Source organism: Myxine glutinosa, chromosome 6, assembly GCF_964187855.1.
Source record: "Myxine glutinosa chromosome 6, kmMyxGlut1.1, whole genome shotgun sequence".
Classification (NCBI taxonomy): Eukaryota; Metazoa; Chordata; class Myxini; order Myxiniformes; family Myxinidae; genus Myxine; species Myxine glutinosa.
The window spans coordinates 116516074-116660252 of NC_136266.1; the positions used below are offsets into that span (position 1 = coordinate 116516074).

Here is a 144179-nt window from a genome sequence, read left to right on the forward strand (position 1 = left end):
TTGTCAAACCTCGACTCTGATTCTGCAACTGGACCAGATGGCATCAGCCCACGGGTCCTAAAATCCTGCTCTGCCGCTCTATCTCACCCTCTCTCTGTTCTTTTCACCCTATCCTTTGCTCAAGGTCATCTGCCAGCATCCTGGAAATCAGCAAACATTACCGCTTTACACAAAAAAGGTGCAAAAACAGATCCTTGCAACTACAGACCAATCAGCCTGCTCCCAATTATCAGCAAAGTCATGGAATCCATCATTGCTTCGGATATGAAATCTTTCCTCTTCTCCAATGGCTTGATCTCTGATCATCAATTTGGTTTCAGACCAGGTCACTCTACTCTGGACATGCTGCTTCTGCTGTCTCAACAATGGATGGAGGTCCTCAATGCCAAACAGGAAATCAGAGCTGTCTCCCTTGACATATCACGTGCCTTCGATACGGTCTGGCACCCAGCTCTGCTCACTAAACTCTCCTCCTATGGTATCCAGGGAAATCTCCATGCATGGCTTGCGGACTTCCTCTCTGGTCGTAGTCAATGTGTGGCCCTGAATGGATTTCTCTCATCTCCCCTTCCCGTTCAGGCTGGAGTTCCCCAAGGCAGTGTGCTGGGCCCTGTGCTTTTTCTGGTCTTTATCAATGATCTCTCCGACTCTCTGGAAAATCCTCTGTATCTCTTTGCTGATGACTCCACTCTCTGCCGCTCCAATCCTCTTCCCTCAGATCGGCAGTCTGCAGCCTCCTCACTCTCTGAAGACCTGGACAAAATCACAGACTGGTCAAACATGTGGAACATGTCTTTCAATCCTGACAAATCTCACACTCTTACTATGTCTCTCCGAAAAGATCGACTGGACAACCCTCCCATCTACTTTCTCAACAATCCTCTCCAAGAAGTTCTGTCGCTCAAGCTTTTGGGTCTCACCATCTGCCATGATCTTTCTTGGGAAAACCACATTTCCAAGCTGGCCTCCAAAGCCAGTCGCCGACTGGGCATCCTCCGTCGTGCGAAGTCCTTCCTAGGCACACCTGAGCTCCTCACCACATACAAGGCTTTCATCCGCAGCTCAATGGAATACTGTTCTCCCCTATGGGCTGGTGCTCCTGCCTCACACCTGGCTCGGCTTCACGCTGTTGAATCTAAAGCTTTCAGAATCATTGGAATCTCCCGCGATGAAGCTATCTCTGAGGGCCTTTCACTCACTCACCGCAGGCAGGTAGGTGGTCTTTCTGTCTTCTACCGACTCCTCTCCGGCCTTGCTCCCCCAGCTCTCTCTGTGCTCTGTCCCCCAAATATTCCTACAGGTCGCACAAGATCTGCCAGCCACCCTCTGATGGTTAAACTGCCGAAATCTCGGCTCTCTGCTCACCTTCACTCTTTCATTCCTCTTTTCTCCCGCCTCTGGAACAAACTCCCACACTCACTTCAATCACACTCCTCCCTCCAGGTCTTCAAAACAGCTGTTCACCACCATCTCTTATCTTCCCCCATCCAAAACCTTGATCTTTTCTACCCCCACTAATTCACCCCAGATCCACCTTGTTTGAAATTCCAACTTCTTTCCTGGAAGTCTTGGCAGTGTCCATATGTTTTATACCTCTCCCACCCCCCCCCCTTCCCATGCCTCCCCCCCAAAGCCCTCTCCCTCCCACAGTTCTCTCGATGTCTCCATGTCTCTCGGTCCCTGCTCTCAAATGTTGTGTTTGTGTCCTTCCCCCTCTCTCCCCATCTTGTCTACCGCTCCCGATGTTATTTGTTTTGTGTGTCTGTTTGTCTTTCTGTGTGATTAATGTTCGCTCTTTCACGAGCCTCGATCTTGTATACAAAAAAAAAAAAAAAAAAAATGCTGGTCAAACACTTGGAATATGTCCTTCAATCCTGACAAATCTCACACTTTCACTCTCTCCGAAAGTACCGTCTGGCAAACCTTCCCATCTACTTTCTTAACAATCCTCTTGAGGTGATTTGGTCATTCAAACCACTGTGTCTCACTATTAGCCATGATCTCTCTTGGGCAAACCACATTTCAAAGTTGGTCTCCAAAGCCAGCTGCCGACTTGGCATTTTCCATCGTACAAAGTCCTTCCTTGGCACACCTGAACCCCTGTAAACTTACAAGACCTGTATCCACAGTTTGATGGAGTATTGCTCTCCCCTCTGGGCTGGCTCCCCTGCTTTACACCTTGCTCAGTTTGATGCCGTGGAAACAAAGGTCTTCAAGATTACTGGAATCTCCCGTGATGAAGTCGAGTCTATGGGCCTATCACTTCTCCATCGCAGACAGGTCAGTAGTCTCTGTCTTATACCGCCTCCTTTCTGGTCTTGCACTCTCTGCTCTTTCCGTGTTTTGTCCTCTCACCACTCCCCTTCCTCCCCCCAGGTTTCTGTTGGGCTCAGGTTGGTGGTCCCTCTGTCCTCTATCGATAGATAAATCTCCCTGCTTCACACCTTGCGTGTGGCCCCACACCTTGCTGACTCTTTTGCTCTCCAGACATTCAATTGATATATGTGGGAAAACTACATGCCCAGACCAGGAGGTTCGGTTCGATGTAGTTTTCCCACATAAATATATTTAATTATTTGGTCCTGTTCATTAATTTAATTTCTCCAGACATTATAGGCCACCTGCCCCCTTTACCGACATGGTACATAAAATCGACCAGGCCTGATACATTGCACGATGTAACATTGTTTCACAAATCAAAAAGTTGAAGCGGATTTTTTTTTTTTAGATCAAAAGGTCAAGTACCCTGAAATGGGGGTGAATAGGGACAGCAAGGTGAATAGGGACACGAACTGAAAAAAAGTTCGGAAACTTTTTTCGCTGAAAATTGATAACCATACTGATTTGTTGATATTTGGGTTGAAAGTGTTCTCTTGTTTTTTTAAAAAGCAACTTATCGTCCCTATTAACCCCATATATGGGTTAAATAGGAATAAATAGGATTTTTATGGCTGTCCCTATTCACCCCGTTTTACGGGTGAATCGGGACAGTCACTAATACAAAAAAATAATAATCAAGAAACAATCCTGAGTTTCCAGCTTATTGCTAAATTGATAGCTCAGATGGATGCACATAATATGCACCCATAATATAAACCACGGGGCCAATGAAAAAAAAAATGGGATAAAAAGTTTCTCCAAACTTTCCCTATTTCTTGATTATTATTTTTTTGTATTTAGTGACTGTCCCGATTCACCCGTAAAACGGGGTGAATAGGGACAGCCATAAAAATCCTATTTATTCCTATTTAACCCATATATGGGGTTAATAGGGACTATAAGTTGCTTTTTAAAAAAACAAGAGAACACTTTCAACCCAAATATCAACAAATCAGTATAGTTATCAATTTTCAGCGAAAAAAGTTTCCAAACTTTTTTTCAGTTCGTGTCCTGATTCACCTTGCTGTCCCTATTCACCCCATTTCACGGTACCATGCCGGTGGCTGCAAGTAATGTCCCATATCCATGTGCAATGATATAGAATGTACACCATAAACTGATTGATAAAAGATGTAAGTTGAACAACTGCCCAGGGTGCCCAAGCAGCCATTCAGTTCAAAATTATGACCAGGCTACTTTGTTATATTCTATTTTATTCTCAAAGTGCTGTTGTGGGGGGAGGGGAGTGGGAAAGAAAGCATCTTGGCTCAGACCTGCCTGCGTCTTAACATGCAGATTGCAGACACAAACAAGATGAGATGAATACCCTTGAAGATCAGACCCCTTCATATAACTTGGCATGAAGCTTTTTGTTCTCTAAATAGCACGTGCTGTACCCCATACCACCACTCTGAGCAGCACGTGCTGTACCCCATACCACCACTCTGAGCAGCACGTGCTGTACCCCATACCACCACTCTGAGCAGTACGTGCTGTACCCCATACCACGCCTCTGAACAGCACGTGCTGCACCGTGCAGCACAAAGCTTTGGATTTACAGATGCATTCTGGTTGTAAATTGTAATAACATACCAGCCTTTATTACTTTTATCCTCTTCTTCTTTAAGGGCACACATTCCCACGTTCTTGTCGGGATGGCCGGCGGCTGTTTTTGGTCCAAGACGATAATACGAACCGGCTGGCCAGGCCTAATGCTCGATTAAGTAATCGGGGCAGGAATTTGTAATTTGTTCAGGGTGCCGGCGATGGTTCGCCTACACTTCGCGAAGGACACCGTCGGCCGTGGAATCTTAAACATCCACTAACCGGCAGACGAGAGACTAGATTCCCGTCTAACGTCCATCCGAGGGACGGCAAACGGAATCGATGAATTACCGTGCCTGTGAAACACCAGGACGACAGTTTATAGCTGGGCCAGGATTTGAATCCAGCCTAGACAACTTAGAGGGGAGTGTGCGTAATTTGAGAGCACACTGAGGCCCAACACACTCACTGAGGCCTCTCACCACGTTTGATTACCCTGCAGAGTGTGTATAATCACAATTCAACATCCAAAAAATCAGAAAGAATATGTTGAAGTACTAATTTTTTTTAAATATTCAGCATATATATATATATACATACAGTCCCATGAAAAAGTAAGTACACCCCATGTAAAATTTTGACTTTTTCAACATATTTCAACATACAGCTATTTAATCTTCATTTCAACAATATTGATAGATAAAGGTGATATAATATAACAAATATCATGAAACATTTACATTTTGTAGTCCATTGTATAATTTAAATAAACATAAATGCAAATTTCGCATGTGGAAAAAGTAAGTACACCCCTACATTTATCACTACTTCAAATACCTAAAATTAGAATCAGGTGCACCAGCTCAGGTGCAAATGATTAGGACATCGTTAGAGAGGATATTGGAGGAACCTGTCTTATTTAAACCTCAGACATTTAGTTTGGTTTGCTCTTTGTTGTTGAAGTGTGCGGCGTCACCATGCCTAGATCAAAAGAGCTCTCTGAGGCCTTCAGAAAGGTTATAGGTACCTACGAGTCTGGGAAGGGATTTAAAAAGATCTCCAAACAATTTGAAATCAATCATTCGACTGTCCGGAAGATCATCTACAAGTGGAGAAGATTCCAAACAACTGCCAACTTGTTCAGGCCAGGCCTCCCCAGCAAGTTCAGCCCGAGAGCAGACCGCAAGATGCTGAAAGAAGTCTCTAAGAACCCCAGAATGTCATCACGGGACCTACAGGTAGCTCTTGCCACTGTTGATGTCAAAGTGCACGAGTCTACCATTAGAGAGAGGCTGCACAAGTTTGATCTACATGGGAGGTGTGCCAGGAGGAAACCTTGCTGTCCAGAAAGAACATCAGGGCAAGACTAAAGTTTGCCAATGAACACCAAGGCAAAGACCAGCACTTCTGGAACAATGTGCTCTGGACAGATGAGTCAAAGGTAGAGCTATTTGGCCACAGTACCAGAAGACATGTTTGGCGAAAACCAAAGACAGCATTTGACCACAAGAACCTGATACCAACTGTAAAGCATGGTGGTGGAAATATTATGGTTTGGGGCAGCTTTGCTGCATCAGGGCCTGGGCAGCTCACCATCATAGAATCCACTATGAATTCTTCGTTGTACCAGAGGGTGCTTGAGGATAATGTGAGGCCATCTGTCGGAAAGTTGAAGCTCAACCGAAGGTGGACCTTGCAACATGACAATGACCCTAAACATACCAGTAAATCCACCAAGGAATGGCTGAAAAGAAAGAAATGGAGGGTTCTGGAATGGCCAAGTCAAAGCCCGGATCTAAATCCCATCGAGATGTTGTGGGGGGATTTGAAACGAGCTGTGCATGCAAGAAACCCCTCCAACATCGCACAGCTGAAATAATTCTGCATGGAGGAGTGGGCAAAAATTTCTCCCAGTCGATGTCAGAGACTGGTAGACAGTTATAAGAAACGCCTACTTGAGGTTGTTTCTGCCAAAGGGGGCAATACCACCTATTAGAGCCAAGGGTGTACTTACTTTTTCCACATGTGAAATTTGCATTTATGTTTATTTAAATTATACAATGGACTACAAAATGTAAATGTTTCATGATATTTGTTATATTATATCACCTTTATCTATCAAAATTGTTGAAATGAAGATCAAATAGCTGTATGTTGAAATATGTAGAAAAAGTCAAAACTTTACATGGGGTGTACTTACTTTTTCACGTGACTGTACATTTGGATTTATTTGGTTTCCAATGCAATGGTGTGCAATCCTTCAAAACATTGCCATTTCTACACAATTTTGAGAAAAAAGTGTAACCGTTTTCCCTCCCAATCTGAAACTGATACCCACCTGCAATTGGAGCAGTCCAATACCGACCTTTGGGCTATTTATAGCATGTGCATGCCTCACAACAACAATGCATACAGTACGGTACATGTGCTATGTGTATGGGGAAATTGTGTACAGTGCATTGCCAAATTGTGTACAATGCATCGCCAAATTGTGTACAATGCATCGCCAAATTGTGTACAATGCATCGCCAAATTGTGTACAATGCATCGCCAAATTGTGTACAATGCATCGCCAAATTGTGTACAATGCATCGCCAAATTGTGTACAATGCATCGCCAAATTGTGTACAGTGCATCGCCAAATTGTGTACAATGCATCGCCAAATTGTGTACAGTGCATCGCCAAATTGTGTACAATGCATTGCCAAATTGTGTACAATGCATCGCCAAATTGTGTACAATGCATCGCCAAATTGTGTACAATACATCGCCAAATTGTGTACAATGCATCCCCAAATTGTCTACGATGCATCGCCAAATTGTGTACAGTGCATCGCCAAATTGTGTACAATGCATTGCCAAATTGTGTACAATGCATCACCAAATTGTGTACAGTGCATCGCCAAATTGTGTACAATGCATCACCAAATTGTGTACAATGCATCACCAAATTGTGTACAGTGCATCACCAAATTGTGTACAATGCATCACCAAATTGTGTACAGTGCATCACCAAATTGTGTACAATGCATCGCCAAATTGTGTACAATGCATCGCCAAATTGTGTGCAATGCATCGCCAAATTGTGTACAATGCATCACCAAATTGTGTACAATGCATCACCAAGTTGTGTACAATGCATCACCAAATTGTGTACAGTGCATCACCAAATTGTGTACAATGCATCACCAAATTGTGTACAGTGCATCACCAAATTGTGTACAGTGCATCGCCAAATTGTGTACAGTGCATCGCCAAATTGTGTACAATGCATCGCCAAATTGTGTACAGTGCATCGCCAAATTGTGTACAATGCATTGCCAAATTGTGTACAATGCATCGCCAAATTGTGTACAATGCATCGCCAAATTGTGTACAATGCATCGCCAAATTGTGTACAATACATCGCCAAATTGTGTACAATGCATCCCCAAATTGTCTACGATGCATCGCCAAATTGTGTACAGTGCATCGCCAAATTGTGTACAATGCATTGCCAAATTGTGTACAATGCATCACCAAATTGTGTACAGTGCATCGCCAAATTGTGTACAATGCATCACCAAATTGTGTACAATGCATCACCAAATTGTGTACAATGCATCACCAAATTGTGTACAGTGCATCACCAAATTGTGTACAATGCATCGCCAAATTGTGTATAATGCATCGCCAAATTGTGTACAATGCATCGCCAAATTGTGTACAATGCATCACCAAATTGTGTACAATGCATCACCAAGTTGTGCACAGTGCATCACCAAATTGTGTACAATGCATCGCCAAATTGTGTACAATGCATCACCAAATTGTGTACAGTGCATCACCAAATTGTGTACAATGCATCACCAAATTGTGTACAGTGCATCACCAAATTGTGTACAATGCATCGCCAAATTGTGTACAATGCATCGCCAAATTGTGTGCAATGCATCGCCAAATTGTGTACAATGCATCGCCAAATTGTGTACAGTGCATCGCCAAATTGTGTGCAATGCATCGCCAAATTGTGTACAATGCATCGCCAAATTGTGTACAGTGCATCACCAAATTGTGTACAATGCATCACCAAATTGTGTACAGTGCATCACCAAATTGTGTACAATGCATCGCCAAATTGTGTACAATGCATCGCGAAATTGTGTACAGTGCATCACCAAATTGTGTACAATGCATCGCCAAATTGTGTACAGTGCATCACCAAATTGTGTACAATGCATCGCCAAATTGTGTACAATGCATCGCCAAATTGTGTACAGTGCATCACCAAATTGTGTACAATGCATCGCCAAATTGTGTACAATGCATCACCAAATTGTGTACAGTGCATCGCCAAATTGTGTACAATGCATCGCGAAATTGTATACAGTGCGTCGCCAAATTGTGTACAGTGCATCGCCAAATTGTCTACAATGCATCGCCAAATTGTGTACAGTGCATCGCCAAATTGTGTACAATGCATCGCCAAATTGTGTACAGTGCATAACCAAATTGATACAGTGCATCACCAAATTGTGTACAATGCATCGCCAAATTGTGTACAGTGCATAACCAAATTGAGTACAGTGCATCGCCAAATTGTGTACAATGCATCGCCAAATTGTGTACAGTGCATCACCAAATTGTGTACAATGCATCGCCAAATTGTGTACAGTGCATCACCAAATTGTGTACAATGCATCGCCAAATTGTGTACAATGCATCGCCAAATTGTGTACAGTGCATCACCAAATTGTGTACAATGCATCGCCAAATTGTGTACAATGCATCGCCAAATTGTGTACAGTGCATCACCAAATTGTGTACAATGCATCGCCAAATTGTGTACAATGCATCACCAAATTGTGTACAGTGCATCGCCAAATTGTGTACAATGCATCGCGAAATTGTATACAGTGCGTCGCCAAATTGTGTACAGTGCATCGCCAAATTGTCTACAATGCATCGCCAAATTGTGTACAGTGCATCGCCAAATTGTGTACAATGCATCGCCAAATTGTGTACAGTGCATAACCAAATTGATACAGTGCATCACCAAATTGTGTACAATGCATCGCCAAATTGTGTACAGTGCATAACCAAATTGAGTACAGTGCATCGCCAAATTGTGTACAATGCATCGCCAAATTGTGTACAGTGCATCACCAAATTGTGTACAATGCATCGCCAAATTGTGTACAGTGCATCACCAAATTGTGTACAATGCATCGCCAAATTGTGTACAATGCATCGCCAAATTGTGTACAGTGCATCACCAAATTGTGTACAATGCATCTCCAAATTGTGTACAGTGCATCACCAAATTGTGTACAATGCATCGCCAAATTGTGTACAATGCATCGCCAAATTGTGTGCAGTGCATCGCCAAATTGTGTACAATGCATCGCCAAATTGTGTACAGTGCATCGCCAAATTGTGTACAATGCATTGCCAAATTGTGTACAATGCATCGCCAAATTGTGTACAATGCATCGCCAAATTGTGTACAATGCATCGCCAAATTGTGTACAATACATCGCCAAATTGTGTACAATGCATCCCCAAATTGTCTACGATGCATCGCCAAATTGTGTACAGTGCATCGCCAAATTGTGTACAATGCATTGCCAAATTGTGTACAATGCATCACCAAATTGTGTACAGTGCATCGCCAAATTGTGTACAATGCATCACCAAATTGTGTACAATGCATCACCAAATTGTGTACAATGCATCACCAAATTGTGTACAGTGCATCACCAAATTGTGTACAATGCATCGCCAAATTGTGTATAATGCATCGCCAAATTGTGTACAATGCATCGCCAAATTGTGTACAATGCATCACCAAATTGTGTACAATGCATCACCAAGTTGTGCACAGTGCATCACCAAATTGTGTACAATGCATCGCCAAATTGTGTACAATGCATCACCAAATTGTGTACAGTGCATCACCAAATTGTGTACAATGCATCACCAAATTGTGTACAGTGCATCACCAAATTGTGTACAATGCATCGCCAAATTGTGTACAATGCATCGCCAAATTGTGTGCAATGCATCGCCAAATTGTGTACAATGCATCGCCAAATTGTGTACAGTGCATCGCCAAATTGTGTGCAATGCATCGCCAAATTGTGTACAATGCATCGCCAAATTGTGTACAGTGCATCACCAAATTGTGTACAATGCATCACCAAATTGTGTACAGTGCATCACCAAATTGTGTACAATGCATCGCCAAATTGTGTACAATGCATCGCGAAATTGTGTACAGTGCATCACCAAATTGTGTACAATGCATCGCCAAATTGTGTACAGTGCATCACCAAATTGTGTACAATGCATCGCCAAATTGTGTACAATGCATCGCCAAATTGTGTACAGTGCATCACCAAATTGTGTACAATGCATCGCCAAATTGTGTACAATGCATCACCAAATTGTGTACAGTGCATCGCCAAATTGTGTACAATGCATCGCGAAATTGTATACAGTGCGTCGCCAAATTGTGTACAGTGCATCGCCAAATTGTCTACAATGCATCGCCAAATTGTGTACAGTGCATCGCCAAATTGTGTACAATGCATCGCCAAATTGTGTACAGTGCATAACCAAATTGATACAGTGCATCACCAAATTGTGTACAATGCATCGCCAAATTGTGTACAGTGCATAACCAAATTGAGTACAGTGCATCGCCAAATTGTGTACAATGCATCGCCAAATTGTGTACAGTGCATCACCAAATTGTGTACAATGCATCGCCAAATTGTGTACAGTGCATCACCAAATTGTGTACAATGCATCGCCAAATTGTGTACAATGCATCGCCAAATTGTGTACAGTGCATCACCAAATTGTGTACAATGCATCGCCAAATTGTGTACAATGCATCGCCAAATTGTGTACAGTGCATCACCAAATTGTGTACAATGCATCGCCAAATTGTGTACAATGCATCACCAAATTGTGTACAGTGCATCGCCAAATTGTGTACAATGCATCGCGAAATTGTATACAGTGCGTCGCCAAATTGTGTACAGTGCATCGCCAAATTGTCTACAATGCATCGCCAAATTGTGTACAGTGCATCGCCAAATTGTGTACAATGCATCGCCAAATTGTGTACAGTGCATAACCAAATTGATACAGTGCATCACCAAATTGTGTACAATGCATCGCCAAATTGTGTACAGTGCATAACCAAATTGAGTACAGTGCATCGCCAAATTGTGTACAATGCATCGCCAAATTGTGTACAGTGCATCACCAAATTGTGTACAATGCATCGCCAAATTGTGTACAGTGCATCACCAAATTGTGTACAATGCATCGCCAAATTGTGTACAATGCATCGCCAAATTGTGTACAGTGCATCACCAAATTGTGTACAATGCATCTCCAAATTGTGTACAGTGCATCACCAAATTGTGTACAATGCATCGCCAAATTGTGTACAATGCATCGCCAAATTGTGTGCAGTGCATCGCCAAATTATAGGAAAGTGGGGATTCCAATCGAAGATGTCGAAAGTAAAACAGAGTTTGGTCAAGGAAGTTAAAGAACTAACTTGACACGTGATCCTGGCCGTCGCTAGTTCGGGCTCTTACAGCCCACGGCACAGAAATACATCATCACCAAATATCTGTCCAACAATTTAATAACCCTTCCATCCCTTGGGTCTATCATGGGCGATCTCTCCGGATAACAGAATGCATAACCTCGGCTGTTCGAATATTCATAAAACATTTCGATAAGATAAGAGATTTACACAGCCAGCAGCCTCATAATTAGTAATATGGATTTATTTACTGTGCGGAGGTGATTAGTAATTAATACTAAAAATGTTAAACTGGATGGAAAGAGTTTGTACATGGACATGTGACATTGACATGTAGCACGGAGTTTAAAATGTAAAACGTGGATCTGAAAGATAATAAATCTTTATTGTCCCATTCAGGGAAATTATTCTTCGGTGAGACCGTAAGTTAACAATCACAAAAAAAAAAAACCACAAAGGGAATAAGAAAACAAAATAAAATGATATGAAATAAATGTGGAAGATGGACTAAACAGCAAAATGGCTAGGAATTTGAATTTGAATTTAGTATTTGAATTGCACATCTTACTATAATTCACCAAATGTCCATCCGTCTGTCCCCAGGTACCGCAAAAACGGCTGAACCGATCGCAACGATACACCTCCATGCCCGTGGGATTCCCACAGGTGACCCCACTAGTGGTACAAATGACTTTTTGAAAATGTTGTTCTTCATCTACCTAACAGTTTTTCAAAAAGTCCGTTCAGGAAATGACTTTCATCGGTACACACCTGCACCGCCTTCCTTTTCAATGCTCGCAAGTACAGACTCCAGACTAGTTGAAGGCCCACCTACTTTAAATGCCAGTGTAATGACCTTTCCCAATCGTGACTTATTCCGCACATTAAGATAATTGTACCTGTAAATCAAATTAAATGACAAAACACTGATCAGTAAGGAATTTGTTAACATCCGCATCACACGAGAGCGAACACCAAATGAATTCAACTTCCTGAGAAGATACAATCTTTGCATTGATTTCTTGTACACAGCATCAGTATTTCCATCAAAAGTTAGCTTTTCAATAAAGGTGCCCATGTGGCGGACACGAAAGCCCACTGGCATGGTGACATCATTCCGCGCACCAAGTGGGCGGCGGCCATGCCCGAGGGGTAGGCGTGGCCTCAGGATATACACCGGGCGCGCAGCCCGGAGCGCGCCAGTGCTACAGTGACCTCTTTGGAATAAAGAACTATAAACTTACCGCGTTGTCCGCTTCCTCCTTGGTAGCAAGTCACGCGAGTAGCACCGCATGCTTCATTGGTGACCTCCGACATTCGAGTCAGCCGTCGCTGACTCCGCGAAACCGCCGCAACAATGGCTACCAACGCGGTCTCCATCAAGCTCCCCGAATTCTGGGAATCACAAGCCGAAGTTTGGTTCCTGCAGGCGGAAGCTCAGTTCCGACTTCGAGGCATCACGGTGGACGAGACCATGTATTGCCACGTGGTCGCCGCCCTCGGGCCCGGCACGGCCACCCGCGTCGTATCGGTCCTAAGGGATCCACCTGCCGACGGCAAGTACGAAGCGGTCAAGCGTCTCCTCCTCGCCACGTTTGGCCTTACGGTGGACGCACGGGCCGATCGCCTTTGGACCTCCCCGAGATCAGGGACACGCGACCGTCGGTCCGTATGGACCATATGCTGGCGCTCATGGGCGACAAAACCCCGAACGCTCTATTCCGGGCGTTGTTTCGACGCCAGCTGCCAGCACGAGTCCGCCTCACTTTGGCTGGTTCCGCTTTAATGGAACCCCGTGCGCTCGCTGCTGAGGCCGACAAATACTACGCGGCTTTGGACATGCAGGCGAGTCTTGGCGCGGTTGCCGCTCCCGAGGCTCCCGAAGCTTCCCACGATGCACCGCACCTCGTGTCCGCCGTCACGCCCCGCCCACCACCACCGCCGCCGCCGCGAAGAAAACCGCGGCCTCCGACGCCGCAGCTGCCCGCCTGGTGTTCCTTCCACACCAAGTTCGGCCACGAGGCTCGGCAGTATCGCCCGCCGTGCTCATTCGGCAGGTCGGGAAACGGGCGAGCCGGCGCTCGGTGGCAATGGTGAGCGTCGGCAATTCCAACAGCCTGCTGTACATAATGGACACCTTGTCCGGGCACCGTTACCTGTGCGATATGGGAGCGCAGGTGAGTGTCGTTCCTGCCGGTACGTCCGACAGGCACACCGCGGGCTGAGGTCCCGCGCTGCTTGCAGCCAATGGTACGCCTATACGCACGTACGGAAAACGCTGTCTCTCCCTGCGGTTCGGAGGGCAGGTTTTCCGTTGGTCGTTCGTTATGGCCGACGTGCCCATGGCACTGCTCGGCGCGGACTTCTTATGTGCTAATGGATTACTGGTCAATGTAAAGCGCAGAAGGCTTGTCCAGGCTGAGACGTTCAGCTCGCTCGCGTGTGCGCTGCCCGGCTCGTTGAGCAGCTCACAGAGCGGCTCATCGAGCGGCTCGCCGAGCGGCTTGCTGAGCGGTTCCGTTCCGGCCAGATTCATCTGTACGCTTCCGGCAGCGGACGAATTCGCCCGCCTCCTCGCGGGTTTTCCAGCCCTCACGTGGCCGACCTTCTCGGCGGGGACCGTCAAGCACGGGGTGGAACACCACATCCCCACCGCTGGGCCACCGGTCTACGCCCGGGCACGCCGCCTCGAGCCGACGAAGCTCGCCGTAGCTAAAGCGGAGTTCGCTACGCTGGAGCGGCTCGGCATCGTGCGGCGCACCAAGAGCGCGTGGGCGTCCCCGCTCCACATCGTGCCCAAGCCCGGCGGGGGATGGCGACCGTGCGGGGACTATCGGCGCCTCAACGACGCCACCACCCCCGACCGCTACCCCGTCCCCCACATTCAGGACTTTTCCGCCCGCTTGGCGAATATGTCCTTCTTTTCAAAGGTGGACCTCGTACGCGGCTACCATCAGGTCCCTGTCAGGCCGGAGGACATCCCGAAGATGGCTGTCATCAGGTCCCTGTCAGGCCGGAGGACATCCCGAAGATGGCTGTCATCACGCCATTCTGTCTTTTCGAATTTCTTCAGATGCCCTTCGGTTTGAAAAATGCGGCTCAGGCGTTCCAGCGCCTCATGGGCTGCGTCTTGCGCGGCTTGGATTTTTTGTACGTATACCTGGACGACATCCTCGTCGCCAGCGCGTCCCGCGAAGAGCACCTTCACCATCTCCGCACGCTCTTCGAACGTCTGGGCCAGCACGGCCTGATCGTGAACCCCGCCAAGTGCCGTTTCGGTGTCGCTGAAATCGACTTTTTGGGGCACCGCGTCACCAGGCACGGGGCCGTCCCTCTACCGGCCAAGGTGGAGGCGGTGAAGGGGTTTCCGCGCCCCCGCACGATCAAGGGGCTCCAGGAGTTCCTGGGCATGGTAAACTTTTACCATCGGTTCCTGCCCCGCATCGCCCAGCTCCTGCGACCCTTACACGAGGCCCTTCGAGGGAAGCCGGGCAAAGGTGACGTTACCTGGACCGAGCAGATGGATGCGGCGTTCTCGGGCGCGAAGCTCGCCTTGGCCAACGCCACCATGCTCGCGCACCCGGCGCTCGATGCACCGATCGCCCTCACCTCCGATGCCTCGGACTATGCGGTGGGCGCGGTGTACGAGCAATGGGTGCATGGAGCTTGGCAACCGCTGGCGTTCTTCAGCCGGCAGCTTTGCCCGCCCGAACGTTGTTACAGCACCTTCGACCGCGAGTTGCTTGGGCTTCACCTGGCGGTCAGGCACTTCCGCCATCTGCTCGAGGGCCGTGCGTTCACGGCCTACGTCGACCACAAGCCGCTGGTTTTCGCGATGGGCAAGGTCGCCGAGCCGTGGTTGGCCCGGCAACAGCGTCACCTCGCGGCCGTATCCGAGTACACGACGGACATCCGGCACGTCGCGGGAAAGGACAACCCGGTGGCCGATTGCCTTTCCCGGGCCGTCGCCCACGCAGTCCACCTTGGCATCGACTATGCCCGGATGGCGGCGGACCAGGCCGCCGACCCCGGGGTCCAGGCCCTGCGGACCGCCGTCACGCGCTTCCGCGTCACCGAGGTGTCCTTCGACGGCGTGGGCACGGCCCTCGTTTGCGACGTCTTCCTCGGGCGGCCTCGCCCCATCGTGCCCGCAGGCTGGCAGCGCCAGGTTTTTGACGCCATCCACGGCCTGTCCCACCCGGGCACGAGGGCCTCCCAGCGGTTGGTCGCCGACAAGTTTGTCTGGCATGGCCTCCGGAAGGCTGTCCGCGGCTGGACCAGGACGTGCCTCGCGTGCCAGCGCGCAAAGGTGCACCGACACACCCAGGCCCCCTTGGCCCCGTTTACGGTGCCGGAACGTCGGTTCGACCATGTTCACGTGGACCTGGTGGGACCTCTGCCCCCCTCGCGGGGTTTCACCTGTGTCCTCACCATGGTGGACCGCACCACCCGTTGGCCGGAGGCCGTGCCTTTGGCGGCGACGACGGCGGCAGACGTCGCGCAGGCGTTCATCGCCACCTGGGTCGCCCGGTTCGGCGCCCCTTCGGACATCTCGTCCGACCGCGGCCCCCAGTTCACCTCGGAGCTCTGGGCCGTGGTCGCACGGGGGCTCGGGGTCCAGCTGCACCGAACCACGGCCTACCACCCCCAGGCCAACGGCCTGTGCGAGCGATTCCACCGCTCTTTGAAGGCCGCGCTCCGGGCCAACCTCCGCGACGGCGGCTGGGCCAACCGGCTGCCGTGGGTCCTTTTGGGCCTCCGCACGGCCCCCAAGGAGGACCTCCAGGCATCCACCGCTGAGCTCGTCTACGGCCAGCCGCTACGCGTCCCTGGCGAGTTCGTGCCCGACGCTACCAGTCCCTGGTCTACGGCTCGCCAGCGCTCAGACCTCCAGGAGACCGCCCGGAGGTTTGCCCCCGTGCCAACGTCCCGCCACGGTGGCCCCCAGTCCTACGTCCCCCCAGCGCTTCACACAGCGGAGTACGTTTTTGTGCGTCATGACGCACACCGGGGGCCACTCCGGCCGCCGTACGACGGACCCTTCCGGGTCCTGCGACGGGACGACAAGTCTTTCGTCATCGACGTCGGTGGCAGGTCGGACCAGATTTCGGTGGACCGCCTCAAGCCGGCGCACGTGGACGTCGACCAACCACCATGGTTGGCCCTTCCTCCGCTGCGAGGCTGCCCCCCGTCCACGGTTCCCCCCGCTCGACCACCCACCACCACACCGGACCCCCCCCCACGACCCTCCAGGGGTCGCTTCGGCCGGGTCATCCGGACCCCCCTTAAATTGACCCTGCCGGTGCAAGTCGATTCTGGGGGGGCGCGTGTAGTGGTTGCCGCTGAACATACACAATCGTCTTGCACCTGCCGGGGACGCAACCGGGGAGCGATCGCTGTACCGGGCTCGCCCAGACCGCCCGGAGACGCTCAGTCTCACCTTTCCCGGGCATGCCCAGACTTGCCTTTCCCGGGCTCGCCCGGGCTGCCCGGAGACGCTCAGTCTCGCCTTTCCCGGGCATGTCCGGACTCGCCTTTCCCGGGCTCGCCCAGACCGCCCGGAGATGCTCAGTCTCGCCTTTCCCGGGCATGTCCAGACTTGCCTTTCCCGGGCTCGCCCGGGCCGCCCGGAGACGCTCAGTCTCGCCTTTCCCGGGCATGTCCAGACTTGCCTTTCCCGGGCTCGCCCGGGTCGCCCGGGCACGCCCACTCTCGCCGCGTTTGATTGCATGTATATATTGCCGCCCGATAAACGGGCTTTTCAGAGTACCCGAGTTTGGTTTTGTGGAATAAAGAAACTCGGATGAATTCCCGCCTTTTGTCGCGTCAATCCTTTTAACTCGCGTAGGAGCACAGCTCCTTCAGTACCATGTCTGTGTCTGTACCTTGTCGGTGGATGTACCATGTTAGTGGTTGTACCATATCTGTGGTTGTACCATGTCTGTGGATGTACCATGTCGGTGGAGCATGTACCATGTATTACGTACAGACGAGGGAGAAAGTTGTATTAATTTGTAAAATGATGGATGATCAGAGAGGGATTAAGTGGATAGGAGGGGGTAGGGTGGATGGGAGTATATGGGGAAAGGTTGGAGAGAGAGACATAGCAAATGTTAATTTAGATAAAGAGTATGTTTGTGGGATCTCATGGTAAAAGGGGGAGGTGGACGGGGTGATCAAATAATTTTTGCTTATTTAATAAATAGACGCCCTAATCTTGGTTTCAGAGAAGGGAATTAAACGTGTTTGAAATAAATCATATTAACGAGGTTATCCGGTTGCACCCAAGTGTCAGTGTGACCGCAAAGCCACCACTCCACGAGAGGGTGCTAAATTTAGGTCACGTGGTATCGAAAACGCACCCCCCCTCCCCCCAAATCCCAGAATATCGGACCCCTTGGATGGGGGATGGTTTATTGCTGTGTAATTTGAAGTAGTTTGTAAAAGTGGGGCCGAGTGCAGAATTAGTGTGTCAAAGGTGAAATCGAGATCAACAAGCACTTTGGTCATTGCCCCTCCCTGTATGCAAGAAAGACCTTTGACCTAAAAATGCAAACATGTGCTTTATTTACCTTAATCACTGATAAAAGAAACCTGTCTCAGGTGCTGCAGGGCACAAAGGGGCGCCGCACCCCGGAGCACACCGTCCTTTGGGAAATGGCTTCTGCTGCTTTGTGTTGAACCACACAATTAACAATAATATATATATATATATATATATATATATATATCACAACTAAACAAGGTTCGATTATTAAAAGAATACGTTGTGTTTTTAATATAATATAAACATGTTACAAAGAATACACTGCATTCTTGTGGAACCCATGACCAGTTCCGTACGATGTCAATGCAATGAAGGGAGAATCCTTCCTCCTGATCCTGATCGTTCCCAAACTGATAAACAGCCATGGTTGGAGCGTTCACTCTGGGGTGGGAGGTCGTCGGTTCGAACACCCAACCGAGTCTTTCCAAAAAGTCTTTAAAATGCTACGTGCTTCTTCCTTGCTTGACGCTCAGCATTTAAACAATGTTCCACCAACACACCACAGGTTGGCAACCATTGCGCAGGCTTGATGGGCCCAATGGCATCCTGCGTTGAAGACCCTTAGAGTCGGAAGAGACGACAGTGGGCCGTGGGGGCCTGTGAGTGTTGGGGGAGATTCTGATTGGACGTTTGCCCAAGTAGGCGTGTCTTTTGAATAACGCATTAACGCTTCTCCCAAAGTAGGAGCGTGGTAGTGACGTCACATCGTGCATATAAAGGAAGTGCAGTTTCTTGAAGGGCGAAACACAACGTGAAGGTGACCATTTTGTTATCGAGGAAGAATCAGCAACTCTTCCATCATCACCACTCCAGGCTATGGGAACCACAGCCCCGTCTTCGCTTTTCAGTCTCTGATCGATCTGCGTGTCCACAGCAAGTGCCATCAATTCAAAGTTAAAACAGGTATGTCCAGGTACAGGGTTACATTCGCGTAAAGTGTTATTCTCTAGTTATGACATTTTAATCGAGCATTCACAGAAATGATATATATATTCGTGTATTTTTGTGCTCATGCTTCCTTTGTCCTGTTCATAGGTTGGAAGAAGTTGAATAAATAAAATGTCGGCAATTCCAGCGATCGGATCCCTCCAGGCCAAGAACGACTACTACAGACGTGAGTCGACATTGAGTCCAAACGATGCATTATAATGGTTTGTTATAATTCTGTATTTAATGTAATTATTTATTAAGTGAATAATTGTGCTGCAAGCTCATGCGTGGTCACTCTTCATCTTAGTTACTCGTTTGCGGAGGACGCTTTTATTCCTTTCCTGGCATTATTCTGTGCTATACCCACCTGTCTATCATTAATTGTACTATAGGACTGTCACACATATTGTCTTACTTTTGTTTCAATATCCTGTGTATTTTTTGTGGCCAGTGCCAGATTAAGCCTTGCCAGGTCCAGGGGTAAGTAATATTTTTGGGCTGACCATAAGGTCCACTCCTGGAGCACAGGTTGTCTGAGGTTGAGTAAAGAATTTCTCGTCTCTCTGGCTTATTTAGATTTAGAGTTAAGTAAGTAAGTTTGTTTCATTTTCCTCATTAATTTTATTATATATATATATATATATATATATATATATATATATATATATATATATATATATATATATATATATGTATATATGTATGTATATATGTACACACATAAATAACTAGAGGTGAACGGGTGGGAAGCCAAAAGCAAAAAAACAATGCGGAAACTGTGAATGCTCATCCATGAAATCAATAAATTCCCCATTCCTGTGCCACCTTCAGTCAAACATCAGACATTGACAGCAGGTTCGTGAATGACTAGGGGGAAAAAAACCCCACCCAGTCGGAATGGTTCTTTTCCCAGTCAATGGTGAATGGCATATGGCGAATTCGTGAATGTCAGTTAGAAAGTAGAAACCTTCACGTCATTTCCTCATTCATATTTAACCTCAATCTCTATAATTTCATTCCAAACGACATCATTCCAATCATAAATTGATACTATAACAAAATACTGTGTTGAATCATGATTGTATTGAGATATTATTATCGAACCAGCTCATAATGGCCATGTGTTCACTTCCGGATTGGGGAGCAGGTCAGTATCGAGTCAATTTCAAAATCATAATTTTATTGAGCAACCTTGTAACTTCCTACCTATCTTACAACATCCGCTGGGACCCCAAAACGTTCCACAGAAGGTTTGGTGGGGCTAGCCCCAAAACTGAGGGAGTAGTTTGGGGACAGACGGACAGACAGACATTCCTGTTTTACAATATAGCAAATTAATTGAAATACAATCATGAACCATCTGATTTGTAAAAAAAAACAAAAAAACATCAGAAAACTCAAACAAAACTCATTACTAAGAATAATATTGAAACAATATATAATGGACAATAAGACGAACACTGTAAAGGGATATAAAAAACAACACCCAGTGGTGTGTACATCCTCCATGCTATGTGGGGGATGTGCGCATGGGGATGTACATACCATACAAAGCACAACTTCAAACACACACCGTACGAAGCGCCTCATTTGGACCTTTTTTTCATTTTCTCAGTTTTTTTTTCTGAAACAAAAAGCAAAAGTACCGGTAATCATGATAATAGCTTCTTCTTTTTTAGCCGCGTCGCAGACGCTGCTAATAGAGTGCCCTCTGCTGTTGTTGTTCTTCTTCTTCTTGTTCTTGCAGAGAAGACAAAACCTCAAAGCTCCACCCATTCTGGGAACCATAGCTCCACCCATTGTGGGAGAGGCTTCATATAAACAAATATCCACCATTTTATTAACTCGCATAGCTTTGAGGCCTGTTTTGTAGGTCCGTGGTGTCTTCCTCTCTCACACAGTTTTATTTCAAATCAAATTCGATATATCATTTCGTTTTTCACAGTCGCTAACATAGTTTTAGACTCGGTTGAAAAAAAACGAAGAAAATCCGATGAAAGTTGCCCTTTATAGAACGAAATGAATTCTCAAAGGCCTGTAACTTCAAGTCCATTGAGATTTTTTTTTTTAAATCGCGGCATGGTCAGTCATACACCGCCCGAAATAACAGACGGGAAAATGCCGAGATATATTAAAAATTCGTCCATTTGATGACAATCGTCACGATGAAATATTTAATTTATACGTCGTCACAATAATGTGGAGAGAGGAGCATAGCTTCGTTCACGTGTCGCCACATACGGGAAATTGCCGAGATATATATTTTTTAAATCGCGGCATGGTCAGTCATACACCGCCTGAAATAACAGACGGGAAAATGCCGAGATATATTAAAAATTCGTCGCCACACACGGGAAATTGCCGAGATATATTTTCACTTTGCACAAAAATAACATCAAGTAATCGAATCAATAGGAATGTCCTGTGCCTATAACATCGACGTTATAGGCACAGCTGCATCTAGGCATTGTGTAACATCGACGTGGCTTTTGTTTTAATTAAAACTTTTTGTACTTGTTTTATTACGTTCTCTAATGAGTACCAGCAGAAATGGTTTGGTACACACACAAAAAAAATGTCAGCTTTGAGTGTGCTCGTCTGCTTTCCCAAGTGCCACTCCGATTATTATTATTATTATTATTATTTTTTTAAAGTTCCTCATCTTACCATTCTTACCATTTTAAAGTTCCCATTAGATGCATATTACCATTCTCACTCCTCTCGAAGCTCTCAGAACGTCCGCTCCAGACGAGACACTTGCAGGCCGCTCTTTTATCATTCTGGACGTTGCTGAACCTCTTCTTCCTCCTTACTCGCGCGTTCTCCTTGGATCTATTTTTTTTTTCAATCTTATAAGTTATAATATAACTTGTGAATTAGTGTTTTAATTTATAAACTTGGTTTTGTGCACTTAAATTTTGAAATCACAGTACAGTACTGTACATCAGAATTATCATGGATGAATCGTACCTACACTAGCTGAGAAAACTTTCACTCAAAGGCTTCTGCTGTGGTAGTTTGGTTTAGAGCTTTCTTAGCTCCTTTGAAGTACCGGTAGGCATTTTGTTTTTTAGTTTTACACCTGCATCCCAGTTATGTGAACCTTTGATTTATAGATATTTACCCTCGCCAGAGGAGAGGGTATTGCATTTGAGTCCGTTTGTTTGTCTGTCTCTGTCTATTTGTTTGCTTGTCCGCACAGAATAAATATGATTTTCTCTGCAACCGTTGGTCCGAATGACAGGAAATTTTCACCATAGATGCACCTCCACTGTAGAATATTTTAATAATAATGATGTCATAGGTCACGTGGTGCGGGCGCCATCTTGGAAAAACCGAAAAGATTTGCACCTCTATATATCCGAAAGCGCTGAATAGAAAAAAATTGAGACATGGATCAATGTAAATAACTCTCCATGGGGAATAAAATATGATAATGATGATGTCATAGGTGCCTCCATTATGATGTCATAATTAGACAAGTACAAAACTTAATCCAATAGAGATGAAATTTCTGGAGCGTTATCTAGGGATAAATTGGTGGAGAAAAAAAAATGATGGCATCATTCACGTGGTCCGGCCGCCATCTTGGAAAAACCGAAATAGTTTGTGCCTCTATAACCTCCAAAAGCACTGCATAGAAAAAAAATTGAGACATGGCTCATTGTAAATAACTCTCCATGTGGAATGTCATAGGTGCCTCTATTACTAGTACCCGACTGCAAAGCCGCACTGAGCCGGTGAAGCCAAAGCCTCTTGCCACTATTTTACCCATCACTATGGCATCAGTAGGTTAGGTAGGTGTAGTAGGTACCGTACCTAGTTCAAAATGACACCATTTGCATTCTGGATGAGATTAAAATTTATAAAATTTCCTTCTTGATTAATTTGGTGAATTCCGTCTCAACTTCGGATATTTCCGGCCGTGAAAAACTATCCCCGATGGCCGCGAGATTTCTATAAAATAATTCTTCGTCAATTTTAGAATATTTGATGCCGTTTTCAGCCTCCGAAATAAGCTTTTTTGAAATAAGAAATGAGAAATAATAAGCTTTTTTGAAATATTTTTTCAAATGCTCAAATCTCATTGGTTCTGGTGTTTGGTGACGATTTTCGTTGAAGAAGATTTGGTTGGTCTTAAAGTATTTTAATTACAAATTAGAGGTGCATAAGATTGTGAATCAAAAAAAGACGGGTGAAACAAACTCCTATTGAACTTTTCTCAATTTTTTATGCAAACTTCCGCATCCGCAAGATTGCGGCCTCCGTGGAGCGATTTGGTTTTTGAAATATTTTTTCAAATGCTCGAATCTCATTGGTTCCAGTGTTTGGTGATGATTTTCGTTGAAGATAACCAGGGCCCATGCGGGCCCAGGGAACGAGGTTGGTCTTAAAGTATTTTAATTACAGATTAGAGGTGCATAAGATTGTGAATCAAAAAAAGACGGGTGAAACAAACTCCTATTGAACTTTTTCGCAATTTTTGTGCATACTTCCGCATCCGCAAGATGGCGGCCTCCATTGAGTGATTTGGTGCGTCAAAGCTTGGAATTCTCAAAGGATCCAGCAAAATGTGGTTTTTCAACATAATACGTACGCGTTCATTCACAACACCGGCTTCGCCGGCTATGATGTCATAATTCTACAAGTACAAAACTTCATCAGATCAAGATGAAATTTCTTGAGCGTCGTGTTGGCATACATTGGTGGTGAGGAAAAAAAGAAAAAAAAGAAGACATTGGTCACGTGGTTCGGCCGCCATATTTGTTTCAACAGAAAAGCCTTAAAAACCACTGAAGACACTGGCGAGGTCTGCAATCTCCGATGCAGAACAGAACAGATTGCCAAGTTTGGACCATGGCCTGTGTCCAGAGCTATTTTCATTTGTGAAGAGAAACTGCATAAAATCATTTTATTCACTCAATTTCTTTTGGTCCGGACAATATCTGGGGCTGGGGGAAAATGACACATTTTCCCCCATTATAATCCACCATTGTCTGTGGCCCTTGTCCAGCTCTTCATTTTCCGCTTGGTTATTTTCTTGCTCCATTTGAAGTGCACGAGGTTTCCTTTCCTCTAGTTTTTGCTGATGGTGCTCACATGGTTAAGCATAGAGGGACTACGTTGATCCCAGGCCAAGCAGAGGAGTGGATGAAGGACGTCATAGACGCACACACAATATAGCGGTGGATGGTATTAAGGAATGGAGGTGGATATTTTGAGACAGAGTTGGTCTCTGTTCCATCTCCTGAATGTCATCCATGTATGGAGATACCAGCCAACATCAGCAACTTGACACACATAAGTGCATACACTTGTCTATCCAAACACACATGAAGATGGATACTTTGAGACCTGGGAGGGCTCCGTTCCACCTTCTGAAACCCGCATATGGAAATAACAACCAACAACGCATGCACACACACACACACACACACACACACACACACACACACACACACACACACACACACACACACACACACACACACACACACACACACACACACACACACACACACACACACACACACACACACACCATTTCTGGTTGTCCGTGTCGCTGCCCCAATGTTCTCCTCTCTTGTGCCAGTGAATATTTTGCAAAATGGGTGCCTATAGGGTGATGTCACATTTCGTCTCTGTGAATCACAAGGATGTCATATCCTAGTTGGGTGCTGGGGTACACAGGTTAATAATAATAATGATAATGGTGCCAAGTGCATGGCTTGTCAACATTCCATTCTCACTGCTTGTTGCTATCTGACTGTCGTTTTTTCCTCTTTCTTCCCAATCACTCGTCATTCTCCTCATTAGGTCGTCTTAGCTCTGTCTCCAGCATATCGTCCAACAACTCCACTGGTGCCCCTGACCCCGCATGGGAATGTCACCACCCACACCCTGGTATATATGACTTGTTTTATTGCTTGTTTCAGCACATTTTATTGCATATAAACTATCGTGGATTTGCAATTGTGCAATGATAAAGAATGTACACCATAAGCTGATTGTTAAAAGATGGAAGTTGATCAACTGTCCAGGTGCCAAAACACTGAGCCATTCAGTTCAAAATTCTGAACAGTCGACTTTGTTTGTTGGATTCTATTTTATTCTCAAACCGCTGTTGTGGGGGGAGGGGAGTGGGGGAGATTGCACATCATTGTCAAAAGTGGGAAAGAAAGCATCTTGGCTCAGACCTGCCTGTGTCTTAACATGCAGACACAAACAAGATAATATGAATATCCTTGAAGATTAGACCCCTTCACATAACTTAACATGGAGCTTTTTCTTCTCTTAGCACCACATACCCTACCGCATACTACACATCTGAGTAGAACATGCTCTACGTGGTACTACCCCTCTGAGCAGCACATGTTCTACTCAGTACTACCCCCTCCGAACAGCACATGCTCTACTTTTGTGCCACCCTTTCACTTGTTGTTGTAGTAAAAGTGTTTAAACCAAAAGCTTCCCTAGCTTTATCTCTATTTGCTTATTTTTCACTGGGTGGGCATTGATCCTACATGAGTACAACACTGTTAAGTATTTTATTCTAAGGTGGATTCATGTGTACAAGGGTATATCTTTTATCTCTACCTCCTCCCATTCCTCACACAGCACTCCCAACTGTAGATTCCGGCCACTGGTGGATGAATTTCTTCTTCCATAAGCCCAACACGCAGCAAATTGCTACTTCTCCTCTTTGTGAAACAATGGAGAGGTAGTGTGTGTGTGTGTGAAGACAAGGATGTCTGTGCGTTTGTCCATTCCTTGTTAAGCTGATTGGCTGTGCGAGGCTACGTGCACTGTGGTTGGCCCCTGGCAAGATTATCTTGTAGGCTTATTAGATGCTGATATTCCAAAAAAACAAAAACATTTATGATCGGAACTCATGGCCGAAATAATTATAGTGAAATCGGGAAATAGTTCAGGAAAAAACTATTTCGTAAAAGCTGCTTTATAATTAAACAATGTGCTCCGTGGGACCAGAGGTAAAACTACCCCAAACAAGTGTTATATTCACATTCGCCATGAGTTCCCTATAACTTTCTCATCAGTGTGAAAAGACCAACAGCGACTATTAAAAGTATCATCAAATGTCGAAAGGTTTCAGTCCATCGGCGTCACAGGCGTTCTGAGGCAAACAGTGTGTGTAGGCCTCAGGCTTCAAGCCTTCCGGTCTATAGCATAATTACTTTATGGCCCATTGGAATTTGAGTCAATCCAAGCTATAAAACACTTATTATATATACTAGTGAGGTACCCGTGCTATGCACGGTTGGGAGGCCGGAACCAAACAGACAATACAGAAACGGTGAATGCTAAAGCATGAAACCAATAAATTCCACATTCCTGTAGCACCTTCAGTTGCATGTCAGACATGGACAGCAAGTTCCTGAAGGACTTCCATGAAAAACGTACCCGCTGGCGAACAAACGGGTACGTTTGTTCCATACCCAGTCAATGGCGAATCTGCATATGGCGATCCGTGAATTCACGTTTAGAAAGTAGAAACCGTCACGGCATTTCGTCATTCACTTGAACTCGATATGTCTTTTTTCATTCTAAACAGCATAACTCCAATGAATATAATGAAATAACATTAATATAAAAAATAAAATTTTAACAACATTTGTGACATAAACAAATATTTAAATCCTGATCTGAAGTTCTGTACGGTTGGGTGAATACAATTACGAATTTAAAATCGTAATTGTATTCACTCAATTTCAATCATCAATTGATACTTTAACAAAACGATTAACACGATTAACGCTTAACGATTTAACATTACGATTGAATGACGGTTGTATTTGGATATTATCAAACCCGCGCATTGCCATCATCTGTCCACTTCCGCATTCGCGGCAGGTTCATAATTGTCATCAAAATCTAAACGGTATTTGTAGAATTTCAATAAAAGCCACATCACTGTTCATATCGGTAAATATTATTCCATCGTTTTTGGAAAAACTGGAAAATTGGAAAACTTGGAAAACTTGGAAAAACAATATAGCCTATTTTGCTCCCAGGGGTCCCAGGAATACCCACCCAAAATATCGTTGTGATCGGTTGAGCCGTTTTTGCGGTACCTTCGAACGGACGACGGATGGACATTTGGTGAATTATAGTAAGATGCATAAATAATAGTCACGTGAAAAAGTATGTACACCCCATGTAAAGTTTTGACTTTTTCAACATATTTCAACATACAGCTATTTGATCTTCATTTCAACAATATTGATGGATAAAGGTGACATAATATAACAAATATCATGAAATATTTACATTTTGTAGTCCATTGTATAATTTAAATAAAGAAAAATGCAAATTTCGAATGTGGAAAAAGTAAGTACACCCCGACATTTATCACTACTTCAAATACCTAAAATTAGAATCAGGTGCACCAGCTCAGGTGCAAATGATTAGAACATCGATAGAGAGGATCTTGGAGGAACCTGTCTTATTTAAACCTCAGACATTTAGTTTGGTTTGCTCTTTGTTGTTGAAGTGTGCGGCGTCACCATGCCTAGATCAAAAGAGCTCTCTGAGGCCTTCAGAAAGAAGGTTATGGATGTCCACGAGTCTGGGAAGGGATTAAAAAAGATCTCCAAACAATTTGAAGTCGATCATTCGACTTTCCGGAAGATCATCTACAAGTGGAGAAGATTCCAAACAACTGCCAACTTGTTCAGGCCAGGCCGCCCCAGCAAGTTCAGCTCGAGTGCAGACAGCAAGATGCTGAAAGAAGTCTCTAAGAACCCCAGAATGTCATCACGGGACCGACAGCTAGCTCTTGCCACTGTTGATGTCAAAGTGCATGAGTCTACCATTAGAAAGAGGCTGCACAAATTTGATCTTCATGGTAGGTGTGCCAGGAGGAAACCTTTGCTGTCCAGAAAGAACATCAGGGCAAGACTAAAGTTTGCCAATGAACACCTAGGCAAAGACCAGCACTTCTAGAACAATGTGCTCTGGACAGATGTCAAAGGTAGAGCTATTTGGCCACAGTACCAGAAGACATGTTTGGCGAAAACCAAAGACAGCATTTGACCACAAGAAGCTGATACGAACTGTAAAGCATGGTGGTGGAAATATTATGGTTTGGGGCAGCTTTGCTGCATCAGGGCCTGGGCAGCTCACCATCATATAATCCACTATGAATTCTTCATTGTACCAGAGGGTGCTTGAGGATAATGTGAGGCCATCTGTCGGAGAGTTGAAGCTCAACCGAAGGTGGAACTTGCAACATGACAATGACCCTAAACATACCAGTAAATCCACCAAGGAATGGCTGAAAAGAAAGAAATGGAGGGTTCTGGAATGGCCAAGTCAAAGCCCGGATCTAAATCCCATCGAGATGTTGTGGGGGGGATTTGAAACGAGCTGGGCATGCAAGAAACCCCTCAAACATCGCACAGCTGAAAGAATTCTGCATGGAGGAGTAGGCAAAAATTTCTCCCAGTCGATGTCACAGACTGGTAGACAGTTATAAGAAATGCCTACTTGAGGTTGTTTCTGCCAAAGGGGGCAATACCACCTATTAGAGCCAAGGGTGTACTTACTTTTTCCACATGCGAAATTTGCATTTATGTTTATTTAAATTATACAATGGACTACAAAATGTAAATGTTTCATGATATTTGTTATATTATATCACCTTTATCTCTCAATATTGTTGAAATGAAGATCAAATAGCTGTATGTTGAAATATGTTGAAAAAGTCAAAACTTTACATGGGGTGTACTTACTTTTTCACGTGACTGTATATGCATATAATATTATATACAAGCTATATTTTACTTAAACTTTACTTACACTTACACTTACACATTAAAAAAAAAAAAATAGGAAATTAATGTGTCTGTGCTTGTACATCACCCACATTCTTTTTATTATTATTTCTGAAGCAATCGAGGCTGTGCTTAAACAAAGTAAGTTTGTGCATTTCGCATTTACGCCTGAAGCGCACCAAATAAATCTCGCCCAACGTTTTGACCATTCATATTTAGAATCCCATTTCGTCCCATTCCCTCATTGCAAATATTTAATCGGATGTCATCCATAACTTTGTGTGTATAATCCTCTGTTTTGCAGAGTTTTGCAAACCCGTCATGGTTGTATCCTCGGCTTATTAAAAGCTGATTTTTTTTATTTTGATTTTATTACTGGCCAGGGCCCCCAGGAGTGATATTTTTGGATTTGGATTCTACTTTTTGTATCAACTTTTGTTGCTTCTGTGAACGTCATTGCATGTTCTGTTCTTTCTCTTTCTGAGTTTCTTTGAATGTCCGCACACTACGACATCTTCTTTCACTGGCAATGTATTTCGCTCCCAAAAACGTCTGCTTGCGGTTTTGAACTCTAACTCCTGCCCTGTACCATAACCCGATTATTTACTGTTGGAAAAGTAATCATCGATTTATTTGGTATAAAAAAAAAACCATTGGCATGGTTACGTATTCTGTTCGAACACGTGAAGTTGAGTGGGGAAGAGAGAGGATTGGGGAGGGAGAGGACATTGGGGGAGGGATAGTGGGGACTGGGGAACGAAGAGGAGTCAGGGTTGTGTGGAGGAGAGAGGGAGGGGGATCTTGTGCTAGGTTTTCCCGTCACTTGGGACGGTACTCTTCCTAGTGGACAGATATACTTAAATGTTGGAGTTCATTTGGCTTTCCAATTCTTTAACTCATTCTATTTGGTCCAACTTTTCCTCATTTAAGTTTTCCATGACTTCCCTGTGTTTATCACACCATTGGACAGAATGTTGCTCGACTTGCTTTTGAAATAGTCTGATAAATACCAGTGTACATGTTAATTTGAGGTGGGGGTTTCAGGGTGGGAGATTGAGGTGAATTAGTGGGGAAGGATGAAAGAAAAAGCAGTGTTTGCAAGAAGAGGATGGAAAGATGTCGGATGGCTCCACATTCTTCGCCTGCACGGTGTAACTTGGCATGAACGTTAATCTTGTGGTTTCGCCATAAAGTTTACACACAAGTAGTTGGCTACTCATCCGCTGCAAAAGGTTCATCTATCACGATGGGTTATCTTTCAGTATCATGGCACGTCCAGTTCATCTTGCACCAAAGAGTTAAATTAGCACCACGCTCCACCATCCAAGGTTTATTTGGCACTAGTTTGTGTTTTCCACCATAAAAGGGTCAACTCTCTGCTGGTGGATCATCTTGCACCGGAGAGGGTGCTTCCACTTCCCCCATGGTGAAACCATTTTGAGAATGTCAAGGGGGGGGGGGGGGGGAGGGGTAGGTTAGGATAGGGTGTTAATATTCTTGGATGCTCGAGGTTTTCTACGGCAGAGTAATGTTTTTTTTGGCAAACGCAGTTTCATTCTCCATTTCTGCATTCTCCCAACAGCACAGACCTCTTGAAAAAACAAGTTTCGTTGGTCAAGGCGTCCGACGAGAAAGTATGAGTGAAGAAGATTCTCCTCATGTCCACATTATGCTTGCGGTGCGAATAGATTTGTTGGGCAGAAACGTGTTACAGCTTTGCCAAACCGTGCTGATATAAATAAAGAATTTAATTGTCTGGTTACTTGATACAAATTTGTGATATTGTTAAAAAGCTGGGGGTCAGTCGGATTTTATTTTTTTTATAATTGTTTTTTTTATATAAAAAAATTTTTTTTTTCATTCTTCAAGATTTTCTCCACAAAGTTCTTGATAAATCCGCCCGGTGGAGTGTGGAATGTTTTGCCATCTAATTTTTGATGTATGCCTTTGATCCGGTGATTGTAACTTATTTATATTTATCAGCACGGTGAAATGAAATGGCGTAATCGTATGTGAACCCTCGGGTGACGGCGCACCTGAGAGTACGAAGAAATTACATTGTTTGCTCAAATGCATCGCCAAATTTGTGATTTTTTTTTTTTTTTTAAATCAATTCTGTATGTCAATTCTATTGTCAATGTATCAGAGCAAATGTATTTTACTTATTGAAATGTACAGCTTGGGTTGTGGTCATTTTGTAATGCATCTTATTGAAGTGCACATTAAACTTCGAAAATAACCAAGTTTTGTTTTTCTTTAAATTGAAGGTGTGTAAAATCTTCCCCTTTGCTCCCCCATCCAATGTGCTTCATCCTCATGAATTTCCATCCTAAGCTAACCCTAACCCCATACTTGCACACGATGGCTACTACTCCCACTTTACTGTGCCCACTTATTCCCACCTTCATTAACTTTTTTTTTTTTTTTTGGCCCAAGTCTTTCACAAATGGGTCAGCCAGGACTGAAGTTTGACTGAAGGTGCAATAATTTGTTCAGGGTGCAGGTGATAACTCGCCTACTCTTCAGGAAGGACGTGTGAAGAATGAAGACGACGTGAAGAATAGCATCTTCAACATCTACTAGCTAGAGCTATCAGATGGGTCGACCAGTTTAATGCCCTTCTCATGGATGGCTCGCACGCATTGCCTCGCCCTGCATGTGAAACACCAGGGTGATAGTTTATAGCCATGTCGATATTTGATCGTGGATATAAACATCTCGGAAGCTAGTGTGAGTACCTCTGGGCTATCATGCCACTTCTGACACACTCAACACAACAGATGATGAGATATCCACAATGGTCTGAGACTCCAACGATTATCCTCCAGGGCTTAAACCGGTTCATTATTCATGACGTTCAAACAACCAACAAATACTTTAATATATGCCAACTCGTATCAATAGCATGAGAGATTTGTGCCCATCGTCAATTTTTCTCAGACATGGCCAAACAGATCTTTTCAAACTTTCAATGTGGATTGATGTTTTTAAAATCGAGCTGGATAGTTAAACCAGCAACACATGGCCGATATTTCTCTTGGATGAAAGCCATACGTGGAATTCGAGCAATGTTTAACTATCCCTTTAATTATTACAAAAGAGGATTTGGAGGCTGGCGCAGCTGCGTGACAATACGCTGACTGTATTGGGCATCAGATTCCTTGTTAACACTCCAGTCATGGGATCATCTTTACCTGTCATGCGGGACACCGCCATTACATACCCGACGGAGATGGTCAGTTTTACCACCACACTTCATGGTGTAGTGGTAAGGGCGTCGGCTCTGAGTGTGGCAGGTTGGTGGTTCGAACCCTGGCTGGGTCATTATCCAAGCTCCCTTAAATGGTCAGTGCTGCTTATTTGCTTGATTCTCAGCATTTTCAAGGATATAACATGGACAAACAACCATACGTTGTAATCGTAGCGAATGTTTTGATGGGCCTTATGGCCTGCATTCCTTGTAAGGGAACTCGTAATATTATTATTACTAGCAGGTACCCGTGGAACATCCGCATAATATAAAATGTGACCGAGTCCTGTCCCTCCACCTCCCCCACAACCCTCTTCGCAAACCTTAAGTCATCAACCCTCACTCCCAACTCCCAAATTTCAGCCTCCCCTCAACCCAAATGCTTTGCAATCACCTCACCACTCGAAGCCCCGAAACCCCCTCCCCAGTCCCCCCACCCACCACAACTCCTTAACCCCACCCCCTCCCAACCCTCATTCCCCAACTCCTCCTCCCCCATCCCCAAAGTCTCAAACTCCTCAAGTCCCAACTCTATCCCATCTTTGCTACATCCCCTCATAAACCCAACTCTCTGTCCTCCCCTCCTTCCTGGGGGTCAGAGAGGGGGGGGGGAGGGAGAGGAGAGAAGGAGGGAGAATTATGGGGAGAGGAGGGAAGTGGAGAGAGGAGAGAAGGGTGGGATAGAGGAATAGGAGAGGAGAAAAGGACGGAGGAGGGGAGTAGAGGACAGAGGGAGGAGAGGACAGGAATTGAACAGTTAACCAAAGAATAGCTAAATGTCATATGAATTTAATATTGTCGAGCTTTGTGCCTGTAAAACCTTGTAAAATTATAATCCAAATCCTCAGTCATCTACCCAAACCAGTCAAACACAAGTTCTCAAAAGTTCTCACTCCCCTCACCAAACACATAATCTATATTATAATAGCCGAAGGTGATCCGTCTGTGCGGGGGTGTGGCTACACCCGGTCTGGGAGGGGCTACAAAAACCAATATCCACCATTTTATTAACTCGCATAGCTTTGAGGCCCTTTTGTTAGGCCCGCGATGTCGTGCTCTCTCTCCCAGTTTTATTTCAACTCAAATTCGATATATCATTTCATTTTTCACAGTCGCTCACATAGTTTTAGACTCGGTTGAAAAAAAACTGGAAGAAAATCCGATGAAAGTTGCCGTTTATAGAACGAAATACATTTTCAAAGGCCACTCTAATTCACCATCACAGTCGATGGGATGGTTCAAGTCTCACTTTCAGCTAAAGTTGAGAAAATCGGCAAAATGTATTCCAACATCCCTTTTGAATGTGTTGACTGTTATGTGGGCACGGCGAAGGAGAGAGGAGAATGAGAGAAGAGAATGAGAGAAGGAAGGAAAGAGGGAAGGAGAGTAAAGGAGAGAAGAAAACGTTCCCAGGACTTCTCTATTAATATTATTATGTAGGAGCTGTGCTCCCACGTAATCGGAAGAATGGACGCGACAAAAAGCTGGAATTCGTCCGAGTTTCTTTATTGAAACAAAACAACTCGGGTACTCTGAAAAGCCCGTTTATCGGGCAGCAATATACAGACTTGGCATTTAATATGGAATATTTTTTTTTCTTGACTTGGGTTTACTTTCTTAACTCAGTATATCAATCTGGTGAGTTTCTTTTACTCTTTGGTGATTTATTTGTTAAAAGAACCATGTCATTGATTGTCTGTCGCAGCAAGAAGTCAACAACAGGATTATATCACAGGTGGCATGGCAAAATGTACGGACAGGTGCATTTGATGATTGGCTTCACAGTCGGGTATACAAGGGTTGTTGCGTTCTGTATTAGTGGAAAACAACTGCTGCACGTCTCCAAAAGTTATTGCCGGTTCCTCTGGAGATGGTCCGTCAACTCGACAATGTTGTTTGTCATGGAGTGGTGGCTTTACGAAATTACGGCATGAAACAGCGTGCTATTGCTCGGCAGTATGGCATCACTCAAGATCAGGTGTCAAAGATCCTGAAACGAAATGGTCAGAGGGGTGTCCCTACTCCAATACCGAGGCCAGGACGTCCCCGCAGAACCACAAGGAGGGATGATCACCAGCTGCACCGGTTAGTCCGCAATGGCCGTACCAAGTCAGCTAATCGGCTTAGGGCTGGGTGGCAGCAACTGACAAATGTGCCTGTATCCAGAAGGCTAGTCAACCAACGACTGGTTCAAGTAGGTTATCGTGCCAGGCGTCCCCTGAGAAAGCCACGCCTGACCAGACAACACCGCCAGCGCCGATTGCAGTGGGCCAGAGAGCACTGTCAATGGCAGCCAGGACACTGGAATCACGTGATCTTCAGTGACGAGTCTAGATTTCTGGTCTATCGTCAAGATGGCCGTGTCCGAATGCGCAGACAAGTGCATGAAGCCTACAACAAAGATTGAATAGTGCCAAGAGTCCAAGCTGGACGTGGTGGGGGTGACCGTTTGGGCTGCTTTTCATGCAGGGGGCAAAACTGACATGGTTGTTCTGAATGGAAACCTGAACCAGTTCAAGTACAGGGCCATTCTGGGAGAAACATTGCTTCCATTTGCTCGTGCAGCCTTTCGAGGAAACTTTGTCTTCCAAGATGACAATGCAAGGCCTCATCATGCTCGCATGATCCAACACTTTCTTGCTGACCATGGTGTAGAGCATATGGAGTGGCCTGCCATGTCCACGGATATGAATCCGATCGAGAACTTGTGGGCAGAATTAACGCGTCAAATCGACCACTTGGACCAGCAGCCGACCTCTGTGCGTGAATTGCAGCAGGCTATTGTCACTGCATGGCAAGCGATTCCTGTCCAAACCTTGGCAAATCTCGTGAACAGCATGCCTCGACGTGTACGTGCTCTCCTGAATGCTCGTGGGGGTTACACGAAGTACTGAACTGTAATTTTAGTCCGTAATCCCAGTCGTAATTTAACTTTTGTTTTTGTTAAAATTTTTTTTGGCTAATGTGCAAAATAAAGAGATACTTCTGGAAAACGTACAGAGGTTTAACACAGTACTGTCCATGAATTGAGTTCGATATCAGTTTACATCACTTTCAAGGATCAATTTATTTGTTTCGAAATGTCAAATGTGGTTTTTGTTTCTTTTAAAGGTCACATTAACAAAATCTAGAATAATTTCAACATAATTCCAATGAACTTTTGGTTCTAAGACATCTTGAAAAGTAAGTTCACCCCCACAAAAAAAATATTCCATATTAAATGCCAAGTCTGTCTATACACACATTATCCCAGAGCGTTTGCCCGGGAAAGGCGAGAGGGGGCGTGGCCGGGCGTCCTGGACGCGGCCTGGCAGGTCGAGGGCAGGTATGCCCGGGCATGCCCGGGCGTCCCGGACGAGGCCTGGCAAGTTGAGAGCGGGCCTGCCCGGGCGTCCTGGACGAGCCCGGCATGGTGATCGCTCCGCGTCCTTGGTAGGTGCAAGGCGATTGTGTAAACCCAGCGGTAGCCGCTACACACGTCCCCCCAGAATCGACTTGTACCGGCAGGGTCAATTTAAGGGGGGGTCCTGATGACCCGGCCGAAGCGACCCCTGGCGGGTCGTGGGGGGGGGGGGGGTCCGGTGTGGTGGTGGGCGGTCGAGTGGGGGGCACCGTGGACGGGGGGCGGCCTCGCCGTGGCAGAAGGGCCAACCGTGGTGGTTGGTCGATGTCCACGTGCGCCGGCTTGAGGCGGTCCACCGCAATCCGGTCCGACCTGCCGCCGATGTCGATGATGAACGACTTGTCGTCCCGTCGCAGGACCCGGAAGGGCCCGTCGTACGGCGGCCGGAGTGGCCCACGATGTGCGTCATGACGCACAAAAACGTACTCCGCTGTGCGAAGCGCTGGGGGGACATAGGACTGGGGGTCACCGTGGTGGGACGTTGGCACGGGGGCAAACCGTCGGGCGGCCTCCTGGAGGTCCGAGCGCTGGTGAGCTGCGGACCAGGGACTGGTAGCGTCGGGCACGAATTTGCCCGGGACGCGTAGCGCCTGGCCGTAGACAAGCTCGGCGGTGGATGCCCGGAGGTCCTCCTTGGGGTCCGTGCGGAGGACCAAAAGGACCCACGGCAGCCGGTCGGCCCAACCGCCGTCCTGAAGGCCGGCCATGAGCGTGGCCTTCATGGAGCGGTGGAATCGTTCGCACAACCCGTTGGCTTGGGGGTGGTAGGCCGTAGTACGGTGGAGCTTGACCCCCAGGTTGCGGGCGACCGCGCCCCACAGCTCGGAGGTGAACTGCGGTCCGCGGTCTGACGAGATGTCCGCCGGTGCGCCGAAGCGGACGACCCAGGTGGCGATGAAAGCCTGCGCCACGTCGGCGGTGGTGGTGGAGACGAGGGGAACGGCCTCCGGCCACCTGGTGGTCCTGTCCACCATGGTGAGCAGGTGTGTGAACCCCCGTGATGGGGGGAAGGGGCCCACCAGGTCCACGTTGACGTGGTCGAAACGTCGTTCGGGCATGGTGAAAGGTGCCAGCGGGGGCTGGGTGTGTCGGTGGACCTTGGCCTGTTGGCAGGCTGTGCAGGTGCTGGTACAATCGCGGACGTCCCGTCGAAGGCCGTGCCAGACGAATCGCGCCGACACCAGCTTCTGGGAAGCTTTCCGGCCCGGGTGGGAAAGGCCGTGGAGGGAGGCGAAGATGCGGCGTTGCCAGGTAACGGGCATGATGGGGCGAGGCTGGCCTTGGGAGACGTCGCAGAGCAGGACAGTGTTTGCGAAGGGGATGTCGGCCAGGCGGAGGCCCGTGTCCGCCGCCCGGAGGGCTTGCACCGTGGTGTCGGTGGTTTGGTCCGCCGCCATAAGCGCGAAGTCCACACCGAGGTGGACCGCGTTCGCGCTGGCCCGAGAAAGACAGTCGGCCACAGCGTTGTCTTTGCCGGCGACGTGCCGGATGTCCGTGGTAAACTCCGACACGGCGGAGAGGTGGCGCTGTTGGCGGGCCGACCACGGCTCCGTGACCTTGGCCATTGCGTAAACCAACGGCTTGTGGTCGACGAACGCCGTGAAGGGTCGGCCCTCCAGGAGGTGGTGGAAATGGCGAATGGCCAGGTGTAGACTGAGGAGCTCACGGTCAAACGTGCTATATTTGAGCTCGTTCGGCCGGAGCTGCCGGCTGAAAAAAGCGAGTGGCTGCCAAACCCTGTTCACCCATTGCTCATGTACGGCGCCCACCGCGAAGTCAGAGGCATCCGTGGTGAGGGCGATGGGAGCGTTGAGCACCGGGTGAGCGAGCAGTGTTGCGTCGGCGAGGGCCCGCTTTGAGCTTTTGAAGGTCGCATCCATTGCTGCGGACCAGACGATGTCGTGCTTGGCCGGCTTGCCCCGGAGGGCTTCGTAGAGGGGCCGCATGAGTTTAGCAGCGCGGGGCACGAAGCGGTGATAGAAATTCACCATTCCCAGGAATTCCTGCAGGGCCTTTATGGAGCGGGGACGCGGAAACGTGGTGATGGCCTCGACCTTGGTTGGCAGCGGCACGGCCCCGTTCTTGGTGATGTGGTGGCCCAAAAAATCAACGGCCGTCGTGCCGAACTGGCATTTGGCCGGGTTGACGATGAGGCCGTGCTCGCTGAGGCGCCCGAACAGTGTTCGGAGGTGGAGGAGGTGCTCGGCCCGGGACGTGCTGGCGACGAGGATGTTGTCCAGGTAAACGAAGAGGAACGGCAGGTCACGCAGCACGCTGTCCATCAAGCGCTGGAATGCCTGAGGCGTGTTCTTGAGGCCAAACGGCATCCGCAGGAATTCGAACAAGCCGAACGGCATGATGACGGCTGTTTTAGGGACGTCGGCCGCCCTGACAGGTACCTGGTGATATCCCCGTATGAAATCGATTTTTGAAAAAATGACCCATCCTGCCAGACGGGCGGAGAAGTCTTGGATGTGCGGGATCGGATACCTGTCGGGGGTGGTAGCGTCGTTAAGGCAGCGGTAGTCGCCACATGGGCGCCAGCCGCCCCCTGGTTTTGGGACGATGTGTAGTGGCAAAGCCCATGCGCTATCGGAGCGCTGCACGATGCCGAGGTGTTCCAAAGCGTCGAACTCGGCTTTGGCCACGGCGAGCTTGGCTGGGTCGAGGCGGCGGGCTCTGGCGTAGACCGGCGGGCCCGTGGTTGGTATGTGGTGCTCGATTCCATGTCGTACTGCGACGGCCAAAAACGTTGCCCGCGTGAGGGCCGGGAACTCCGTGAGCAGGCGAGCAAACTCGTTCGCCGCCGGGAGGGCGCATGCCAGCTCGGTCGGAGTGGAGCTGCTAAATGTGCATACCAGGGAGCTGAAGGTCTCGGCGTTGATGAGGCGACGCCGTTGGACGTCCACCAGCAGTCCGTGTGCGCAGAGGAAGTCGGCGCCTAGCAGAGCCATGGGCACGCTTGCGGTTACAAAAGTCCAATTAAAGCATTGGCCGCCGAAGCAGAGGGTGACGTTGCGCGGGCCGAAGGTGCGGATGGCCGATCCGTTGGCCGCAACAAAGGAGGGGCCGCAAACCACGGACTGCCTGTCCTGATCGGAGGCGGGTATGACGCTCAGTTGGGCGCCGGTGTCGCACAGGAAGCGCCGTCCGGACGCTTTGTCCGTGATGAAAAGTAAGTTGCCCGTGTGGCCGGCGCTCATGGCTGGTAATGAAAGCCGGCCCGGCGGTTTCCCGGCCTGCCGAAGGTGCACGGGGGTCGGCATGTCCGGGCCTTCTGTCCAAACCTGGCATGATAGTAACACCACGCTTGGTCAGGTGGAGGCCCCGGTCGTCGTGCTGGAGGTGGTCGGCTCGGCGTAGCGGCCGCCAATTGCGTCGGCAGTTCGGTCGTCGACCGTGCCGGGTGCTCGGGCGCCATGGGCGTTGCGTCGGACGGCGGTGGGCCCCAGGTCGCTGCTGCAATGCGTTGGCCTGCCGTGGAGATCTTGTCGGCTTCCCTGGCGAGGGCGCGGGGATCCGTGATCGTCGTGCTCGCCAGGGCGAGGCGTACCAGGCTAGGCAGCTGACGGAGGAACAGCTCCCGGAACAGGAATGCCGGAGAGTGCTCGCCGAGCAGCGAAAGCATGTAGTCCATTCGCTCGGACGGGCGCGTGTCGCTGAGCTCGGGCAGGTCGAGCAGGCGCCGTGCGCGTTCCACCGATGAGAGGGTGAAAGCGTCGAGGAGGAGCTTTTTAATCACGCCGTATTTGTCAGCGGCTGGCGGGCTCTCGAGGAGGCTCAGGGCGCGGGCCGCGGTGGCTGAGCCGAGCGCTGCTACCACATGGTGGAAGCGGGTGTCGTCGGCCGTGATGCCTCGCAGGGCGAACAGGGAGTCCGCCTGGGCGAACCAAACCGCCGCGTGAGCCTCCCAGAAGGTAGGCAGTTTGAGGGCAACTGCCGTGTCCATGTCGGTAGGTCACCAATGTAGGAGCTGTGCTCCCACGTAATCGGAAGAATGGACGCGACAAAAAGCTGGAATTCGTCCGAGTTTCTTTATTGAAACAAAACAACTCGGGTACTCTGAAAAGCCCGTTTATCGGGCAGCAATATATATACACACATTATCCCGGAGCGTTTGCCCGGGAAAGGCGAGAGGGGGCGTGGCCGGGCGTCCTGGACGCGGCCTGGCAAGTTGAGAGCGGGCCTGCCCGGGCGTCCTGGACGAGCCCGGCATGGCGTTCGCTCCGCGTCCTTGATAGGTGCAAGGCGATTGTGTAAACCCAGCGGAAGCCGCTACAATTACTTGGTAAAAGTACAGCGACTGAATACTGAAGTCCGAAGTCAAATTATATTTTTCCATATTCCTGGGGTTGAATACAGAGTTTGTTTAAGGCGATTCAACTCTTTTCCAACCATGTAATTAAACAATACAGTACCGTACTTCAAAAATGTGCATAATAATGTCGACCAACTATGGAATACAATATTTATTAATAACGTTTGATTTTAATCCACTTCTACTTTGTAAAGCGAAGTTTTTTCGATACTTTCAAATTTATAAATGAACAAGAGTCAAGGCGGTTCTCCACCCTCCACCTTCTCAAATCAAATCGAGTGAAGTCAACCAAGTAAAGGTAGAAGTTTCACTTCCCACCCTATGCTCCCTCTTCTCCCCTGTATGTGATCCTTTCCTCCTCTCCCCTGTGTGCAATGCTCTCCACGGTGCAGCGTGCGTAGTGAGGGGTTGGAGAGGAGCGAGAAATTGGAGAGAAGTGAGGGGTTGGAGAGGAGTGAGGGGTTGGAGAGGGGTGAGGAGTTGGAGAGGAGCGAAGGGTTGGAGAGGAGTGAGGGGTTGGAGAGTGATGAGCTAGGGGTTGGAGAGTGAGGAGCTAGGGGTTGGAGAGTGAGGAGCTAGGGGTTGGAGAGTGAGGAGCTAGGGGTTGGAGAGTGAGGAGCTAGGGGTTGGAGAGTGAGGAGCTAGGGGTTGGAGAGTGAGGAGCTAGGGGTTGGAGAGTGAGGAGCTAGGGGTTGGAGAGTGAGGAGCTAGGGGTTGGAGAGGAGCGAGAAGTTGGAGAGGAGCGAGGGGTTGGAGAGTGACGAGCGAGGGGTTGGAGAGCGAGGAGCGAGGAGTTGGAGAGTGAGGAGCGAGGAGTTGGAGAATGAGGAGCGAGGGGTTGGAGAGTGAGGAGCGAGGGGTTGGAGTGTGAGGAGCGAGGAGTTGGAGAGTGAGGAGCGAGGGGTTGGAGAGTGAGGAGCGAGGAGTTGGAGAGTGAGGAGCGAGGGGTTGGAGAGTGAGGAGCGAGGGGTTGGAGAGTGAGGAGCGAGGGGTTGGAGAGTGAGGAGCGAGGAGTTGGAGAGTGAGGGCCGATTGGAGAGGAGAGTGAGGAGCGATTGGAGGGGAGTGTGAGGGATTGGAGGGGAGTGTGAGGGATTGGAGGGGAGTGTGAGGAGGTAATGGAGGGGAGTGTGAGGAGGTATTAGAGAGGAGTGTGAGGAGGTGTAGTGGTACGGTGGAGTGGTACACACACTGTGTGTAGAAAACTCCATCCCAGTCCATTAGTACTGGGCATGCTGACATGATCGAGAGGCATGGTGTGGGGAACATGGACCCTTTGGTAGTGTCTAATATGGACCCATGTCCATATTCCCCGCAGTCGATGTCCATATTCCCCACACAGAAAGCTAATAGAATAAGTCCACAAAACAGCATGTTCACTGTCAAAATTTGAATCAAATAAATTTTTCTACACCGAAATATGTGACTAAGCAAAACTAGGCATGGTCCAAGCAGTCGTCAAGTATGGGCTGTTTGTTATCAGGCGATAACATGCACACTTGATTTTGTATAAAAATCCGACAGTGACGATGCACTGTCGAAGATTTAACTCGCCCCGAAAAAGCGTAATCATCACATCCTCTCCTTCTAAAAGACGTTTGATCGTGGAACATCAAGAACAAGAGAGAAGGGCATTGAAGAAAGGGCCAACACGCGAGAAGCAGAATCCTATACCCCCAACTAATTTGAAAGCGAAAAAAGGCAACAGACCACGAACAAAGCGCGGTCCTCCAGTTCGAAAGCAGGTAACCAAGTCTGCCAAGCAACACAGAAAAGGACCTGAAAACTGCATGAGTAATTTCTACTGCATATATTGCAATGAGTTATTTGTTGATCCACCTGAATTTTCTTGGATCCAATGCAGTGAATGCAAGCAATGGGCCCACGAAAACGAAACTGACTATGAGGGTATAGGTGCTTTCGTCTGTGACGAGTGTCGCTAAGGTTGTTGTTCACTGAAAAATCGGAAAGTAACATTTGTCCCATGGAACATTTGTCGAAAATAAACTGGACTAACCATATTGAGGTAATATGGACCCGAGGTCCATATTACCCCATAGGGGGGTCCATATTCCCCACGTTGTTTGGAATATGGATACTGATGGCATATTTTTATTTGTCCCCTCAATCATATGTCTTTGATTTTATTCAACCCAAACTGCACGGGGATGTAGTCTGTCTGGTTGTCTAAATAAACCATTGTTTGGAAATATTCCTTATCTATTTGTATAGTCTCTATCGGGACTTTGGCTTAGGGGGTCCATATTACCCCCACCTACCCTACTTTGTAAAAAAAAAAAACCGACATTATGGGGTACTAGCAATGGTACCCACCCTACGGGCGGGGCTTCAATTGGGAAGCCCAAATGAAAAGGCAAAATATCAGAAATTGAGGGCTTTTAAAATATTTTTAACGATTCATATAAACATCTGTTTAATCATATCACACGCAAATCATCAAAATCTAAACAGTACATGGTGCCCATTTTGAAAAAAGATTGAATTCTGCAAAACGGAAGCGGCCGCTACACGTCTTTCTCAGTCGCACGTTTATGTGTGAAGAGTGCGCGCCGAATCTGTAATACGGAAGCGGCCGCTACACCTGTTTCTCAGTCGCTTTGCACACGCTGCCGTGTTACTTTGGAGCCGCACGTTTATATAGGAAGAGATCGTCAGGAGTCAATCTACTCTCTCCTGGTACGCAGAATTTCAACAAAAGCCACATCGCTGTTCATATCGGTAAATATTATTCCATAGTGTTTGGAAAAACTGGAAAATTGGAAAACTTGGAAAAACATTAGAGCTTATTTTACTCCAGGGGGTCCGAGGATTACCACCAAAAATATCGTTGCAATCGGTTGAGCCGTTTTTGCGGTACCTTCGAACGGACAGACAGACAGACGGACGGACGGACATCTGGTGAATTATAGTAAGTTTATGTGTGGATCAGTGACAAAAAATATATATCAATTTAATCCATTTTAAATCCAGGCTGTAACAGAACAGAATGTGAAAAGTCAAGAAGTGTGAATATTTTCTGAAGGCAATGTGTATGCACGCCATGGTAGAATAAAAATTGATTTTAGTAACTGTTTTTTTTTTTCCGAATATATTTTATCCGTTTTGGAAAAGAAAGAATTGGAGGCATTCTTTTTCAACATGTCCTCGTATTATAGAATGTAGGAACAAAATGGCAGCTGTCATGCCCCATTCGTCATGATGTATGCCATTGCTTTGGCTGAACCACACAGAATCTATCCTCTCCGAATGCTCAGCCCCAACGACCTGGCTCACATCCAGTCTGGCGGAAGGTCTGAGCCAGCTAGGACAAAAGGCAAATTCAAATGGTATTTGTAGCATATTGGAATGGAGGCCCAAATTCCTCTCCCCTGACAGTGTTCATTTAATGTGAGGTTTTCCTGAGTTAAGGGGTCCAATTGGATATACATGTCTGTCTTTTACACCTGCTCTTCATTTTTCTTCTTTCCTTCCCTCTCATTCCTCCCTCTCTTGGATCTATATTTCCTCGCCTTCCCTATCTATCCTTTTATATAAATTTTTTCCAACATCTTTTCCCCTCTTCCCTCGCCACACTTCGCTTACTCCGCACCTTAGAGGCCCTTCCCTGCCCTCCCCTCTCCTATTCTCTCCTCCCGGATGCATTTATAGACGAAATGGTTCGAGTTAAATCAAATAGTGGTTGTTGATGTGAGCTCTTGCAATTCCATGTAATCAACGTGCACAACCCTTTTGTGTGCTATGGTTTGTAAAGATGTTTAGTCTCGCCCATTTCCGAAAGGACAGAAGAGGCTACTGTAATCTATCCGAGTGTCGGTCTTTTGATCCTGTGGATTTTTAAAGATAACTTGTAAAGAGAACGAAATACATTGCCTGGTTTACGATTGTATTCCCGGCAGGGTTTGGACCTACAATTAACAAGTAACTCCTATACCCAATGGTATTGCACCCCCTGGTAACCTGCCCTTTCCATGCTCTGTCCCCCAGGTTTCTGCAGAGGCAACTATGGTCTACCAGTAACCTAGCCCTTCTGGAGTAACTCCCAAATTCACTCACTGCTCACCTTCACCCACTTATTTGTTTCACTTTTTTCTACCTTTGGAACCAACTTCCTCAATATCATTTTCCCATCCAGGGCAACAAGACAGTAGTTCACCACCATCTCAGGTCATCCCCATCCACAACCATGATCTTTGCTATCCCCATCAACCCTCCCAAAGCTCATCTCTTTCCGGGTTGCTAATTTTTCCTTATACGAATGTGATTCAGAGCTTGTGGCTGTACCCACCTTGTTCACCCCTCTCCCCTCCCTTTCCTTCCTGTGTCCTCCACTTGCTCTCGTTCGTCCCCACGTCCCTTATTTATCTGGTTCTCCCTTTGTTTTGTTCCCCATCCTTGCTGTTGGTGTTCGACACAATGTCCCAAAAACTCAGACATTTGAACCTACAATTACCAAATAACAGATGCATTTGAACATGCAATCATCAGATAACCTAGAGATTTAAACCTCCAGTCAGCAGACAACCTGGGATTTGAATCCATAATTACCAGATAACCCAGGAATATAAATCCACAATCACAAAGTCAATCGTGGGTTTGAACCTATAACCACCAGGTAACTTCGGGTACTTTGTACTTCATATATTGGTAATTTGTGCCCCAGATTTTAGTACTTTGTGCTCCAGTTTTTGGTACTTTGTGCTCCAGTTTTTGGTACTTTGTGCTCCAGTTTTTGGTAATTTGTGCTCCAGGCTTTGGTACTTTGTGCTCCAGGTTTTGGTACTTCGTGCTCCAGTTTTTGGTACTTTGTGCTCCAGTTTTTGGTACTTTGTGCTCCAGTTTTTGGTACTTTGTGCTCCAGTTTTTGGTACTACGTGCTCCCGTTTTTGGTACTTTATGCTCCAGTTTTTGGTACTTTGTACTTCTGCTTTTGGTAATTTGTGCTCCCGTTTTTGGTACTATGTGCTCCACTTTTTGGTACTTTGTGCTCCAGTTTTTGGTGATTTGTGCTCCAGTTTTTGGTACTTTGTGCTCCAGTTTTTGGTACTGTGTGCTCCAGTTTTTGGTACTTTGTGCTCCAGTTTTTGGTAATTTGTGCTCCAGTTTTTGGTACTTTGTGCTCCAGTTTTTGGTAATTTGTGCTCTAGGTTTTGGTACTTTGTGCTTCTGCTATTGGTACTTTGTGCTCCCGTTTTTGGTACTATGTGCTCCAGTTTTTGGTACGTTGTGCTCCAGTTTTTGGTAATTTGTGCTCCATTTTTGGTACTTTGTGCTCCAGTCTTTGGTAATTTGTGCTCCAATTTTTGGTACTTTGTGCTCCAGTTTTCGTTACTATGTGCTCCAGTTTTTGGTACTTTGTGCTCCAGTTTTTGGTCCTTTTTGCTGCCGGTTTTGGTACTTTGTGCTCCCGTTTTTTGGTACTATGTGCTCTCGTTTTTGGTAATTTGTGCTCCAGTTTTTGGTACTTTGTACTCCAGATTTTGGTACTTTGCGATCCCGTTTTTTGTTCTTTGTGCTCCAGTTTTTGGTACTATGTGCTCCAGTTTTTGGTACTTTGTGCTCCAGTTTTTGGTACATTGTGCTCCAGTTTTTGGTACTATGTGCTCCAGTTTTTGGTACTTTGTGCTCCAGTTTTTGGTACTTTGTGCTCCAGTTTTTGGTACTTTGTGCTCCAGATTTTTGTACATTGTGCTCCAGTTTTTGGTAATTTGTGCTCCAGTTTTTGGTACTTTGAACTCCAGATTTTGGTACTTTGCGATCCGGTTTTTGGTACTTTGTGCTCCAGTTTTTGGTACTATGTGCTCCAGTTTTTGGTACTTTGTGCTCCAGGTTTTGGTACTTTGTGCTCCAGGTTTTGGTACTTTGTGCTCCAGTTTTTGGTACTTTGTGCTCCAGTTTTTGGTACTATGTGCTCCAGTTTTTGGTACTATGTGCTCCATTTTTGGTACTTTGTGCTCCAGTTTTTGGTAATTTGTTTTTGGTAATTTGTGTTTTTGTTTTTGGTACATTGTGCTCCCGTTTTTTTTACTTTGTGCTTCAGATTTTGGTACTGTGTGCTCTCATTTATGGTACTTTGTGCTCTCATTTCTGGTACTTTGTGCTCCAGTTTTTGGTTCTTTGTGCTCTCATTTCTGGTTCTTTGTGCTCCAGTTTTTGGTACTTTGTGTTCCCGTTTTTGTTACTTTGTGCTTCAGAATTTGGTAATTTGCTCTCCTGTTTTTGGTACTTTGTGCTTCAAATTTTGGTACTTTGTGCTCCAGTTTTTGGTACTTTACGCTCCCGTTTTTGGTAAGTAGTGCTCCATTTTTTGGTACTTAGGGGCTCCCGTTTTTGGTAAGTTGTGCTCTCGTGTTTGGTACTTTGCACTCCCATTTTTGTAAGTTGTGGTCCAGTTTTTGGTACTTTGTGCTCTCGTTTTTGGTACTTTGTGCTCCAGTTTTTGTTCTCGTTTTTGGTACATTGTGCTCCCGTTTTTGTTACTTTGTGCTTCAGATTTTGGTACTTTGTGCTCCAGTTTTTGGTGCTATGTGCTCCAGTTTTTGGTACTTTGTGCTCCAGTTTTTGGTACTTTGTACTTCTGCTTTTGGTAATTTGTGCTCCAGTTTTTGGTGATTTGTGCTCCAGTTTTGGTACTTTGTGCTCCAGTTTTTGGTGCTATGTGCTCCAGTTTTTGGTATTTTGTGCTCCAGTTTTTGTTACTTTGTGCTTCCGCTTTTGGTACTTTGTGCTCCCGTTTTTGGTACTATGTGCTCCAGTTTTTGATACTATGTGCTCCAGTTTTTGATACTATGTGCTCCAGTTTTTGGTACTTTGCGCTCCAGTTTTTGGTATTGTGCTCCAGATTTTGGTACTTTGTGCCCCCGCTTTTGGTAAGTTGTGCTCCTGTTTTTGGTACTTTGTGCTCCCGTTTTTGGTACATTTGCTCCCGTTTTTGGTAATTTGGGCTCCAGTTTTTGGTAATTTGGGCTCCAGTTTTTGATACTTTTGCTCCCATTTTTGGTAATTTGGGCTCCAGTTTTTATTAATTTGTGCTCCCGTTTTTGGTACTTCGTGCTTCAGAATTTGCTCTCCTGTTTTTGGTACTTTGTGCTTCAACTTTTGGTACTTTGTGCTCCAGTTTTTGGTACTGTACACTCCTGTTTTTGGTAAGGTGTGCTCCAGTTTTTGGTACTTTGTGCTCCCGCTTTTGGTACATTGTACTCCCGTTTTTGGTACTTTGTGCTCCAGTTTTTGGTACTTTGTGCTCCAGTTTTTGGTACTTTGTGCTCCAGTTTTTGGTAATTTGGGCTCCAGTTTTTGGAAATTTGGGCTCCAGTTTTTGATAATTTTGGCTCCAGTTTTTGGTACATTGTGCTCCCGTTTTTGTTACTTTGTGCTTCAGATGTTGGTACTTTGTGCTCTCATTTCTGGTACTTTGTGCTCCAGTTTTTGGTTCTTCGTGCTCCAGATTTTGGCAATTGGTGCTGCAGATTTTGGTAATTTGGACTCCCGTTTTTGGTACGGTGTGCTCCATATTTTGGAACTACGTGACCCCGGTTTTGTACTGAAATGTAAAATGTTTATCAACGACATTTATTTATTAACGTTTCTTAAAATGTCAAAGAATAAAAGGATATTCACCTTGAATATCCTAAGAATTCCATGTCATCACAGCAATGCTCTATTAATTTGTTTGCAAATTAGAATGATCACATTAAAGTCAAATGAAGTCATTAAACGGAGTTGGCTTCTTTGTTGTAACCATATGAGCAAATGCCTGATGATGTGGGACTCCTCGATTCAATGCAATATACTGTTTCGAGTTGTCCACTAATTCATACAAAAGTAAAGTGATGTCACCTAATGTTCTCAATGTACATCAGTACCTGTCATAATTATATGTACAAGCTTCTCTACAAGCCCAAACACTTTAACAAAGCAAACTATTCAGATTCAGTAGCCATACTAATGGGAAACAGTGACGTACAATGACGATAATAATGACAATAAAAATGTTTAAAATAAATGCAGCCAATACAGGTGATTGCTGGACATTGCTGTGTGAAATCTTCATTTGATTCCACATTTGAGATAAGCTGACCACGAGTCTGTGAGATGTGGATCTGTGGCTGTTTTTATATAAAACGTCAAGGATGTAGCAGACCAAATGGAACAATATAAAGAGAGAGAGAAAGAGGAAGAAACACCAACAGCAGGGTTGAGGGACAAAACAGAGGGAGACTTGGACAAACAATGGGTGTGGGGAGGAATGAGGAGTAAGTGAGGACGCATGGGGTGGACAAGATGGATGCAGTAGGAAACTCACAGGAAGGAAAAAGTGGGAATTTGGAAGGAGTTTCGGGAGGATTAGGGTTAGCAGAGGTAGTAAAGATCATGGTTTTCGATTTTGTTCACAAAGTTCAAGTTCATGGAAGAGCGAGGTGACGAAGTGTAAGCCAGGTAATCTACTGAGTTTTGGGGGCGTTGGAACAATACCCAGGCACAATAAGCAAAGGGACTGAATGAACCGGAGCATAGAGAAGATCAAATGAAACAATGTATCCTGCAAGTGGATGAGGTGAGAGAGAGGAGATGGTTAATGAGGACAGAAAGGAGCACAGGTAGGAATGGAGGATAACCTGAGGTGAGGCTGTTTGGCCTAAGACGAGTACGTAATCAATAGGCCGAGTCCCTTATCCATCTTCTGACGTTCAAACCGGAGACACATTTGACCAAAATTGTATCGTGTCCATGCGATTTAACAAGTTACTGGAATAAAAATATATGTCTGGATGGCAACGTGGTGACCCTGGTGTTGATACCTCAAGCAATACCATGAATGTCTTTCTCCACGATCCAGTGATGAAAAAAAAAACTGCACAAAAAGAAAACGATACGCACAGCTGTTCAGTGATGGCACTGATGGAATTGATTCATCACGCAACTTGTCACAGCTATACATCACCCACCAGCAAGCTAGCCAGCTTAACTAACTCTTCCTCTTATCCCACAATCTCCCTCCCACCGTCCGTATACAGGGCCCTATCCGACTCTTAGAGACAATCTATTCCTGGGTGAGTGACAGGAACAGGTGTGAACATGTGGAGTCAACCTTGAACTCCTGTTAAACTACTCTCTCCAGTCTCATCCCAACCACCTTTAACCGCCGTCCCCAGTGTGACGTGCTGGACGAACTTTTCCGCCGGCTTTTAACTCCCAAAATGGATTGGGCCGCTGCTGTGCACGTTCCCATCTGAAACCCTGGCTCAAAATTCTGGGAATATAGGTTCAAATCCCATATACCATATATGCTGGTCCATTCATGTCTGCAAATGTCCTTGTCATTCACATTAAAGTGCATGAGGTCGACCAATGTCATGTTAATTTTGAACAAGCTCCTGTAGTTTACATACTATTTCAACTATAAGCTAATTATATCATTGTTTAAAATAAAAGTTAAAAGGGTGGTTTGGAACCCTGGCTGCATAAGCTGATGTAGGGGGGCATGGGAGTGTGGAACCACCAAAAATCACGACCAAATCCCATGATTTAAAAAAAAATCCAACATGATTGAGGCTCAGGAAGAGCTAGAGCAGAATGGAATGGAACAAAAATGGAAAGGGGGGAAACACCAACAGCAGATTAGAAGTGAGAGTGAGATGAATGGAGAGGGGAAGGAGGACACAAGCTGAACTAGAAAAGCATGGGGATAGATCGCAAACCTCCGCCAGGCTGAACAGTTTATGTTTCTATCCCACTGATAGGTCAGATCTGGATTCGGACCTGAACCAAAAACGAATCAGCTTGTTCATGTCGCCTAACCAACTCGTCCACCAAGTTTTGTCCGAAGCCATCCACAAATTTTTGAGATATCGTTTTGGGCCCTATCTCTCAATGGTGAAGAATCACTTAAAATTTTTATTGTATCCGGATCCGGATATTCATCAAAATCGAATCGATTCATCCTTGACACACCCAACCTGCCCACCAAGTTTCTTCCAAATCTGTCCATAACTTTTTGAGACATCCTGCTCACAGACAGACAAACAGGTGAATACAATAACCTCCATCCAACCTCAGTGGATAAGGTAATGAAACACAGCAAGAAGAGGAAAGGGAAGATGGGGATAAAACAGAAAAGAAACAAACCAATCAACAACTAATAAATAGAAAGAGGTGAGGGAGAGGGGAGAAATTACATTAAACTGCAAGAGGGGAGTGTTTGGGAATGGGGTCATTTGGGGGTAGAGGAGATTATGGATCGGGTATGGACGGGGGATGAACAGTTGTCTTGAAGCCCTGGAGGGCAGAATGGGACTGAACAGACTGGGGAAGCTGGTTTCACAGTTGAGAGAAAAAAGTGCCAAATGAGTGGAGGTGAGCAATGAGCCTGGATTTTGGGACTTTAAGAAGAGGAGGATTACTGGCATTGAGGATTACTGATTACTGCCAGTGTGTGCTCTGCAGAATCTTGGAAGCGTCAACAGCTGCTCGAGATATGTCTGGAGAGACGGGCCTGAACTCATGTCTGACATTGAAGGCCTCCATCCATTGTTGTGAGAGTAGGAGCAGCATGTCCAAGGTAGAGTGATCTGGTCTGAATATGAATTGATGATCTGAGATGAGGCTGTTGGGGACAAAAAGGAAGGATCTCATATCAACTGTGATGATGGATTCCATGACCTTGCTAATGATTGGACGGAAGCTGATATGGCTTTAGTTAAGGGGGATCAGTTTTTGTACATTTTTGGTGATTCCGTGATGGTCTGATTTTCAAGCAGAACTCTCCCTTTGGAGGGTTGCCAGAAACAATCGGGGGTTCGGCGCACGTAGACGTCTGATCAGCTCTCGCTCCTACCAGTACATCTCAGCTAAGTTTACCAGACAAGTTACGTTGTGTTTTACAGTTTCGCTGTTCGCGTTTTTCATCAATTTTTATGTCCCAAACCATACCCTGCTGTGTTGAATTATTTAATTTTCTCGCGAGTTAAGTCGGGACTCCTGGTGATTGTAGTCGAGTGTACTTCTCCTCCGTTTTTGCTCCTTTTATCCTAGATATTGTTACTTCTGATCCCTCACCGCAATCCATTTCCCATCCTCCCTCAAAAATACAAACAACACGTATCACTCCTACTTCACTCCGAAAAAACCCCCAAAAACCCAACAACAACAACAACATCGGAAAAAACAAATACAAACTCTTATCTCAGTGCTCAGTTACTCATTTCCTTATCCCTGTGTCATGTATGCAGTGCAAATGTTCACCGTTGTATCCCTACACCGGGACCGGGTTGGATCCCTACGCCATACCTCGGATGGCGCTGCTGTGAATCGGGCCTTGACCGACAGATGAGAAAGTCCGAGCTATCAAGGATGCTCCTTCTCCACGAGATGTGACCGAATTGAAGTCATACCTCGGTTTGCTTCAGTTCTATGGTCGTTACATCCCGAATGTGACCGACGTTTTGGGTCCCCTTTATCGGCTTTTGAGGAAAGGAGTCTCCTGGAGCTGGGGGTCTACTGAACAATCAGCATTCCAGACCTCTAAGGATCTGCTCAAATCGTCCAATGTTCTCGTTCATTTTGATCCAGAGAAGGATCTTGTGCTGACATGCGATGCCTGTCGGTATGGAGTGGGGAGTGTATTATCACACGTGATGCCTGATGGTACGGAAAGACCGGTTGCATTTGCATCCAGAACGTTGTCCCCAGCAGAGAAAAACTATTCCCAACTTGACAAGGAAGGATTGGGAATCGTTTTCGGCGTCGGCAAATTTCGCCAGTACCTTCTTGGACATCATTTCACGATTCGCACTGATCACAAGCCGCTGATCAGTCTGTTTGGTCCAACTAAGGCGACATCTGACACACTACCGCCCAGGATCATCCGCTGGTCCCTGTTTCTCGCTGTTTATGACAACACCATATGTTATAAGCCCGGTTCGTCTATCACAAATGCAGATGCCATGAGTCGGTTACCCCTTCCAGAATCCATTGATGATTCGCCTACACCAGGATCCATTATCGCACTGATGGATCATCTGGAAGATTGTGCTGTCGATTCCGGCCAGATCCGCACTCATACTCGACGAGACCCCGTTCTGTCCAGAACTGTCCAGGCTGTACAGCTTGGATGGCATTTGCTACCTGAGGGTGACCCAGATTTTGCGGCTTTTAAAGCACGTAAAAACGAACTCAGCGTGGAAAATGGTTGCCTACTCTGGGGATGTCGTGTCGTGATCCCGAAAAATCTGCGTTCCAGGGTCATGGATGAAATCCATGACTGTCACCCCGGGATTGTGAAGATGAAGTCACTCGCCAGAAACTATGTGTGGTGGCCGAATCTTGATGCTGATATCGAACATCATGTTCGACATTGTTACCCCTGCCAGAGCACCCGGAATACACCTGCGAAAGCGCCACTGCATCCCTGGGAATGGCCCAGCGAACCGTGGCATCGCCTACATCTCGATTATGCCGGGCCTATTAACGGCAGCATGATTCTAATAATTACGGACGCGCACACAAAATGGATTGATGCCTATGTGACGCGTGGTACTACGTCAGCCATTGTCATCGAAAGACTCAGACGCTGTTTCGCCACTCATGGTCTGCCCAGGATGATCGTGAGTGATAACGGTTCGTGTTTTTCCAGTACCGAGTTTGCCAAGTTCACACGTCGGAACGGCATCAAACATAAGTTAGTCAGCCCACATCACCAGGCTTCAAATGGCTTGGCCGAACGATCCGTGGGAATCATCAAATCCGGATTGCAGAAACTTCAGGAGGGAACCCTGGAAACAAAGCTGTCTCGTCTCCTGTTCAAATACCGCATCACGCCACAATCAACAACCGGTGCAGCTCCGTCTGAGTTATTGATGAAACGACACTTGAGATCGACACTTGACAATCTCAAACCAGACATATCATCAAATGTTTATCAGAGCCAGCTTAATCAAAAGTTGGTGCACGATAAGACGTCCAACAGTCGATGTATCAACATTGGAGATCCAGTGTTTGCCCGAAATTTTGGTGCAGGTGCGACGTGGCTACCGGGGGACATCATCAAGAAGCCAGGTCCACTGTCCAGTGTGATTCGCCTGCAGGACGGCCGCGAAATTCGTCGACATCAGGACCACATAACCTACCGTCACTGTGAGTCGATGGAGCCTGTAGCATCGTCACAGTCAGGACAACAGTTTGACCCGCCACTGCCGGAGATCGTCGTGGCCGCTCCAGCCGGCTTGGATGCCCCGAAAACCTCTGCAAACGCTACACCCTTCGTGGAGACCAAAGGAATCACCTCGGACTCTGTATCCACTGGTACACCGCGACCCAAAGGAATCACCTCGGACTCTGTATCCACTGGTACACCGCGACGCTCAATGCGTGAGAGAAAAGCACCCGACCGGTTGAATCTTTGAAGATGTTTTTTTTTCACGTTGACACATGTTCTATTTTCACGTATTTTCATTATTCTCATAACCATTTGCACACATATTTTCACATGTTTTGGAAATGTTGCTTTTGAAATGTCAATTCTGGAAATCTAGCACGTATTGCTCTTGGTAATTTTGGACTTAAAGGGGAGGATGTCATGTATGCAGTGCAAATGTTCACCGTTGTATCCCTACACCAGGACCGGGTTGGATCCTTACGCCAGACCTCGGATGGCGCTGCTGTGAATCGGGCCTTGATCGGCAGAGTGAATAAACGCGTACGACAATTGATCGCAGTTTGTCGAGATACTTTACACCCTGGTTCTCAACATCCCCAAACTGAATCTGCACTGAATAAAACGTTTATCTTCATTAAAACATCTTCACAACGTCAAAAAAAATTGCTTTAATATGTATTGCTAGTATAAAGCCCGTTAAAAATGACGGGTTGGAACAGCTTTTGACGGTACAGCCTCGTGAGCATGCCAAAGTCTGAAGCCTGGGCCTAGTGACAGGTGTGCTCATATCATCTTTATTTAATAGACATCCGACAGACGTAAACGAACACTCAGTTTACTCTTCACGTGTTGCACATCACATGCAGCAAATTTCACCTACCTGCGCCTTGCATTTATTGTGCTTCCAAAAAATATATAATTAAAATATATATATATTGTTGCGGTTTTGAGTTTTGTGTAATAAAGGTTAAATTTCCCCCTCATAGTTAGCCACACAAACAACATGTAGCCTCGTGATAGTGCAGTTATCTCTTAGTATTTGTGAGAATAGTCCTTTTCCTATGTTAGTTCTGCGTTGAGTAGAGTAAGGAGAATAGGTCCTTCTCCTACTTCCATTGCCTTATCCCGCCTCCATTGCCTCATGCCTCTTTGTGCTGCCTTTGGTTATTTTGGCGCGAATTAACACGAGGCAGGCCTGGAGGGCCGGGGCGGGACCGAATGAGGGCGACAGAGAAGCTGACGGTAAGCGCGAGCCGCCAATCAGGGCTCACAGGGTGTGGCAGCAGCACTGCGTCACAGGGCGTGGTTGGAAGGTTCGAGAAGGTTCAGGGCGTGCAAATATAACCCGTCGCGCAAAGCCCCCAGGAGGACTCGCGAGTTGAAGGAGCGCGGTGAGCAATTGAGGTACGAGGACTGAGTTGGCATTGAGGGAGAAGTCGAAGGAGTGCGGTCAGCAGAAGAGTTTGAAAGATACGGGATCGGCGAAAGACGCGCATGAACCAGGATACGCGCTCGTATGAAAGTGACGCTCGTTTGAGCTTGAAGCTGAGCCGCATATAGTGCATTGAGTTACGCGAGTGATAACGCGCTGTGTAACCGCCAGCTGCGCTGAGAGACGCGTACTTTTCCTTCCTACCTCATCGGCTGCCTTTTGTTTGGGAGACGCGCTACGAGGATCCTTCCACCGCCTGCTTGCCTTCTTCGCGGGACGTGCTGAGACCGTGGAGAGCCGGACGGGGCCGTTCCTGGACGACCAAGTCGGCGCGTTTGGCCTGAACATCATCCTGCCTGCAATTCCCTGTGTGAGTGTGACGGGCCTGAGTCTGGGCGCTAAGAATAAGACTGTTTACGTTCTGTTCTGTGTCTCTGCTTCTACCGATCATTGTACATACGTGGGAATAATAATCAAACCTGTGTTCTTCCTTCCATTCGATCGTTCTTGTGATTTCCTCATTGACTAAGCGTGGTACGAATAAAACCGCTCGAATCGGGTTCCAATACCAGAGATCTGCACGGACCACGTGGTACGTCATCCGTTCGGACGTACTCAAATTACGCGTGGCTCGTGCGAGGCTTGATCCCCGCTTCCGCGGCGGCGCAGGTATTTAGGTACGTGCGAGAATTGTCCCGAAACCCTACCTTGCGTCTGCCCGGCAGTGGCGATTCAAATCTCGCGGTTGCGACGACCCAAGAAGAACAAGGGGCTTAATCTCCCCTTGGTAAGGGTAAGAAGGGCGGCGGAGAACCGTAACAATATGTATATATACTGTATATCCCAAATACATAACATATATATATATAAATGCTTCTGCACACCGAGCTCGAGGCTCGGTTTGCAAGCCACTGTCTACAATTGCAAAGTAAGACTAAGAGACATAATTACTCTTCTTTTCAGTCTTTTGGGTCCTCTGGGTCTTTTCGGTATTCTGGGTCTTTTCAATCTTTTCGGTCTTCAGGGTTTTTTGGTCTTTGAGGTCTTTAAGGGTCTTTGGGGGTATTTTCAGTCTTCAGGGACTTTTGGATCTTCGGAGTCTTTTCAGTCTTCTGGGTCTATTTGGTCTTCGGGGTTTTTTGGTCTTTGGGGTCTTTAAAGGTCTTTGGGATATTTTTGGTCTTTGGGGTCTTTAAGGGTATTCTTGGTCTTCGGGGTATTTTCAGTCGTTGGGTCTTTGGTGTATTTTTGGTCTTCAGGGTCTTTGGGATATTTAAGAGTCTTTTGTGTCTTTTGGGTCTTCGGGGTATTTTGGATCCTTGGGGATATTTTGGGTTCTCTGGGTCATTTGGGTATTTTGCATCCTTGGGTTCTTTTGGGTCTTTTAGGTCTTTGGGGTCTTCTGGGTCCTTGGAGTCTTGTAGGTCTTTTAACCGGTGGACAAATAGTCATGTTCAAAGATTGCCTATTAAAACCTAAAGAGCTACTCAAAGCCTTTAACATCTACCCTTGTGAAGGGGGACAGACACACACATACACAAATACACAAGCACGCATTGTTTTTTTAATATGTATTATTACTCTATATCAGAAATAACCGATTCACTCTTCTTCAACAAAATCTCTTGCTTTTCTCTTTCACAAGACTAATTTTCGAAAACCTCTTCACTCCTCTAAATGCTTAGTTCACCCAGCCCCTTTCACTTTTCAGAGCCAAATTTTCCTCCATGCCTTCAACCAAAAACATGTCACCACCACCCACCAAGAGGTCTGTCGCAGGTTATCCAGTCTGGTGGTTATCCCGACTGATATACATCACCGACATCTATAAAAGAAACTATAGATGCAAGTGCAGGGGCATCTGTTAAAATAGTAGTTCATGTTGGAAGCATTTTTATTTCATTAATACTAATGTTGGAAGCTTTCAGACTCACATTGGGGAGTCCTGTGAGCAGGAGGGGCATAGCTGGTTTTGTCAGTCATGGCAAAAACATATGACACAAACCAGTGGTCATGGCAGGTAAAGGAGGCAGGTGATGGTGGTACAGGACGATAAGGTCAGGACAGGCCGACAGGTAGGTGATGAAAGCCAACAGGCCGATGACATGGCCAGCAGGTTGATGATATGACTGGCAGGTTGATGATACATGTAGGGGCAGGCAAGACAGACAGATCTATCCAACTCCCCACCTGATCTATCTATTCTCTCACCAAACCTGGGTCCTTCTATGCTATAGTAACCCATGATGCTTGTACTCTACAAATGCAGCAGTTTTATTCATACTAATGCACAATATTCATTTTTGAAAGTTCATTTGCGGTGGGGGTCGGTGGAGGGGGAGCAGGGGAGCAATAGGGCACCTAATACCCTTGCACCAGCCCTGCATTTCAGTACGATCCCCGTCCCGTTGGCTCCCCCTACTCGTCCTGCCCCTTATCAGCTTCCCCTCCTCTTCGCCCCCCCTCCCAGCTTGACCACTGCCCCTCCCAGCTTCAACCCCTCCCTCCTTCCCCCACACCGCAACCTCTCCTGGCTCCTTTCTACATCTCTACGCCCTATCAGCAGCTCCTCCACTCCTCCCCACCTCTCATCCCTATGAACCCCAAACATCCAGAATTACTGACTTCCTCCACTCTCGTAACAAACGGAACTGTCAACTGTCAACGGAACTCTTTCTTCTCCTCACCCTGTCAAGGTTGGGGTATCCCACGGCAGAATTCTAGGCCCCATCTTATTCCTAATCTTCATCAATGATCTCACTGACTCTGCAAATTCCCCTTGATCTCTTTGCTGATGATTCATGCCGTGACATCCCTTATCCTTCTGACAGAAAGGTTGCAGCCTCTTCCTTCTCCTCAGACCTTGACAAAATCACTAACTGGTCAAACACGTGGAATATGTCTTTCAACCCTGGGAAATCCCACTCACTCACTCTCTCTCTGAAAGGACTTCCACAAACCTACCCATGTAATTTCTCAATAACCGTCTTGAGGAGGTTCAATCACTCAAACCCTTAGGGTCTCATTCTCAGCCATGGTCTCTCTTGGGCAAGCCGCATTTCAAAGTTGGCCTCCAAAGCCAGTTGCCAATTGGGATTCCTCCGTCGTGCAAAGTCCTTCCTTGGCACACCTAAACTCCTATCCGAGGTTTGCCAGAAACCTCGGATCCCATTCTCAAGTGGGAAAGACACAGAATCCAATAAATAGCACCGCAAAGCGGGCGTAACCCCTCAGCCCATGCACGGTGAAAGGAAGCATTGATGATAATTTGTTATTTGAAGCGAAGTTGTATACCGAGTCGGAACTGCAAGTAATGAAATTTTCACCCATGAACCCATTAAGGGTGCCTTCACATACACGGATTATTCTTACGAGTCCTTACGGATCGCCAACTCGTAGTCAATCGCAAGCATCCGTAAATAACTCGCTGGTATCCGTAGATAACTCGTCACAACTCGCAACAACTTTTGACATGTCAAAAATCATCTTCCGATTGTCCACGGATTGATTTTTCCGTAAATAACTCGTAACAATCCGTAAGTATCGTAAACCGCTCGCAACAACACGTAACCATCCGTAACTGCTCGCAAGAATCCGTAAATGACTCGTAAGAATATTTTTTACGATTTGTTACGGTTAGTTTACGGATTATTTACGGATTATTACGAGTGCTTACGTGTTGTTTAAGATTTCATTCGGGTCGTGTTACGTATTCTTACGTATTGTTTACGATTTGGGGAAAGGTATAAAAGCTGCAAAATCGAACACTTCATTTTCAGTTGTTATCAAGAAGTCATAGAAGTCACATCTCTGCATATCTACTCTACAATATCTACAAGCATGGCTCCAAAGAAGAAGGCAGTCAACAAGAAGTCTCCTGCTCTTCGAAAATCTCCGCGGAAGAAGAAGAGGACACGCTCGCGTTCCCCTGAACCACCACCGCAGCTAGACCCTGTTGATGATGTAGAAGACACTGAACGTGACCGTGACTCCTCGATCTCCAAAAGTGATGCTTCGGACGATGGTGCAGCTACAGCTAATGCCACGACCACTGCAGCAGTAAGTCAAAATAAAATAACGTAATAAATAAGGAATATATGTAGTAATAAATAATATAATATGTATAATGTATAATATGTATAATATAATATATAATTATAGTAATTGTACAATTATTTGTTTTTATTAGAGATACGATTTTAAGTATTCGAATATTCGATCAGGCAAGTATTCGAACTCAGGAAGTGCATGCCATAGTTTTTATGTGTATTATGAAATTGGCTATTTTTTATATTTTCAGAATCACAAAACCAGGAAGCCTAAGACTAAGATGGCCAGGTCCCTCACGAAGGAAGAAGAGGATGAGGTTATTGAGTGGCTGCAGTCGAACCGATTCCTTTACGACAAGTCCAGTTTCGAGTTTAAGAACCGTCAGAAGTAGGAGCGCGCCTGGCTGGAGATGGATCAGAAGATGCGGATGAACCCTGGCGACCTCTACAGATGGTATACTTCGTTGAGGACCCAGTACGTGAAGGAGGTGAAGAAGAAGGAAACTAAAACACGATCCGGCGCCGGTGCTGTAGATGACATCATGATGCCTAGAATCACCTGGTTGTTGGAGAAGTATGAGTTCGTCAAGCAGTATGTCTGTCAAGCCAGGGCCACCAGAGGGTCGAAGATTCATAGACCTGACCAGCACTCTGACTGCAGTGAGTCATCAGTGACACCCCAGACTACCCTTGAGGGTACATCACAGTCGGCGACAACATCAACGACAACAGCCTCCATCTCCGACTGCCTCGACAAAGTCTCGCAGCAGCTGGCAGAGCCGAAGAATGACATAGAGAAGACCTGCGACTTCCTCGGCATGCTCATGGCGAAGATGACCCCTTCCTGTCTGGAGGATTTCACCCATGAAGCCACCTGCAAGGCGATGGAGTATGTGAAACAGTCCAACCTGGAACGTCGTCAAGCGCAGCAACCACCGCAAGTCACCTTTTTGCAGCCACCACAGCCTCCGCAATTGCAGCAAGCCAGCCAGCCACTAGCACCGCAGTACGCCCTGGCAGTACGCAACCTGGCAGCATCCAACCCACCTGCTAATGTCCTGCAGTACCCGTGGACAGAGTGTCAACCGGCCAACCTGCAACCCGTCCTGCCGGATCAGCTGCAACCCACCGCCTACTCCACCCCAGTCCACAGTGGAACCCAGGCACGCACCACTACAACTACTTCTTCGACGGATACTGCAGCAGCCTTGACCGGTGCTTTTCAGACACTGAACCCCAACACTTCCTTCAACTCGTCCTTCAACTTGAGTGACTATATTCCTGCTACGCCCAAGACGCCGACTACTGACGCCCAGTGAAGACTTAGTAAATGAACAGTGTAATATTGAAAGTAAAATGTATTGTAACTTGTGTAACTTTGTAAAATGTTTTGAATATTATAAATAAAGAAATAAAGTTGAAAACAAAACAAGAAAATAGATATTTCGTTTTATTTGTTTTTATTTTAATTTTTTACAATAGTCACATTTACATTTTCAATTATTATTAATAATACAATCAATTACAAATTAAAATACAGTACAACAAGTCCCTTTAAGTCAAAACAAATCATGTTCTCCTGCCATTCCACAGCCCCTGCCTCGGAGTTTAAGTACTCTTTAAGATAGTTCCTTTGTGCGGTACCAGCAGCGTTGCCAACATTTCTCTGATAACTTGCCACTCCGTCAACAAGTTGCATACCCTGTCTCCATTGTCCTGGAACTAGGTTGTGACTGTTGTCTTCTTCATCAACTAAATGGTGTAGTGCAGCAGGCTGTCTGATCCTTAGTAAGTTGTGGAGGGTAGTAGTACAGGCCAAGACAATGGAATCTACTGTTTCTGGTACTTGTTGCATAGCTCCAAGCAGAATCTGGAATCTCATGGCAAGAATGCCAAAAGCATTCTCCACAACTCTACGTGCACGAGACAGTCTGTAGTTGAAAGTGCGCTCGTCATGGTCCAGATGTCTTCTCGAGTATGGTTTCATCATCCATGGTCTGAGTGGAAAGGCATCATCACCAATCAGAAAGTAGGGAGTGTCTCTGTCATCATGTGGAAGGGGAGATGGTGGTGGAAGGCCCAGGGTTCCTTCTTCCAGCATTGGTAGCAGTTCTGAGTTGTTGAATATCTGGCCATCAGAGGAACTTCCATATGAACCAACACCCAACCATTTGAACTTGTAGTCAGCATCCACTAGAGCCATCATCACCATGGAGAAGAAGTTCTTGTAGTTGTAAAACAACGAACCAGAGTCAGCAGGCTTCTTGATTCTGATGTGTTTGCCATCCAACGCACCGCAAGCATGTGGAAGGTTCCAGACTGTTTCAAATTCTGCTGATATGCGCAACCAATTTTCTTCGGGGATGTTGTCTGGCATGACTTCTTCTTTGTATGCTGAGATGATTGCTTCGCAGACTTCAGGTACGAAGCGTGATATGGAGTTTCGGGCCACACGGAAGGAATACATCAGATCTGCATAATTCACACCAGTAGCTAGATGCCTGAGTGTTACAGCTAACTTCAGTCCAGGCTCAAGCGGCTCCCTGAAAGTAGACAAAAATTGTACACATATTTAAAATGTAATGACAATGGTAGCTTTATATAAAATATTAGCAAAACTAATAAAATTAGGTAAAAAATAAACAAATATGTACCTGAATGAGGTGGACTTTTTCTTGATAGCAGGAGTAACCCTGTCAAGAATCTCTCCAAACAGGTCAGCATCAACTCGGAGAAAGTTCTTGTAGCTAGCAGGGTCTTCTCGGTTCAGCTCATGCAGGAGATGATCATACTGTCCAAAGAGGGTCCTGCGGGCCAGCCAGGTCCTGCACCAAACCCTTCTGCGAGCTGGACGCCTCCTCCGTCTCGGTCGAGGAATATCTGGTAGCTGCTGAGCCTCTTCCTCTTCCCTCTGGGCTAGTTCAAGGAGCAATTGTAGCAATTGTTGATATAACTGCAATCTGTTTCTCTCATATGCCATGTTGTCTCTTTGGATGTCAGTTGTCGAATGATGATACATTGAGATTTGCAGGATTTATATACTTTTTACCAAAAAATCGTAAGGACTCGTAACTAACTCGTAACTATTTGTAACAACACGTAAACAGGTCGTAACTAACACGTAAAAGCTTCGATGAATCGTAACATTCCGTAATATACTCGTAACAATCCGTAACAAGCTCGTAAAATGCCCGTAAGTTGCTCGTAGTTATCCGTGACAACTCGTAACAAATCGTGGGATTTTTCCGTAAATACATCGTAATAACTCGTAATAATCCGTAATAAACCGTAAATAGCTCGTAATAACTCGTAACAACTCTTAAATCGCTCTTAAAAGTGGCCAAATCGTAAGGATCCGTGTACTTTTACGAATTTGTGCGATCCGTAAGGACTCGTAAGAATAATCCGTGCATGTGAAGGTTGCATAACCCATTTCGCGCCCATGAACCTTCCTCTACTCAACCTCAACACCCACTGCAAAAATGGATTTAATCGGACAAGCTGTTCTGCTCGAAATTGACGGAAACCAATTTCAAGATGGCTGCCGTTGCGGCCATATTGAAAATCGCAGCGCTCCCATTTTCGAAAGGAACCTTCCTCTACTCAACCCCAACACACACTGCAAAAATGGATTTAATCGGACGAGCGGTTCTGCTCGAAATTGACGGAAACCAATTTCAAGATGGCTGCCGTTGCGGCCATATTGAAAATCGCAGCGCGCCCATTTTCGAAAGGCACCTTCCTCTACTCAACCCCAACACACACTGCAAGCATGGATTTAATCGGACAAGCCGTTCTGCTCAAAATTGACGGAAACCAATTTCAAGATGTCTACCGTGGCGGCCATATTGAAAATCGCAGCGCGCCCATTTTCGAAAGGAACCTTCCTCTACTCAAACCCAACACACACTGCAAAAATGGATTTAATCGGACAAGCCGTTCTGCTCGAAATTGATGGAAACTAAAAGTTGACGGACGCCCGGACGACAATACCCCTCAGCCCATTGGGCTGAGGGGTGAAAACAGTTGGGTGTGACTGGTAAAGGTGGGGACAGCGAGTGAGGGGTTGAGGACACAAGATCCGGAAGCAAACACAGAATTGAGGCATTCAGCCTTCTCGCGAGCGGAGACGGCTGTGGTGCTATTTGAGGTGAGGGAGCGGAAGCATACACTGGAGACAGACCGAATAAGGTGTCACAGGTTTTAAAGGAGCGAGACAGGTTTGAGAGTTCAGCCTTGAGGATGATTAGATGCTGCTTTCTGGCTTTCCCAAGGATGGACACACACTTGTTCCGAGTTTTGTGGAATGATCTGAGGTTGCCTTTGATTGGATTTGCCTTCCAGGAAGAGAAGGCTGGATATTTGAAGGCAACTGCCTCAGCACATGATTCTGGTTACCAGGGGTGAGAGGATAGGAATGATAACTACAGACGAGATGGTATAAATAGGTACAGTACACAATAGAAAGCAGCCTTGTGTGGGAGGATTCCCACTTCCCAGACAGTATTAATATCAGAGGTGGAAATGAAGGACAAGTGTTGACATGAGAGGGCCGCTTGCAGTCCCTGCCAGTCAGGTTGAGTGAACTGCCAGACTCCACGGTGCGTTCTGACAATAACCAGAGAGATCGACGACTCTCCCAAGCACATGATGAGATTAACACATTGGGGCAGAAGAGGAACAGGAGACTCATGGACCATGTTTGTTGGAAAATTCCTCATTATAAAGTATAGAATGGAGAGAGTGCCATTGGGAGTACCCAGTAATCAGGTTTGGAAAGTTCACCGATTGGGTGAGGCCCATGTTTGCCAATCGCACTTGATTTTGTGCCGAACCGCTTAGATGCAAGCACTCTGAACATCAAAAACACCATTCAGAGTCAAGGCTGAAGAGGATTGTTGAATCACTGGTCACTGGTGGTCACTGGTGTCCCTTTAAGTTGACAAAGCTACAGGGTCCAACTCAGTCAAGTTAAATTGACAACTAGAACAATGCGACTGTGTCGCCAATATGCCTCCGCAAAGTCCCACAACGGGTAGATACCCTCGTTCAGTGTTCGAAAAATAAACAAGTTTGATTTAAATCCCTTCAGGTGTTTTCAAGTATCACATTTTCACCAGACATGACAGGTTTCACATCGATCGGTGAAGCGGGTTCAGAGAAGGGATTAAAAAAAATAAACATTTTTGGCTGGTATACCACTTCACCTATGACGTCATCATTATCATGCTTTTGTTCCCCATTGGGAGTACTTGACAATGAGCCAAGTTTCAAATTTTTCCATTCAGCGGTTTCCGAGAAATAATTTTTTAATTATTTGCTTTTGATCCAAGATGGCTGCCATATCACGTGACCTATGACAACACATTTATCACAAAAACATTCTGCATGGGTTCTCCTACTATTCTCCTACCAGAAACATTCTCCTACCCTGAAAGTTTCATCTCAATCGGACATTTGGTTGCTGAGACAAACGAGGTTTAGCCCGTACGAACGGACGGACGGACAACCCAAAAACATAATGCTTCCGGCGACTTTGTCGGCAGAGGCATAAAAAGGCAAATACAGTTTATATAAAAATGGAAACTAATGATTTGTTTCCCCTCCCAACATGTAGCCAATGTGGTCAGCAGATGCTCAGAGTGCACCCGAGAGGGTCTAAAATCACAAAACCTCTGGAGTTCATGGGACCGCACACTCGATAACCCACCCACAGACCCTCTTAATGAGCGCGGATTTTGATGTGGTCAACACACCTCCGTTAGACATCAGATATGAAGCTTGTGGCCAAATTTCAACAAAATTGTGTGTTTGGTTCAAGCGATAATTACCTCTGTCACCAAAGGTGGATGGAGGTTATGTTTTCACCCCTGTCTGTCCGTTTGTCTGTCTGTTTGTTTGTGAACAAAATGTCTCAAAAAGTTGTGGACGGATTCGGATGAACTTTGGCAGAGATGTAGTGTATGTGACAAGGGCGAAATTATGAGATTTTGGTGAAGATCCGGATTCGGCGAGTAGAATTTTAAAAGTGATTCTTCACCACGACCGTGATATGGTACTGCACGACCGTGATATGGCCAACCAGGCGGGGGTATGCTCCCTACTGAGTACCGTTCTAGTTACTGATGTGTTTACGGCCTCGCTCACTGACCAACGGACACTGCTCGATCACATAAGCTCACCGGACTAAAATCCAGGTGAGCTAAAAATGGCCGCTGCAGTCGGATTCAAAACGATATACTACAACCAATGAAATGTTCAGAAGTAGCGTATACTCCTCTGGAGTCCTCGTATACCCCTCTGGACCCCTCGTATAATCCTCTGGACCCATCGTATACCCCTTTGGACCCCTTGTATAACCCTCTGGACCACTCGTATAATCCTCTGGACCCCTCGTATAACCCTCTGGACCCCTCGTATAACCCTCTGGACCCCTCGTATAACCCTCTGGACCCCTCGTATAACCCTCTGGACCCCTCGTATAACCCTCTGGACCACTCGTATAATCCTCTGGACCCCTCGTATAACCCTCTGGACCCCTCGTATAACCCTCTGGACGCCTCGTATAACCCTCTGGACCCCTCTGGACCCCTCGTATAACCTCTGGATCCCTCGTATAACCCTCTGGACCCCTCTGGACGCCTCGTATAACCCTCTGGACCCCTCGTATAACCCTCTGGACCCCTCGTATAACCCTCTGGACGCCTCGTAGAATCCTCTGGACCCCTCGTATAACCCTCTGGACCCCTGGTATAACCCTCTGGACGTCTCGTATAACCCTCTGGACCCCTCGTATAACCCTCTGGACCCCTCGTATAACATTCTGGACCCCTCGTATAACCTTCTGGACCCCTCATATAACCTTCTGGAACCCTCGTATAACACAACACTCTGGACCCCTCGCATACCCCTCTGGATCCCTCGTATAACACTCTAGACCCCTCGTATACCCCTCTGGATCCCTCGTATAACACTCTGGACCCCTCGTATAACCCTCTGGCCCCCTCGTATAACCCTCTGGACCGTCGCGTGCTTTAACAGAGGAGAGGACAGTACTTGTTAGATTATTTGGGAATTCTATTTCAATAAAACATTTCTTGGTGAAACCTAATGAGTGAAAGGAGTCTTTTGGAGACATCATGGTGATCGCTACATGCCATTGCTGCAATCATAGTAACAAATTGCGACACAAGCACGATGACCTCCGAGGTTCCACGAAATATTTCATGCTGACGTGCGGAGAATCACTGCTTGTGACGTTATTTCGTGACGCGGGGGAGGCCATCATGTTACTTTGATCTCCCCTCCCCACTGGCTGCCCAAACTCGCGGATTCCCATGCCGACCCCCCCCCCCCACATCCCCACGGCCTAGCGGACCCCCACCCCCACGCGGACCCCCCACCCCCCGACGGCCTAGCGGACCCCCCAACCCCACGGCATAGCGGACCCCCCCAACCCCACGGCCTAGCGGACCCCTCCCCACCCCTCACGCCGACGGCCAAGCGGATCCCCAGGAATCTGCACAAGTGCATCATTGCCATTAACTTTCTACAACTGTTCGAAAGAGCAATAAACGTTCAAAGGGCAGCATTCATGCCGATCTTCTTCAAAGAAGGCCAAACTCAACCAAAGAGAGTGACATCACACATCGAGGACAACGTCAAATGAAGTCACGTGACTTGGCAGTGCCATTGTTCTTGCGTTGGTCATGTGACGTGACCACGTCACGGCTGCCTGGTGGCAATTCCAAACTAAGGCCAAGATATGCAGTGACGTCGATATAATTCAAATACAGGTACTGAATGTGTAAGGGATTTTTTTCCGATTCATAATTAATCAATTGCAAGTTAAGTCAAGGCCGTCATCCGAGAGAAACATCGTTCTTGGCACACAACACCTTGCTCCGTCAGCTCTTCCTTCACGTGGGGTTGTTTCCACATCTGAGAGTGCCCCCTAATGACATGTCCATTATTAGTAAAGCCATCAGATATGAGGGAGAACGAGGAACTTGAAGTACAGAACAGGTTCCGATCTCTGTACAGACCGAGAGGAGTGCCAGGATACCTTACAGGTGAAGTCCCTCGGATAGACATTAAGCTGGCCATCCTGTCTGATAGCATTAGGTGAACTAAGGTGTTCAATATGCCAGCACCCCGAAAAAATTCTAAATTCCTGCTTCAAAGTTGAACCTACTTAGTCGAACATTAGGCCGGGACGGCGGGCTTGGGTGGGGTAATGGTTAGCCAGTCCGCCTTGGGTGGGTAATGGTTAGCCAGTCCGCCTTGGGTGGGGTAATGGTTAGCCAGTCCGCCTTGGGTGGGGTAATGGTTAGCCAGTCCGCCTTGGGTGGGGTAATGGTTAGCCAGTCGGCTTGGGCGGGGGTAATGGTTAGCCAGTCCGCCTTGGGTGGGGTAATGGTTAGCCAGCCGGCTTGGGCGGGGGTAATGGTTAGCCAGTCCGCCTTGGGTGGGGTAATGGTTAGCCAGTCCGCCTTGGGTGGGGTAATGGTTAGCCAGTCCGCCTTGGGTGGGGTAATGGTTAGCCAGTCGCCTTGGGTGGGGGTAATGGTTAGCCAGTCGCCTTGGGTGGGGGTAATGCTTAGCCAGTCCGCCTTGGGTGGGGTAATGGTTAGCCAGTCGCCTTGGGTGGGGGTAATGGTTAGCCAGTCGCCTTGGGCGGGGGTAATGGTTAGCCAGTCTGCCTTGGGTGGGGGTAATGGTTAGCCAGTCGCCTTGGGTGGGGTAATGGTTAGCCAGCCGGCTTGGGCGGGGGTAATGGTTAGCCAGTCCGCCTTGGGTGGGGTAATGGTTAGCCAGTCCGCCTTGGGTGGGGTAATGGTTAGCCAGTCCGCCTTGGGTGGGGTAATGGTTAGCCAGTCGCCTTGGGTGGGGGTAATGGTTAGCCAGTCGCCTTGGGTGGGGGTAATGCTTAGCCAGTCCGCCTTGGGTGGGGTAATGGTTAGCCAGTCGCCTTGGGTGGGGGTAATGGTTAGCCAGTCGCCTTGGGCGGGGGTAATGGTTAGCCAGTCTGCCTTGGGTGGGGGTAATGGTTAGCCAGTCGCCTTGGGTGGGGTAATGGTTAGCCAGTCTGCCTTTGGTGGGGTAATGGTTAGCCTGTCCACCTTTGGTGGGGTAATGGTTAGCCAGTCCGCCTTGGGTGGCGTAATGGTTAGCCAGTACACCTTGGGTGGGGTAATGGTTAGCCAGTCCGCCTTGGGTGGGGTAAGTTAGCCAGTCCACCTTGGATGGGGTAACGGTTAACCAGTCCTCCTTGGGTGGGGTAATGGTTAACCAGTTAGTATCCAGTTAGTTAGTTAGTTAGTATTAAGTTAGTAGTTAGTTAGTAGTTCATAAGTTAGTAGTTAGTTAGTAGTTAGTTAGTATTAACCAGTTAGTTAGTAACCAGGTGGGGTAATGGCTTGGAGCCCACGATGTCAGCGGATCGAACCTGGCCCCAGCCGAATCACACCAATGAACCACCTTTAGAGGCCATTTTTCTCCACAGAGCAGGGGTTGGCCTTTTTGTGGCACCGTGGTCCCCTTTTTGAAGCAATGTTTTACGGCCGGATGCTCTTGCTGCCACCAATCCTGTTAGTCGCCTCTTGCGACACACAGGGAATTACCAGTGAGCTGGTACTCAATTTGCCGACCTCGGAGGGATGACAGGCTGAGTCAACCCCCCTAGCATTAATTCAGCGATCGACCGGGATTCGAACCCAGGATCCCAAGCTGGCACCCAAACAACTAAGCCAACACCAGGCATCCGAATCACACCAATGACTTGTTAAAAATGCGATGTGCTAAAAAGACTTGTTAAAATAGAGCATGGATAACAGCCATATATAGCAACCACTGCACAGACTTGACATGCCTTATAAGGGAATCCATATGACGTACGACTTGCACAAGGTGCCCGTGTCCACATGACATTCCCGACGGGGCAGGGATGGGGGACGTAAAAATGAAAACGGCCTCCTCTGTCATCGAGCCGACAAGCTGGGAGCAACAATTCACAATTATTGCCACATCTGATGCAATTAAAATGTTCTAATGTTGGCTAAATGCTCCATTTGAAACTGTTCGATATATGTAGCTTTTTGATGCCGAAGGTTCGTAATAGAAAATTGTCTTGGTGTCAAAGCCAACGAGCAACTGCAAATTAATAGGAGCTATGAGGATTATCACTTTTCATGAGTGGTGAGCTTTTTAATGTTTTGAAGCTACATTCTACAGATGACTTTATAAAACAGGATTGGTCCAGTGCCAGTCTCATGAAGCATCTACTGATGGAAAAGAAAAGAGACTTCGCCATATTCAGGTCATTCACCGCCCCAGATGGAGTTTTGCTAATCACCCACCATACAGCACACACCAACGTACTATCGATTCCAATTTCACACCGACTCGCCGGAATCAGAGCGATGTAAGGATTCATCGCTCAGAGCGAATCAGATCCGGAATCAGGATCCGGAATCCGGAATCCAGAATCAGAGCAAATCAGAGCGGAATCAGAGCGATGTAAGGATTCATCGCTCAGAGCGAATCAGATCCGGAATCAGGATCCGGAATCCGGAATCAGAGCGGAATCAGAGCGATGTAAGGATTCATCGCTCAGAGCGAATCAGATCCGGAATCAGGATCCGGAATCCAGAATCAGAGCAAATCAGAGCGGAATCAGAGCGATGTAAGGATTCATCGCTCAGAGCGAATCAGATCCGGAATCAGGATCCGGAATCCGGAATCAGAGCGGAATCAGAGCGATGTAAGGATTCATCGCTCAGAGCGAATCAGATCCGGAATCAGGATCCGGAATCCGGAATCAGAGCGAATCAGAGCGGAATCCGGATCCGGAATCAGAGCGGAATCAGAGCGATGTAAGGATTCCCATGGATGTTCACCGACAGCCCAACATTGTACAAATTCCAACCTGACAAGTCAGTATAACCCTCAGGCCTCATGGAGCAAAACACAGATAGCAATTGAGACGTAACATTCGTTAGGGTTTACATTGGAGAAGCAAGTGGTAGATTGAGAAATGTGTTGTGATTTTTGGGAGATGTAAAAAATATGGTTGTTGTTCCTATTCTGGCAATTCTATTAGAAAAACTGATGAGTATAATGCATCGTGTTACATATTTGGTTCGGCCAACGCCATTTTGAGTGTCTGCTCAAAATATTTTGATAAGCAAGGCACACGATGCCTCAGTGATACCTTTGGTGCTGAAGTTGAGGGGTATCGCTGGCATGTAGTCCATGTGATTTTGGTCCTTTGTTACTGGTTGTGTGTGACCCCGATGCTGCTCCTAAAGTTGTGGACTTGCTTCAGCTATCTTCAGGAAATAAGTCATAAGGGAGAGTGCCCGAGGTTCAGGCAAAGCCTTTTGCACTATCAGGCACCAGGAAGAGTTTATAGTCGGGCTGGGAATCAACGCAGACTGGGCGGCTCAAATACGAGGGCGTAGCCTCTGGGACATCCCTCAGTCTTCATTTGCTACCAGAAGTCATTTCAACCAAGAGAACCATATACAGGCTGGTTTGAAATCATTTCAACCTGATGCTGCCATCTACAGGCTGTTTGAATGAATGAATGAATGAATGATCGTTTTAAGGCCATTTTCCCCCACTAGAGCAAGGGTTAGCCTTGCGGGCCCCATGACAATCATGGTTCCCTGTTTGAGGCAATGTTTTTATGGCCGGGATGCCCTTCCTGACGCCAACCCATAGTCGCCTCTTACGATGCACAGGGATACGGTGTACCTATTCTAAATCGGGGTACACACCTGGATCATTCATCCCAGCAAGCTGGTACTCAATTTGCCAACCTCGGAAGGATGACAGGCTGAGTCAACCCCCCTGGTGTTAATTCAGCGATCGACCGGGATTCGAACCCAGGATCCTAGGATCCCAAGCCGACACCCTAACCGCTAAGCCAACACCAGGCTGGTTTGAAATAAATAAATGAAAACTACGGTACAAATGCACACTTGCACAGAGAATTCAAAATGTAGATCGTTATCGACAGCACACTGCAACTCCTTGGTCCTCTTCATTGGTCGGTGTGGGCAACACCAGAATCGAGGTACAGAGCAGTTCCAGAGACAGAGACCCAAGTCCTGTCCACGCATTAGACATCATTGAGGTGTGTGAGTTCTAGAAGCATGGCGTGTGGATTGAAGTGTGTGCCAAATGAGAAGCAGTTTCCTCCACCTCCAAGGATCATGATGCGGCTCCTATCACGATCATCCAAAACACTGTCATGACCGTGCAGCATCGGAGGCTTGACAAAGGTTCCCTTTAAGGTATAGAACGAGATGAACAATTTCACACATTGTTGAAGCACATATAAAGACGTATATATTTTCTTCAGAACGGTACTTTCAAGGAACACCGCTAATGAACTACATGATGTTATCAGCAAATGCTTGATAAAAGAAGCCAAACATCCGCTTCAGAAATGATCCATAAGCGTTAAGAGCAACGACCATACCGTGTCCAATGTGAACTCGAACGTGTTGCCCGAGCGGAGGCAGATGGTGGCGACAGGAGGAAGAGAGGGTGTGTGGATTCCTACACCACCTATTAGCACCAGACGAGAGCCCAGTACGTGAGCAGTGTGCGAGTAGCTATGAAGCCAAAGAAGAGGGAAGTTATGATGGTAAGGCGGTATGAAACGACCAAATTAGACAGCGGATAGATGCAAGTGAGGGACGACAAGTACCGAGGCAGGAGCGGAGGCTTCAACAGTAGTCGACTCCACGTGACCTCTCCGAGCTCTGCGGACCCGTAGGACTGAGAGGCCGACATACAGTGCACACAGGCGAGAGGAAGGTCATCGGCACCCAGACCACCGGCGATGACCATGCACGCTCCCCAGACACTCGCCGTGTGTGAATGGCGTCCCTGAGGCTTAGGACCTCTAACCGACATCTGCAATTGAAGGAAACGCTTATCTTGAAGATAAAGACGTTAGCAAATTGAAGCAAATTTTAGCAAATTCAATAAAAGTACACTTGGAAGTGGCTCATCGTCAGACAAACACCAAACAGCAGTTGTCTCAAAGAGGTAGATAGAGCACGGTGATACCTTATTACAAGTTTACAATTTAACATTGTCAAAATCAAATTCGATCAAATTTCAATTTAAAGATTTTAAAATTTAAAGATTTTTTGATCAATCAAAAGATCAAAAAAAAGAAAAAAAAAGCAAAGAAAGAAAGCATCGAATGGCATTTAGAGATGTTCAACGATGTTTGTTAAGTGATCACACATCCTATGGAACTCTTTCTGCTGGAGAACGGGTGACCGCATCAACTGCTTTTACTGCAGAGAACTCTGGAAGATCAGCAAACGTCACATTTCACCATTTATCTATTCAACATCAAGGCCGTGCAATACACACTTCGTAAATGTCCTTCCGAAAAAAAACAACCCGGGAGGAAATAAGCCGTGAAATTGGTGCGAATAGCCCAGTGGAATGTGCATCTGCTGTGCCTCCAATAGGCTCAAGTGCTTGCACCGTGCTAATGCCGGAAAATACCTTGGTCCAGGAGAAAGAGCTGATGTTAAGGAAGTGGCAGTCATCCAGAACCGTTTCTGTCGAACATTTCCCACCATGGATAATAAGAAACTGCAGTCCTGCGAGAAAAACAACAACAATGACTCGAGTGTTCAGCACATAACTAATAAATTAGAGGTTATATATACAGTGTTCCTTAACCCCAACTGAAGAGAGAGATGTTTAGTTCTTCCTCACTGGTGTGTGTGTGTGTGGGTTGGGGGTAGGGGAGTGGGGAGGGAATTGGATTAGTTATTCCCCTCTCTTATCTCGGCTATGGCTATGGGATCTCGGCTATGATGAATTGCGAAAGATGATGGGAATAGAGCCTGTGATTGATGCTGTGAAGAGGAACAGGTTGAGATGGTTTGGTCATGTGTTGAGGAAGGATGAAAGTGACTGGTTGAGAAGAGTGATGGAAATGAATGCAGAAGGAAGTAGAGGACGGGGAAGACCGAGAAAGACTTGGCTAAAGATGGTGGAAGAAGAAATGCGGGCAAGGGGGTTAACAAGGGGAGATGCAGAAAATAGGGCAAAATGGAGACGATTGTCATGGGGACCGCAAGGCTAACCCCCGCTCTTGCGGGGAAAATGGCCTGAAAATGCCTGTTGTTGTTGTTGTTGTTGTTGTTGTTATCTCGGCTATGGATGGTTCAATAAACTTGAAAGCATGCGTGTTCACATGATGTTGATTAATTTGTTCACATGATGTGAATTTTTCCTATTACCTCATTAATTATGCAATTGCCAAGTCTTTCTACTGGAGAAGGGGTGATTCAGAGAAGGGTATATGCATTTTTTTCAGAGAAATCTACAATTCTGGTCATGAGGCACAGGCTTGTTTCAACTGAGGATAATGACCTGACTGAACTTGAGTTGCTGTATTGTCATGATTTACACCAATCATAATACAAACATTTCTTTAATACAAATGTATTTGTAATATGGGGGATATTATTTATTTGTAATCTCAAAAGGTTCAAGTGGTGTAAAGCTCTAAATGGTCAAGGGCAATGGGACGAAAGACTTTGTGGTCTTTAAAGGTCTTCAGGGTCTTTTTGGTCCTCTGGGGTCTTTAAGGGGCTTTAGAGTCTTTGGGGAATTTTAGAGTCTTCTGAATCTTCAGGTCTTTAAGGATCTTCAGGGTCTTTGGGTATTCAAGCTCTTTTGGATGTTTTGGGGGCATCGGGGTGTTTTGGGATTTCCTGGTCTTTTGGGTCTTCATGGTCTTTTGGGTTTTCGTGGTCTTTTGGGTATGCGTGGTCTTTTTGGCATGCGTGGTCTTTTGGGTATGCGTGGTCTTTTGGGTTTTCGTGGTCTTTTGGGGTTTCGTGGTCTTTTGGGTCTTCGTGGTCCTTTGGGTCTTTGGGGTCTTTCGAAGTCATGGTGGTCTTAAGGGTCTTCAAAAGTTTAAGGGGTCTCGGCAGTCTAAAGGGTCAAAATAATATTTGAAGGCGAAGATGTTTTGGTCACAAATACACATAACTATATGCAGTCACGTGCAAAAGTAAGTACACCCCATGTAAAGTTTTGACTTTTTCAACATATTTCAACATACAGCTATTTGATCTTCATTTCAACAATATTGAAAGAGAAAGGTGATATAATCTATCTATAATTCCAGCAATCTCTGTGTGTGTGTGTGTGTGTGTGTCTGTGTGTGTGTGTGTGTGTCTGTGTGTGTGTTTGTTTGTCTGTGACCGCTGTTTCTCGACAACCACGGGTCCGATATACTTGAAACTTGCCAGGTATATTGCTGGGGACCCGAGGATGTGCCTTTTCAAGGTTTTAAATTAATCGCAGAAGTAGTTACCGAGCTATGTCCAAAAAACGATTCAACCAATCAGAGAGCAGCGAGCTATCGCGTGTGCCGAACGTGGCGAACACACTCTGCCTCGGACGGCACATTTGAGAGCGTATTCATTTATTTCACGTTGGCAAACTATGTTGCCGCTATGTTGGCGTTAAACTATGTTTTAAAACTAATTAAAACCATTTCATGTAAATAGAGGGGGGGGGGGGGGGGGGGGGATTGTCACTGTACTCGCAAGCCGTTCGCCGTTCGCTTTGGCGTTGCGAATGGACCAAAACATTTCATGACCCAAACCATTTCATGTAAAGCGTTCGCCGTTCGCTTTGGCGTTGCGAATGTACCAACACACTTCATGGACCAAACCATTTCATGTAAATAGAGGGGGGGGGGGGGATATAATTTTAGATATATATATAGTACGGGCATGCCCTAGTCTATCTATAATTCCAGTAATCTCTGTGTGTGTGTTTGTCTGTGTGTATGTCTGTGTGTCTGTGACCGCTGTTTCTCGACAACCACGGGTCCGATATACTTTAAACTTGCCAGGTATATTGCTGGGGACCCGGGGATGTGCCTTTTCAAGGTTTCATATTAATCGGAGAAGTAGTTACCGAGCTATGTCCAAAAAACGATTCAACCAATCAGAGAGCAGCGAGCTATCACGTGTGCCGAACAGACTCTGCCTCGGACGGCACATTTGAGAGCGTATTCATTTATTTCACGTTGGCAAACTATGTTGGCGTTAAACTATGTTTTAAAACTAATTAAAACTAATTTGCGATTCATCGTAACTGCGATATGCGACCTTCCGGACAGTCAAATGAGGACGTCACTTCCGGACTTACGGATAGTCATAGTGACGACGTACTGATGCTGAACGTGGCGAGCAGACGCTGTAAGGTACGATCGATTGTAGTACACGTTTATAATAACTCTGCCGATACAGGCCCGATTAACTGCAGCGCCATCCGAGCTGCGGCGTCGGGACGATACATTCATTGTACGGTCACATCACGCACTTACGGGCACGCCCATGGGCCCATGGGCACGCCCATGCATGCATGGGCGAAGACATTTTTTTTTTTTTTTTGGCAAGGAACGGGCACCCACGTACGGGCACGTCCTAGGCGAATAGACCAAACCATTTCATGTAAATAGAGGGGAGGGGATATAATTTTAGATATATATATAGTACGGGCATGCCCTAGTATAACAAATATCATGAACCATTTACATTTTGTAGTCCATTGTATAATTTAAATAAACATAAATGCAAATTTCGCATGTGGAAAAAGTAAGTACACCCTTGGCTCTAATAGGTGGTATTGCCCCCTTTGGCAGAAACAACCTCAAGTAGGCGTTTCTTATAACTGTCTCCCAGTCTCTCACATCGACTGGGAGAAATTTTTGCCCACTCCTCCATGCAGAATTCTTTCAGCTGTGCGATGTTTGAGGGGTTTCTTGCATGCACAGCTCGTTTCAAATCCCCCCCACAACATCTCGATGGGATTTAGATCCGGGCTTTGACGTGGCCATTCAAGAACCCTCCATTTCTTTATTTTCAGCCATTCCTTGGTGGATTTACTGGTATGTTTAGGGTCATTGTCATGTTGCAAGGTCCACCTTCGGTTGAGCTTCAACTTTCCGACAGATGGCCTCACATTATCCTCAAGCCCCCTCTGGTACAATGAAGAATTCATAGTGGATTCTATGATGGTGAGCTGCCCAGGCCCTGATGCAGCAAAGCTGCCCCAAACCATAATATTTCCACCACCATGCTTTACAGTTGGTATCAGGTTCTTGTGGTCAAATGCTGTCTTTGGTTTTCGCCAAACATGTCTACTGGTACTGTGGCCAAATAGCTCTACCTTTGACTCACCTGTCCAGAGCACATTGCTCCAGAAGTGCTGGTTTTTGCCGAGGTGTTCATTGGCAAACTTTATTCTTGCCCTGATGTTCTTACTGGACAGCAAAGGTTTCCTCCTGGCACACCTCCCATGTAGATCAAATTTGTGCAGCTTCTTTCTAATGGTAGACTCGTGCACTTTGACATCAACAGTGGCAAGATCTACCTGTAGGTCCCGTGATGACATTCTGGGGTTCTTAGAGACTTCTTTCAGCATCTTGCGGTCTGCTCTCGGGCTGAACTTGCTGGGGCTGCCTCGCCTGAACAAGTTGGCAGTTGTTTGGAATCTTCTCCACTTGTAGATGACCTTCCGGACAGTCGAATGATTGATTTCAAATTGTTTGGTGATCTTTTAAAATCCCTTCCCAGACTCGTAGGCATCTATAACCTTCTTTCTGAATGCCTCAGAGAGCTCTTTTGATCTCGGCATGGTGACGCCACACACTTTAACAACAAAGAGCAAACCAAACTAAATGTCTGAGGTTTAAATAAGACAGGTTCCTCCAAGATCCTCTCTAACGATGTTCTAATCATTTGCACCTGAGCTGGTGCACCTGATTCTAATTTTAGGTATTTGAAGTAGTGATAAATGTCGGGGTGTACTTACTTTTGCCACATGCGAAATTTGCATTTATGTTTGTTTAAATTATACAATGGACTACAAAATGTAAATGTTTCATGATATTTGTTATATCATATCATCTTTATCCATCAATATTGTTGAAATGAAGATCAAATAGCTGTATGTTGAAATATGTTGAAAAAGTCAAAACTTTACATGGGGTGTACTTACTTTTTCACGTGACTGTACGTTTGCTCCATTATAATAAGATATGCAAATGATGCAGCATTTTCATGAATCAAGATTAACAAGCATAAAAAATGAAAAAAGGACACAAAATGATGTGTCTGTATATGTTGACAATAGAGAACATTGTTCATGATGGGCAACACATTTTCAGCAACGTTTCAGTATTTGTTACATTTAAATTACAAAGTATGAACAGTAAGTCTGATTTGGACATAATTGGTATGAAAATGTGCACAAGACTCGAGGGAAGTAAGTAATGAAAGGAGAATTTGAAATCCTCAGCGGTTGCAAAAAATGTTTCGGGGGGCACAATGTGCACTGGGCTGAGGAAGGAAGAGACGACTAGGCGGAGTGGGCATGGCATCGGCGGGACGAGGCAAATTTCTGCAGCTTTGTGGTGGGTTTGTCAGATACAAAGCCTTGGTTTCTACAGTGTGTAGCCGAGCTAGGTGTGAGGCAGGAGGAGGCCCAGAGGGGAGAGCAGTATTCCATCGAGCTATGGATGAAAGCTTTGTAAATGGTGAGGAGCTCAGAAGTGCCAAGGAAGGACTTCACACGATGGCGGATGCACAGTCGGCGACTGGCTTTGGAGGCCAGCTTGGAAATCTGACTTTCCCAGGAAAGATCATGGCAGATTGTGAGACCCAAAAGCTTGTGTGACAGAAATTCTTCGAGAGGATTGTTGAGAAAGTAGATGGGAGGGTTGTCCAGTCGGTCTTTTTGGAGAGACAAAGTGAGAGTGTGAGATATATTATTATTTTTTGGCTTGTATTAGAGCACGCACACACACACACACACACACACACACACACACACACACACACACACACACACACACACACACACACACACACACACACACACACACAAACATAGCCACAGAGCTTGGGGGATGTGCCGTCACTACCGTCACTTCCCGGGATACTCTGGGTACCAGCGACGTCATAACAATGGCGCCACTTTACTCACCATACTCAGTGGGGAATTTCCTCAAGAGGAATTACCTCCTCCCCATGGATGCCAACCGATGGGGATTGTCCATGCTCTATCCTTTTCAAGCAAGGAAGCAGCATGTACCATTTTAAAAGTCTTTGGTATGACTTGAACAGGTCAAAACCGGATGAGTGTTTTTTTTTAGGAGACACCATCTCCTTACTGGATGGCCGTTGGCTCCCTACGGGAGATCATCTGCCCTTTGCCAGGTGTTGTTTTTGGTCCTTGCAGGGTGTCACAGTCACCCTCTCCACTAGCAAAGTGATGGGTGTCGGGTTAGTCGTCGACAACCTGACCATGTGGAAGGTAGCACTCACTGGGTTACATGTTACCACTGGCAATCCCAAAAAACTGACCTGACCTGAAATAACATTTGACATGTTTAACTGTATATGTACACACATATTATAATGCATATTATATAAGACATATTATACGTGAAATGGTATACATATTACACACACACTGCAAAACATTGTTTAACAACACTACCACATTGAACCAATGAAATATGTATTAAAGGGAGATCAGTATTTGGCAATAGCGAAACAATGGAGAAACTGTCAGCGGTTTGATTTATTGAAGAAAACATGTGGTTAGTAAACAATGGTAGGAGACATGACAAATTAGAAAATCGAATTCAACATGAATGCATCGATGGATATATGCCTTTGCTAGTGTTAAATGTTAACCCACTGTTAATTTGATCTCAATTAAAGGCCACACGAGGGTGGGAGAAAGAGAGAGAGAGAGGGGGGGGGGGGGGGAAGAGAGAGAGAGGGGGTGGGAGGTGGGGGGAGAAAGAGAGAGAGAGAGAGAGAGAGGGGGGGGGGGGGAGAAGGAGGCAGAGAGGGGGTGGTGGGGAAGAGAAAGAGAGAGAGAGAGAGGGGGAGGGAGGTTTGGGGGAGAATGAGAGAGAGAGAAGAGAAAGAGAAAGAGCAAGAGAAAGAGAAAGAGAGAGAAAGAGAGAGAAAGGGGGTGGGAGGGGGGGGGGAGAAAGAGAGAGAGAGAGAGAGGGGGGGGGGGAGGGCAGAAGGAGGGAGAGGGAGTGGGGTGGGGGGGGGGGGTTAGAGAAAAAGAGAGAGAGGGAGAGGGAGGATTGGGGGGAGAACGAGAGAGAGAGGAAGAGAAAGAGAAAGAAAAAGAGAAAGAGAAAAACAGAAAAAGAGAGAAAGAGAGAAAGAGAGAGAGGGAAAGGGAGGGTTGGGGGGAGAATGAGAGAGAGAGGAACAGAAAGAGAAAGAGAAAGAGAAAAAGAGAAAAAGAGAGAAAGAGAGAAAGAGAGAGGGGGGTGGGGGAGGGGAGAAGGAGAGAGAGAGGAACAGAAAGAGAAAGAGAAAGAGAAAAAGAGAAAAAGAGAGAAAGAGAGAAAGAGAGAGGGGGGGGGGGGGAGGGGAGAAGGAGGGAGAGGGAGTGGGGTGGGGGGGGTTAGAGAAAGAGAGAGAGAGGGAGAGGGAGGATTGGGGGGAGAATGAGAGAGAGAGGAAGAGAAAGAGAAAGAAAAAGAGAAAGAGAAAAACAGAAAAAGAGAGAAAGAGAGAAAGAGAGAGAGGGAAAGGGAGGGTTGGGGGGAGAACGAGAGAGAGAGGAACAGAAAGAGAAAGAGAAAAAGAGAAAAAGAGAGAAAGAGAGAGAGAGAGAGGGGGGTGGGGGAGGGGAGAAGGAGGGAGAAGGAGGGAGAGGGAGTGGGTTTGAAGAGAAAGAGAGAGAGGGAGAGGGAGGGTTGGGGGGAGAACGAGAGAGAGAGAGGAAGAGAAAGAGAAAGAAAAAGAGAAAGAGAAAAGAGAAAAAGAGAGAAAGAGAGAGTGAGGCAGAGGGAGGGTTGGGGGGAGAACGAGAGAGAGGAAGAGAAAGAAAAAGAGAAAGGGAAAGAGAGAAAGAGAGAAAGAGAAAAAGAGAGAAAGAGAGAAAGAGAGAAAGAGAGAAAGAGGGAGAGAGTGCAAGAGACATAAGTAGAGGAGAGGCCTTCAGCTGTGGAGGCATAAAAAGGAGGTCGTGTCAGCCCGTTTCGTTTTCGGTTTGAATAAACAAAACAAAACAAAAAAAAAAACACCTTAGAGGCCATTTTTCCCCGCAAGCAGGGGTTGGCCTTTTTCGGGGACCGTGGTTGTTGTTGTTTTTTTGGGTCCCCTTTTTGAAGCAATGTTTTACGGCCGGATGCCCTTCCTGCCGCCAACCCTTTTTGTCGCCTTTTTACGACAAACAGGGAATTACCAGTGAACTGGTACTCAATTTGCCGACCTCGGAAGGATGACAGGCTGAGTCAACCCCCCTGGCGTTAATTCAGCGATCGACCAGGGATTCGAACCCAGGATCCTAGGATCCTAAGCTGGCACCCTAGCCGCTAGCCCAAACACCAGGTGAAGATTAATGAGAGTAAGTCTGCAGAAACAAATAAAAGCAATAATGATCTGCTTTTTTTATTGTTGGGGTTTTCAAAGTGTATTGATAGAAAAATACTTGTGAGTTCTCATGAGACAGGAGCAATGTGGTTATCGTCAGGCAAAACCAAATACAGGAAATAAGATATACAGTGTGTTGGATTAGAAAATGTTTGGTCAGGCCTCATCCTCTTTTGTTCTGATATCCACGCCACAAAAAGGAGCGAAAGTGAGGAAGGTAATAAATTGAGGAGATTTAAATCGAGAAAACGAAGAGAAAGGGGAGGTTGTAAGTAGATAAATGAATAAATTGCTGGCAGGATGGCCTAGAGGTATACACACTCGTCTCTGAGCCATCTAGCCTGGGTTTAAATGTCGCCTCAGATACAAACTGTCAACCTGGTGTCTCACATCAATGTGTATGCCATCCCTTGGGTGGATGTTAAACTGGGAGGTACGTCTGCCAGAATTAGTTAGAGGTCACGATCTCACTCATGGTGTCTTTTTCGAAGAGTAGATGAGCTATTGCTGGCACCATGATCAAATTCCAAATTCCTGCCTTAACCTACAGAGGGTGTTGCATCAGCTGCACAGCTGCACCCACAACCAATAATGCTACCCCAGAGCCTTATGCTGAAATAATAATAAAATATAAATAACACACATGTAAGACTTGAATAGGAGGTACGAGTGAGGGGACAGAAGGAATGGAGGGTCATAATTGCCAATCATTGTTTGCATGTGTAACTAGAACGGTATTCGGTAGAGAGCATACTTGCGCCAGGCTAACAGTTTACATTTTGTATTCCACTGGTAGGTGGCTTAGCCTGGTGTTGGCTTAGCGGTTAGGGTGCCGGCTTGGGATCCTAGGATCGAATCCTGGTCGATCGCTGAATTAACACCAAGGGGGTTGACTCAGCCTGTCATCCTTCCGAGGTCGGCAAATTGAGTGCCAGCTTGCTGGGATGAATGATCACGGTGTGTACCCCGATTTAGAATAGGTACACCGTATCCCTGCGCATCGTAAGATGTGACTAAGGGTTGGCGTCAGGAAGGGCATCCGGCCATAAAAACATTGCCTCAAACAGGGAACCATGATTGTCATGGGGCCCGCAAGGCTAACCCCTGCTCTAGCGGGGAAAAATGGCCTTAAAACGATCCTTCATTCATTCATTCATATTCCACTGGTAGGTGGGATCTGGATTCGGACCTGAACTAAAAGCAAATCGGCTTGTTCTTGTCACTTTCCCAACTCATCCACTAAGTTTTGTCATAACTCGTCCACAACGTTTTGAAATATCATGCTATATATCGTTTTTGGCCACAACACTCAATGGTGAAGAATCACTTAGAAAATAAAAAACTTCTCGTATCTGGATACGGATTTGGATCTTCACCAAAATCGAATCGATTCATCCTGGTCGCACGCCCAATCTGTCCACCAAGTTTAGTCCGAATCCTTTCATAACTTTTTTGAGATATCCTGCTATATATCGTTTTAGGCCCTCTCTCAATGAAGAAGAATCACTTAAAAATTCTCACATCCAGATCCAGATCTTCACCAAAATCTAATCATTTTGTCCTTGTCACATACCCATCCTCTCCATCAAATTTCGCCCGAATCCATTCACAACTTTTTGAGATATCCTGTTCACAATCAGACAAACAAACAAACAGATAGGGGTGAAAACATAACCTCCATCCACCTCTATGGCAGAGTTAATGAAGCGATAGCCCCAAAAGATTCCGTTACAATAACGGGGGTGCTGCACAGGGCAAAAAGGATGACTCTACTCTCATCTGCTTTCACTTATGAGGTGAGATTAAGAAAGAAATTAATGTTTTCATTACAATAGTAGATTTTTTGAAAGACCTTAGTTTAAACATAACTAGAGAGGTTCCAGGGAACCTGAACTCAACTGGTCTATATCAATATGGTTAGAATATGCATAATAGAACCACAAACTATATAGTTTATATGTGCTAAAAAAAATATGACAAAAATCGCTTTTTCAATATGGCCGCCCCACCGTGCCCATTTTTGGGCGTGCAACGACCAAATGCAATCCCAAACTAGTTTATGTCTTAAAGATGCTGCATAACAAGTTTCATCAAATTCGATCAATATTTGTGACTTTTAGAGCATAGACGTCGAATTCTTTACAGATGACAGACAGACAGACAGACAGACGGACGACAGACGGACGACGGATGACGGACACTGGGTGCCGACAAAAACTCAGCTGGACATAGTCCAGTTGAGTTAATAAATGGGTCAATGACTCCACTATTTATCCCGATAAATTGTGAAAGGATCACAGAACTGAGCAAAGTTTGAAGGCTGGGATGTTTGTGATGTAGGGTCCAGAAAGAAGATCCAGGATTATGAACAAAATGAATCTCACCCCATAAGTTAATCATCACAGCTGCGTGTCTCCATCGTGGCTCTGGTTTCGGGCCAGATAGCATCAACTCTTTTAGGGTGACTTGTGGCACCAAAGATGAGCCCGGCTCAAGGCTCACATGGTACACGGCTTCGCGAGGTCTGCCCGGGGCATGACGACCTCCAAAGAGCAGAGCTTCGCCACGTCGCACCGGAGTCAGAGATGGGAACATGCTGCCACCTGTGGAAATGGGAGAGGGTGCATACAGCATGGCAAATAAATTTCCGAGGATGGAGCTGTAAGCCATATGATTAAGCGGTTAAAGGTAAATTTTTGCCTTAATAATTGAGTTGATATAATATGGAATATTGTTATGGTTTTGCGGAGTCCCAAAGAGATCCTCACGTAGTTACAGTCAGTTATAGTATACTGTTTCATGTATACGTCTAAAGTCCATGTTAATAGGTCTGCATTGTGATTGTGTCGTTATAAATCTCATGTGTCATTTTTCTTATTCTACATCCTTTTCTACAAGCCATATGCAGCATCTCACAGCAACACGAGCACATTCCCCTCACAGACACTCCGGTAACTACTTCAAACCGGTTTCATGAACGCCTGAGACAATATATCGCACCAAAATCCAAACACAAGGTGGCTCCTCCCAGAGGGGTGGGGAGAGGGCTCGAGGGAAGGGGAAGGGTAGAGGCTCTATTAAAGGTGGAGCGGAGAGCCTCTTACAGAAAAGGGGGAGAAAGACCGAGGATTCGCAGATCCGGAGATTGAGCTCGGGTTTACAGACTCTGTTAGGCTACTCGCTGCTTCTTCTTATCCGCAAGCACGCGAGAGTTCCTTCGCCCCTCTCTCTGTCCTTCCTTTTGCTTTGCTCACTCATTGTCACTTTCCATCGCGCTTTATCTAATCATTTCTCACCACTCATTATCTTTGTTTCACTATTTTATTCATTCTTTCCTGCACATTCTGTCTCTGTCCTTTCGCTATCTTCCTTATTTCTTCACCTTCTCCTGTTGTGCACCTTCTCCTTTACAAGTACTAGCTGAGTCACTGGACCATCTGCCTCATCCACATCACTCGGGTGTTCTGCCAAGAGATGCGTTCAATACATACCGCATGTGACGCCACTGGCCCACGGGGAAACGCAGGAGCAGCGACTGTACCAGAAGCGGGAGCGGAGAATGAAGGGTTCCTGTTTCAGTCAGGACGTAGGAGCCAGGTTCAACAAGTGTGAGGTGTGCAGGGGTCCATCCGGTTTCTATCTATCTCCACCTTCATCTCCTTGCCAATTGCTCATCTCTCCCTTCCACAATGAATGCATGATGCCGGCATACTGACGAGTGCTAAGTCACTGTTAAGGTTCTGAAGGCGGCTATGTCACGTAAGGGATAATTTGTGAAAGTATCCATGCTGTGATGAATTGTTGTACAAACATGTCATTTCATTGTTTTCTCTCTCTGTAAATACTTTCATTTTGATTACTGTCAATAAAAGCCATTTCCTCAAGAAACTTTGTCCTGACTTATTTTGTTATCCAAGTTTAATCTCAAACGCGGTTGTGCAAGGTTGGTTCCACTCGGCTGATTGACTAAGTCTGTTGCGTAAATGCCAGCATGGTACATGCACTCGGGCTTTTGCGTATGATAACACGACTCTGGGTTTGGGATCCCGCAAGAAGTTCTGGGGCGACTAGCAATCATGGTCTCTTAAAGACACGCCGTCCTCTCAGAGTTATCCAGAGATGTCCATTAAAATGGTTATCCAGAGGAGACGTCCACCCCCACCAGAGGGAGATAACTCCTCCGCAGCTGTTAGGGATCTCAAACCTTTCATGAGACACCTGCAGGGCTGGTGACAACAAACTAAACAACAAGTCTGTACACTGTACAGGTTGCTCAAGACCATTGGTTACCAGATCTTTTGGTGGCAGAAAGGCATTGGCTGTTGGCTACATTGTTAGAAGCAGAGGTTCGGTGCTTAGCGCCCATGCTCGATGCTGGAGAGGAGTGGCCCTCATTCATATTCTTGGCTGTGTAGAGTGTCGGGACTGCGTCCCTTGGGATTGAGGGATGTTGTTCATAGTTCAGCATGCAGTGACCCTCTGTCCCGCATCGTGTTCTGGGACCTCTGCCGCTGCATGAGCCGTGTTATGATGCTAATGGCGGCTGAGGAGCTCCATGCCAGGCAGTTAATGTGCTATGGCAGGGGGGGGGGGGGGGGGGAAGCTCGGGGGAGGGGGAGCTCTGTATGGACAGCGTGCTTGTATGGAGCTCTGTATGGACAGCGTGCTTTCCATCGGGTGCCATGCCATCGCATGCGCTCTAAAGGAGGGTGTGAGAGTTTTGTGATCTTGGCTCGGGATGCAGTCTTTTCAGCCAGCAGAGGCATCACTGGGGTGGTCTCCAGTTGCCGTCACATCAATGTAATCATGCTTCACACCGGATGGCCATGCCACGACTGTTGGGTAGTGTGTGGCTGCTGGCTCCATGTGCATGGTGTGCCACAGTCCCTGTGGAGTGCCCCTTTGACGGTGGTGGCCGCCAGCACTAAAGGGAAGCTGTCCACAATACTCCCCTGGATGCGGGGTTGGCATGGAGGACGGGCCACCCCCACGAGAGCATGGTCAATGCAGATGGGGTGACTTGAAGAGGCCCAGCAAGGAGCAATATCACACCATTCGTAGTTTTCCTACTTTGTGTTCATTTCCGTCATTAATTTTATTGCATTGCATTCAGTTTTGTTTATTTTTCTGTAATTGTAAGCAACTTAGCCAAATGGCTACCAAGTGTAATTTCAAATAAACCATTCATTCATAGGCAGAGGATGTGCAGGATGTGTGGAATGGGTTGCACAAAATGGTAACATTTATGAAGAAATAATGAAGGGTAACGTTGCTAACGAGTGAAGTTATCACATCACTGCTATGAGTGTCACAATAATTCCCTCCTGGTCTTCTGTAAAATACAAAGCAAAGTATGTTCGTGCTAATGATAATGAAATAGCTTTCCTCGGTAGGTGTGCAAAGGACTCTGCACATAATTCTCTGGAGAGTTTGGTCCATACAGCCGAACACACCCAGATGTGTGTTCATTCTTCCATCAGAGAAGCTACTATGGTGATTACAATGCATAAAGGGGATTTTTACAATGAACATTTACGTGCAGCATGTGGCTATGGGTTTGCAACATTAATGCCAGTGTGCACGTGTCACTGATAAAGTGCCCCCTGTTGGTTAGAGCAGGGACTTGCAAGTTGTTCAGAGTGCCGGCAATAACTTGCCTACTCTTCATGAAGGACAACGTGGGATTTTTAACATCCACCAACTATTGCTAGCAAATTACACACCAAGTTCAACATCTATCCAGCGGATGGGAGTAGAACCCAGGCTAAGCCGCTCAGAAGTGAGTGCGCAACCCTCAAGTCTAGGCTAACCTGCCAGCCGATTTTAAAATGCAGTGTATCACTTCTCCAGCTTTTTCAGGTAATTATTTGGCCATTGTTGCGTCAGCTCTCACACCCATAGGGTTTAAACATCCAAGACTTTGGGACGCCTGTAAAATGAATCAACGGTTCATGTTAATTCACACAACTTACCCCAAGACCTGCCAATGGTGTTCACCTCCACAACCAGGGCCTCCCATCCTGCCTTGCATTCGTCTCTCTTCAGAAGCCGCACCACCGTGAGTCGCCCGTGGCGGTTGGCATGCACTCCGAAACCCCCTAAAGTGAGGACGAGACCAGGGGCCAGGCAGCAAGAAGCGTGGCCTAAAGAGGGGCACGCCTCACCTCGGACAGAACACGGTCGCAATATCTGTGCCGCGAACCTGCACCCATTTTCGCTGTATTGAAGAGCTGTAAATAAATGAAAAAGAAAAAAGATTTTTTTTTCATTTGCAGCAAGTCAGTCCTGTGAGAATGCCAATCAGCTGTTAGCTGCACCCAGGATGTGTACTCAATTAAGATCAATGTTTTCTTGCGTGCTGAAAATGCCTTCATCATATCCCAACACTAAAACAATTGTCGTGACAAATTGTTCAATAAACACCCTCAAAAAGCCGGTGATTATGAATCTCACCTCCTTCTTGAAGCAGCAACAATAAATACAAATAAATGATTTGCAACCTTTTCTGTACAGTGTTGAAAGCTCATGGAAGAGTTTGTACAAGCCTGACATGCAGGACATCAGGAGACTTCAGTGCACTTTTAAAAGCCCGTACATGAATTACAAGGGTGTTGGTAGACAGTGTACAAATCGACACCTCAGGATATACACTTCGGGTTACAATATATCAGAATTGAAACTTGTTGGTAGCTCTGTCACCAGCCATGGCACTTCAGCAAAGGACTTTTGTGACTCCATGGAACTGACTCAATCTGTGAACGTTCCAACCAAGATTTCTCCAAATGGCAAAGACTCCCTTCTGGACTCTTCTGCTCTTCCTCTGCTCAAATTGGTTCATCTAATCATATGCTTGTGAGAGTCGACATCTCTCTGGCTATTCTCAACATCTCTGAGAGCTGCCTCAGCAACGGCGAGTCTGGAAGTTCACTCAAGTAGATTGGCATGGACTGCAAGCAGCCATCTCTCTTCAAGACTTGTCTTCCATATCTACTGCCCCTGGTGTTAACACAGCTTGGGAATTCTTCCACAGAAACCTGCTCTCTCTCATGCACAGATTCAGCCAAGCTCATCTTCAGTTATCCTACCTTTCTTCGCACCTGTGGTACACTGAATCTTGTGGTGAGAGGTAGTTGCGCTGAAAATAATAATAATTTTTAAAAATGCCATTTCTGATATTTGGGGAGCAAATAAATTTCTTATAAGCCTTATTTTTTATAATATTTTTATATTTTATTTTTATTTTATTTTATTTTATTTATTTATTTTATTATAAATTTTATTATTTATTTTATTTTATTTTTATATAAATATTTTTACATTTTTTCTTATAAGCACAATTTCCTATAATTTCTTATAGCCTGGTGTTGGCTTAGCGGTTAGGGTGCCGGCTTGGGATCCTAGGATCCTGGGTTCGAATCCCGGTTGATCGCTGAATTAACGCCAGGGGGGTTGACTCAGCCTGTCATCCTTCCGAGGTCGGCAAATTGAGTACCAGCTTGCTGGGATGAATGATCATGGTGTGTACCCCGATTTATAATAGGTACACCGTATCCCTGCGCATCGTAAGAGCGTGACCAAGGGTTGGCGTCAGGAAGGGCATCCGGCCATAAAAAAAACATTGCCTCAAACAGGGAACCATGATCGTCATGGGGCCCGCAAGGCTAACCCCCGATCTAGCGGGGAAAATGGCCTTAAAACGATCATTCATTCATTCATTCATTCATAAGCCTAACTACCCCACTATTGTAACATAAACTCACTTTTGAGTGATTGTAAAAATCACAACAGACACAAACAGTCAAACACAATCCTGTTATTTACAAAGATTTGTCATTGATGCCACCAATAAAAATTAGACAAATGAAAAGCTTCTGTAAAAAAGTAGACTGGAATACTTCGGACTGACCTGTAGGTATTGGCAGGATTTCCTCCTGGCAAAGATCACCTTTCGAAGCGACAAGGATGAAATAATGCAAACATTTCAAGTGCCATTCCTTTGGGAGAAAAAAAAAAAAATCCTCAACATTACCTAGAATAATCTACATGGAGAAGATAAAAAAATGAAAGCATTGGGAATTGCATTGGCAGCAAGTGAGGAGTGCAGGAGAGCATGGCGGAAGCAGCAGGAGAAATTCCCTGCCTCATACTCATCAAACGGCTCAAGTCGGTCAACACGCTGCCGCTCATCAAAAGGCAAATTCAGATAGAACTGATTCATGTCCATACACTCTGCTCGCTGCCATCCCTGCAACGAGTCATTACAAGCCTCGTAAAGATTCGCTTTATCACAAACAGAAAAATAGACTTCCTCACAAAACTAAGTTTCCTCTTCCTTCCAGAGTACGGAATCATGAGGATGCCATTTTGTGCCAGGTAAGAGGCGCACCTGCTCGAGGAACCTCATCCTTTGGGCTTCTTTGCTGGGAAAGTGATGGAGAGTGCGGAGAGGGGAACCGAGTTGCACAAAGTGCGCCTCCATGATAGCTCCAAAGGCATCTCCTGGCTGAATCTGCTCGTAGAGGCAAAAAACAGCGTTGGGGAAAACTCGCGCTGTCCAAGCAATGAGCTGAGACGAGCTGGTACAGAGAGGTACAGAAAAAAATAACAGGACAATGTATGAAAAACATGGTATGCTCGTACACATATGCGCACTCTCATTCGTATATTTAACAATGTAAATGAAAACTGATCATTTCTCCATTACATCAAAATTATATAAATAAAAAAAATCTGTTTAGGTCCAATGACATACAGTAAAACCTCAATGTAACAGACTAATATAGGGGAGGGGTGTCTGTTAATGCTAAAAGTCCATTAAATCGAATGGTTATTTTTGAATGGTAATAAACACTCTACCATGAATAACAGACATTATTTAAGTTATACAGTACATGTATGTCAAAGAAACACTCAAATAAGAAACAAACAGAAGACAACAAGCAGGAAATAGAAATGATACAAGAATAATTCAAATATTAATAACATTTATATTAATTTATATTTAATTAATAATAATTTAATATAATTACTATTAATATTTAATTAATATATAAGTTAATAATATATTATATAAAGTATTAATATTTAATAATGAATAATATATTATAAATATTATTAATATATTATTATTATTTAATTAATACATTTATTAATAATTTAATATTACTATTTAATTAATATATTAATTAATCATATTAATTAATATTTTTATTATTTAAAATATATTTCAAATATTTAAGAATATTTAATTTACTTAACTGTACTCACGATTTGTGCTGTGATCGATAGTGGTGACTCAGAATATTTTTATTTTGAGTCGGAGCAAAGAGGCTGAGGAGGTCGATGCTTCCGTGAATCAGCTCCTTCAGAGTCTGGGTGACGATCTAATCAGACATCGTTTGTTTCTTTACACCATAATCACACACACAGGAAACTAGACTCTAACTTTGCAATCAACTCTAACTAGCGTGATTCGGATTCTCACAGTCTGAGAGTCCTTTAGGTGCTTTTTTGCAAACTCCAAGCGGGCTTTCATGTGTCTTTCACTGAGGAGAGGCTTTCGTCTGGCCACTCTGCCATAAAGCCCAGATTGGTGGAGTGTTGCAGTGATGGTTGTCCTTCTGGAAGTTTCTCCCATCTCCACACAGGATCTTTGGAGCTCAGCCAGAGTGACCATCGGGTTCTTGGTCACCTCTCTTACCAAGGCCCTTCTCCTCCGATTGCTCAGTTTGGCCAGGTGGCCAGCTCTAGGAAGAGTCCTGGTTGTTCCAAACTTCTTCCATTTCAGAATTATGGAGGCCACTGTGTTCTTGGGAACCTTCAATGCAGCAGAATATATTTTGTAGGCTTCCCCAGATCTGTGCCTTCAACACAATCCTGTCTCTGAGCTCTACAGGCACTTCGACCTCATGGCTTGGTTTTTGCTCTGATATGCATTGTCAGCTGTGACATTATAGAGACAGGTGTGTGCCTTTCCAAATCATGTCCAATCAATTGAATTTACCACAGGTGGACTCCAATCAAGGTGTAGAAACATCTCAAAGATGATCAAGAGAAATGGGAGGCACCTGAGATAAATTTCAAGTGTCATAGCAAAGGGTCTGAATACTTATGTAAATGTGATATTTCAGTTTTTTCTTTTTAATAAATTTGCAAAACTTTCTAAAATCCTGTTTTCTCTTTGTCATTATGGGGTATTGAGTGGAGATTGATGAGGGAAAAAATGAATTTAAACGATTTCAGCATAAGGCTGCAACATAACAAAATGTGAAAAAAGTGAAGGGTCTGAATACTTTCTGAATGCACTGTACGTTTTATCACAAGTTAATAGCGTTCAAGATGCCGATGTGCCAAGCATTTACCTGTTCGAATCGTTGAGAAATTTGCCCTCAGAACTCGGAAGTCGTTTTTTTTTTTGCATCCCTGGTCCACTAAAAGATCAATGACTGTGTGCTTTGTGGTTGAAAAATCTAGGGAGAACCTAATTAAACATCAAAATGTATGTTCGTTTGAAATATCTTGTTGTTTGCGAAGACCACTTTGAGACACCAGCGTTCGTATTTGATCAACAGGCTCACTACCTGGGAAACAGGCCGAGGAAATTGCTGAAACACGATGCCGTACCGACACTTTTCAGCCACAAATCCTACACAGTGCCCACCTCACGACCCTCTATGGTTCGGAGACATAATGCTCAAATACAAAGACAGGTAAGATATTTTATTTTAACTCGTTTTTCATAATATTATCTTTTGCAACTTTGGTGATGTATTTATTTGTGTAGAGACAGTCCACCAGTAATGTACATACTACCCCTACATTATATTCAACGACTATAGTAGAGAGATACTGCTACGCTACGCCGTCCCCTCCCCTCCCCTGCACCCGGTCGGTCAACTCAACGGTTTGATAATTTCTCAATGCAATTATGATTTTCTATTTGTAAGTGTTTCATATCCGCCCTTTCTCACTGGCAGATTCACCTGTATTGATTATCATGTCAGATCGATCAACATGTGTTGTTACGGTCTGTGACCTTTCTTTTCTTCTTCCTCCCCCCCCATCCCCCTCTCCCCCATGAGATAGACCAAGTGGTTTGGTCCATGGGTATAAAGCCTATGATTGTCTGTGGGGCAGGGGAGGGACCAGGAAGGTGATTCAGAGGAGAGAGAGGGGCCATTTTGGAGGAGGGCTCATGGCAGAGTGCCTTTTCGTGTGTTTGTAGAGTTTTCAGCTGCAATCTCTCCACCTGAAGGTTGTGCCGGATCAACCCCTGCGGCTACCTCTGTACCTCAAGGTTGACTTTGATTAAACTCTTGCTACTGCTGGGCCTGCATTGGGGCCTACTGCTGGGGCTTGCATTGGGGCCTACTGTAGGGCCTGCCTTGAATGCAGTGCTTATTTCGAACTCTCGCTGCAGGTCCTCCAGTTCGGATCCCCCAACCTGGCCTTGAGTGGATACTGGAGTATGCAGTACCGCTCACATCCGCATCGTCTTGGTCTCTCCTCTTCGGACCTTTTTCAGGACCACCGGACTGTAGGTCCTCCCTTGGGACTGACTACACAAGCAGCCACCTCCAGCTCTGGCTGTGCTACTCCTACCCTCTCGTGCTGGCCCCAGCCCTAGCTGCCTACTCTTTCCTTCTCGTGCTGGCCTAATCTGGTTTTTCCCTCTCTTCTCCCTTCTTCGTTTCCTCTTTCTTTATGTGTAGGAATAGATTTTGAGTGTGATAACCTATAAATAAAGCCGGTGTGATTGAATGCTTGGCTTGGTGTGCCTCAGGCCGTAATAGTGCTTACATCACGAGTATTTTTGAGTTTGTATTTTGTTATATTAATGCTATAGTATCAATTTGTTATTGGAATGATGCCGTTTTGAATGAAATTACAGAGAGATTTAGTTTAAAGCAGAATGAGGAAATGATGTGAAGGTTTCCACCCATGACATTCGTGGATTCGGCATTTGTAGTTTCGTCATTTGGCATATTTTATAAACAATTCTGAAATTATATCACATCTCTTAGCACCACTGTCCTTAGAAGCCATGGTAAATCATTTGTACAACTTTATATGCTAATAAAAAACAAGGAATCGTATAAAGTCAAAGACTGAACTACACATGATCTGACCCAGAAGACGGCCGGAATCGATGTCTTCCAGGTCAGATAGTGTGTAATCTGATGCCCATACATCTCAGCGCCCTCTATCGGAATACTCGTGCATTTCAGGACAGTGTCCACAAACTTCTTTTTTTAAAATTATGATTTTTTTTGTCCCTTTTTTATTTGTGTCCGCTAAATCGAGGTTTTACTGTATCTCATAAGAGAAGAGAAAGGAGATGGGAGTGAAGTTGGAGAGGAAGGACAATTGATGGCATATCTGAGTATGGTGGTTTTGGAAGGTGGAGTCAAATTCCTCACAAATATGCATACATAATATGTCAATGGCCCTGAACGATTTGGAAAATTAATACAATGAAAATGAATGATCTTGCAAATGGGAGTTTGATACTCATTGTAATCCCTGAACGCTGTACTTGCAAAACACAAAAGGCATATTACACATATAAAAATGATGCAATATGTTCACAAAACAAGAAACTGCAGTATTTATTACTTGCAAGTAATTTAACTTTCAAGTTTAATTCCATTTATGTATGGGTTATAGTCCCAATACAAAAGTTTCCTGACAATAATGAATTCAAAATTCACCTGTCTGCAGCAACATATGTGAGAACACACTCTGACAGCACCAGGGTAGGAAGGCTAAAATCAAGCCCAAGTTCACTCAAGAGCTTTTCCAGGTCTTGCAGCTGGCAAAGATCCATTCCAAGCAGCTTGTAGTCCATAGTCTGCAGGCACACTGAGAAATAGTAGCCCATTTGCAAGTTCCTTCATTTTCATTGTTGTATTAAGTTTCCAAATAATTCAGGGCTATTTACATATTACATATGCATATTTGTGAAGAATTTGACACCCCCTCCCAAAACCACCATACTCAGATATGCCATAAATTGGCCCTTCCTCGACAACCTCACTCCTGTGTCCTTTCTGTTCTCTTATGAGAGACAGTAAAGCCTCGATTAAACGGATTTAGGATTTAACGGGGTCGGATTTAATGGACAAAAATCAAAAAGGGACAAAAACAAGTACAGATACATTCAAAATACACCTGTACTCCTTCTATCCTCTTTACTGCTGCCTCTGGAACAAACTCCCTCACTCTCTTCAAACCCACTCCTCCCTCCAGGTCTTTAATACAGCTGTTCACCACCATCTGTTATCTTCCCCCATCCAAAATCTTGATCTTTTCTACCCCCGTTAATTCACCCCAGATCCAATTTTTTGAAATACAGACTTATTTCCTGGAAGTTCTAGCAGTGTCTATGTGTTATATACCTCTCCCACCCCCACCCCCCTTCCCATGCCTCCTCCCCCCAAGCCCTCTCCCTCCCACAGATCTCCCAATGTCCCTGTTCTCTGCTGTTGTACTTGTGTGCTTCCCTCTCTCTCCCCATCTTGTCTCTTTGACATATAGTAGCCCATTGAAGAGCTTTTTGGGGTCGACTTGAACATGGGATCGTTTTGTACACGTGTATATAAGTACTTAATTTTAAAAAAAAAGAAAAAAAAAGTAAGTACTTAATTAATCAATAATAATTAAGTAATTAATCAATTAATCGATTAATCAAAAAACAAAGATACCGTTTTTGCCAAAGCACTTGCTCACTATTGTGCCTTCAGCTTCCTAGCTCAAAGGATGGCTGAGATATCGCCCGGACAAACAAACAAACAAACAAGAAAACAAGTACAAATACATTCAAAGTACACCGCCCCATGCCAAATAATTAAATATGCTGCAGTACGGCATTGCCGGGGCGCCTCCGGCGCCCGGCAATACCGCAGTGCAGCTCATTGAGGCTGCATTGGGAGGGAGAGGTGTACACTAATTGATTGATTAATTGTATAATTAAAATCAATAAAAGATTATCACAAAATATTTTCATAATCAATTGGATAATTGCATAACCAAACCACTAGTGCTTCATCCGAAGATGTATCTTTTAGAAATGTAATTAAATAAGTCATTTATAAAAAATGAAATAATTAATTGATTACTCAATAAATAATTAATCGATTAATCAATAAATAATTAATAGATGAAATGATTAATCAATAAATCAAAAATATCCTTGATAGCCACATCACTTGGTCACTCATGTCCAAATATTAGCTTCCCAGCTCAAAAGGTGCCTGAGATATTGGCCAAATGAGAAAGAAAATAAATAAATGATTAATAATGAAAATAAATAAATAATAATCATAAAAAAATTAAATTATTAATCAATTTGGTCAGAGAACAAATAAACTACCACTATTTCATCAGAATCTGTAACTTAAAAAAAATTTTTTTTTTGTCATTAGTCGAATAATTAAATACTTAATCGATTAATTGATTAATTAATAAATCAAAAATATCCTTTGCAGCACAATCACCTGGTCATTGGCATGTCCAAATATCAGCTTCCTAACTCAAAAGGTGCCTGAGTTAATGGTACGAAGAGAAAGGAAATGTAATTAATTAAATAAGTACTTAATTAATCGCTAATAATTAAATAACTCCTCAATTAATTGATTAATCAAAAACCAAAAAATACCGTTTTTGACAAAGGACTTGCTCACTACTGTGCCGAAATTTCAGCTTCCTAGCTCAAAGGATGGCTGAGATATCGCCCGGACAAACAAACAAGAAAGCAAGAAAACAAGAAAACAAGAAACCAGAGTGAAAACTGAGTACTCTCTTTCAGCGTGCGTCACTGCCGAGCCCCCTTTGGTGCCCGGCAATGACGATTTGCAATGCCTGGAGATGGCATAGGAAAGGAGCGGTGTACAACAATTATTTTGCACAAATGTATTTGTAATATACGTGATATTACTTTTTATAAGCAATTGAAGTTGAAAAAAAAAATTCCCCAAAAAATCCCCCCCCCCCAAAAAAAAAAATTGGAAAATTTTTCAAAAAAAATACCCTTAGGACATACCGACGGGAGAGATATGTGCATACCAGAAGTTTGGTACGATTTCACAAAAGTTTGAGAATGTAGTTCAGTGACAAGACAACACAACACAACACAGGACAGACGCTGCACAGATATATATATAGACAAGTACAAATACATTCAAAGTACACCGCCCCATGCCAAATAATTAAATATGCTGCAGCGCGGCATTGCCGGGGCGCCTCTGGCGCCCGGCAATACCGCAGTGCAGCTCATTGAGGCTGCATTGGGAGGGAGAGGTGTACACTAATTGATTGATTAATTGTATAATTAAAATCAATAAAAGATTATCACAAAATATTTTCATAATCAATTGGCTAATCGCATAACTAAACCACTAGTGCTTCATCCGAAGATGTATCTTTTAGAAATTTAATTAAATAAGTCATTTATAAAAAATTAAATAATTAATTGATTACTCAATAAATAATTAATCGATTAATCAATAAATAATTAATAGATGAAATGATTAATCAATAAATCAAAAATATCCTTGATAGCCACATCACTTGGTCACTCATGTCCAAATATTAGCTTCCCAACTCAAAAGGTGCCTGAGATATTGGCCAAATGAGAAAGAAAATAAATAAATGATTAATAATGAAAATAAATAAATAATAATCATAAAAAAATTAAATTATTGTACACCGCTCCTTTCCTATGCCATCTCCAGGCATTGCAAATCGTCATTGCCGGGCACCAAAGGGGGCTCGGCAGTGACGCACGCTGAAAGAGAGTACTCAGTTTTCACTCTGGTTTCTTGTTTGTTTGTTTGTTTGTTTTCTTGGTTGTCCGGGCGATATCTCAGCCATCCTTCAAGCTAAGAAGCTGAAATTTCGGCACAATAGTGAGCAAGTCCTTTGTCAAAAACGGTATTTTTTGTTTTTTGATTAATCAATTAATTGAGGAGTTATTTAATTATTAGCGTTTAATGAAGTACTTATTTAATTAATTAAATTTCCTTTCTCTTCTGACCATTAACTCAGGCACCTTTTGAGTTAGGAAGCTGATATTTGGACATGCCAATGACCAGGTGATTTGGCTGCAAATGCTATTTTTGATTTATTAATTAATCAATTAATCGATTAATTATTTAATTATTCGATTAATGACAAGAATTTTTTTTTTTTTTACGTTACAGATTCTGATGAAATAGTGGTAGTTTATGTGTTCTCTGACCAAATTGATTAATAATTTAATTTTTTTATGATTATTATTTATTTATTTTCATTATTAATCATTTATTTATTTTCTTTCTCATTTGGCCAATATCTCAGGCACCTTTTGAGCTGGGAAGCTAATATTTGGACATGAGTGACCAAGTGATGTGGCTATCAAGGATATTTTTGATTTATTGATTAATCATTTAATTGCTTAATTATTTATTGATTAATTGATTAATTATTTATTGATTAATCAATTAATTATTTAATTTTTTATTAATGACATTTAATAAAATTTCTAAAAGATAGGTCTTGGGATGAAGCACTACTGGTTTAGTTATGCTATTAGCCAATTGATTAAGAAAATATTTTGTGATAATCTTTTATTGATTTTAATTATACAATTAATCAATCAATTAGCGAACACCTCTTCCTCCCAATGCAGCCTCTATGAGGTGCACTGCGGTATTGCCGGGCGCCGGAGGCGCCCCGGCAATGCCGCGCTGTAGGATATTTCATTATTTGGCATGGGGGCGGTGTACTTTGAATGTATGTGTACTTGTTAATCAATTTGGTCAGAGAACACATAAACTACCACTATTTCATCAGAATCTGTAACTTAAAAAAAAAATTTTTTTTTGTCATTAATCAAATAATTAAATAATTAATCGATTAATTGATTAATTAATAAATCAAAAATATCCTTTGCAGCCAAATCACCTGGTCATTGACATGTCCAAATATCAGATTCCTAACTCAAAAGGTGCCTGAGTTAATGGTCAGAAGAGAAAGGAAATTTGATTAATTAAATAAGTACTTAATTAATCGCTAATAATTAAATAACTCCTCAATTTATTGATTAATCAAAAAAAAAAAAATACCGTTTTTGACAAAGGACTTGCTCACTATTGTGCCGAAATTTCAGCTTCCTAGCTCAAAGGATGGCTGAGATATCGTCCGGACAACCAAGAAAGAAAACAAACAAGTACACATACATTCAAAGTACACCGCCCCATGCCAAATAATTAAATATGCTGCAGCGCGGCATTGCCGGGGCGCCTCCGGCGCCCGGCAATACCGCAGTGCAGCTCATTGAGGCTGCATTGGGAGGGAGAGGTGTACACTAATTGATTGATTAATTGTATAATTAAAATCAATAAAAGATTATCACAAAATATTTTCATAATCAATTGGCTAATCGCATAACTAAACCAGTAGTGCTTCATCCGAAGATGTATCTTTTAGAAATTTAATTAAATAAGTCATTTATAAAAAATTAAATAATTAATTGATTACTCAATAAATAATTAATCGATTAATCAATAAATACTTAATAGATGAAATGATTAATCAATAAATCAAAAATATCCTTGATAGCCACATCACTTGGTCACTCATGTCCAAATATTAGCTTCCCAGCTCAAAAGGTGCCTGAGATATTGGCCAAATGAGAAAGAAAATAAATAAATGATTAATAATGAAAATAAATAAATAATAATCATAAAAAAATTAAATTATTAATCAATTTGGTCAGAGAACACATAAACTACCACTATTTCATCAGAATCTGTAACTTAAAAAAAAAAAATTTTTTTGTCATTAATCGAATAATTAAATAATTAATCGATTAATTGATTAATTAATAAATCAAAAATATCGTTTGCAGCCAAATCACCTGGTCATTGGCATGTCCAAATATCAGCTTCCTAACTCAAAAGGTGCCTGAGTTAATAATGGTCAGAAGATAAATGAAATTTAATTAATTAAATAAGTACTTAATTAAACGCTAATAATTAAATAACTCCTCAATTAATTGATTATTCAAAAAACAAAAAATACCGTATTTGACAAAGGACTTGCTCACTACTGTGCCGAAATTTCAGCTTCCTAGCTCAAAGGATGGCTGAGATATCGTCCGGACAACCAAGAAAGAAAACAAACAAACAAGAAAACAAACAAGTACACATACATTCAAAGTACACCGCCCCATGCCAAATAATTAAATATGCTGCAGCGCGGCATTGCCGGGGCGCCTCCGGCGCCCGGCAATACCGCAGTGCAGCTCATTGAGGCTGCATTGGGAGGGAGAGGTGTACACTAATTGATTGATTAATTGTATAATTAAAATCAATAAAAGATTATCACAAAATATTTTCATAATCAATTGGCTAATCGCATAACTAAACCACTAGTGCTTCATCCGAAGATGTATCTTTTAGAAATTTAATTAAATAAGTCATTTATAAAAAATTAAATAATTAATTGATTACTCAATAAATAATTAATCGATTAATCAATAAATACTTAATAGATGAAATGATTAATCAATAAATCAAAAATATCCTTGATAGCCACATCACTTGGTCACTCATGTCCAAATATTAGCTTCCCAGCTCAAAAGGTGCCTGAGATATTGGCCAAATGAGAAAGAAAATAAATAAATGATTAATAATGAAAATAAATAAATAATAATCATAAAAAAATTAAATTATTAATCAATTTGGTCAGAGAACACATAAACTACCACTATTTCATCAGAATCTGTAACTTAAAAAAAAAAAATTTTTTTGTCATTAATCGAATAATTAAATAATTAATCGATTAATTGATTAATTAATAAATCAAAAATATCCTTTGCAGCCAAATCACCTGGTCATTGGCATGTCCAAATATCAGCTTCCTAACTCAAAAGGTGCCTGAGTTAATAATGGTCAGAAGATAAATGAAATTTAATTAATTAAATAAGTACTTAATTAAACGCTAATAATTAAATAACTCCTCAATTAATTGATTATTCAAAAAACAAAAAATACCGTATTTGACAAAGGACTTGCTCACTACTGTGCCGAAATTTCAGCTTCCTAGCTCAAAGGATGGCTGAGATATCGTCCGGACAACCAAGAAAGCAAGAAAACAAGAAAACAACCAGAGTGAAAACTGAGTACTCTCTTTCAGCGTGCGTCACTGCCGAGCCCCCTTCGGTGCCCAGCAATGACGATTTGCAATGCCTGGAGATGGCATAGGAAAGGTGCGGTGTACAACAAGTACACATACATTCAAAGTACACCGCCCCATGCCAAATAATTAAATATGCTGCAGCGCGGCATTGCCGGGGCGCCTCTGGCGCCCGGCAATACCGCAGTGCAGCTCATTGAGGCTGCATTGGGAGGGAGAGGTGTACACTAATTGATTGATTAATTGTATAATTAAAATCAATAAAAGATTATCACAAAATATTTTCATAATCAATTGGCTAATCGCATAACTAAACCACTGGTGCTTCATCCGAAGATGTATCTTTTAGAAATTTAATTAAATAAGTCACTTATAAATAATTAAATAATTAATTGATTACTCAATAAATAATTAATCGATTAATCAATAAATAATTAATAGATGAAATGATTAATCAATAAATCAAAAATATCCTTGATAGCCACATCACTTGGTCACTCATGTCCAAATATTAGCTTCCCAGCTCAAAAGGTGCCTGAGATATTGGCCAAATGAGAAAGAAAATAAATAAATGATTAATAATGAAAATAAATAAATAATAATCATAAAAAAATTAAATTATTAATCAATTTGGTCAGAGAACACATAAACTACCACTATTTCATCAGAATCTGTAACTTAAAAAAAAAAAATTTTTTTGTCATTAATCGAATAATTAAATAATTAATCGATTAATTGATTAATTAATAAATCAAAAATATCCTTTGCAGTCTAATCACCTGGTCATTGGCATGTCCAAATATCAGCTTCCTAACTCAAAAGGTGCCTGAGTTAATGGTCAGAAGAGAAAGGAAATTTGATTAATTAAATAAGTACTTAATTAATCGCTAATAATTAAATAACTCCTCAATTTATTGATTAATCAAAAAAAAAAAAATACCGTTTTTGACAAAGGACTTGCTCACTATTGTGCTGAAATTTCAGCTTCCTAGCTCAAAGGATGGCTGAGATATCGCCCGGACAACCAAGAAAGAAAACAAACAAGTACACATACATTCAAAGTACACCGCCCCATGCCAAATAATTAAATATGCTGCAGCGCGGCATTGCCGGGGCGCCTCCGGCGCCCGGCAATACCGCAGTGCAGCTCATTGAGGCTGCATTGGGAGGGAGAGGTGTACACTAATTGATTGATTAATTGTATAATTAAAATCAATAAAAGATTATCACAAAATATTTTCATAATCAATTGGCTAATCGCATAACTAAACCAGTAGTGCTTCATCCGAAGATGTATCTTTTAGAAATTTAATTAAATAAGTCATTTATAAAAAATTAAATAATTAATTGATTACTCAATAAATAATTAATCGATTAATCAATAAATACTTAATAGATGAAATGATTAATCAATAAATCAAAAATATCCTTGATAGCCACATCACTTGGTCACTCATGTCCAAATATTAGCTTCCCAGCTCAAAAGGTGCCTGAGATATTGGCCAAATGAGAAAGAAAATAAATAAATGATTAATAATGAAAATAAATAAATAATAATCATAAAAAAATTAAATTATTAATCAATTTGGTCAGAGAACACATAAACTACCACTATTTCATCAGAATCTGTAACTTAAAAAAAAAAATTTTTTTTGTCATTAATCGAATAATTAAATAATTAATCGATTAATTGATTAATTAATAAATCAAAAATATCCTTTGCAGCCAAATCACCTGGTCATTGGCATGTCCAAATATCAGCTTCCTAACTCAAAAGGTGCCTGAGTTAATAATGGTCAGAAGATAAATGAAATTTAATTAATTAAATAAGTACTTAATTAAACGCTAATAATTAAATAACTCCTCAATTAATTGATTATTCAAAAAACAAAAAATACCGTATTTGACAAAGGACTTGCTCACTACTGTGCCGAAATTTCAGCTTCCTAGCTCAAAGGATGGCTGAGATATCGTCCGGACAACCAAGAAAGAAAGAAAACAAGAAATCAACCAGAGTGAAAACTGAGTACTCTCTTTCAGCGTGCGTCACTGCCGAGCCCCCTTCGGTGCCCAGCAATGACGATTTGCAATGCCTGGAGATGGCATAGGAAAGGTGCGGTGTACAACAAACAAGAAAGAAAACAAGAAAGAAAACAAGAAAACAAACAAGAAACCAGAGTGAAAACTGAGTACTCTCTTTCAGTGTGCGTCACTGCCGAGCCCCCTTTGGTGCCCGGCAATGACGATTTGCAATGCCTGGAGATGGCATAGGAAAGGAGCGGTGTACAACAAGAAAGAAAACAAACAAGTACACATACATTCAAAGTACACCGCCCCATGCCAAATAATTAAATATGCTGCAGCGCGGCATTGCCGGGGCGCCTCCGGCGCCCGGCAATACCGCAGTGCAGCTCATTGAGGCTGCATTGGGAGGGAGAGGTGTACACTAATTGATTGATTAATTGTATAATTAAAATCAATAAAAGATTATCACAAAATATTTTCATAATCAATTGGCTAATCGCATAACTAAACCACTAGTGCTTCATCTGAAGATGTATCTTTTAGAAATTTAATTAAATAAGTCATTTATAAAAAATTAAATAATTAATTGATTACTCAATAAATAATTAATCGATTAATCAATAAATACTTAATAGATGAAATGATTAATCAATAAATCAAAAATATCCTTGATAGCCACATCACTTGGTCACTCATGTCCAAATATTAGCTTCCCAGCTCAAAAGGTGCCTGAGATATTGGCCAAATGAGAAAGAAAATAAATAAATGATTAATAATGAAAATAAATAAATAATAATCATAAAAAAATTAAATTATTAATCAATTTGGTCAGAGAACACATAAACTACCACTATTTCATCAGAATCTGTAACTTAAAAAAAAAAATTTTTTTTGTCATTAATCGAATAATTAAATAATTAATCGATTAATTGATTAATTAATAAATCAAAAATATCCTTTGCAGCCAAATCACCTGGTCATTGGCATGTCCAAATATCAGCTTCCTAACTGAAAAGGTGCCTGAGTTAATAATGGTCAGAAGAGAAATGAAATTTAATTAATTAAATAAGTACTTAATTAAACGCTAATAATTAAATAACTCCTCAATTAATTGATTATTCAAAAAACAAAAAATACCGTATTTGACAAAGGACTTGCTCACTACTGTGCCGAAATTTCAGCTTCCTAGCTCAAAGGATGGCTGAGATATCGCCCGGACAACCAAGAAAACAAACAACCAGAGTGAAAACTGAGTACTCTCTTTCAGCGTGCGTCACTGCAGAGCCCCCTTTGGTGCCCGGCAATGACGATTTGCAATGCCTGGAGATGGCATAGGAAAGGAGCGGTGTACAACAAGTACACATACATTCAAAGTACACCGCCCCATGCCAAATAATTAAATATGCTGCAGCGCGGCATTGCCGGGGCGCCTCCGGCGCCCGGCAATACCGCAGTGCAGCTCATTGAGGCTGCATTGGGAGGGAGAGGTGTACACTAATTGATTGATTAATTGTATAATTAAAATCAATAAAAGATTATCACAAAATATTTTCATAATCAATTGGCTAATCGCATAACTAAACCAGTAGTGCTTCATCCGAAGATGTATCTTTTAGAAATTTAATTAAATAAGTCATTTATAAAAAATTAAATAATTAATTGATTACTCAATAAATAATTAATCGATTAATCAATAAATACTTAATAGATGAAATGATTAATCAATAAATCAAAAATATCCTTGATAGCCACATCACTTGGTCACTCATGTCCAAATATTAGCTTCCCAGCTCAAAAGGTGCCTGAGATATTGGCCAAATGAGAAAGAAAATAAATAAATGATTAATAATGAAAATAAATAAATAATAATCATAAAAAAATTAAATTATTAATCAATTTGGTCAGAGAACACATAAACTACCACTATTTCATCAGAATCTGTAACTTTAAAAAAAAAAATTTTTTTGTCATTAATCGAATAATTAAATAATTAATCGATTAATTGATTCATTAATAAATCAAAAATATCCTTTGCAGCCAAATCACCTGGTCATTGGCATGTCCAAATATCAGCTTCCTAACTCAAAAGGTGCCTGAGTTAATAATGGTCAGAAGAGAAATGAAATTTAATTAATTAAATAAGTACTTAATTAAACGCTAATAATTAAATAACTCCTCAATTAATTGATTATTCAAAAAACAAAAAATACCGTATTTGACAAAGGACTTGCTCACTACTGTGCCGAAATTTCAGCTTCCTAGCTCAAAGGATGGCTGAGATATCGTCCGGACAACCAAGAAAGAAAACAAACAAACAAGAAAACAAACAAGTACACATACATTCAAAGTACACCGCCCCATGCCAAATAATTAAATATGCTGCAGCGCGGCATTGCCGGGGCGCCTCCGGCGCCCGGCAATACCGCAGTGCAGCTCATTGAGGCTGCATTGGGAGGGAGAGGTGTACACTAATTGATTGATTAATTGTATAATTAAAATCAATAAAAGATTATCACAAAATATTTTCATAATCAATTGGCTAATCGCATAACTAAACCAGTAGTGCTTCATCCGAAGATGTATCTTTTAGAAATTTAATTAAATAAGTCATTTATAAAAAATTAAATAATTAATTGATTACTCAATAAATAATTAATCGATTAATCAATAAATACTTAATAGATGAAATGATTAATCAATAAATCAAAAATATCCTTGATAGCCACATCACTTGGTCACTCATGTCCAAATATTAGCTTCCCAGCTCAAAAGGTGCCTGAGATATTGGCCAAATGAGAAAGAAAATAAATAAATGATTAATAATGAAAATAAATAAATAATAATCATAAAAAAATTAAATTATTAATCAATTTGGTCAGAGAACACATAAACTACCACTATTTCATCAGAATCTGTAACTTAAAAAAAATTTTTTTTTTTGTCATTAATCGAATAATTAAATAATTAATCGATTAATTGATTAATTAATAAATCAAAAATATCCTTTGCAGCCAAATCACCTGGTCATTGGCATGTCCAAATATCAGCTTCCTAACTCAAAAGGTGCCTGAGTTAATAATGGTCAGAAGATAAATGAAATTTAATTAATTAAATAAGTACTTAATTAAACGCTAATAATTAAATAACTCCTCAATTAATTGATTATTCAAAAAACAAAAAATACCGTATTTGACAAAGGACTTGCTCACTACTGTGCCGAAATTTCAGCTTCCTAGCTCAAAGGATGGCTGAGATATCGTCCGGACAACCAAGAAAGAAAGTAAACAAGAAAACAACCAGAGTGAAAACTGAGTACTCTCTTTCAGCGTGCGTCACTGCCGAGCCCCCTTCGGTGCCCAGCAATGACGATTTGCAATGCCTGGAGATGGCATAGGAAAGGTGCGGTGTACAACAAACAAGTACAGATACATTCAAAGTACACCGCCCCATGCCAAATAATTAAATATGCTGCAGCGCGGCATTGCCGGGGCGCCTCCGGCGCCCGGCAATACCGCAGTGCAGCTCATTGAGGCTGCATTGGGAGGGAGAGGTGTACACTAATTGATTGATTAATTGTATAATTAAAATCAATAAAATATTATCACAAAATATTTTCATAATCAATTGGCTAATCGCATAACTAAACCACTAGTGCTTCATCCGAAGATGTATCTTTTAGAAATTTAATTAAATAAGTCATTTATAAAAAATTAAATAATTAATTGATTACTCAATAAATAATTAATCGATTAATCAATAAATAATTAATAGATGAAATGATTAATCAATAAATCAAAAATATCCTTGATAGCCACATCACTTGGTCACTCATGTCCAAATATTAGCTTCCCAGCTCAAAAGGTGCCTGAGATATTGGCCAAATGAGAAAGAAAATAAATAAATGATTAATAATGAAAATAAATAAATAATAATCATAAAAAAATTAAATTATTAATCAATTTGGTCAGAGAACACATAAACTACCACTATTTCATCAGAATCTGTAACTTTAAAAAAAAAATTTTTTTGGTCATTAATCAAATAATTAAATAATTAATCGATTAATTGATTAATTAATAAATCAAAAATATCCTTTGCAGCCAAATCACCTGGTCATTGGCATGTCCAAATGTCAGCTTCCTAACTCAAAAGGTGCCTGAGTTAATGGTCAGAAGAGAAAGGAAATTTGATTAATTAAATAAGTACTTAATTAATCGCTAATAATTAAATAACTCCTCAATTTATTGATTAATCAAAAAAAAAAAATACCGTTTTTGACAAAGGACTTGCTCAGTATTGTGCCGAAATTTCAGCTTCCTAGCTCAAAGGATGGCTGAGATATCGTCTGGACAAACAAACAAGAAAGAAAACAAGAAAGAAAATAAATAAATGATTAATAATGAAAATAAATAAATAATAATCATAAAAAAATTAAATTATTAATCAATTTGGTCAGAGAACACATAAACTACCACTATTTCATCAGAATCTGTAACTTTAAAAAAAAATTTTTTTTTGTCATTAATCGAATAATTAAATAATTAATCGATTAATTGATTAATTAATAAATCAAAAATATCCTTTGCAGCCAAATCACCTGGTCATTGGCATGTCCAAATATCAGCTTCCTAACTCAAAAGGTGCCTGAGTTAATAATGGTCAGAAGAGAAATGAAATTTAATTAATTAAATAAGTACTTAATTAAACGCTAATAATTAAATAACTCCTCAATTAATTGATTAATCAAAAAACAAAAAATACCGTTTTTGACAAAGGACTTGCTCACTATTGTGCCGAAATTTCAGCTTCCTAGCTCAAAGGATGGCTGAGATATCGTCCGGACAACCAAGGAAACAAGAAAACAAACAAACAAGTACACATACATTCAAAGTACACCGCCCCATGCCAAATAATTAAATATGCTGCAGCGCGGCATTGCCGGGGCGCCTCCGGCGCCCGGCAATACCGCAGTGCAGCTCATTGAGGCTGCATTGGGAGGGAGAGGTGTACACTAATTGATTGATTAATTGTATAATTAAAATCAATAAAAGATTATCACAAAATATTTTCATAATCAATTGGCTAATCGCATAACTAAACCAGTAGTGCTTCATCCGAAGATGTATCTTTTAGAAATTTAATTAAATAAGTCATTTATAAAAAATTAAATAATTAATTGATTACTCAATAAATAATTAATCGATTAATCAATAAATACTTAATAGATGAAATGATTAATCAATAAATCAAAAATATCCTTGATAGCCACATCACTTGGTCACTCATGTCCAAATATTAGCTTCCCAGCTCAAAACGTGCCTGAGATATTGGCCAAATGAGAAAGAAAATAAATAAATGATTAATAATGAAAATAAATAAATAATAATCATAAAAAAATTAAATTATTAATCAATTTGGTCAGAGAACACATAAACTACCACTATTTCATCAGAATCTGTAACTTTAAAAAAAAAAATTTTTTTGTCATTAATCGAATAATTAAATAATTAATCGATTAATTGATTAATTAATAAATCAAAAATATCCTTTGCAGCCAAATCACCTGGTCATTGGCATGTCCAAATATCAGCTTCCTAACTCAAAAGGTGCCTGAGTTAATAATGGTCAGAAGAGAAATGAAATTTAATTAATTAAATAAGTACTTAATTAAACGCTAATAATTAAATAACTCCTCAATTAATTGATTATTCAAAAAACAAAAAATACCGTATTTGACAAAGGACTTGCTCACTACTGTGCCGAAATTTAAGCTTCCTAGCTCAAAGGATGGCTGAGATATCGTCCGGACAACCAAGAAAACAAACAAACAAACAAGAAAACAAACAAACAAGAAACCAGAGTGAAAACTGAGTACTCTCTTTCAGCGTGCGTCACTGCCGAGCCCCCTTTGGTGCCCGGCAATGACGATTTGCAATGCCTGGAGATGGCATAGGAAAGGAGCGGTGTACAACAAGAAACCAGAGTGAAAACTGAGTACTCTCTTTCAGCGTGCGTCACTGCCAAGCCCCCTTCGGTGCCCGGCAATGACGATTTGCAATGCCTGGAGGTGGCATAGGAAAGGAGCGGTGTACAACAAGAAAGAAACCAGAGTGAAAACTGAGTACTCTCTTTCAGCGTGCGTCACTGCCGAGCCCCCTTTGGTGCCCGGCAATGACGATTTGCAATGCCTGGAGATGGCATAGGAAAGGAGCGGTGTACAACAAGAAACCAGAGTGAAAACTGAGTACTCTCTTTCAGCGTGCGTCACTGCCGAGCCCCCTTCGGTGCCCAGCAATGACGATTTGCAATGCCTGGAGATGGCATAGGAAAGGAGCGGTGTACAACAAACAAGAAAGCAAGAAACCAGAGTGAAAACTGAGTACTCTCTTTCAGCGTGCGTCACTGCCGAGCCCCCTTTGGTGCCCGGCAATGACGATTTGCAATGCCTGGAGATGGCATAGGAAAGGAGCGGTGTACAACAACCAGAGTGAAAACTGAGTACTCCCTTTCAGCGCGCGTCATTGCCGGGCCCCCTTCGGTGCCCGGAAATGATGTCATGCAGCGCCTGGAGATGGCGTAGGAAAGGAGCGTTGTACAATAAAAAGTTATATGAAAGTTATAAAGAAAGAAGTTGGAAAACAGATGATGTAAAATGCCGATTACCCACCAAAACGTTGAGTCAGTGAAAGATCGTTTGGCAAGGCCGAGCTTAAGCAGCAGGACAGTTCAACTGAGCTAGCCACGAGTTTCACCTTCCTGCGAACCACGGCGGGGAAATCCACTTCGAACATGGTGACACCATTCAGCAGCCCCTCGGCCTTAAGACGGAAGTAAGTCGAGTCAAAGCCAGCACCTAGAGATAGGACCTGATATGGACATGGACATAGCAGTGTTCATGCAATAAAATTGTGCTACAAACAGTGACACAATGATAACTTCCTTGGTTACTTTCATAATTTTGTTACAGCTTTGTAAATAACAACACACACATTATGCTTTGTGAACAAGTAATCAAGGTGGGTCAAGATCCAAAATAATGAAAATACAAGTTTGTCCTTTGGTGTTGTCCTTCGCAAAGAGTAGGTGAGTTATCGGCAGCATACTCAACCAATTACAAATTCCTGCTCTTGCCTGCTTTGTGGAATGTCTGGTTGAGCCAGCCATTTCGTGAAAGACTTGGGCAAAAAAAACCTTTCCTCGGCCAACCCAACGTTGTGGGAATAATTGGGAACATTAAAGACACATCATATGGTCCTCCAAATTAATTCTCAATTGGCAATGAAAATAGTGCAAGTTTGAATTTCATCGGCAATAATTATTTACTTATAATTTCTTGAAGTGTTAAATTTTATATATCTATTTAAACCTCACAATCAATAGGCTTCTCAGTTGTAACGATTTCTACAACTTGGTGAAGTTTTGTGAAGATCGGTTGAAAATTGTGACCTGTAGGCGACTGACATACAGACAAACAAAGACAGAACAAGAAATATGTCGTGCATAGCATGATACTTGCGATATCCCTAAAATAAGTTATTGGCCTATGATGACCTCAAAAATAATGGGTGGTTGAATTCAGTGACCTGGTATGTAAATTCTCTTAAAATTTTAAGTCAATCAGATGAAAATTGAGGATTTTAGAAATTTGGCCAATGTTGACCAACATCGGCCAAATATCAATGTTGACCAACATAGGCCAAATTTGGCCTATGTTGACCTCAAAAATACTTGGTGGTTGAATTCAGTGACCAGATATGCAAATCCTCTTCAAATTTCAAGTTAATCAGATGAAAATTGAGGATTTTAGAAATTCGGCCTATGTTGACCTCAAAAATAGTTGGGGGTTGAATTCATTGACCATATATGCAAATCCTCTTGAAATTTCAAGTTAATTGGATGAAAATTGAGGATTTTAGAAAAATGGCCTCTGTTGACCTTTTGGCCTAATTATGAATGAATGATCGTTTTAAGGCCATTTTCCCCGCTAGAGCAGGGGTTAGCCTTGTGGGCCCCATGACAATCATGGTTCCCTGTTTGAGGCAATTTTTTATGGCCGGATGCCCTTCCTGGCGCCAACCCTTAGTCGCCTCTTACGATGCGCAGGGATACGGTGTACCTATTCTAAACCGGGGTACACACCGGGATCATTCATCCCAGCAAGCTGGTACTCAATTTGCCGACCTCGGAAGGATGACAGGATCAACTGTCAACTGAATCAACTGAGTCAACCCCCCTGGTGTTAATTTAGCGACCCACCGGGATTCAAACCCAGGATCCTAGGATCCCAAGCCGGCACCCTAACCACTAAGCCGACACCAGGCTTGGGCAGACTCAAATTGACCTCAAACCTCAAATAGTTGGGGGTTGAATTCAGTGACCATATATGCGAGTCCTCTTTAAATTTCAAGTTAATTGGATGAAAATTGAGAATTTTAGGAATTCGGCCTGTTTACCTTTTGGCCTATGTTGACCAAAAATATAATTGGAGATTTAATTCTGTGACCAGATATGAAAATCCTCTTCAAATTTAAAGTCAATCGGATGAAAATTGGGCATTTTAGAAATTTGATAAAGTTGGTGACCTTTGGCCGATTTGACCTATTTACCTTTTGACCCCAAAAACAATAGGCTTCGTGCTTTTTACCAACTGTACCATTTGGTGAAGTTTAGTGAAGATCGGTTGAAAATTGTGACCTGTAGGCGACTGACATACAGACGAACAAACAGACAGAGAATAACGCACAAGACCAACCAATATACTTGGTTGTATATTGACAGACAGACAGACAGACAGAATAACGCACAAGACCAACCAATCTTCGATTTTGCAAGTAACAAACGGACCTAAGTGCAATACCCTCTCTTCTGGCGAGTGTAAATATCACGTATCGAGCAACACAGCTCTACATAAAACTCATTGTGGGTATATGTGTATAATAAAGAACAGATAAAAATTGTTGATGAGTAAAAGCCTCATTGTTTTACTCCACTGTGAGTTAAGTCCCGTGGCAGTTCGATGTTGGGTTAAACTTTGTCCCATCTACACTCATGTCGGTACAAATTCTCTCTCTGTCCCTGTCTGGTAGTCTGCCCAAAAGCAGAAATCGGTGTTGCCAAAGGAGCCTCACGGCAAGGATTGCACAGGATGCCTTTGCAATCCCAGCGGTAATCAGGACAGATATTGGTCATTTGTTCAGGATGTCGGTGATAACTCGTCTACTCTTTGCAAAAGGCATCAAACGTGAATTTGTTAATGCTGGCAGATGGGACACTAGGCATAACATCCACCCGAGGGACGGTGCATTTTGTGATACAAAATCAGGCCTGTGAAACACGAATCCAACAGTTTACAGTCGGGTTGGGAATCGAACCCTCACTCGAGATTTCAATAGCAAGTGTGCTACCTCTGCAGCACCTTGTGCAACAATATCTCATGTTTTTCTCAAAGGGCAGATAAATCAAGTCTCATGTTTTCTTAACGTAAAGTTATTGGGAAAAAACGATTTCTCCACATTTTTCTTTCAAGAACACGCTATACAGACACTTCCCATATTCCCACCTGTCGGAGAGATTTGTCTTCAGTGATAGCCAGAAAACTCCTGATCACCGTATCCACAGCCTTTGATCTCACATAGTAACCCCTGTATAGAGCAACAATAATGCTTGTTACACAAAAAGACAATGCAGTCAGCTTCATTATATTTCTATTAACAATGATCTAAGGCTCATGGAGAAGCTGGTGCATGCATTGTATGCAGAACAAGGACAAAAAGAGACATCAGTGTACTTTTACATGAATTATGAGGACATCAGGAGACAGTAGGAAATGTAATAGCATACAAGGTTTAAACCTGGGCTCCTGAAATCACGAGTTGTGTGCTCATATGCCGAGAACACCACACAACAAACGCTGGACGATGCGGAGCTGTGATCAGCAAGGAAGATCATCCAGAGTGACAAAAGAAGACATATAGGCCATTCGAGCTTACCTGTTGATGAGGGGAGCCCTTCGGCAAGCTTTGCCAGCAAAATACTGCACAAAATTATCAGGGAAATAGCCAAGCGCTGCCATGGAGGCCTTGCTCAGCACACTGCTGTCATTAGTTCCCTGCACCTGTATATGGCAGGACATGACATTGCTTTGCACTTTGATTTCAAAACGTTGTTATAAAACGAGAGTAAGTGTAAATAAAATGCAGGTACTATTTTATGTTGCACATATAAAGGAAAGCCTTTGTAATTATATACATCCCAGAATACATTGTATCCTAATGATTACAGGTCGGTGCCCAAGCCATTGTATCCTAACAAGGATGACCGCACTGTGGTCACAACCTGTGACAAAATCTGGTAACGGGCCAATTGGCAAACGCGCATTTAATGTGCTATTAAAATATTAATTTGACAACTCTCGGTTCTCAACCATGCATGATAGCCTCCGCCACGGTTATATCAGAATGAGCTTATTCGTCACACGGTCACGGATTGTTTAATCATAATATGGGGCTGTTCAAAATTATGTAATGCTATTTTTTCAATGGAGGCGTGTATTGTGCTTGCTAACAGGCTTAATTAAACCTTACTAATAATTTTTGACATTCATTAGATTTTTTGGGGTACCTCATCGTGAGTAACACTCGACCCAAACAAAGCCAATGGAAATCTGACGCAACAAACCCGGGCAGTGTATACTCAGCAGAGGCCTACAGCCCTGAAGTCTTAGGCCCACCAGAAAACCAAGATGGCAGGCTTGTTAATTTGTCTGGGTGCTATGGTAGGTGGAGTCAAGCCATAAACAAGCGACAACCCTTGGCTTGTTTGTCTATTAATGGCCGTGGAAGTGACACAGACCTGATTGAAGGTAAACATCATGTTCGAAGTTTATTTGTGTAAAATGTGTGTGAATCCTGATGTTTCTTATCTTACTATAATTCACCAAATGTCTGTCCATCCGTTCGAAGGTACCGCAAAAACGGCTCAACCCGATCGCAACAATATTTTGGGTGGGTATTCCTGGGACCCCTGGGAGTAAACTACGCTATTGTGGGAGCTGAGCTCACACTATAAAGCCAGACAAAATGGACGACGCAGGAACGAAGTTTCACTGAGCTATTTATTTAGCTCAAAACCAAAGAACTCAAAAGCACACTGAATCTGCCCCTCGAACGTGCGGCAATTTATATCGCAAACTGAACACACAAAAGCCACGCCTCTCAGGCGGGGCGTGGTATGCAAAATCGGTAAGTCACGTGTTCGCCCGAGAAGGGCAAGTCTAGACACGCCCGGGCGAGTCCGGACACGTGACTGCTCGCCGGTTGCGTCATCGGCCGGTGCACGGTAATTGTGTCATGCTTCCGGTAACCGCTACACTATATTGTTTTTCCAATTTTTCCAAGTTTTCCAAACACGATGGAATAATATTTACCGATATGAACAGTGATGTGGCTTTTGTTGAAATTCTACGTACCAGGAGAGAGTAGATTGGCTCCTGACGAACTTTCTCTATAAACGTGCGGCTCCGAAGTAACACGACAGCGTGTGCAAAGCGACTGAGAAACAGGTGTAGCGGCCGCTTCCGTGTTACAGATTCGGCACGCACTCTTTACACATAAACGTGCGACTGAGAAAGACGTGTAGCGGCCGCTTCCGTTTTGCAGAATTCAATCTTTTTTCAAAATGGGCGCCATGTACTGTTTAGATTTTGATGATTTGCGTGTGATATGATTCAACGGATGTTTATATGAATCGTTTAAAATAAAAAAGTCATCTGATATTTTGCCTTTTCATTTGGGCCTACCAATTGAAGCCCCGCCCGTAGAGCGGGTGCCGTTGCTAGTCAAATTAATTATTAGAAATCCAATTGAACTCTCATTAAATTGCATGTTATTATATATATATTTTCCATTCTGTAGGTTTTCCGTTCGTTGCATCTATTTTCTACAAATATTTACACCCAGTGTGTTATAGGCAGTGTATGCGTAAAACATGGTAATTGTATATTGGAAACTTACCAATTATAATTATCCAGATACTCATCGTTTGACGTTCTAAATCTATATTAAATTACGTAGACATCCCTCCATCCAAAAAACCCTTTTTATTATATTTATAACACTCACCGCAGCTTCAGCAGCTCGTCTCTTCGTCCGACAGTCTTTTCTCGATCCGCTTTGTTTTGTATCCGAAATAATTTTGTTCGCAGCTTTGGACATTTTACGTTTTTTGTGCAATTTAACCATTAGTCATATAGCGAGCTAGAAGCAAGTATTATACGCTTCGCGAGCAAGCAAAGCGACAACATATACAGTGACATGTCCAAAGCGACATATACAGTGACGCAACGGGGGCGGGATTTAGGATTCTAGTTCCGGGTTGTTGTTGTTTTTATATATTTTTTGTATTGTAGTTCCGGGGTATTGTTGTTTTTTGTTTTGCAATGTCTTATTCCTAATATTAATGACACGAGGATAAACAAGAACAAACTATCGATTGAATTCGATCTGAATTGCGCATCTACCAAACAACAGTTTATTAACAGGAGGTCATGGCACGGCAACAGCACTCGGACGCCCTCCAGGTGGTCGAACCTGGAAATGGATCGGACACAGGGGCGCCGCCAGGGATTTTGGGCCCCATGAAAAGATATCACAATGGCTTTGAACCTTCAAGGCTTTGAACTTCAAGGCTTTGAACCTATGAAGCACGCGCGCACATTTTTTCCCCGACATTTTTGCCAGGAGGTTGAAACAATGCTTATATTTCTGCATACGTATGGAATCCTTTGTTTTCACTGACGTCACAAATTACCCATCTCGCATTGCGCGGCGGCCATTTTGATACCCAAGCTAATCTGTCCGTGTGCGCTGATATTGATTTGTTGCGTTGGTTTATGGTGAATGCGGATCGCAAAAAGTCTGTTTTATAAAGTAATTTTGTTTGTTTTGTCACGTTCATGTGGAGTGTGGTGCCATCTAGTTTATATTACGTATTGGTGCCCAACAAACACAGAACATTCGGTTTAAGTTTGCCGTGGACCAGTGAACTGGTGAACACCTGGGCAGTGGGTCAACCTGCAACCAACTACCTGTAGAACAGACTTGGAGTGTACGTAAGGATACGGTAGATCCAGGCTTGAGTATGGCTAGCAGTGCGAGTGCCAACCTTGGCTACCAAGAGACGCTCCCCCCGGACGTTCTTGTTCGTTACAAAGAGAAGATTTCTGTCATTGGGTGTGACCCTTATGGTCTATCAAATGATCAATTTGAGAAGAATGTGAGCAAGTGGCCTCAGGTGACCCACATCGACGTGATCAACTACCTGTTGTTCAGCAAATCGGCCTATACCAAAGATGAGTTGAAGAAGTATAAATCCCTCGAGGCATACAGGTTGTACCAAGATGGATGGGTGCGACAAATCCTACACAAAGAACTGAATGACGTCCACTTGATTCGATCCAAGGTATTAATATATTAAACAAACGTGTATTTTTTAAAGCTGCTTGTGTTAATGTTATGGACCTGATTGATTAAGTGCCCTCCATTTGTTCAAATGTATGTATTGTATTCAATATCATTAATGATTATAGTAATTGTATGGTTATACAATGAAACATGTTCTTACTTACTGTTAACAAAATGCTCGGAGCAGACAGGTGTGCGATCCCACTGTGATTCTGTTTGGATGTCACTGCGATTGATGGCAGCCTTCCACAAACGCTGCCTCTCTTCACTTAAATTTCTTGTTTCCTCACCCTGATTCAGTAGAAGTTTGGGCGTTTTGTAAAACTTAACTCCTGGCCTAACGCCTGGCCTGTTTGAACAACGAAATACGCTGCAAATTGGCATGACTGGTCGTGAACAAAAACTATTTAATGTGAATCCGCTGACGACGTTGTTCGAGAGGGTATCAAAATGGCCGAGGTGTCCCAGGGTGCCCTGCGCGCGTGCTCCGATGACGTCACAAGAAAACAAGCAATTCACTATTTGATGCAAGACTGAAACTGTTACGGAGTCCTCAAGGATCTCCTGGTCTCGGTAACCCCCGAACCCCGAGAGGAACCCCGGCAGAAAAATATGTTACCCTGTGTTGAAAATTAATAGTGAAACCACACCAATGATTATAAATGAACAAACTTGTATTAGAAATCACACACAGGAATAACGGTATAACAAATGGCATGCAAAGGAATTAGTGGCAAGCCAAGGCAATTTCGAGTGCACTCGATATATATCTTATTGCTTATGATGGCAACTCACTGCTCCCAGTGAAGGAAAAAGGACACTCCTCAATGTCTCTGTAACCTTTTCCAAGGCGAAGGTGATTCGCTCCAGCTAGTGTCAGAGCGAGGTCGAATCGAGACCCGCACTCCGTGGATGCTGACGAGGCGTAGGCGTAACGTAGGAAAAACGTAGCAGGTCACGTGGTCTGAAACCAGAGGCAAACTCGATGTGCCCGTTCACAGTTCAATCAGCGAACCGCAGCGTACTCTTCAAACGCAGCGTTTGCGCACACACATCCCTGACAGACGACAGGATGCAGAGAAAAGCAAACACTTAGCAAGAACCTTTTCGGTGAGCGAAGCGTGAGGTTCAAAATGGCCGACGGCTCGTACTTGAGTCGAGGCGACCAGGCGAGGATTCGTCTCGAATCTCAGCACCCAAAACTTAACTACGCAGATTTCACACTCCCAGTGATAACTCCTACCGCAGGATGTCCTTTCAGGGAAGTCAAAATTCCTTTGCGACCTTCGTTAGACCTTGCTCGTTACAGAGCTCGACGTCACGCGTCTTGCCCGAATTTCCTCGCCACGCCGCTTCCTCTTCACCTCCTTGTCTTCCGGTTCGGTTTCCTGTTTCACTTACAGTTATCCTTTTTAATTTTTGATAACCGTTCGTGAATAATAAACCTTTTGAAAATAATAATAATAATACATAATATCAGAAACATGTCCAGTGGGTGAAAACCACCCCAGCGGAAGTGACGAATCCGTAACAATACCCACACAAGAAATGTGCTAAAGGCCATCTTTTTTTTTTTTTCTTTTTTTTTTTGTATACAAGATCGAGGCTCGTGAAAGAGCGAACATTAATCACACAAAAAGACAAACCGACACACAAAACACAAAAAACAAGGGGAGCGGCAGACAAGATGGGGAGAGAGGGGGAAGGACACAAAAGAGAGGGGGAAGAGGGGGAAGGACACAAACACAACATTTGAGAGCAGGGACATCAGGAGGACTTGGGGGGAGGTGGGAGAGGAATAAAACATATGAACACTGCAAGGACTCTGGGGTAAATTACCGGGGGTAGAAAAGATCAAGGTTTTCGATGGGGGAAGATAAGAGATGGTGGTGAACAGCTGTTTTAAAGACCTGGAGGGAGGAGTGGGATTGAAGGGAGTGGGGGAGTTTGTTCCAGAGGTGGGAGAAATGGGGAATGAAAGAGTGAAGGTGAGCAGAGAGCCTAGACTTTGGCAGTTTAACCATAAGAGGGTTGCAGGCAGATCTTGTGCGACCTGAAGGAATATTGGGGGGACAGAGCACAGAGAGAGCTGGGGGAGCAAGGCCGGAGAGGAGTCGGTAGAAGACAGAAAGACCACCAACCTGCCTGCGGTGAGTGAGTGAAAGGCCCTCGGTGCTGACTACATCGCAGGAGATTCCAATGATTCTGAAAGCTTTGGCCTCAACAGCGTGAAGCCGAGCAAGGTGTGAGGCAGGAGCACCAGCCCAGAGGGGAGAACAGTATTCCATTGAGCTGCGGATGAAAGCCTTGTATGTGGTGAGGAGCTCAGGTGTGCCAAGGAAGGACTTCGCACGACGGAGGATGCCCAGTCGGCGACGGGCTTTTTTTTTTTTTTTTTTTTTTTTTTTTTTGTATACTGAATCGAGGCTCGTGAAAGAGCTAATATTTACTTCACAAACAAATCAACCAGACAAACAAAATATATAAAAAGCGGGAGCGGAAAACAAGATGGGGAGAGAAGGTGAAGCACACAAACACAACATTTGAGAGCAGGGAGATGTGTGGAAGGGAGAAGGCTTGGGGGGAGGAGGCATTGGAAGGGGGGGGGGGGGGGGGGGCTTTGGAGGGGCGTTTTGGAGGCCAGCTTGGAAATGTGGTTTTCCCAAGAAAGATCATGGCAGATAGTGAGACCCAAAAGCTTGAGCGACAGAACTTCTTGGAGAGGATTGTTGAGAAAGTAGATGGGAGGGTTGTCCAGTCGGTCCTTTCAGAGAGACATTGTAAGAGTGTGAGATTTGTCAGGATTGAAAGGCATGTTCCACTTGTTTGACCAGTCTGTGATTTTGTCCAGGTCTGCAGAGAGTGAGGAGGCTGCAGACTGCCGATCTGAGGGATGAGGAATGGAGCGACAGAGAGTAGAGTCGTCAGCAAAGAGATAGAGAGGATTTTCAAGAGAGTCAGAGAGATCATTGATGAAGACCAGAAAAAGCACAGGGCCCAGAACACTACCTTGGGGAACTCCAGCCTGAACAGGAAGAGGAGATGAGAGAAACCCATTCAGGGCCACACGTTGACTACGACCAGAGAGGAAGTCTGCCAGCCATGCGTGGAGATTTCCATGGATACCAAAGGAGGAGAGTTTGGTGAGCAGAGCAGGGTGCCAGACCGTATCGAAGGCACGTGAAATGTCAAGGGAGACAGCTCTAATTTACTGTTTGGCGTTGAGGACCTCCATCCATTGTTGAGAAAGCAGAAGCAGCATGTCCAGAGTAGAGTGACCAGGTCTGAAACCAAATTGATGATCAGAGATAAGCATTGGAGAAGAGGAAAGATTTAATATCTGAAGCAATGATGGATTCCATGACTTTGCTGATAATTGGGAGAAGGCTGATTGGTCTGTAGTTGCTGGGATCTGTTTTTGCACCTTTTTTGTGCAAACCGGTGATGTTGGCTGATTTCCAAGCAGATGGCAGATGACCTTGAGCAAAAGAGAGGGTGAAGAGAACAGAAAGAGGGAGTGAAAGAGCAGAAGAACATGATTTTAGGACCCGTGGGCTGATGCCGTCAGGACCAGTTGCAGAATCAGAGTCGAGGGTTGACAGAAACTTTTCCACCTTGTCAGGAGGAAAGGACACAGAGTCCAGGAGCAGCTGGGTACGACTGGGTACGGTGGGTACAGAGAGGGATGGGTTTGGGACACAAGATTTAGAGGCAAACATAGAGTTGAGGCATTCAGCTTTTTCACGTGCGGAGTCAGCCATTAAGCCGTTTGAGGTGAGGGAGGGGATGGAGGGGGAACAAACACCAGAAACAGATTTGACCAGATGCCACCAAGATTTGGAAGAGGGAGACAGATAAGAGAGTTCGGTCTTGAGAATGGTGAGATATTGTTTCCTGGCTCTCCTGAGGGTGGACACACACTTGTTTCGGGCTTTGTGAAAGGAAATGAGATTTCCTTCCGTTGGATTTGCTTTCCAGGAGACGAAAGCAAGTTGTTTCAGGGCAACAGCCTCACCACAAGATTCCGTGTACCATGGACGGGAGGATTCCGTGTACCATGGACCTGCCATGAGCGTTTTACAGTCTAAATGTAATTTTAATGGTAAGAATTACAACAAACATTAACCTCTTCAATTAAAATAAATTAACATTGTCATCTATGGAATGATATAACAAACAAAACAAGCATTCTGAGTATTGTGCTGCAATACATGTCCCTGACCGGCAGTCTGTCGTCCGGAAAACTGTTGGGGAAATTACCAAAGTTCAAAGTGCCATAACTTTGTCAAAAACGATCGAAACGTCGTGAAGTTCGAACCTGATCTGTAACTAATGATGAGGAAACCATGTACCAAGTTTGAAACCATTAGCATTAAGAGTTTAGAAAAAAAGTCCGGAAAACTTTTCTTTGCGTGACGGACTGACAGACGGACAGACTGACAGACGGAGGGACAGAGTGCAAACCTATAGTCCCCTCCCTCCGGTGTACACCGGTAGGGGACTAATAATAAAATCAGCAGCAGAATAGGCTATACATACAAGTATACATACCAAGTGTAGTGATGTGGCGGACACGAAAGCTCACTGGCGTGAGGGCATCATTCCACGCACCAAGTGGGCGGCGGCCACGCCCGAGGGGTAGGCGTGGCCGCGGGATATACACCGGGCACCCAGCCCGGAGCGCGCCAGTGCGGATGAGTGAGCAATGAATAAAGAGCTCAATGATAACCAAAGCATTGTGGCCTACCTTTGTTCAACGTGTGTGCTCCCGCACCACATTGGTGACCTCCGACTGGTTCAACCGTAGTTGAACCCCCGAACGCGCAATGGCCATCAACGCGATCAAGCTGCCGGAGTTCTGGGAAGCGCAGGCCGACACCTGGTTTCTTCAAGCCGAGGCCCAATTCCAGCTCCGGGACGTCACGGCGGACGACACGAGGTACGTCTACGTGGTCGCTGCCCTTGGCTCCGGCACGGCCGCGTGCGTCGTGTGCTTCCTCCGGCACCCGCCGGATGAGGGCAAGTACGTGGCGCTCAAGCAGCTGCTCCTCGATACATTTGGCCTCCCAGAGGCCGACCGCGCCGACCGTCTTTTGGACCTTCCCGCCCTCAGCGACACACGCCCGTCCGCCCGCATGGATTACATGCTAGCCCTGCTCGGTGACGGCAACGTGGATTTCCTGTTCCGTGCTCTCTTCCTCCGCGCGCTGCCTGTACAGGTGCGGCTCGCATTGGCCGGGTCGACCATTACGGAACCGCGGGCCCTGGCCAGGGAGGCGGACAAGTACTTCGCAGCCCACAACGCGTGGCCGGCATATAGCACGGCCGTCGTGGGTCCTGGCACCACGCACGGCGTGGGTGGTTCGGATCCTTCCGAGCACGGCGTAGGTTTGGCGGATTGCCGCGTGGCATGGCATTCGGATCCTCCCGAATACGGCGTAGGTTTGGCGGATCGCCGCATGGCATGGCGTTCGGTTCCTTCCAAGCGCGGCGTAGGTTTGGCGGATCCGTGCGTGGCCGCCGCCACGCCCCGCCCACCACCGTCGTCGCAACCGGTGTGGCGACCACCACCGGGCCAGACCTGGTGCCGTTTCCATGCCAGGTTCGGCCACAAGGCCAGGTCCTGTCGCCCGCCTTGTACTTTTGGCAGGTCGGGAAACGACCAGGCCGGCGCTCGCTTCCTGCCATGAGCATCGGCCATACTGGCAGCCTGTTGTTCATCACGGACACCTTATCCGGGCACCGTTACCTGTGTGACACGGGAGCACAGGTGAGTGTCGTTCCCGCCGGTACGTCCGACAAGCAGTCCGCGGGCCGGGACCCCGCGCTGCTTGCTGCCAACGGTACGCCCATTCGCACGTACGGAAAACGCTGCCTTTCTCTGCGGTTCGGAGGGCAGGTTTTCCGATGGTCATTCGTCACTGCCGACGTGCCTATGGCACTGCTCGGCACGGACTTCCTGTGTGCCAATGGTCTACTGGTGGACGTCAAGCACAGAAGGCTTGTCCAGGCTGAGACGTTCAGCTCGCTCGCTTGCGCGCTGCCCGCCTCGTTGAGCACCTCCCGGAGCGGCTCATCGAGTGGCTCGCTGAGCGGCTTGCTGAGCGGTTCGGTTCCGGCCAGGTTCATCTGTACGCTTCCGGCAGCAAACGAATTCACCCGCCTCCTCGCGGGTTTCCCGGCCCTCACGCGGCCCACCTTCTCGGCGGGGGCCGTCAAGCACGGGGTGGAACACCACATCCCCACTGCCAGGCCACCGGTCTACGCCCGGGCATGCTGCCTCGAGCCGACGAAGCTCGCTGTAGCTAAAGCGGAGTTCGCTACGCTGGAGCGGCTCGGCATCGTGCGGCGCTCCGAGAGTGTTTGGGCATCGCCGCTTCACATCGTGCCAAAGCCCGGCAGGGGATGGCGACCGTGCGGGGACTACCGGCGCCTCAACGACGCCACCACCCCCGACCGCTACCCCGTCCCCCACATCCAGGACTTCTCCGCCCGGTTGGCGGGCATGTCCTTCTTTTCGAAGGTGGACCTCATACGCGGCTACCATCAGGTCCCCGTCAGGCCGGAGGACATCCCGAAGATGGCGGTCATCACGCCGTTCGGCCTTTTCGAATTTCTTCGGATGCCCTTCGGTTTGAATAATGCGGCTCAGACGTTCCAGCGCCTAATGGACAGCGTCTTGCGCGAGTTGGATTTCGTCTACGTGTACCTGGACGACATCCTCGTCGCCAGCGCGTCCCGCGAAGAGCACCTACACCATCAAAGCACGCTCTTCGAACGTCTGGGGCAGCATGGCCTCATCGTGAACCCCGCCAAGTGCCGGTTCGGCATCGCCGACATCGACTTTTTGGGGCACCGCATCACCAGGCACGGGGCCGTCCCCCTACCGGCCAAGGTGGAGGAGGTGAAGGGGTTTCCGTGCCCCCGCATGATCAAGGGGCTCCAGGAGTTCCTGGGCATGGTAAACTTTTACCATCGGTTCCTGCCCCGCATCGCCCAGCTCCTGCGCCCCTTGCACGAGGCCCTCCGGGCCGAGCTGGGCAAAGGTGACGTTACCTGGACCGAGCAGATGGATGCGGCGTTCACGGGCGCGAAGCTCGCCTTGGCTAACGCCACCATGCTTGCGCACCTGGCGCCCGATGCACCGATCGCCCTCACCGCCGACGCCTCGGACTATGCGGAGGGCGCGGTGCACGAGCAATGGGTGCGTGGTGCCTGGCAACCGTTGGCGTTCTTCAGCCGGCAGCTTCGCCCGCCCGAACGCCGCTATAGTACCTTCGACCACGAGTTGCTCGGGTTTCACCTGGCGGTCAGGCACTTCCGCCATCTGCTCGATGGCCATGCGTTCATGGCCTTCGTCGACCACAAGCCACTGGTTTTCGCGATGGGCAAGGTCGCCGAGCCTTGGTCGGCCCCGCAGCAGCGTCGGCCGTGTCTGAGTACACGATGGACATCCGGCACGTCGCGGGGAAGGACAACCCCGTGGCGGATTGCCTCTCCCAGTCCGTCGCCCACGCAGTCCACCTTGGCATCGACTATGCCCGGATGGCGGCGGACCAGGCCGCCGACCCCGGCGTCCAGGCCTTGCGGACCGCCATCACGGGCCTCCGCATCACCGAGGTGCCGTTCGACGGCGCGGCCCTCTTATGCGATGTCTCCCTCGGGCGGCCTCGCCCCATCGTGCCCGCGGGCTGGCAGCGCCAGGTTTTTGACGCCATCCACGGCCTGTCCCACCCGGGCACGAAGGCCTCCCAGAGGTTGGTCGCCGACAAGTTTGTCTGGCATGGCCTCTGGAAGGCCGTCCGCGGCTGGACCAGGACGTGCCTCGCGTGCCAGCGCGCGAAGGTGCACCGGCACACCCAGGCCCCATTGGCCCCGTTTACGGTGCCGGCACGTAGGTTCGACCACGTGCACGTGGACCTGGTGGGACCTCTGCCCCCCTCACGGGGCTTCACCCACGTCCACACCATGGTGGACCGCACCACCCGGTGGCCGGAGGCCATGCCTTTGGCGGCGGCGATGGCGGCGGACATCGCGCAGGCGTTCATCGCCACCTGGGTCGCCCGGTTCGGCGCCCCCTCGGACATCTCATCCGACCGCGGCCCCCAGTTCACCTCGGAGCTCTGGGGGGCGGTCACGCGGGGGCTCGGAGTCCAGCTGCACCGAACCACGGCCTACCACCCCCAGGCCAACAGCCTGTGCGAGCGGTTCCACGGCTCGTTGAAGGCCGCGCTCCGGGCCACCCTCCGCGATGGCGGCTGGGTCGACCGGCTCTCCTGGGTCCTGCTGGGCCTCCGGACGGCGCCTAAGGACGACCTGCGCGCATCCGCGGCGGGGTTGGTCTTCGGACAACCGCTGCGGGTGCCGGGCGAGTTCCTCCCCGACCCCACGGCACCATTGTCCACGGCGCAGGAGCGCTCCTCGCTGCAGGAGACCGCCCGGAGGTTCGCCCCGGTGCCGACGGTGCACCACGGGCACCCGCCTACGCATGTCGCCCCGGAGCTTCGCACCGTGGAGTACGTCTTCGTCCGGCATGACGCCCACCGGACACCACTGCGGCCCCCGTACGACGGGCCTTTCCGCGTGCTGGAGACCGGGGTGAAACATTTCACCTTGGACATCGGCGGCACTCCCGACCGCGTCTCGGTGGATCGCCTCAACCTCGATGTGGACCACCCACCGCCGGTGGCTCGGCCCCTGCGTCGGGGCCGCCCCCCTGCGGGCGGCCCCCCGGCACCGCCCAGGCCCGCCGGCACGCCACCCCCCAGTCCTGCACCCATCCCGGGTGCAACCGGATGCATCCCTGCTCCCCGGACGCCGCCAGTCGCCAGAGGGCGCTTCGGCCGGGTCATCCGGTTGCCCCGCAAACTGGCCCTCCAGGTGCGCGGGAATTCTGGGGGGGGGGGGGGGGGGGCGCGTGTGGCGGACACGAAAGCTCACTGGCGTGAGGGCATCATTCCACGCACCAAGTGGGCGGCGGCCACGCCCGAGGGGTAGGCGTGGCCGCGGGATATACACCGGGCGCGCAGCCCGGAGCGCGCCAGTGCGGATGAGTGAGCAATGAATAAAGAGCTCGATGATAACCAAAGCGTTGTGGCCTACCTTTGTTCACCATGTGTGCTCCCGCACCACAGTGATCCAATATCCATAGCTATGCCATTTAATTATCACTGGTACTTGCTCAGCCTTACACACCAAGAGCCCAGCGCCGAGCCTTGTTGCTAGCAAAGTCACTGATCAAGTCTTTGAAATCCAGGTTTCTAGCCAACTGACTTTAAATGGACAGCATGGCAAGACTGCAAAGCCTGGTTAATAATTTAATATTGAGAATTTTTATCTAATGTTCTAATAATTTTTAGGGCCCCTGTCAGTGCAGGGCCCTTGGAATCATCCTAACTCCCCCCCCCCCCTTACATCGTCCCTGCATGTAGATATGGCCCCGTCTCCGCGGGAATCACCGTAACCAAAGTGCTATTTATGTTACCAGGATGGCGTGACGTCACTAATAGTTTGCTGTTGCTTACTTTTTGTTACAAATTTTTTTTTCCGGGCTCTGAGAGAGTAAATGTAACACAATCATAAACACGGAGTAAATGAAACGTAAACGCGTTTCGATTCATTCTGACTTAGAGTTAGACATGGCGATGGAGAAAGAGCACCAAGCCACGTGATTGGTCGCGTTGAACCCCGTGATCAACAAGGAAACCGTTATTTCATTTTCCTAAATAAACGGATGCTTTGACCTCCAACGCTTGAGTTTGTACTGTCCCGCGAACAGACTAAGTTGTTCCTTCGCTTTTGCCAATTTAAAGTGGATATTGAGAGCAATGGATAGAAATTCCGCACAGAAACGTCAGTGGAGTTTTCAGAACAGTTCGGAATCCTCATCTCCACTCAGTCTGGAAATATCCTTTTCCCTCAGGTATCTCCATTGCCTGTGGAATCTCCATTTCCGGTGGCGGTGGAATCTCCATTTCCGGTGGTGGTGGAATCGCCATTGCCTTTGCAATGGAATTCCAACAATTACTCGTCTGCAAAGGCCTCGGAGGGCCTCTCCAGGTGAGCGAGATTTAAATTATATAGTTATCTCTCATTTTTGCTAATGTAAAGCAAAAGGGATAATTGTTGGTTGTGGTTAAAACCACAGGCCTACACTTTAATCCACACTAACATCCACACTTTCCACACTAATACAAGTGCAAAAGTGGTTTCCTGCACCAACACAAGTGCGAAAAGTGGTTTTTCAACACTAACACAAGTGCGAAAAGTGGTTTTTCAACACTATCACAAGTGCAAAAAGTGTTTTTTTTCCACACTAATACAAGTGCAAAAGTGGTTTGCTGCACCAACACAAGTGCGAAAAGTGGTTTTTCAACACTAACACAAGTGCGAAAAGTGGTTTTTCAACACTAACACAAGTGCGAAAAGTGTTTTTTCAACACTAACACAAGTGCGAAAAGTGGTTTTTCCACACTAATCCAAGTGCAAAAGTGGTTTCCTGCACCAACACAAGTGCGAAAAGTGGTTTTTCAACACTAACACAAGTGCGAAAAGTGGTTTTTCAACACTAACACAAGTGCGAAAAGTGGTTTTTCCACACTAATACAAGTACAAAAGTGGTTTCCTGCACCAACACAAGTGCGAAAAGTGGTTTTTCAACAGTAACACAAGTGCGAAAAGTGGTTTTTCAACACTATCACAAGTGCAAAAAGTGTTTTTTCCACACTAATACAAGTGCAAAAGTGGTTTCCTGCACCAACACAAGTGCGAAAAGTGGTTTTTCAACACTAACACATGTGCGAAAAGTGGTTTTTCAACACTAACACAAGTGCGAAAAGTGTTTTTTCCACACTAATACAAGTGCAAAAGTGGTTTCCTGCACCAACACAAGTGCGAAAAGTGGTTTTTCAACACTAACACAACTGCGAAAAGTGGTTTTTCAACACTATCACAAGTGCAAAAAGTGTTTTTTCCACACTAATACAAGTGCAAAAGTGGTTTCCTGCACCAACACAAGTGCGAAAAGTGGTTTTTCAACACTAACACAAGTGCGAAAAGTGGTTTTTCAACACTAACACAAGTGCGAAAAGTGGTTTTTCCACACTAATACAAGTGCAAAAGTGGTTTCCTGCACCAACACAAGTGCAAAAAGTGGTTTTTCAACACTAACACAAGTGCAAAAAGTGTTTTTTCCACACTAATACAAGTGCAAAAGTGGTTTCCTGCACCAAAACAAGTGCGAAAAGTGGTTTTTCAACACTAACACAAGTGCGAAAAGTGGTTTTTCAACACTAACACAAGTGCGAAAAGTGGTTTTTCCACACTAATACAAGTGCAAAAGTGGTTTCCTGCACCAACACAAGTGCGAAAAGTGGTTTTTCAACACTAACACAAGTGCAAAAAGTGGTTTTTCAACACTATCACAAGTGCAAAAAGTGTTTTTTCCACACTAATACAAGTGCAAAAGTGGTTTCCTGCACCAACACAAGTGCGAAAAGTGGTTTTTCAACACGAACACAAGTGCGAAAAGTAGTTTTTCAACACTAACACAAGTGCGAAAAGTGTTTTTTCCACACTAATACAAGTGCGAAAAGTGGTTTTTCCACACTAATACAAGTGCAAAAGTGGTTTCCTGCACCAACACAAGTGCGAAAAGTGGTTTTTCAACACTAACACAAGTGCGAAAAGTGGTTTTTCAACACTATCACACGTGCAAAAAGTGTTTTTTCCACACTAATACAAGTGCAAAAGTGGTTTCCTGCACCAACACAAGTGCGAAAAGTGGTTTTTCAACACTATCACACGTGCAAAAAGTGTTTTTTCCACACTAATACAAGTGCAAAAGTGGTTTCCTGCACCAACACAAGTGCGAAAAGTGGTTTTTCAACACTAACACAATTGCGAAGAGTGGTTTTTCAACACTATCACAAGTGCAAAAAGTGTTTTTTCCACACTAATACAAGTGCAAAAGTGGTTTCCTGCACCAACACAAGTGCGAAAAGTGGTTTTTCAACACCGACACAAGTGCGAAAAGTGGTTTTTCCACACTAATACAAGTGCAAAAGTGGTTTTTCGAACACTATCACAAGTGCAAAAAGTGTTTTTTTAGCACTAATACAAGTGCAAAAGTGGTTTCCTGCACCAACACACGTGCGAAAAGTGGTTTTTCAACACTAACACAAGTGCGAAAAGTGGTTTTTCAACACTAACACAAGTGTTAAAAGTGGTTTTCCACACTAATACAAGTGCAAAAGTGGTTTCCTGCACCAACACAAGTGCGAAAAGTGGTTTTTCAACACTAACACAAGTGCGAAAAGTGGTTTTTCAACACTAACACAAGTGTGAAAAGTGGTTTTTCCACACTCATACAAGTGCAAAAGTGGTTTCCTGCACCAACACAAGTGCGAAAAGTGGTTTTTCAACACTAACACAAGTGCGAAAAGTCGTTTTTCAACACTATCACAAGTGCAAAAAGTGTTTTTTCCACACTAATACAAGTGCAAAAGTGGTTTCCTGCACCAACACAAGTGCGAAAAGTGGTTTTTCAACACTAACACAAGTGCAAAAAGTGGTTTTTCAACACTAACACAAGTGCGAAAAGTGGTTTTTCAACACTAACACAAGTGCGAAAAGTGGTTTTTCCACACTAATACAAGTGCAAAAGTGGTTTCCTGCACCAACACAAGTGCGAAAAGTGTTTTTTCAACACTAACACAAGTGCGAAAAGTGGTTTTTCAACACTATCACAAGTGCAAAAAGTGTTTTTTCCACACTAATACAAGTGCAAAAGTGGTTTCCTGCACCAACACAAGTGCGAAAAGTGGATTTCAACACTAACACAATTGCGAAAAGTGGTTTTTCAACACTATCACAAGTGCAAAAAGTGTTTTTTTCCACACTAATACAAGTGCAAAAGTGGTTTGCTGCACCAACACAAGTGCGAAAAGTGGTTTTTCAACACTAATACAAGTGCAAAAGTGGTTTCCTGCACCAACACAAGTGCGAAAAGTGGTTTTTCAACACTAACACAACTGCGAAAAGTGGTTTTTCAACACTATCACAAGTGCAAAAAGTGTTTTTTCCACACTAATACAAGTGCAAAAGTGGTTTCCTGCACCAACACAAGTGCGAAAAGTGGTTTTTCAACACTAACACAAGTGCGAAAAGTGGTTTTTCAACACTAACACAAGTGCGAAAAGTGGTTTTTCAACACTAACACAAGTGCGAAAAGTGGTTTTTCCACACTAATACAAGTGCAAAAGTGGTTTCCTGCACCAACACAAGTGCAAAAAGTGGTTTTTCAACACTAACACAAGTGCGAAAAGTGGTTTTTCAACACTATCACAAGTGCAAAAAGTGTTTTTTCCACACTAATACAAGTGCAAAAGTGGTTTCCTGCACCAAAACAAGTGCGAAAAGTGGTTTTTCAACACTAACACAAGTGCGAAAAGTGGTTTTTCAACACTAACACAAGTGCGAAAAGTGGTTTTTCCACACTAATACAAGTGCAAAAGTGGTTTCCTGCACCAACACAAGTGCGAAAAGTGGTTTTTCAACACTAACACAAGTGCGAAAAGTGGTTTTTCAACACTATCACAAGTGCAAAAAGTGTTTTTTCCACACTAATACAAGTGCAAAAGTGGTTTCCTGCACCAACACAAGTGCGAAAAGTGGTTTTTCAACACGAACACAAGTGCGAAAAGTAGTTTTTCAACACTAACACAAGTGCGAAAAGTGTTTTTTCCACACTAATACAAGTGCGAAAAGTGGTTTTTCAACACTAACACAAGTGCGAAAAGTGGTTTTTCCACACTAATACAAGTGCAAAAGTGGTTTCCTGCACCAACACAAGTGCGAAAAGTGGTTTTTCAACACTAACACAAGTGCGAAAAGTGGTTTTTCAACACTATCACAAGTGCAAAAAGTGTTTTTTCCACACTAATACAAGTGAAAAAGTGGTTTCCTGCACCAACACAAGTGCGAAAAGTGGTTTTTCAACACTAACACAATTGCGAAGAGTGGTTTTTCAACACTATCACAAGTGCAAAAAGTGTTTTTTCCACACTAATACAAGTGCAAAAGTGGTTTCCTGCACCAACACAAGTGCGAAAAGTGGTTTTTCAACACTAACACAAGTGCGAAAAGTGGTTTTTCAACACTAACACAAGTGTGAAAAGTGGTTTTCCACACTAATACAAGTGCAAAAGTGGTTTCCTGCACCAACACAAGTGCGAAAAGTGGTTTTTCAACACTAACACAAGTGCGAAAAGTGGTTTTTCAACACTAACACAAGTGTGAAAAGTGGTTTTTCCACACTCATACAAGTGCGAAAGTGGTTTCCTGCACCAACACAAGTGCGAAAAGTGGTTTTTCAACACTAACACAAGTGCGAAAAGTCGTTTTTCAACACTATCACAAGTGCAAAAAGTGTTTTTTCCACACTAATACAAGTGCAAAAGTGGTTTCCTGCACCAACACAAGTGCGAAGAGTGGTTTTTCAACACTATCACAAGTGCAAAAAGTGTTTTTTCCACACTAATACAAGTGCAAAAGTGGTTTCCTGCACCAACACAAGTGCGAAAAGTGGTTTTTCAACACTAACACAAGTGCGAAAAGTGGTTTTTCAACACTAACACAAGTGTGAAAAGTGGTTTTCCACACTAATACAAGTGCAAAAGTGGTTTCCTGCACCAACACAAGTGCGAAAAGTGGTTTTTCAACACTAACACAAGTGCGAAAAGTGGTTTTTCAACACTAACACAAGTGTGAAAAGTGGTTTTTCCACACTCATACAAGTGCGAAAGTGGTTTCCTGCACCAACACAAGTGCGAAAAGTGGTTTTTCAACACTAACACAAGTGCGAAAAGTCGTTTTTCAACACTATCACAAGTGCAAAAAGTGTTTTTTCCACACTAATACAAGTGCAAAAGTGGTTTCCTGCACCAACACAAGTGCGAAAAGTGGTTTTTCAACACTAACACAAGTGCAAAAAGTGGTTTTTCAACACTAACACAAGTGCGAAAAGTGGTTTTTCAACACTAACACAAGTGCGAAAAGTGGTTTTCCCACACTAATACAAGTGCAAAAGTGGTTTCCTGCACCAACACAAGTGCGAAAAGTGGTTTTTCAACACTAACACAAGTGCGAAAAGTGGTTTTTCAACACTATCACAAGTGCAAAAAGTGTTTTTTCCACACTAATACAAGTGCAAAAGTGGTTTCCTGCACCAACACAAGTGCGAAAAGTGGATTTCAACACTAACACAATTGCGAAAAGTGGTTTTTCAACACTATCACAAGTGCAAAAAGTGTTTTTTCCACACTAATACAAGTGCAAAAGTGGTTTCCTGCACCAACACAAGTGCGAAAAGTGGTTTTTCAACACTAACACAAGTGCGAAAAGTGGTTTTTCAACACTAACACAAGTGCGAAAAGTGGTTTTTCCACACTAATACAAGTGCAAAAGTGGTTTCCTGCACCAACACAAGTGCGAAAAGTGGTTTTTCAACACTAACACAAGTGCGAAAAGTGGTTTTTCAACAATATCACAAGTGCAAAAAGTGTTTTTTCCACACTAATACAAGTGCAAAAGTGGTTTCCTGCACCAACACAAGTGCGAAAAGTGGTTTTTCAACACTAACACAAGTGCGAAAAGTGGTTTTTCAACACTAACACAAGTGCGAAAAGTGGTTTTTCCACACTAATACAAGTGCAAAAGTGGTTTCCTGCACCAACACAAGTGCGAAAAGTGGTTTTTCAACACTAACACAAGTGCGAAATGTGGTTTTTCAACACTATCACACGTGCAAAAAGTGTTTTTTCCACACTAATACAAGTGCAAAAGTGGTTTTCTGCACCAACACAAGTGCGAAAAGTGGTATTTCAACACGAACACAAGTGCGAAAAGTGGTTTTTCAACACTAACACAAGTGCGAAAAGTGTTTTTTCCACACTAATACAAGTGCAAAAGTGGTTTCTTGCACCAACACAAGTGCGAAAAGTGGTTTTTCAACACTAACACATGTGCGAAAAGTGGTTTTTCAACACTAACACAAGTGCGAAAAGTGTTTTTTCCACACTAATACAAGTGCAAAAGTGGTTTCCTGCACCAACACAAGTGCGAAAAGTGGTTTCCTGCACCAACACAAGTGCGAAAAGTGTTTTTTCAACACTAACACAAGTGCGAAAATTGGTTTTTCAACACTATCACAAGTGCAAAAAGTGTTTTTTCCACACTAATACAAGTGCAAAAGTGGTTTCCTGCACCAACACAAGTGCGAAAAGTGGTTTTTCAACACTAACACAAGTGCAAAATGTGGTTTTTCAACACTAACACAAGTGCGAAAAGTGGTTTTTCAACACTAACACAAGTGCGAAAAGTGGTTTTCCACACTAATACAAGTGCAAAAGTGGTTTCCTGCACCAACACAAGTGCGAAAAGTGGTTTTTCAACACTAACATAAGTGCGAAAAGTGGTTTTTCAACACTATCACAAGTGCAAAAAGTGTTTTTTCCACACTAATACAAGTGCAAAAGTGGTTTCCTGCACCAACACAAGTGCGAAAAGTGGTTTTTCAACACTAACACAATTGCGAAAAGTGGTTTTTCAACACTATCACAAGTGCAAAAAGTGTTTTTTCCACACTAATACAAGTGCAAAAGTGGTTTCCTGCACCAACACAAGTGCGAAAAGTGGTTTTTCAACACTAACACAAGAGCGAAAAGTCGTTTTTCAACACTAACACAGGTACCAAAAGTGGTTTTTCCACACTAATACAAGTGCAAAAGTGGTTTCCTGCACCAACACAAGTGCGAAAAGTGGTTTTTCAACACTAACACAAGTGCGAAAAGTGGTTTTTCAACACTATCACAAGTGCAAAAAGTGTTTTTTCCACACTAATACAAGTGCAAAAGTGGTTTCCTGCACCAAAACAAGTGCGAAAAGTGGTTTTTCAGCACTAACACAAGTGCGAAAAGTGGTTTTTCAACACTAACACAAGTACGAAAAGTGGTTTTTCCACACTAATACAAGTGCAAAAGTGGTTTCCTGCACCAACACAAGTGCGAAAAGTGTTTTTTCAACACTAACACAAGTGCGAAAAGTGGTTTTTCAACACTATCACAAGTGCAAAAAGTGTTTTTTCCACACTAATACAAGTGCAAAAGTGGTTTCCTGCACCAACACAAGTGCGAAAAGTGGTTTTTCATCACTAACACAAGTGCAAAATGTGGTTTTTCAACACTAACACAAGTGCGAAAAGTGGTTTTTCAACACTAACACAAGTGCGAAAAGTGGTTTTCCACACTAATACAAGTGCAAAAGTGGTTTCCTGCACCAACACAAGTGCGAAAAGTGGTTTTTCAACACTAACACAAGTGCGAAAAGTGGTTTTTCAACACTATCACAAGTGCAAAAAGTGTTTTTTCCACACTAATACAAGTGCAAAAGTGGTTTCCTGCACCAACACAAGTGCGAAAAGTGGTTTTTCAACACTAACACAATTGCGAAAAGTGGTTTTTCAACACTATCACAAGTGCAAAAAGTGTTTTTTCCACACTAATACAAGTGCAAAAGTGGTTTCCTGCACCAACACAAGTGCGAAAATTGGTTTTTCAACACTAACACAAGAGCGAAAAGTGGTTTTTCAACACTAACACAGGTGCGAAAAGTGGTTTTTCCACACTAATACAAGTGCAAAAGTGGTTTCCTGCACCAACACAAGTGCGAAAAGTGGTTTTTCAACACTAACACAAGTGCGAAAAGTGGTTTTTCAACACTATCACAAGTGCAAAAAGTGTTTTTTCCACACTAATACAAGTGCAAAAGTGGTTTCCTGCACCAAAACAAGTGCGAAAAGTGGTTTTTCAACACTAACACAAGTGCGAAAAGTGGTTTTTCAACACTAACACAAGTGCGAAAAGTGGTTTTTCCACACTAATACAAGTGCAAAAGTGGTTTCCTGCACCAACACAAGTGCGAAAAGTGGTTTTTCAACACTAACACAAGTGCGAAAAGTGGTTTTTCAACACTATCACAAGTGCAAAAAGTGTTTTTTCCACACTAATACAAGTGCAAAAGTGGTTTCCTGCACCAACACAAGTGCGAAAAGTGGTTTTTCAACACGAACACAAGTGCGAAAAGTGTTTTTTCCACACTAATACAAGTGCAAAAGTGGTTTCCTGCACCAACACAAGTGCGAAAAGTGGTTTTTCAACACTAACACATGTGCGAAAAGTGGTTTTTCAACACTAACACAAGTGCGAAAAATGTTTTTTCCACACTAATACAAGTGCAAAAGTGGTTTCCTGCACCAACACAAGTGCGAAAAGTGGTTTTTCAACACTAACACAAGTGCGAAAAGTGGTTTTTCAACACTAACACAAGTGCGAAAAGTGGTTTTTCAACACTAACACAAGTGCGAAAAGTGGTTTTTCAACACTAACACAAGTGCAAAAAGTGGTTTTTCCATACTAATACAAGTGCAAAAGTGGTTTCCTGCACCAACACCAGTGCGAAAAGTGGTTTTTCAACGCTAACACATGTGCGAAAAGTGGTTTTTCAACACTAACACAAGTGCGAAAAGTGTTTTTTCCACACTAATACAAGTGCAAAAGTGGTTTCCTGCACCAACACAAGTGCGAAAAGTGGTTTTTCAACACTAACACAAGTGCGAAAGTGTTTTTTCAACACTAACACAAGTGTGAAAAGTGGTTTTCCAACACTAACACAAGTGCGAAAAGTGGTTTTTCCACACTAATACAAGTGCAAAAGTGGTTTCCTGCACCAACACAAGTGCGAAAAGTGGTTTTTCAACACTAACACAAGTGCGAAAAGTGGTTTTTCAACACTATCACAAGTGCAAAAAGTGTTTTTACCACACTAATACAAGTGCAAAAGTGGTTTCCTGCACCAACACAAGTGCGAAAAGTGGTTTTTCAACACTAACACAAGTGCGAAAAGTGGTTTTTCAACACTATCACAAGTGCAAAAAGTGTTTTTCCACACTAATACAAGTGCAAAAGTGGTTTCCTGCACCAACACAAGTGCGAAAAGTGGTTTTTCAACACTAACACAATTGCGAAAAGTGGTTTTTCAACACTATCACAAGTGCAAAAAGTGTTTTTTCCACACTAATACAAGTGCAAAAGTGGTTTCCTGCACCAACACAAGTGCGAAAAGTGGTTTTTCAACACTAACACAAGAGCAAAAAGTGGTTTTTCAACACTAACACAGGTGCCAAAAGTGGTTTTTCCACACTAATACAAGTGCAAAAGTGGTTTCCTGCACCAACACAAGTGCGAAAAGTGGTTTTTCAACACTAACACAAGTGCGAAAAGTGGTTTTTCAACACTATCACAAGTGCAAAAAGTGTTTTTTCCACACTAATACAAGTGCAAAAGTGGTTTCCTGCACCAAAACAAGTGCGAAAAGTGGTTTTTCAACACTAACACAAGTGCGAAAAGTGGTTTTTCAACACTAACACAAGTGCGAAAAGTGGTTTTTCCACACTAATACAAGTGCAAAAGTGGTTTCCTGCACCAACACAAGTGCGAAAAGTGTTTTTTCAACACTAACAGAAGTGCGAAAAGTGGTTTTTCAACACTATCACAAGTGCAAAAAGTGTTTTTTCCACACTAATAGAGTGCAAAAGTGGTTTCCTGCACCAACACAAGTGCGAAAAGTGGTTTTTCAACACTAACACAAGTGCAAAATGTGGTTTTTCAACACTAACACAAGTGCGAAAAGTGGTTTTTCAACACTAACACAAGTGCGAAAAGTGGTTTTCCACACTAATACAAGTGCAAAAGTGGTTTCCTGCACCAACACAAGTGCGAAAAGTGGTTTTTCAACAGTAACACAAGTGCGAAAAGTGGTTTTTCAACACTATCACAAGTGCAAAAAGTGTTTTTTCCACACTAATACAATGTGCAAAAGTGGTTTCCTGCACCAACACAAGTGCGAAAAGTGGTTTTTCAACACTAACACAATTGCGAAAAGTGGTTTTTCAACACTATCACAAGTGCAAAAAGTGTTTTTTCCACACTAATACAAGTGCAAAAGTGGTTTCCTGCACCAACACAAGTGCGAAAAGTGGTTTTTCAACACTAACACAAGAGCGAAAAGTGGTTTTTCAACACTAACACAGGTGCGAAAAGTGGTTTTTCCACACTAATACAAGTGCAAAAGTGGTTTCCTGCACCAACACAAGTGCGAAAAGTGGTTTTTCAACACTAACACAAGTGCGAAAAGTGGTTTTTCAACACTATCACAAGTGCAAAAAGTGTTTTTTCCACACTAATACAAGTGCAAAAGTGGTTTCCTGCACCAACACAAGTGCGAAAAGTGGTTTTTCAACACTAACACAAGTGCGAAAAGTGGTTTTTCAACACTAACACAAGTGCGAAAAGTGGTTTTTCCACACTAATACAAGTGCAAAAATGGTTTCCTGCACCAACACAAGTGCGAAAAGTGGTTTTTCAACACTAACACAAGTGCGAAAAGTGGTTTTTCAACACTATCACAAGTGCAAAAAGTGTTTTTTCCACACTAATACAAGTGCAAAAGTGGTTTCCTGCACCAACACAAGTGCGAAAAGTGGTTTTTCAACACGAACACAAGTGCGAAAAGTGGTTTTTCAACACTAACACAAGTGCGAAAAGTGTTTTTTCCACACTAATACAAGTGCAAAAGTGGTTTCCTGCACCAACACAAGTGCGAAAAGTGGTTTTTCAACACTAACACATGTGCGAAAAGTGTTTTTTCAACACTAACACAAGTGCGAAAAATGTTTTTTCCACACTAATACAAGTGCAAAAGTGGTTTCCTGCACCAACACAAGTGCGAAAAGTGGTTTTTCAACACTAACACAAGTGCGAAAAGTGGTTTTTCAACACTAACACAAGTGCGAAAAGTGGTTTTTCAACACTAACACAAGTGCGAAAAGTGGTTTTTCAACACTAACACAAGTACGAAAAGTGGTTTTTCCACACTAATACAAGTGCAAAAGTGGTTTCCTGCACCAACACAAGTGCGAAAAGTGGTTTTTCAACACTAACACATGTGCGAAAAGTGTTTTTTCCACACTAATACAAGTGCAAAAGTGGTTTCCTGCACCAACACAAGTGCGAAAAGTGGTTTTTCAACACTAACACAAGTGCGAAAAGTGTTTTTTCAACACTAACACAAGTGCGAAAAGTGGTTTTTCAACACTAACACAAGTGCGAAAAGTGGTTTTTCCACACTAATACAACTGCAAAAGTGGTTTCCTGCACCAACACAAGTGCGAAAAGTGGTTTTTCAACACTAACACAAGTGCGAAAAGTGGTTTTTCAACACTATCACAAGTGCAAAAAGTGTTTTTACCACACTAATACAAGTGCAAAAGTGGTTTCCTGCACCAACACAAGTGCGAAAAGTGGTTTTTCAACACTAACACAAGTGCGAAAAGTGGTTTTTCAACACTAACACAAGTGCGAAAAGTGGTTTTTCCACACTAATACAAGTGCAAAAGTGGTTTCCTGCACCAACACAAGTGCGAAAAGTGGTTTTTCAACACTAACACAAGTTTGAAAAGTGGTTTTTCAACACTATCACAAGTGCAAAAAGTGTTTTTTCCACACTAATACAAGTGCAAACGTGGTATCCTGCACCAACACAACTGCGAAAAGTGGTTTTTCAACACTAACCCAAGTGCAAAAAGTGGTTTTTCAACACTAACACATGTGCAAAAAGTGGTTTTTCCACACTAATACAAGTGCAAAAGTGGTTTCCTGCACCAACACAATTGCGAAAAGTGGTTTTTCAACAGTAACACAAGTGCGAAAAGTGGTTTTTCAACAAAAATCACAAGTACAAAAAGAGTTTTTTCCACACTAATACAAGTGCAAAAGTGGTTTCCTGCACCAACACAAGTGTGAAAAGTGGTTTTTCAACACTAAGACAAGTGCGAAAAGTGGTTTTTCAACACTAACACAAGTGCGAAAAGTGGTTTTTCAACACTAACACAAGTGCGAAAAGTGGTTTTTTCAACACTATCACAAGTGCAAAAAGTGTTTTTTCCACACTAATACAAGTGTAAAAGTGGTTTCCTGCACCAACACAAGTGCGAAAAGTGGTTTTTCAACACTAACACAAGTGCGAAAAGCGGTTTTTCAACACTAACACAAGTGCGAAAAGTGGTTTTCTGCACCAACACAAGTGCGAAAAGTGGTTTTTCCACACTAATACAAGTGTAAAAGTGGTTTACTGCACCAACACAAGTGCGAAAAGTGTTTTTTCCACACTAATACAAGTGCAAAAGTGGTTTCCTGCACCAACACAAGTGCGAAAAGTGGTTTTTCAACACTAACACATGTGCGAAAAGTGGTTTTTCAACACTAACACAAGTGCGAAAAATGTTTTTTCCACACTAATACAAGTGCAAAAGTGGTTTCCTGCACCAACACAAGTGCGAAAAGTGGTTTTTCAACACTAACACAAGTGCGAAAAGTGGTTTTTCAACACTAACACAAGTGCGAAAAGTGGTTTTTCAACACTAACACAAGTGCGAAAAGTGGTTTTTCAACACTAACACAAGTGCAAAAAGTGGTTTTTCCACACTAATACAAGTGCAAAAGTGGTTTCCTGCACCAACACCAGTGCGAAAAGTGGTTTTTCAACGCTAACACATGTGCGAAAAGTGGTTTTTCAACACTAACACAAGTGCGAAAAGTGTTTTTTCCACACTAATACAAGTGCAAAAGTGGTTTCCTGCACCAACACAAGTGCGAAAAGTGGTTTTTCAACACTAACACAAGTGCGAAAGTGTTTTTTCAACACTAAAACAAGTGCGAAAAGTGGTTTTTCAACACTAACACAAGTGCGAAAAGTGGTTTTTCCACACTAATACAAGTGCAAAAGTGGTTTCCTGCACCAACACAAGTGCGAAAAGTGGTTTTTCAACACTAACACAAGTGCGAAAAGTGGTTTTTCAACACTATCACAAGTGCAAAAAGTGTTTTTACCACACTAATACAAGTGCAAAAGTGGTTTCCTGCACCAACACAAGTGCGAAAAGTGGTTTTTCAACACGAACACAAGTGCGAAAAGTGGTTTTTCAACACTAACACAAGTGCGAAAAGTGTTTTTTCCACACTAATACAAGTGCAAAAGTGGTTTCCTGCACCAACACAAGTGCGAAAAGTGGTTTCCTGCACCAACACAAGTGCGAAAAGTGTTTTTTCAACACTAACACAAGTGCGAAAATTGGTTTTTCAACACTATCACAAGTGCAAAAAGTGTTTTTTCCACACTAATACAAGTGCAAAAGTGGTTTCCTGCACCAACACAAGTGCGAAAAGTGGTTTTTCAACACTAACACAAGTGCAAAATGTGGTTTTTCAACACTAACACAAGTGCGAAAAGTGGTTTTTCAACACTAACACAAGTGCGAAAAGTGGTTTTCCACACTAATACAAGTGCAAAAGTGGTTTCCTGCACCAACACAAGTGCGAAAAGTGGTTTTTCAACACTAACATAAGTGCGAAAAGTGGTTTTTCAACACTATCACAAGTGCAAAAAGTGTTTTTTCCACACTAATACAAGTGCAAAAGTGGTTTCCTGCACCAACACAAGTGCGAAAAGTGGTTTTTCAACACTAACACAATTGCGAAAAGTGGTTTTTCAACACTATCACAAGTGCAAAAAGTGTTTTTTCCACACTAATACAAGTGCAAAAGTGGTTTCCTGCACCAACACAAGTGCGAAAAGTGGTTTTTCAACACTAACACAAGAGCGAAAAGTCGTTTTTCAACACTAACACAGGTACCAAAAGTGGTTTTTCCACACTAATACAAGTGCAAAAGTGGTTTCCTGCACCAACACAAGTGCGAAAAGTGGTTTTTCAACACTAACACAAGTGCGAAAAGTGGTTTTTCAACACTATCACAAGTGCAAAAAGTGTTTTTTCCACACTAATACAAGTGCAAAAGTGGTTTCCTGCACCAAAACAAGTGCGAAAAGTGGTTTTTCAGCACTAACACAAGTGCGAAAAGTGGTTTTTCAACACTAACACAAGTACGAAAAGTGGTTTTTCCACACTAATACAAGTGCAAAAGTGGTTTCCTGCACCAACACAAGTGCGAAAAGTGTTTTTTCAACACTAACACAAGTGCGAAAAGTGGTTTTTCAACACTATCACAAGTGCAAAAAGTGTTTTTTCCACACTAATACAAGTGCAAAAGTGGTTTCCTGCACCAACACAAGTGCGAAAAGTGGTTTTTCATCACTAACACAAGTGCAAAATGTGGTTTTTCAACACTAACACAAGTGCGAAAAGTGGTTTTTCAACACTAACACAAGTGCGAAAAGTGGTTTTCCACACTAATACAAGTGCAAAAGTGGTTTCCTGCACCAACACAAGTGCGAAAAGTGGTTTTTCAACACTAACACAAGTGCGAAAAGTGGTTTTTCAACACTATCACAAGTGCAAAAAGTGTTTTTTCCACACTAATACAAGTGCAAAAGTGGTTTCCTGCACCAACACAAGTGCGAAAAGTGGTTTTTCAACACTAACACAATTGCGAAAAGTGGTTTTTCAACACTATCACAAGTGCAAAAAGTGTTTTTTCCACACTAATACAAGTGCAAAAGTGGTTTCCTGCACCAACACAAGTGCGAAAATTGGTTTTTCAACACTAACACAAGAGCGAAAAGTGGTTTTTCAACACTAACACAGGTGCGAAAAGTGGTTTTTCCACACTAATACAAGTGCAAAAGTGGTTTCCTGCACCAACACAAGTGCGAAAAGTGGTTTTTCAACACTAACACAAGTGCGAAAAGTGGTTTTTCAACACTATCACAAGTGCAAAAAGTGTTTTTTCCACACTAATACAAGTGCAAAAGTGGTTTCCTGCACCAAAACAAGTGCGAAAAGTGGTTTTTCAACACTAACACAAGTGCGAAAAGTGGTTTTTCAACACTAACACAAGTGCGAAAAGTGGTTTTTCCACACTAATACAAGTGCAAAAGTGGTTTCCTGCACCAACACAAGTGCGAAAAGTGGTTTTTCAACACTAACACAAGTGCGAAAAGTGGTTTTTCAACACTATCACAAGTGCAAAAAGTGTTTTTTCCACACTAATACAAGTGCAAAAGTGGTTTCCTGCACCAACACAAGTGCGAAAAGTGGTTTTTCAACACGAACACAAGTGCGAAAAGTGTTTTTTCCACACTAATACAAGTGCAAAAGTGGTTTCCTGCACCAACACAAGTGCGAAAAGTGGTTTTTCAACACTAACACATGTGCGAAAAGTGGTTTTTCAACACTAACACAAGTGCGAAAAATGTTTTTTCCACACTAATACAAGTGCAAAAGTGGTTTCCTGCACCAACACAAGTGCGAAAAGTGGTTTTTCAACACTAACACAAGTGCGAAAAGTGGTTTTTCAACACTAACACAAGTGCGAAAAGTGGTTTTTCAACACTAACACAAGTGCGAAAAGTGGTTTTTCAACACTAACACAAGTGCAAAAAGTGGTTTTTCCATACTAATACAAGTGCAAAAGTGGTTTCCTGCACCAACACCAGTGCGAAAAGTGGTTTTTCAACGCTAACACATGTGCGAAAAGTGGTTTTTCAACACTAACACAAGTGCGAAAAGTGTTTTTTCCACACTAATACAAGTGCAAAAGTGGTTTCCTGCACCAACACAAGTGCGAAAAGTGGTTTTTCAACACTAACACAAGTGCGAAAGTGTTTTTTCAACACTAACACAAGTGTGAAAAGTGGTTTTCCAACACTAACACAAGTGCGAAAAGTGGTTTTTCCACACTAATACAAGTGCAAAAGTGGTTTCCTGCACCAACACAAGTGCGAAAAGTGGTTTTTCAACACTAACACAAGTGCGAAAAGTGGTTTTTCAACACTATCACAAGTGCAAAAAGTGTTTTTACCACACTAATACAAGTGCAAAAGTGGTTTCCTGCACCAACACAAGTGCGAAAAGTGGTTTTTCAACACTAACACAAGTGCGAAAAGTGGTTTTTCAACACTATCACAAGTGCAAAAAGTGTTTTTCCACACTAATACAAGTGCAAAAGTGGTTTCCTGCACCAACACAAGTGCGAAAAGTGGTTTTTCAACACTAACACAATTGCGAAAAGTGGTTTTTCAACACTATCACAAGTGCAAAAAGTGTTTTTTCCACACTAATACAAGTGCAAAAGTGGTTTCCTGCACCAACACAAGTGCGAAAAGTGGTTTTTCAACACTAACACAAGAGCAAAAAGTGGTTTTTCAACACTAACACAGGTGCCAAAAGTGGTTTTTCCACACTAATACAAGTGCAAAAGTGGTTTCCTGCACCAACACAAGTGCGAAAAGTGGTTTTTCAACACTAACACAAGTGCGAAAAGTGGTTTTTCAACACTATCACAAGTGCAAAAAGTGTTTTTTCCACACTAATACAAGTGCAAAAGTGGTTTCCTGCACCAAAACAAGTGCGAAAAGTGGTTTGTCAACACTAACACAAGTGCGAAAAGTGGTTTTTCAACACTAACACAAGTGCGAAAAGTGGTTTTTCCACACTAATACAAGTGCAAAAGTGGTTTCCTGCACCAACACAAGTGCGAAAAGTGTTTTTTCAACACTAACAGAAGTGCGAAAAGTGGTTTTTCAACACTATCACAAGTGCAAAAAGTGTTTTTTCCACACTAATAGAGTGCAAAAGTGGTTTCCTGCACCAACACAAGTGCGAAAAGTGGTTTTTCAACACTAACACAAGTGCAAAATGTGGTTTTTCAACACTAACACAAGTGCGAAAAGTGGTTTTTCAACACTAACACAAGTGCGAAAAGTGGTTTTCCACACTAATACAAGTGCAAAAGTGGTTTCCTGCACCAACACAAGTGCGAAAAGTGGTTTTTCAACAGTAACACAAGTGCGAAAAGTGGTTTTTCAACACTATCACAAGTGCAAAAAGTGTTTTTTCCACACTAATACAATGTGCAAAAGTGGTTTCCTGCACCAACACAAGTGCGAAAAGTGGTTTTTCAACACTAACACAATTGCGAAAAGTGGTTTTTCAACACTATCACAAGTGCAAAAAGTGTTTTTTCCACACTAATACAAGTGCAAAAGTGGTTTCCTGCACCAACACAAGTGCGAAAAGTGGTTTTTCAACACTAACACAAGAGCGAAAAGTGGTTTTTCAACACTAACACAGGTGCGAAAAGTGGTTTTTCCACACTAATACAAGTGCAAAAGTGGTTTCCTGCACCAACACAAGTGCGAAAAGTGGTTTTTCAACACTAACACAAGTGCGAAAAGTGGTTTTTCAACACTATCACAAGTGCAAAAAGTGTTTTTTCCACACTAATACAAGTGCAAAAGTGGTTTCCTGCACCAACACAAGTGCGAAAAGTGGTTTTTCAACACTAACACAAGTGCGAAAAGTGGTTTTTCAACACTAACACAAGTGCGAAAAGTGGTTTTTCCACACTAATACAAGTGCAAAAATGGTTTCCTGCACCAACACAAGTGCGAAAAGTGGTTTTTCAACACTAACACAAGTGCGAAAAGTGGTTTTTCAACACTATCACAAGTGCAAAAAGTGTTTTTTCCACACTAATACAAGTGCAAAAGTGGTTTCCTGCACCAACACAAGTGCGAAAAGTGGTTTTTCAACACGAACACAAGTGCGAAAAGTGGTTTTTCAACACTAACACAAGTGCGAAAAGTGTTTTTTCCACACTAATACAAGTGCAAAAGTGGTTTCCTGCACCAACACAAGTGCGAAAAGTGGTTTTTCAACACTAACACATGTGCGAAAAGTGTTTTTTCAACACTAACACAAGTGCGAAAAATGTTTTTTCCACACTAATACAAGTGCAAAAGTGGTTTCCTGCACCAACACAAGTGCGAAAAGTGGTTTTTCAACACTAACACAAGTGCGAAAAGTGGTTTTTCAACACTAACACAAGTGCGAAAAGTGGTTTTTCAACACTAACACAAGTGCGAAAAGTGGTTTTTCAACACTAACACAAGTACGAAAAGTGGTTTTTCCACACTAATACAAGTGCAAAAGTGGTTTCCTGCACCAACACAAGTGCGAAAAGTGGTTTTTCAACACTAACACATGTGCGAAAAGTGTTTTTTCCACACTAATACAAGTGCAAAAGTGGTTTCCTGCACCAACACAAGTGCGAAAAGTGGTTTTTCAACACTAACACAAGTGCGAAAAGTGTTTTTTCAACACTAACACAAGTGCGAAAAGTGGTTTTTCAACACTAACACAAGTGCGAAAAGTGGTTTTTCCACACTAATACAACTGCAAAAGTGGTTTCCTGCACCAACACAAGTGCGAAAAGTGGTTTTTCAACACTAACACAAGTGCGAAAAGTGGTTTTTCAACACTATCACAAGTGCAAAAAGTGTTTTTACCACACTAATACAAGTGCAAAAGTGGTTTCCTGCACCAACACAAGTGCGAAAAGTGGTTTTTCAACACTAACACAAGTGCGAAAAGTGGTTTTTCAACACTAACACAAGTGCGAAAAGTGGTTTTTCCACACTAATACAAGTGCAAAAGTGGTTTCCTGCACCAACACAAGTGCGAAAAGTGGTTTTTCAACACTAACACAAGTTTGAAAAGTGGTTTTTCAACACTATCACAAGTGCAAAAAGTGTTTTTTCCACACTAATACAAGTGCAAACGTGGTATCCTGCACCAACACAACTGCGAAAAGTGGTTTTTCAACACTAACCCAAGTGCAAAAAGTGGTTTTTCAACACTAACACATGTGCAAAAAGTGGTTTTTCCACACTAATACAAGTGCAAAAGTGGTTTCCTGCACCAACACAATTGCGAAAAGTGGTTTTTCAACAGTAACACAAGTGCGAAAAGTGGTTTTTCAACAAAAATCACAAGTACAAAAAGAGTTTTTTCCACACTAATACAAGTGCAAAAGTGGTTTCCTGCACCAACACAAGTGTGAAAAGTGGTTTTTCAACACTAAGACAAGTGCGAAAAGTGGTTTTTCAACACTAACACAAGTGCGAAAAGTGGTTTTTCAACACTAACACAAGTGCGAAAAGTGGTTTTTTCAACACTATCACAAGTGCAAAAAGTGTTTTTTCCACACTAATACAAGTGTAAAAGTGGTTTCCTGCACCAACACAAGTGCGAAAAGTGGTTTTTCAACACTAACACAAGTGCGAAAAGCGGTTTTTCAACACTAACACAAGTGCGAAAAGTGGTTTTCTGCACCAACACAAGTGCGAAAAGTGGTTTTTCCACACTAATACAAGTGTAAAAGTGGTTTACTGCACCAACACAAGTGCGAAAAGTGTTTTTTCCACACTAATACAAGTGCAAAAGTGGTTTCCTGCACCAACACAAGTGCGAAAAGTGGTTTTTCAACACTAACACATGTGCGAAAAGTGGTTTTTCAACACTAACACAAGTGCGAAAAATGTTTTTTCCACACTAATACAAGTGCAAAAGTGGTTTCCTGCACCAACACAAGTGCGAAAAGTGGTTTTTCAACACTAACACAAGTGCGAAAAGTGGTTTTTCAACACTAACACAAGTGCGAAAAGTGGTTTTTCAACACTAACACAAGTGCGAAAAGTGGTTTTTCAACACTAACACAAGTGCAAAAAGTGGTTTTTCCACACTAATACAAGTGCAAAAG

The 144179-nt window shown here is 44.1% G+C and overlaps 2 protein-coding genes and 1 long non-coding RNA gene across 5 annotated transcripts; 2 read left to right on the top strand and 1 right to left on the bottom strand.

The window, feature by feature from the left end:
* Positions 1-18277: 18277 nt before the first annotated feature.
* On the top strand, positions 18278-30984 carry LOC137430227 (uncharacterized). Its single transcript, XR_010985016.2, has 5 exons — positions 18278-18920; positions 19053-19131; positions 24765-24851; positions 25566-25668; positions 30324-30984. It is a non-coding gene; the product is annotated as an uncharacterized LOC137430227 (long non-coding RNA).
* Positions 20166-113386, bottom strand: LCMT2 (leucine carboxyl methyltransferase 2). 3 transcript variants are annotated; one of them, XM_068120928.2, is made up of 14 exons: positions 113167-113376; positions 111037-111161; positions 110607-110688; positions 107715-107913; positions 92557-92707; positions 88233-88422; positions 87987-88091; positions 87753-87840; positions 85819-86076; positions 82231-82449; positions 71904-72001; positions 71086-71294; positions 70855-70990; positions 20166-20220 (listed from the first exon to the last, which is right to left on the bottom strand). In XM_068120928.2, the coding sequence occupies exons 1-14, from the start codon at positions 113284-113286 to the stop codon at positions 20209-20211; spliced, it is 1992 nt and encodes a 663-aa protein (XP_067977029.2). In that variant the 5' UTR covers positions 113287-113376; the 3' UTR covers positions 20166-20208. The 3 variants fall into 3 exon arrangements, with proteins under 3 accessions (XP_067977029.2, XP_067977026.2, XP_067977028.2); XM_068120925.2 differs by lacking the exon at positions 20166-20220 and adding an exon at positions 68130-70659 and having other exon boundaries at positions 113167-113386; XM_068120927.2 differs by lacking the exon at positions 20166-20220 and adding an exon at positions 68130-70659 and having other exon boundaries at positions 92557-92696; positions 107800-107913.
* LOC144892651 (uncharacterized) lies at positions 31899-59806 on the top strand. Its single transcript, XM_078780434.1, has 3 exons — positions 31899-32086; positions 58098-58377; positions 58619-59806. Exons 1-3 carry the CDS (start codon positions 31920-31922, stop codon positions 58757-58759), a joined length of 588 nt encoding a protein of 195 aa, XP_078636560.1. The 5' UTR covers positions 31899-31919; the 3' UTR covers positions 58760-59806.
* Positions 113387-144179: the final 30793 nt, after the last annotated feature.

Coding starts and splice junctions, on each gene's coding strand:
- LOC144892651 (XM_078780434.1), top strand. CDS start 31,920: ATGGGATCATCTTTACCTGTCATGCGGGACACCGCCATTACATACCCG. Junction 32,087..58,097: donor TATCCAAGCTCCCTTAAATG/GTCAGTGCTGCT, acceptor CTTCATTTTCAG/TTGTTATCAAGAAGTCATAG. Junction 58,378..58,618: donor ATGCCACGACCACTGCAGCA/GTAAGTCAAAAT, acceptor TTATATTTTCAG/AATCACAAAACCAGGAAGCC.
- LCMT2 (XM_068120925.2), bottom strand. CDS start 113,286: ATGGTTAAATTGCACAAAAAACGTAAAATGTCCAAAGCTGCGAACAAA. Junction 88,423..92,556: donor ACATATGTTGCTGCAGACAG/GTGAATTTTGAA, acceptor TCTCTGTACCAG/CTCGTCTCAGCTCATTGCTT. Junction 88,092..88,232: donor GGATGAGGTTCCTCGAGCAG/GTGCGCCTCTTA, acceptor GACTCGTTGCAG/GGATGGCAGCGAGCAGAGTG.